Source organism: Oncorhynchus gorbuscha, linkage group LG19, assembly GCF_021184085.1.
Source record: "Oncorhynchus gorbuscha isolate QuinsamMale2020 ecotype Even-year linkage group LG19, OgorEven_v1.0, whole genome shotgun sequence".
Classification (NCBI taxonomy): Eukaryota; Metazoa; Chordata; class Actinopteri; order Salmoniformes; family Salmonidae; genus Oncorhynchus; species Oncorhynchus gorbuscha.
The window spans coordinates 59,247,605-59,391,783 of record NC_060191.1 but is presented as its reverse complement, the minus strand read 5'-3'; the positions used below and the strand labels follow the sequence as shown (position 1 = coordinate 59,391,783).

At 43.8% G+C, this 144,179-nt stretch overlaps 2 protein-coding genes across 3 annotated transcripts in view; both read right to left on the bottom strand.

Annotated features, from left to right (window-relative positions):
- LOC124005029 (glutamine amidotransferase-like class 1 domain-containing protein 3, mitochondrial) overlaps positions 1–1,766 on the bottom strand; it is a 4,470-nt gene extending 2,704 nt beyond the window's left edge. The window contains exon 1 of one of the 2 annotated variants that reach the window (XM_046313876.1): positions 1,645–1,766. The gene's annotated coding sequence lies outside the window, so the exon portion shown is untranslated. The remainder of the gene's footprint in view (positions 1–1,644) is intronic. The other variant, XM_046313877.1, reaches the window with a different exon arrangement.
- A 57,842-nt stretch (positions 1,767–59,608) lies between these two features.
- Positions 59,609–138,274, bottom strand: LOC124005662 (chloride channel protein 2-like). Its single transcript, XM_046315106.1, has 23 exons — positions 138,086–138,274; positions 130,829–130,982; positions 113,860–113,991; positions 109,645–109,773; positions 109,318–109,451; positions 106,802–106,879; positions 101,507–101,585; positions 100,707–100,832; positions 95,160–95,244; positions 91,774–91,875; positions 91,399–91,483; positions 90,354–90,503; positions 78,204–78,273; positions 77,959–78,069; positions 75,953–76,166; positions 73,964–74,097; positions 73,040–73,236; positions 69,810–69,927; positions 69,447–69,517; positions 67,825–67,863; positions 64,395–64,499; positions 63,586–63,672; positions 59,609–61,198 (listed from the first exon to the last, which is right to left on the bottom strand). The coding sequence occupies exons 1-23, from the start codon at positions 138,128–138,130 to the stop codon at positions 60,992–60,994; spliced, it is 2,652 nt and encodes an 883-aa protein (XP_046171062.1). The 5' UTR covers positions 138,131–138,274; the 3' UTR covers positions 59,609–60,991.
- Positions 138,275–144,179: the final 5,905 nt, after the last annotated feature.

Sequence of the window (144,179 nt, the reverse complement as noted above, 5' to 3'; positions counted from 1 at the left end):
ACATGCAGAGGACACTATTTCAGTACTTTAGGTCCCGTAATGAAATTCTTAATATGTAAATGGCTGTGGCTTCCCGTAGTTTTCAGATTTGAAGGAAATATGCAGCGGACGTATAAAGAGCGAATACAAATGTAGTGCTTTAACGAGTTACAAATTTATGAAAATGTTGAGCAATGTAATAAAGTAAGAATTTTAAAATTAAGTTACCTTGGCTGATAAGGACAGCATAGCTAACAAATTACTAAACACATAGCATAACTTTACAATAGTACCGGTAATTTTGTGTTAGCTAGCCACCTAACGTTAGTTGGCTACTTATATATCAAACGTGCCATTATATTAACTAACTACATATCGTCTTGACTCATTCTTAGTTTAGCTAAATAGTGTAGTCGTTGTGCGTTCTCAATCGACATTCAGGGGCTTTCGTATATTCGCTCTGGCCATCTAATGTTACTCCCATTTCAGAGCACACTCCTATAAACGCAGAATAATTACATTTACGAGCGCTCAACACCAGTTGAATATGGGCGGTGTCAGCAAACAAAACGTAATTAAATTGTTGCCAGCAACAGTTGCAGTCACCAACGGACATGAGAACTGCCTAAACGGCTCTGCTAGGGCGAGTAAAATAGTCTGTGGTCTCATGCGTGTCTGGAAGTAGCTAGTCAACGTTAGATTGGGTGCTTGACTCCGGTTATACACAACACTCAAATCAACCCTACTCCTCGGTCTGGAGGGTCCAGGGTGCGACCCCGAGAGTTAAACGCTCTGAATTTACAAAACAGACAGACTGGCAAAGAGCTCATTTAGTAAACTCAACTGAAAGGACTGTTCGTTTACAGTATCCTAAAATGAACTAATAGTATATACTCATGAAGTATGTCGTATACAGTATGTTAGTATGGGTATTCTAACAGCTCTGGTCTGAGTTTAAACCCGAGTGGCTGAATGCACCATCTGGGATTAGCATAGTGGTGGAAAATGGTGTTTCATAAGGAAAGTAGGCATACCCACCCCCTCTGCATTAAATAAAGTTCATGAGGAAATCGAAGCCTTTCGGTACGAGCCGGTCCACAAGGGATACTAATGTATTGACGGCTCCTTGGATGGTAAAAATTACACGACTCAATATCGCCTTCTGCCGGACTTTGGGTTAAACGTTACGAAAACAAAGTTGCCACTGTTGTAGTCAGGTGTCGTAGCAAACGAGAATCATGAAAATCATGCACCAGAAACAGACCACAAAGCAGCAAGCTAGCCTAACTGCTAGCCAAGATAAGAATGTTCTTAACTGACTTGCCAAGCTATATTAAAAGGTTACACACCACGTTTTTTTATGTAAAAAAACTGCAGCAAAAATAATAACTGGAACACAGAAAGCGCACTGTTATTTTGGTAAAACGTAGCCTATCCGTCTCGTCGCAAGTCTTTAGCTAATTAACATGTGGAATTTTACTAACGTTACCTCAAACAGCAGAGCTGAGTCTTACAACTGCCGAAAACAGTATCGGCTGTTAGATGTGAACCAGTCATCACATATCCACAGCTATTGTGTTACATTAAACTCCAAATACAACATTAATGCTAAACTGTTTACTTAGGCTACATAAATGCAGTATTGATAGACAACGTTAATCTCACCTTGTTCCAATAGTAGGTCTTCCTATTCACTCCGAACGCTACCGTGTTAATATCCTCCTTCTGTGGCCCCTCCCATGGAGGCGGGGTCGGGAGACCAGTGAGCTCTTGAAGGCAGCATTGAGTGATGCTGGGAGGGGAAAGGGGAAACTTACTTGCCTTTACTGCCCTCTCTGTTTGCTCTTTTTCTCTCAGAATCAGACACTGGATGGATGGTGTCAGTGTGTCAATATTGATGAAGACACTGTATTCTGAACAAAAATACAAACGTAATATGTAAAGTGTTGGTCCCATTTTTCATGAGCTGAAATCAAATATCCCAGAAATATTCCATATACAACAAAAAGTTTATTTCTCTCAAATTGTGTGCAAAGATGTGTTTACATCCCTGTTAGTGAGCATTCATCCTTTGCCAAGGTAATCCATCCACCTGATGTTGATTAAACTGCATGATCATTACACAGGTGCATGTCTCACTCTGCAAATGTTATGCATACAATGTAGCAGGCCATTAAATTAGATTTTTCTGTTTCCTTGCTGTTGTTTGATTAACAGACATGTTAACAGACATGTTATGATGCCATTTTTGCGTTCAAACAACTAGTTTCACATTTTGGGGCAAGTGACCCTAACATTTGGACAACCAACAAATACTGCTGACTTGCCCGGCGGGCCAGTGCTTTTCAGGCCTTTTATCAAACTGTGTGTGTGTGTGTGTGTGTGTGTGTGTGTGTGTGTGTGTGTGTGTGTGTGTGTGTGTGTGTGTGTGTGTGTGTGTGTGTGTGTGTGTGTGTGTGTGTGTGTGTGTGTGTGTGTGTGTGTGTGTGTGTGTGTGTGTGTGTGTGTGTGTTTCTCACCGGTGAATTTCAAATTGTAACAACATCAACCACACAGAGTCAATGCCAGGCTTCCTTCTGTGCAACCTATGATATGTTATGTGGTGCATCTGTCTCACGTTAGACTACCTTTCCATGACCATGAAGTGGAACTGTGATACATAAATGACCAAGACAAAGTGCATTATGAGTTTCATCTCTCTGTTCAAATGGACAATCTCCAGTTAAAACAATAACAAAGTGTTCACCCTGCCTGGTTTTGGTAAACAGCTGCGGAATGGGGCTGAAATAAATGTAACCATCAAATTTATAGACAGTACTATTGATGCAAAGACTGATCATCCATTATGTAAAACGTATCGTTTTGACCATGTTTTGAGGCTATAGCCTACAGTGTTTGTTTTCAATTGAAGAGTTTATTTCCAAAAAGCTATATCCACCAACTTTTCACATTTGTGTTTTTCTTGTCAGAAATGATTGCTTATGGGTACCTTCATGTGTGTCTAAAATATTACCGTTTTCACATTTGTGTTTTTCTTGTCAGAAATGATTGCTTATGGGTACCTTCATGTGTGTCTAAAATATTACCGTTTTCACATTTGCCATCACATAGATTTTTACATGTGTATGACATTTATTTTTGTATTTTTTGCAAAACGCTATATATCCATTGTTGTTCATGTCCTGTGATATGTGCTTTTCTCACCTAGCAATCTTGAGATGAATGCACTTACTGTAAGTCGCTCTGGATAAGAGCATCTGCTCAATCACTAAAATGTCAAATATAATATGATTATTATTTTTAAAATTTTAAAATATTTTTTTTATATATTTTTAATGTAGTTATTTGTTACATTTGAGAGTGTAAAACCTAGCAGTACTACCTATTTTTCTGAGAGTGAGGTGGAAATATAGCATTTTGCAAAAACACATGATTATTTGTCTCTCTCAAAAAAAATGATGTAGCAATCACAGATTGCCCCTTTAAAAGACAATAACAAAAAAGGTGTCCATTTCAGATTTTCAGCATTTTCACATAGATAAGAAGGACGTGACTAGCTTTGACATTTCGGCTTATTCAACATCAGGCTACAACTTTGTGGGCATCCTTGGGGTCTCCGGCGGAAGATCTATGTGAAAAGTCTGATTTCTGACTGAGTTACAACACTTTTTATATAGCCTAAAACCGTCTAAAGAAGTAGGCCTGTATTGCATGAGTGTATGAGCTTTGAGAAATGTATCGTAAAAACAATACTTGGCATGGAAAACTGTCTATTGACGACTTCATAATAGTATATTGATCAACAATCAAAGCATATTCTATACAAAAAGAAAGGAGTGGGAACGTTTATTTGTTGTTATTTTTCCTTATATTTGGATTATCCTAGTATGTCTCATATAAAATATTATGATCAAACATATTTTTATGAAGGTTTATATCGTCACTGTCTAATGAACTCCATTTTTGCCAATTTATATTTTTGTACATTTATTTAAAGAAGTAACTCCCCTCAATGCTCTCTGAACTTTTCATGACTCTAGTACCAATAACATTTATCAAAATAGCTTCTTGAAGTTCCAAAATTGTATGTTGGTTAATGCAAAAAAATATGGTAATTTGGTAAGTTGAGCTTGCTTCTAAAGCCTCTAAAGTTGTTTGTTGAAAACAACAAAACTGTTAAGAATTCCAGTAAACCTCAAACTGAGTTTTCTGGTTAATCCGCATTGTTTAAGAGATGGACAATTTCTGGCATTTCTGGCAGCCGGGCAAGTTGAGCCTGCTCTACTCCAGGGTTGCCGCATTAAGCAGGTGATTTTTTAAAACAATAACCAAACAGCAAATAATTACAGTAGATTAGTTTAGGACTAGGAGCTATACTGGGGACTCGCAAAAGCAGTCAAATGTCTTACTTGCTACACTGGAAGTGTAACTTTTGGTCAGGGTGAACAGAGTGCAAACCAAGCCCAGGTTTCCCCACAGATTTTCTATTGCATTTAAAACTAATTTCCTGCATGTTGAAGGCCCAATGCAGCTGTTTTTATTTGATTTATTCTGTTTTATCTCACTATTAAATGATTTCTAGTTAACAACTGGTACCTTACTGTAATACTTTTCTGTTAAAGGGGTCAAAAAGAAACAAAAATAGTTGTTTTTTAGCAAAAATCTATTTCTCATGGCAAAATGTTAATGGACTGTCTGGGTGTGGTCTGAGTGGGGACGGGAAGGGCAACAAAGTGGTGCATTAACCACAGTGTGGATCAAGTCATCAGAGAAGAAGAGCCTAATGGGAGGGAAATGTAGTCAAACCTGAAACTAGCTGTTATTAGCAGAGGGGTTTGGAACTGGTCTATTAACTTATACCGCAACTCCACCTATGCTAAACCTGCTTATAATTAAGGCACCTGCCTCAGGAAGCCTTTCAAAGGGAGAGATACAGAATCATTGGTAAACTTAGTCAGTCTTAAAACATCTTACTTCAGACACATCAGATGATACAGTGTCCTGTTAAGCAGAATAGGCGGCTTCTAAAGTAAACAATCCCAGAGCCCCTTTCTTGGAATCTTATCATTTTGACCTATTGCAATGACATATTACATTTACATTTAAGTCATTTAGCAGACGCTCTTATCCAGAGCGACTTACAAATTGGTATGTCCTGTACTGACTGTCCCTGTAACATCAGCTAGTCAAAATATGAAACCTGTTGGTTAACAAATCTGCTAGGTCCTTCAAAAAGTTGCTGCTGGTACTAAAAACATTTACTTGGATCTACTTCAATTTTGGACATAGTTCCACTTAATGGAAACATGTTATTGTTTTAGATGACATTACCTTCTAACTTAAATCACTGGTGTTTCCCAAACTATAGAATTGACTAATAATAATTGGAAATTGACCCCAATAAATTATTATCTCTTTCTTAATTAAATTATTCAAAAACCATCTACCCTTTCCTTGGATCATCCTAAGGTATAGGCCTTACACAACTCTAGATAGGGTGGAACTATTGAACTATGGGCCAAGAGAACTATACTGTAGGCCCGCTGTATTCACTCCAAAGTTCCCCAGACATACCAGCCTGAACATTCTAGTTATGACAATGGGGTTAAAGTATTGGCCTTCTGTGAAGAGGACATGATGCAGACACTTGTATTTATTCATTCAAACAGGCCAAGTATATTCACGACATAGGTGGGTCATCACGTTTTATAACTTCACATTTACAGTTCTTCTGTAAACTACCATGTCACTTTGAAAGTTTAAATTAATCAACATCAGAATGTGATTTCCTGTTTCTGCAGGATTAGTTTCCTGCTGTGGGAAGCAGGGTTAAATTAAGATCCTTCATCTGTACCAATAAGGAATGACAGTGTTGATAGCGTCTCTCAACAGAGCGTCAGAAAGCTGCCATTATAACAGGGTCGTCATGTTCAACACAGTTCAGGTCAGAGCCATATACGCCGAACAAAAATATAAACGCAACATGTAAAGCATTGGTCCCATGTTTCCTGAGCTGAAATGTTTTTTTTCCCTAGAAATGCTCCATACACACAAAAAGCTTATTTCTGCACAAATTTGTTTATATCACTGTTAGTGAGCATTTCTCCTTAGCCAAGACAATATATCCTCCTGACAGGTGTGGCATATCAAGAAGCTGATTAAATAGCATGATCATTACACCAGTGCACCTTGTTCTGGGGACAATAAAGGGCCACTCTAAAATGTGCAGTTTTGTCACAGAATATAATGCCACAGATTTCTCAATTTTTTATGGAGCGTGCAATTGGCATGCTGACTGCAGGAATACCCACCAGAGCTGTTGCCAGAGAATTTAATGTTAATTTCTCTACCATAAGCCACCTCCGGTGTAACTTTAGATAATTAGGCAGTACACCCAACAGGCTTCACAACCGCAGACCACATGTATGGCGTTGTGTGGGGGAGTAGTTTGTTGATGTCAACAATGCGAACAGAATGCCACATGGTGGCGGTGGGGTTAGGGTATGGGCAGGCATAAAGTACGGACAATGAACACAATTGTATTTTATCGATGGCAATTTGAATGAACAGAGAAACCGTTACGAGATTCTGAGGACATTGTCGTGCCATTCATCCGCTGCCATCACATCATGTTTCAGCATGATAATGCATGGTCCCATGTTTCAAGGATCTGTACAAAATCACCCATTGAGCATGTTTGGGATGCTCTGGATCAACGTGTACGACAGCATGTTCCAGTTCACGACAATATCCAGCAACTTTGCACAGCCATTGAAGAGGTGTTGGACAACATTCCACAGGCCACAATCAACAGCAACTTAATGTGAAGGAGATGAGCATGAGGCAAATGATGGTCACGCCAGACACTGATTGGTTTTCTGAGCTGGTTTCCTTTTTTTTAAGGTATCAGTGACCAACAGATGCATATCAATATTGCCAGTCATGCGAAATCCATAGATCAGTACCTAATGAATATGTTTCAATTGACTGACTTCCTTTATGAACTGTAAATCTGTAAAATCGTTGAAATTGTTGCATGTTGTGTTTAGAATGTTGCTACAACTTTTTGCATTTTTTATATTGTTCTACTTCTAATTCATTTACATACAGTAGAATTGTTTAAATATTGCAGTCAAATTTGTATTTATTCTTAATTGGGAGCTAACATGGCTGCCATAGAATGTTTTAGTGTTATGTAATGTACAGTGCCTTGCAAAAGTATCAATCCCCCTTGGTGTTTTTCCTATTTTGTTACATTACAACCTGTAATTTACAGTGCCTTGCGAAAGTATTTGGCCCCCTTGAACTTTGCGACCTTTTGCCACATTTCAGGCTTCAAACATAAAGATATAAAACTGTATTTTTTTGTGAAGAATCAACAATAAGTGGGACACAATCATGAAGTGGAACGACATTTATTGGATATTTCAAACTTTTTTAACCAACAAAAACTGAAATATTGGGCGTGCAAAATTATTCAGCCCCTTTACTTTCAGTGCAGCAAACTCTCTCCAGAAGTTCAGTGAGGATCTCTGAATGATCCAATGTTGACCTAAATGACTAATGATGATAAATACACTCCACCTGTGTGTAATCAAGTCTCCGTATAAATGCACCTGCACTGTGATAGTCTCAGAGGTCCGTTAAAAGCGCAGAGTGCATCATGAAGGACAAGGAACACACCAGGCAGGTCCGAGATACTGTTGTGAAGAAGTTTAAAGCCGGATTTGGATACAAAAAGATTTCCCAAGCTTTAAACATCCCAAGGAGCACTGTGCAAGCGATAATATTGAAATGGAAGGAGTATCAGACCACTGCAAATCTACAAAGACCTGGCCGTCCCTCTAAACTTTCAGCTCATACAAGGAGAATACTGATCAGAGATGCAGCCAAGAGGCCCATGATCACTCTGGATGAACTGCAGAGATCTACAGCTGAGGTGGGAGACTCTGTCCATAGGACAACAATCAGTCGTATATTGCACAAATCTGGCCTTTATGGAAGAGTGGCAAGAAGAAAGCCATTTCTTAAAGATATCCATAAAAAGTGTCGTTTAAAGTTTGCCACAAGCCACCTGGGAGACACACCAAACATGTGGAAGAAGGTGCTCTGGTCAGATGAAACCAAAATTGAACTTTTTGGCAACAATGCAAAATGTTATGTTTGGCGTAAAAGCAACACAGCCCATCACCCTGAATACACCATCCCCACTGTCAAACATGGTGGTGGCAGCATCATGGTTTGGGCCTGATTTTCTTCAGCAGGGACAGGGAAGATGGTTCAAATTGATGGGAAGATGGATGGAGCCAAATACAGGACCATTCTGGAAGAAAACCTGATGGAGTCTGCAAAAGACCTGAGACTGGGACGGAGATTTGTCTTCCAACAAGACAATGATCCAAAACATAAAGCAAAATCTACAATGGAATGGTTCAAAAATAAACATATCCAGGTGTTAGAATGGCCAAGTCAAAGTCCAGACCTGAATCCAATCGAGAATCTGTGGAAAGAACTGACAACTGCTGTTCACAAATGCTCTCCATCCAACCTCACTGAGCTCGAGCTGTTTTGCAAGGAGGAATGGGAAAAAATGTCAGTCTCTCGATGTGCAAAACTGATAGAGACATACCCCAAGCGACTTACAGCTGTAATCGCAGCAAAAGGTGGCGCTACAAAGTATTAACTTAAGGGGGCTGAATAATTTTGCACGCCCAATTTTTCAGTTTTTGTTGGTTAAAAAAGTTTGAAATATCCAATAAATGTCATTCCACTTCATGATTGTGTCCCACTTGTTGTTGATTCTTCACAAAAAAAATACAGTTTTATGTCTTTATGTTTGAAGCCTGAAATGTGGCAAAAGGTCGCAAAGTTCAAGTGGGCCAAATATCTTCGCAAGGCACTGTAAATAGATTTTTATTTGGATTTCATGTAATGGACATACACAAAATAGTCCAAATTGGTAAAGTGAAATGAAAAAAATAAAAAATTCAAAAAATTCAAAAACGGAAAAATGGTGCGTGCCATTTGCTATGAAGCACCTAAATAAGATTTGGTTCAACCAATTACCTTCAGAAGTCACATAATTAGTTAAATAAAGTCCACCTGTGTGCAATCTAAGTGTCACATGATCTGTCACATGATCTCAGTATATATACACTGTCATGAATGTCCTGATCAGGTCAGGTTACAGGAGACCACAACCCTACAGATTGTCTCTCAACCCCAACAGAGGAGGAGAGATCTAGGGGTCTGAAGATGTGGGGGTTTTATGACCCCTCACGCCCCTGGTAAATCTCAGACCACAGACAAATTCCTTTGTGCTGTTACTATGGAGAACCAGCCTCAGAACATTAAACATGAAATAAAGGGACTTTGGAACAATGGTTTCCGTCAGCCACAATGGTGGTCATGACGATAGATGGAATATGAAAATGTATGTCATTTTTGTTTTGTTATTAAAGGTTAATAGATTACGTTATTACGAAAACATTGTAACGTCAACAGTTTACCTAGTATATGTTTGATGTTTATACATTGTACGTTGTATGGAAAATGTCCAAATCAAAGAGAATGTTTCGGTAAAGATGAAATGTGAAGTTCGTTGTCTAAAATTGGATTTGAGTCAAATCTAGACCTTGCCCATAACTTGGTACGCCCCAACAATTGCGGTTACGCACACTTCTGACACGAGGGTATAAAACCTGTGAGTAAAGAATTTACAGATGAGACTACGTGACCCAAGCTGCAGCCAAGGTCTAAAAAGGCAACAAACTCAAAACGCAACACAAGATGAAGACAAAGAAATATTTTTCTACCCAAGCTATGGATGAGTAGCTGTGTCTAAGCGGGTGAATTCAAGTCGAACCACCTAGCATTCATCTCCCATCGAATCGTGGTATCTACACTGTTTCATTCCTACCCTAGCTGTCTGTCCTCAGAAGAGCCCTTCCAGAACAAGGGCGAGGGAACAGACTCCGAAGCCAAAAGGACACTGACATCGTGAGGACGACCAGAGAGTTTGCGCCGGAGAAATGAGTCATTGAGCAGCCTGGACGATCCACGTGGAGAATCCACAGAGACCTTCCCCACGTAATTACATCATTATATTCTACCCCATAAGAGCGGCAGTTTGGGGCAAGGCTAGGGTTAGAATAAGCATAGCTGACAAATTCACCCAAATGTATATTTATCTCGTGTTTATCTCTTTTAAATCCCAATTTTGGGTAACACGCGCCATAGTGTGTTGGCCCGTTATACTAAGTTTGTCAGGACCCGGTTACGAACCCGGGTCTCCAGAGTGAGAAACAGTCACTAAACCAACTGAGCCACGAATAGTCAGCAGAACCCAGAAGATGAGGCAGACACAGCAGTACTTGAGACGGTGTATTTAATGAAGTAAAAAGTGAAGTTCTTCAGGAAAACATGTAACTCCACAACCTCAAAAGGAATTCCACTAAACAAAGGTAATCCTCCAAGACAAAAAGGTAAATCCTCAAGGTGGAAGGTATAGCACAAAAAGCCTCAAAAGATACTCAAACGCAAACAAACAAGAACAAAAAAAACAGAATTCCACAAGAGAGTCCACCGGGATCAACAAGAGTTCTCAGAGTACTAGGGCTGGGTGCTAACATACAAACACAGAGCAAAGAACTGAGTAAAACAAAGGGTTTAAATACAATCAGGGGAAACGAGGCACAGGTGCAAATAATAATGGGGATCAAGGGTAAACAAAAGGTCAAAAGGCACAATGGGGGCATCTAGTGACCAAAAACCGGAAAAACCCTGGCCAAATCCTGACAAAGTTCTTATCAATAGCCTATAATGTGTTTTTGTGTATGTGTATCTTTTATCAACATTTTATCTTTCTAGTAAATAAATACTCAACTAAGATTGGTGTGGTTTAGAACGAGATTGTAGAGGTAACTGATTAATTAGCGGCTGTTGTAAAGTTGATATTTGGATATTGGTGATCCAATGGTGGAAGCACCATGTCATACTAAATAAACAAGTAGATTTACCAAATGTACACAGGCAATAGCCCAAAAGAAATAGCCTCTGTATCAGGCTTAACCTGTCCTATCTGAACGGACACAGGTAGAGGGCCTTCAGGGGCCAAGTTTTTCCAAGTGCCTTAACTACCCACCTGCAAGTAGGATCATCCTAGACATGCCATTAGAGACAATGCCATGATAGAGTCATTTAGCCAAGACCTTGGACATATATAGAACATAGTCCAAATTAGATGATTAAGGTGTGGTAGACACATTTTTTATACTTTTATGTTTTTATTCCACTATTTTTCATGTCATTTCCTTTGACACTTAGGAAGCAGTAGAGCCCCAAATGCCACTCGTTTGGGGAGGAAATGTAATGATGTATTACCTCAGTGTTGTACGTTATTAACGTTTGCCAAGTTACTGTCCAGGTCCACTAGCTGGGATAACCGGACGACGAGCCGGAACACAGAGCCACTGCCAGACCTCCCAGGTCCATTCTGGTGGTGGTCCGCAGCTTGTGGAATTATTTTGTCTTATTTCTTGTTTGTTTCACAATAAAAAATATTTTGCATCTTTAAAGTGGTAGGCATGTTGTGCAAATCAAATGATACAAACCCCCATAAAATCTATTTTAATTCCAGGTTGTAATGCAAAAAAAAGGAAAAATGTCAAGGGGGATGAATACATTCGCAAGTCACTGTAAATGCATAATAATGCAGAAGCCTCAATGTTCTAACTCTCTAAATATAGAGTATATTTTATCATATATTTGTATTTGTATTTATTATGGTTCCCCATTAGCTGCTGTACTCTTCATGGGGCCCAGCTAAAGTAAGGCAGTTATTGCATTCTCTACTTGTTCTACTCTACCTGTGTGAAGACTGGTTAAGAACACACAAGAGGAGTTCTTTGTTGAACATGGCCATTTCCCCAGATTAACATTTTTCATTCTCTCCTAAATGTTTCTTTACAGTCCTTATATTGCTTCACAGCCTCCGTTAAGGAATCTCCATCTGAGGAGTGAGAGAGGCAATGAGGGGTGAGAGAGGGAGAGGTGGGACCAAGTCACTACTCGAGTCCACAACTCTGGAGAGAGGGGTGAGAGAGGTTCTGAGGGGTCAAAGAGATTCTGAGGGGTGAGAGAGGGGTGAGAGAGGCTCTGAGGGGTAAGAGAGGGGTGAGAAAGCCTCTGAGGGGTGAGAGAGGGGTGAGAGAGGTTCTGAGAGGTGAGAGATGCTCTGACGGGTGAAAGAGGTTCTGAGGCGTGAGAGAGGTCTGAGGGGTTAGAGAGGTTATGAGGGGTGAGAGAGATTTGGATGGGTGAGAGGGTTGATAGTTGTTTTGAGAGGTGAGGGCGAGGTGAGAGAGGCTCTGAGGGGTGAAAGAGGCTCTGAGGGGTGAGGGAGGTTCTGAGGGGTTCTGAGGGGTGAGAGAGGCTCTGATGGGTGAAAGAGGGGTTAGAGGGGTTCTGAGGGGTGAGAGAGGCTCTGAGGGGTGAAATAGGGTGATCAAGGTTCTGAGGGGTGAGTTCTGAGGGGTAAGTGAGGCTCTGAGGGGTGATTGAGGCTCTGAGGGGTGAGAGATGGATGAGAGAGGCTCTGAGGGGTGAAAGGGGTGTGAGATGGGTTCTGCGGGGTGAGAGAGGCTCTGAGGGGTGAGAGCGGTTCTGAGGGGTGAGAGGTTCTGAGGGGTGAGAGGTTCTGAGGGGTGATTGAGGCTCTGAGGGGTGAGAGAGGTTCTGAGGGGTGAGAGGCTCTGAGGGGTGAGAGGTTCTGAGGGGTGATTGAGGCTCTGAGGGGTGAGAGTGGGGTCAGAGAGTTTCTGAGGGGTGAGCAAAGGCTCTGAGGGATAAGAGAGGTTCTGAGGGGCGAGAGAGGTTATGAGGGGTGAGAGAGGGATGAGAGAGACTCTGAGGGTTGAGCGAGGCTTTGAGGGGTGAGCCAAGGCTCTGAGGGATGAGAGAGGTTCTGAGGGGTGAGAGAGGTTATCAGGGGTGAGAGAGACTCTGATGGGTGAGAGAGATTCTGAGGGGTGAGAGAGGTTATGAAAGGTGAGAGAGGGATGAGAGAGACTCTGAGGGTTGAGCAAGGCTTTGAGGGGTTAGCCAAGGCTCTGAGGGATGAGAGAGGTTCTGAGGGGTGAGAGAGGTTATGAGGGGTGAGAGAGACTCTAATGGGTGAGAGAGGTTCTGAGGGGTGAGAGAGGTTATGAAAGGTGAGAGAGGCTCTGAGGGGTGAGAGAGGTTCTGAGGGGTGAGAGAGGTTATGAAAGTTGAGAGAGGCTCTGAGGGGTGAAAGAGGCTCTGAGGGGTGAGGGAGGTTCTGAGGGGTTCTGAGGGGTGAGAGAGGCTCTGATGGGTGAAAGAGGGGTTAGAGGGGTTCTGAGGGGTGAGTTCTGAGGGGTAAGTGAGGCTCTGAGGGGTGATTGAGGCTCTGAGGGGTGAGAGAGGTTCTGAGGGGTGATTGAGGCTCTGAGGGGTGAGAGATGGATGAGAGAGGCTCTGAGGGGTGAGAGGTTCTGAGGGGTGATTGAGGCTCTGAGGGGTGAGAGTGGGGTCAGAGAGTTTCTGAGGGGTGAGCAAAGGCTCTGAGGGATAAGAGAGGTTCTGAGGGGTGAGAGAGGTTATGAGGGGTGAGAGAGGGATGAGAGAGACTCTGAGGGTTGAGCGAGGCTTTGAGGGGTGAGCCAAGGCTCCGAGGTATGAGAGAGGTTCTGAGGGGTGAGAGAGGTTATGAGGGGTGAGAGAGACTCTGATGGATGAGAGAGGTTCTGAGGGGTGAGAGAGGTTATGAAAGGTGAGAGAGGCTCTGAGGGGTGAGAGAGGTTCTGAGGGGTGAGAGAGGTTATGAAAGGTGAGAGAGGCTCTGAGGGATGAGAGAGGTTCTGAGGGGTGAGAGAGACTCTGATGGGTGAGAGAGGTTCTGGGGAATGATAGAGGTTATGAAAGGTGAGAGAGGTTCTGAGGGGTGAGAGAGGTTCTGAGGGGTGAGAGAGGTTCTGAGGGGTGAGAGAGACTCTGATGGGTGAGAGAAGTTCTGAGGGGTGAGAGAAGTTATGAAAGGTGAGAGAGGCTCTGAGGGGTGAGAGAGGTTCTGAGGGGTGAGAGAGGTCTGAGGAATGATAGAGGTTATGAGGGGTAAGAGAGTCTCTGAAGGGTGATAGAGGCTCTGAGGGGTGAGAGAGGATCTGAGGGGTGAGGGAGATTCTGAGGAGTGAGAGGGTCTCATGGGATGGTATCGTCAAGTAAAACCTACATAAATCATTTGGATGAGCATTCTGGATGCTGAGGATGGATGAAGAAGAATGATACCAGTGAAGACTGATGAAGAGTGATGCCAGTAACTATCAGTCATTCATCTTACAAGGAAGTACATCCATCCTTTGTTAGCCCTGCTGGATATTTCCCCAGATCAACCTTCTCATCCTCTCCTGTGTACCTTCACAACACTTTCCTTACTGCTTTTCTCTTATTTTGTGTTTCTCACTTACTTAAAACATGTTGATAAGGAGGCTAACCTTGAGTTCTTTGTTGGTCCTGGCCATGGGCATTTTCCCCCAATCAACTCATCATTCTCACCGCCTCTGTTTAAGTGGAATATGTCTCCATCTGAGGGGTGATCAGAGAAGGCTGGTGAGAGGCGCTATAGGAGGCTCATTGTAATGGCTGGAATGCTTGAATGGAATGAAGTCAAACGTGGTTTCAATATGCTTGATGTGTTTGATAACGCTCCATATTCTATTCCAGCCATTACAATGATCCCATCCTCTTATAGCTCCTCCCACCATCCTGTGGTGGTGAGAGAGGGGTGAGAGAGGTTCTGAGAGCTGAGAAAGGGGTGAGATAGTTTCTGAGGGGTGAAAGAGGCTCTTGGGAATGGTATCGCCATGTAGAACCTGTGCAATAGGCATGTAGACTTTTACTAGACACTGTACAAAGCACATGTAACAGGCTCAACTTGCCCGACTGCAATAAATGCCATAAATTGTCTATCTTTCACTTAAACAATGGGGAAGAACCAGATATATCAGTTTTAGGCTATCGGAATTATTTGCAAAAAATCACCTTCCCAATGGGGAAACCTCTGCGTGACTGCAACTGTCGTGACTGCTCAGTTCACTTGCCCCAGCCAATAGGGCAAGCCCTAATGTCAGTCCTATTTTCATTTGTTTAAACACATTTTTGGTTTCTTCAAGTTTCCATATGTGTTATTTCATAGTTTTGAGGTCTTCACGATTAATATACAATGTAGAAAAGTGTCATATGGTATGTGTGTCTGATGGCAGTGTATTCCAGACATGGGAAGCTCTCACAGAGAAAGTGTATTTACTAAAGGTGCTTATCCTTAAGGGAACTATACAGTCACCTCTCATGGCAGACCTTGTGGATCTGCTGCCAAATGTTTGGGTTTTCTGTTCAACAAAAATACTGACTGGAGGGGGAGCCAGGCCATTTAGGATCTTGAATACAAGACATGCGTCGGTGTATTACACAAGATTTTCCCAACTCAGGAGCTCATGCTTTCTGAGGATGTAACAGTGATGATGGCTATTGGGCTTCCTATCAAGCACTTTGAGAGCCTGTTTGTAGACAGACTGAATAGGTTTTAATGTTGTACAGCAAGCTTGGGCCCAACTAGTCAAGCAGTATGTCAAGAATGGGAGTATCATAGATTTAAAGTACAGTTTTGCTTACTCTGTAGTCAAACAATTTCATATAAATCGAAAATTAGCTAGGTGGAATTTGGTTATCTGAATGACCTTTTTCACATGCTTTTGAAAGAGAGGTTGGAATCAAGTATAATGCCAAGGTACTTAAAATCAGATACCACCTGGAGTTTCTCCCCTGACACATAGACATCTGGCTCAGTAGCATCTGTTGCCCTCTTTGTGAAGAACATGCAAACAGTTTTTTTCACATTGAGATGCAAACACGAGTCACTGAGCCACTTTGTAACCTGGACCATTACAGTAGTGAGTTCTTGTGCAGCTTGTTGCTTGCTATTTGCATGCACATATATCACTGTATCATCTGCATACATTTGAACTTAAGAACCAGTACAGACAAAAGGCAGATCATTAATGTACAGGCTGAACAGGAGGGGCCCCAGTCTTGACCCTTGTGTCCTCCTCCCTTGTGTCCTCCTCCCAGAGCGCTAAGAACCTTGGTGTGATCCTGGACAACACCCTGTCGTTCTCAACCAACATCAAGGCGGTGGCCCGTTCCTGTAGGTTCATGCTCTACAACATCCGCAGAGTACGACCCTGCCTCACACAGGAAGCGGCGCAGGTCCTAATCCAGGCACTTGTCATCTCCCGTCTGGATTACTGCAACTCGCTGTTGGCTGGGCTCCCTGCCTGTGCCATTAAACCCCTTCAACTCATCCAGAACGCCGCAGCCCGTCTGGTGTTCAACCTTCCCAAGTTCTCTCACGTCACCCCGCTCCTCCGTTCTCTCCACTGGCTTCCAGTTGAAGCTCGCATCCGCTACAAGACCATGGTGCTTGCCTACGGAGCTGTGAGGGGAACGGCACCTCAGTACCTCCAGGCTCTGATCAGGCCCTACACCCAAACAAGGGCACTGCGTTCATCCACCTCTGGCCTGCTCGCCTCCCTACCCACTGAGGAAGTACAGCTCCCGCTCAGCCCAGTCAAAACTGTTCGCTGCTCTGGCCCCCCAATGGTGGAACAAACTCCCTCACGATGCCAGGACAGCGGAGTCAATCACCACCTTCCGGAGACACCTGAAACCCCACCTCTTTAAGGAATACCTAGGATAGGATAAGTATTCCCTCTCCCCCCCCCCTTTAAGATTTAGATGCACTATTGTAAAGTGACTGTTCCACTGGATGTCATAAGGTGAATGCACCAATTTGTAAGTCGCTCTGGATAAGAGCGTCTGCTAAATGACTTAAATGTAAATGTAAATGTAATGCCCACATCATAGCTAAGAGTGGACGACAGCTCAATGCTCACTCTGACACACTGAGTTCTGCCTTCAAGGTAGGATTTCATCCATCTCAAGGCATCGGGGGAAAAGTTGAACTTGGACAACTTTGTGATGAGAATCTCATGGTTAACAGTATCAAAAGCCTTCCTTAGGTCCAGAAACACAGCCCCAACAACTCCCGCTTTGTCCATCTTGGACTTCATATTTTCCAGAAGAAAGCAGTTGGCCGTTTCTGTGGAGTGTTTCGCTCTGAAGCCAAAATGCATGGAGTGTAATGTGAATGGGGCTGTTGTTGAAGTGGGTGATCAGTTGTTCTGCTACACACTTTTCAACAACCTTTGTCACCACAGGTAGTATACTAATGGCCTGTAGTTACTCATGTCAGCAGGGTCGCCCGATTTAAAGATGGCCATTATTATGGCCGACTTCCATACCCTTGGAAACACCCCCAGACCAATAGATGTGTTGGTGACCTTAGTAATGGGGCCAATGAGTGACTCTTTGTAGTTTTTAATAAGAAAGGTAGAGTCCAGCCCAAACACATCTTTGGCTTTAGAGTTCTTTATTGAGCTAATCACCTTGTTAACCTTTGACTCAGAATCCTCCCTTATGATGACGACAGGTTGAGCGTCATTCACTAGCACTGAGCCCAAGAAACCAGTGGAGGGGTTCTGTGTCATTACCCTGACAGAGTCAATAAAGTAGGAATTGAAGGCTATTGCTATTTCGACTGCATCCTGTGGTTATGTGTGTTTGTGAAGCAGAGCTCCTGTGTAGACTACTAGAACCCCACCGCAGAGATGCACTGGAATGTCCCAGCTCTTTTGGAGGCCATTTTGAATGGTGATGGATATGACTTTCTATAGCCTACATGTACCTCGAAATCAATGCATGCACCTCAGATCTCTACTGGAATGTCCCAGCTCTGTTGGAGGCCATTTTGAATGGTGATGGATATGACTTTCTATAGCCTACATGTACCTCGAAATCAATGCATGCACCTCAGATCTCTACTGGAATGTCCCATTTCTATTGGAGACTATTTTGAATGAAAATGTTATTATCTTAGCTGTATTTCCTCTTGCCCAGGATTCATTGCAAATGAGAATTGGTTTCTAGTTGACAAAATATGCAGGAAGTGGATTTCCCCAGTGTCTGCTGTAACGTTAAAAGCAGGATATAAAGTATCCTCTAAAACTAGACGCAAAAGAGCCCTACTCCATAGTTCTGCAGACCTGTTTCATACATGGAGTTCCTATAATAATGTTCTATTTATTAATGTGGTTTTTATCTGTTCAGATGCTGGGTCTTGTGGTGGACTCATCTTGTTTTAGACTGATCATTGACACTTGTTTATTCATTGTTGAGAAATATTGATTACGGTATTAAAAACAGAAAATAAACTAGAGATGTTAGTTTATTTGAGTTTTAATGTGAAATAGATTTAAACAATAACATACATATACACATATAACCATTGCAACACATTGTCAGGACAAATGATAGAAATGTAAATGTTGCATGTATGCTGTTTGGCGTGTGTAAATCTCCCATATGGAACAATACATTAAATCCCATATAAATCTTACCACACCATTACAATAAATCATCCTTCATTTCTCCCCAGAAGCATCACACATTCATCCACAGTACATAGTCCTGAGTAAATGCTAATTTTAGACTTAATTCAACATCATGGTATTATGGTGTTTCTAACCTCAAGTTTTCTGGTAGCACGTTATTACAGAACATAAATCTAACATCAATCTAGAGTTCACAACATCTGTATCATACCTCTAAAACTACAACAAATATACTGAATACATAGGTAATTTCCCCCATTAAAACATTTATTATAACAATAAAGTCAGCAAAGATTGCATTTGGCTTTCACTACAGTCTTCTCATCACACCGAATTGACTAGCATTCAGTTAACCCAACATTACAACAATTATGCCACCTTTTTACACTCTTCACATTTAATCTTCAGTTATCTTCAAGAGAGCACTCTTCATTTGCTGGTGGCCTGAGATGTGTGGGTCCAGTATCTGATCTGAGCATCATCATTGGTCAACATAGGATGGAGGGAATGGGGGAAGGAGAGGTGGATGGAAGCGAGAATGTAGGAGAGGATGGAGTGGGAAGGTCCTCTTCATAGCATACTGCTCTTCACCCTCTCAAAGATCTGTCGAACCTTGATAGCCGGGACACAGCCCTCCCTCACGATGCTAATTGTACCTGGGGGAGAAGGAAACAATTATGACTAAGTGATCATTGACACACAAGGTGCCATTGGGTGGGACTAGGGTTGCAAAGTCTCAGTAACTTCAACTAAATTCCTGGTTGGAGGATTTCGGAAATTCCTACTTAAATCCTTCTGAAATCCATGAATCTTCCAACTAGGGTATCTGGAAAACCTGGGAATTTGGGGAAAGTTATTGGAATGTTGCAACCCTAGGTGGGACAACACACATCGTAAAAGGTTAGTTATGACTTATTGTAGTGGGCTTCTGTACTGCACTGTGACATCATACCTTCATCTATCTTGAGGCAGTTGACCACTGTGGAGGCTACGACCTCGTTGGAATCCCCGTCACACAAAACACCCTGGATCTTATGGCCCAGACGACTGAAACACACACAGATAGAGGAGACAGTATCACTATCAGTATTAGGAAGACAGTTTGAGAGTAAGTTCAGGTACAGGTTCAGGTTCAGAACAGCATCCAGAGTAAAGAACATCATCTACATTATTGCCCAATAACTAGTAGAGGACTAACACAGATACATTATTACCCAATAACTAGTATCAAATCAAATTTATTTATATAGCCCTTCGTACATCAGCTGATATCTCAAAGTGCTGTACAGAAACCCAGCCTAAAACCCCAAACAGCAAACAATGCAGGTGTAAAAGCACGGTGGCTAGGAAAAACTCCCTAGAAAACTAGTAGAGGACTAACACAGATACATAATTACCCAATAACTAGTAGAGGACTAACACAGATACATTATTACCCAATAACTAGTAGAGGACTAACACAGATACATTATTACCCAATAACTAGTAGAGGACTAACACAGATACATTAGCATAACTGTACATTTACACAGCAGGCTGACTGATACCAAACCAGTCTGACAGGGAAGATCAAACCGGTCTATAACAAGACTCCTGGATGCAGAAATACTTCAATAATGACATCACTCTCAGCATCACATCAAATAGTTCTCTCCAGGTTAAATAGTCATAATTTGATGAAACCCTGAATAAGGCAGCATAGCTGTGGAAATGTCTAATTATTAGATTGGAGCTGCAGTGTGCACCATTTATGACATGTTATAAATGGTGATCATTTACCACTATAATGTTTTATCAATAAGCACCAACACGCTTGAGTACAGGTGAGTATTATACTAAACTGTTACCTGATGACCATGTCGTGGTGCGTGCTGTCGGGTTCTCCGCTGGGATTGGCTGAGGTGATGGCGAGTGGGCCGGTGATGTCACACAGGTGTCCGGTGACGGTGTGGTCAGGGACTCGGATCATAATGCTGTCCTTGGTCCCCACGCGGTCGTAGGCTGGACCCACACCTGGACAACACATGTAGACCATTACCTTGAACTTGACCGACACAGGTGCGAACACAATGATTAAAAACACTATTTTAGTTTAGGTAAACCCCCAAAAGTCAACATATGATTCAAATAATTTCTGTTAACCTATCCCAGTGCAACATAAATAAAATAATATCTAAATACCCCCAAAACTGTTATTTTCAGTTGAGGCTGCTGAGGTGAGAACGGCTCATAATAACGGCTGGAATGGAGTCAATGGAATGGTATCAACCATATGTTTGACACCATTCCATTCACTACATTACATCTATTACACTCCATTCAAAATATTATTATGAGCCATCTTCCCCTCAGCAGCCTTCACTGGTAATTTGCCACCATGGTACTGACCCAGTCTGAGTAGCCAATCTCCCTTGCAGACGATGCAGCTGATTCCTCCAGGGTAGACGTTCCTCATGAACTCCCAGAGTAGAGGACTGAAGGGGGGCTTGGCAGCCACCAGCTGCTCCACACTGGAAATACAGATACAGATCGGCTTCTCTGCTGGGCGGTCCTGGTTAGGGGTCAGAGAGACAGGTTAGGGGTCAGGGGTCAAGGGGCTTGTCTCAGCTGCTCTACATTGGAGATACAAATTGGCTTCTCTGCTGGGCAGTCCTGAAAGGGGTAAAAGAGAGGTTAGAGGTCAAAGGTCAGGTGTTATCCAGTTTCATCCAAAGTTTCATCCAAAAACAAACTTTTGTGAGCCAGTGCATGACAATTCACAGTATAACATTAGGATTGTTCCAGGACAATTGTCCATATCAGGCTCGAAGGATCAGTAGCCTACTTGCTGGAGTAACATTGGCTTGTTTAAGAGTATGAGGACAGTATGTTACTGATAATGTGAGTGTTACCTTGATGTTGTAGATGCTCTCGATGGCGTGAGGGTTTTTGCAGGAGGCAGCCAGGGCGTAGACAGTGTCGGTGGGGATTCCACAGACTCCACCGTTGTCTAGCAGTCTGTTGATTTTCAGGAGTCCACTAGTCAGCCTGGAGTCTGCTACGGGACAGGGCGAGTCAGGTGACAACGCTTTCCGCTGCTTCACATCCTGAGACACAACACAGAGAGAGAAGATATTGAGCAGAACAGAATGGAGTAGGATGGAATGGTATGGAATGAAATGGAACAGAACAGAAACAAATGGAATGGAACGGGAACCGAATGGAATAGAATAGAATGGAGTGGAATGGAGTAGAATGGAACGGAATGGAATGGAATAGAATGGAGTGGAATGGAATAGAATGGAACAGAATGAAATACAGAATGGAGTGTATTGTTCTCACCTTGAACAATGGCGGGCCGAGGGGCAGCAGTCTCTGAGAGAAGGTACAGTTGACCAGCGATGCCAGGGCTCCATACACACAGATGATAGAGAACACAGCTAGCATAGCAACTGTAGGAAGAACGCAAGAGCAATGTTAGAACAGTGACATTCAACTGACATCTAGGTTTCAAAACAATGTGTACATGATGCAATGTTTTGAACAGAAAGCGTACATGTTCACTATGGTAGAGATACTGTGCAGTAGGTCTGAGACCGTAAGGGTAGTGAGGTGAGAAGCAGGTTCCTTACTCTCCAACTGGTAGGGGAGCTGTTGGAGGGTGGACAGGAGGAAACAGACCAGGACTACCTCCATGACTGTGGTCAGAGACAAGAGGACCAGGTTCCCATATGCAGCTGGGGGGTGGACACATGGAAATATGGAGAGATGTAGAAATGGAGAGGTGGAGGGGAGAAGACATGGAGAAAGTTAGCAATACAGGATGAATAGACTGCATGTGTCCCTAATGGTCACCTATGTCCTATATTAGGCTTCCCCAACGGCGGCCCATGGACACATTTATTTGGCCGATACATTTTTCTGAGCAAAAACAATTGTTGGATATAAAATACTGTAAAAACACCAGCAAATCAGCTCCAATTGATTTTAATTTTGGAGATCTGTTCCAAATTATTCCCACACATAATAGAGAGATATATGTGATTGTGTAGAAATGTAAGCAATGTTTGAAATTACTATGTTTTAGTCAAATGTTTTATCTATTCAGGCTTCTTGCGGTTCATTTGCAGTCTACAAATTATTTGTAATTGGCCCTCGGCTGAATATAGTTGATGATCCCAGCGCTATGGTGAAGCACTACTTGTGACCAGGGCCCATAGGACACATAAGGAATAGGGTGCCAAAAACAACCTCCGTTTTTCACTTTCTTTATCTGTTGAAGCAGGTGAACAGGTAGATTTTGGTCATTTCATGAAGAGACTGACCGATGAGCATGAGGAAAGCGTTGATGACCAGGAAAGCGATGGTTCCAGCTGTGAACCCTAAGGACCCTGCTGGAGAGATCTGTAGCATGAGGCCTAATCATAGAACAGAGAGTACTGGTTACTAAACAGGTCACAGAGCATGGAGACAACAACAACAGTAACACTGACAAACTGTCCTGCAAGTCTCCTCTTGACATTATTGTATAATTTAGGCTAAAATTAAAGGCACATTCTTCCTGTTAGGATCTGTCAATGTATGAAATGTGTCAAATTCTATATGTATGTCAGCACCAAAGCCACATTTCCATTTTGCGTAAACCTAATGGATAATAAAGTCTTCTAATCTAATCCTTCAGTCCCAAATGATACCCTATTCCCTATATAGTGCACTACTTTTGACGAGAGCCCTGTATAAGGAACAAGGTGTCACTTAGGAGGCAGCACAAGTCAACCATGTACCTGCGAAGCGGTACCATGTCCATGTAGCCCAGACAACCATGTAGAAGGATGGGATGACAGACCCAAATCTCTGTCCTCCCCTGACCTGCAGTCTGCTGACCAACCCCTGTACCAACGCTCCTGACACCAGCACCCACGGAACGCTCAGCCGCAGGAACACCCCACTTTGACTGGACGAGGCAGAGTGTAGTGCCGAGAGAGCTGCCACCCCGTTGGTCAGGTAGAATAGAGTGTCAGTGATCTGAATTGTCGGTGGTGATGATGACAGCGCCCCCTGGAGTTTCCCCGGGGAAGAGCAGCAGCACAGGACGGAGTGGAGGCGGTCAGAGGAGACGAGCTGAGGACCCACTGGGATCAGAACCTTCTCAGCAATGGAGTTGATGAGGCGGCAGAACGTCCCGTAAAGCGAGGCGGCGGCAAACAGGGAGCAGGACACCCCGAAGAACATGTAGTACCCCTGGAGGGGGATCTGGGGGACCGTGGACACGGACAGCAGCAGGAACAATGCATTGTGGGCCACCTCCAGGGCGTCATTACTGAGACTAACCACTAAAAGGAGCAGCGCTGCCGTCACAAAGAACCAATCACCAACCATTGCCTGTCTCCCAGCAGCCACCTCTACCTTCGGCTCCGACATGATCAGGGGTGACAACACAAACTCCTCCCACGCCTTGGTCAGCCAGTAGGTGGCATGCAGCCCGGCCTTGATGGCCAGGTAGCCATCATGCCGCAGGTGAGCGTAGTAGCTGGAGAGGAGCTGAGCAGCAGAGATGATGGACACCCACACGGCCCCCAGGGAGAAGGACGTGACGTAGCCGAAGCTGTAGAACAACAGGATGAATGGAGACACGGTGTCGCAGAAAAAGCAGAGTGCTTGGGGTTCAGCGTACTTTGTGTTCTTCTTCTTCTCCTGTCCCAGGCTCTGAGCGCTGGCCTTGGGAGTTTGATTGGTCCCCAGTAGGAGCACATTAAACAGGGGGTTGCCGAATCCCTTCAAGACGTAGCGCTGTGCCAGGCCTTTCACCAGCAGGGCTGCGCTGCCGTACATGGCGAAAAGAAGGATGAGGAGTTCTAGAATACCGGAGACGATTAGCGGCCAGACGGAGGACACTCCCACTACCACGGCCTCGAACAGCAGCGTCAGCGTGATGGCGCCGAACACAAAGGGCATGATGACGTTTACCGTGGCCGAGCAGAAGGCCAATAGGAAGGAGAGGAGGATGTAAGGGACCAATCCTGCGATGGCAGTCTGGGGAATGTGCAGGAAGAACAGCCAATCAGGGCTCCGTGAGGTGCCGTTGATGAGTTCCGCTGACAGAGATAGGTTGGTTATGAGGGAAGTGTGCATTGTCATGTTGCTCATCGGGTCATGTGACAGGGTCAAGTTGGTTGTGATTGGTTGTGAGGCACCCTGGAAGATGCGTGTGGCGCCATAGCTCCCCCAGAGTGCTGCGTAGCCGATGAAGGCAGTGCTGCTTAGGTGGTCGTATTTGCGGAACGACAGGAGGCCGGCGATCAGCTGACACACACCACCTATCAGAATCAGGTGAACACCTGCAAGCACACAACACAGTTAATGATGTTGAACAACCACCTACAAACACACAACACTATTACTCATGCTGAACAACCAACTGAAACACAACAGCAAGAACAGAGTAGAGTTAAATAGTGATCATGATGAATGGATGGATTGATTATCGTACCTGCCAGAATGTTTTCCACCCCCTGCGCCGGAACTCCGGTTCTAGCTGTGTTAAAGTTCTGCAGTAGAACCAGGAACGCACTGATCCCATTGGATAACATGCCCAACACCCCCGGCTCACCATAGAAACTGGCAGGAAAACCATCCACGGTTGCCATGGTGTCTGTCGTTTCAGTAAAACAATAGCAAAAGTAATAATATTATATGAACATGAGAGAGAGGACAGCGAAGAAAAAAATTATTATGAGAAAATAAATGATGAAAATACAAGCTATTCAGTAGCATATTATTCCAGCATCAGTTTGGGGTGAAGTGTTTAACTATAAGGCTCTAGACTGGGGTCCCAAATGGCACCCTATTTAGTGCACTATATAGGGAATAGAGAGCCATTTGGGACGCACCCTAGACTGGTGTGGTTGGCTGGTCTGTCTCTCAACACTCTCCTCCAACCCAGAGCTAAGACTTCCTCTTGCTCTATATTTAAACCCAATATTGGCTTATTCCCGTCCTGCCTGTTTCTTTATTCTGTGGAATGGAAATAAAGTATGAATGTGTTTCTAGTATAAATGTGTTTGGACAATGAACAACCAGAGGATGTATTTGCAGAGTTGATGATGTCACTGTCTCAGTCATGGAGGATAAATGTTAGGTTGACTGGGACAAGTTGAAACAGGTCATCACCAAATAAACAGGTGGCATTGGAGCCTACTGGTTAAGATTTACCTCAGTACTTCATGTTATTTATTACTGAACATAAAGATCCCATCGCCTTCTATATGTAAAACAGTAACCTACCCGGCAGTGCCTCGCTACTCTCTGTCCTGCTTAGTGCCAGATAAACGCTAATTCTCGTATCTGGTGCCTAGAGATATAGGAGGCAGGTGCCTAGAGAGATAGGCTGCTGCCTAGCCAGTTTTATTTTCTTCCTCGCTCTCTCCTTCTTCTCTCTCTCCCTCTTTCTCCATCACTATCTTACCATCACAGCACTACTAGCCTCTAACTGTTCAGACAACTTCTCCACAGTATCATAAGCTGCTCTTTACATTCTCTATGTTTTCATGACAAATATTTACATGAGATATCAGTTATTTCTAATCATGCCATGAATGTTTGAATATAATATTCTGCTGTCCTGAAACTAGCTTACACAGTGCATTAACACAGAGAGGAGAGGAGATGGATACAGCACACAGTTAAAAGAGAAGGAGAATTTACCTTCTGATGATGAGGACAATGATGATGATGCTCAGACAAAGAAAGAGAAGGCGAGATGATCGGACAGAGAGAGAAGACGTTGCTTGACATATGTTTTGTAGGAATGTCCTGAGAGTGGGAGGAGTTCCAGATGTTCCGACCTCACCCCCCTCACCCCTCCAGAGGTGACATCAGACCTTACCTGGGTTGTTCCATGAAATTAGTACCTTTTGCTTCCATTTGATATTTTAAAGGTCCAATGCAGCTGTTTTTATCTGAATATCAAATCATTTCTGGGTAACAATTACTTACCTTACTGTGTATTTTTGTTTTCAATTAACATTTTTGATTATTTTTTGGGGCTTCCTAGCAAAGAACCATTTCTGAAGCAAACACGTTGCTGGGACTATATGGGAGTGGTCTGAGTTGGAAGGGGAAAAATGGCAATGTGTTATTGGCAGAGAGGTTTGGAACTCTCTTTCTTATTTGTCTATTAACTAATTTATCGATTGGTGATCAAATCAGATTTATTTATATAGCCCTTCATACATCAGCTGATATCTCATAGTGCTGTACAGAAACCCAGCCTAAAACCCCAAACAGCAATCAATGCAGGTGTAGAAGCACGGTGGCTAGGAAAAACTCCCTAGAAAGGCCAAAACCTAGGAAGAAACCTAGAGAGGAACCAGGCTATGTGGGGTGGCCAGTCCTCTTCTGGCTGTGCCGGGTGGAGATTATAACAGAACATGGCCAAGATGTTCAAATGTTCATAAATGACCAGCATGGTCGAATAATAATAAGGCAGAACAGTTGAAACTGGAGCAGCAGCACAGTCAGGTGGACTGGGGACAGCAAGGAGTCATCATGTCAGGTAGTCCTGGGGCACGGTCCTAAGGCTCAGGTCCTCCGAGAGAGAGAAAGAAAGAGATAATTAGAGAGAGCATATGTGGGGTGGCCAGTCCTCTTCTGGCTGTGCTGGGTGGAGATTATAACAGAACATGGCCAAGATGTTCAAATGTTCATAAATGACCAGCATGGTCGAATAATAATAAGGCAGAACAGTTGAAACTGGAGCAGCAGTATGGCCAGGTGGACTGGGGACAGCAAGGAGTCATCATGTCAGGTAGTCCTGGGGCATGGTCCTAGGGCTCAGGTCCTTTGACAGAGAGAAAGAAAGAGAGAAGGAGAGAATTAGAGAACGCACACTTAGATTCACACAGGACACTGAATAGGACAGGAGAAGTACTCCAGATATAACAAACTGATAAATACTGGAGGCTGAGACAGAAGGGGTCAGGAGACACTGTGGCCCCATCCGAGGACACCCCCGGACAGGAAGGATATAACCCCACCCACTTTGCCAAAGCACAGCCCCCACACCACTAGAGGGATATCTTCAACCACCAACTTACCATCCTGAGACAAGGCTGAGTATAGCCCACAAAGACCTCCGCCACGGCACAACCCAAGGGGGGGGGGGCGCCAACCCAGACAGGATGACCACAACAGTGAATCAACCCACTCAGGTGACGCACCCCCTCCAGGGACGGCATGAGAGTAAGCCAGTGACTCAGCCCCTGTAATAGGGTGATGTCAACAGGCAGGCCAAAACTATATCCCGTTAAAACTCCATCTCACCAAAACAGGTTTCAAAAAGCTCTTACACTAAAAGGGCATTATCATTATTTTCACAATTTCACAGTATTATTCCAACCTCAGTGTGGAACACCTTCTTAATATTGAGTTGCACCCCCTTTTGCAGTCTCAATTTGTCATGGCATGGGCTCTACAAGGAGTCGTAAGCGTTCCACAGTGATGCTGGCCAATGTTGACTAAAATGCTTTTCACTTGAGTCAAGTTGGCTGGATGTCCTTTGGGTGGTGGACCATTCTTGATACACACAGGGAAACTGCTGAGTGTAAAAAACCCAGCAGCATTACAGTACAGGTGACATCAATAAGGGATCATAGCTTTTTGTTGTTTTGACAACGTCATTTCTGAAGATTAGTGATATACATTTTAAAATATTATAAAAAATATACCCTGTTACCTGAACTGAACTCTTGTTTTAATATGGTGAAACTATTCCTTTTAAATATTTACTTCAAAAGAAACATTGAACATCTATTAGTCAAATCATAGTGTAAAAGCAGGTGGGCTGGTTCTACTCTTTTTGGCCATTTTGTGGTGGAATACTGGGTGGGTCGAGTATAACATGTCAACCCTGTTACCCATAGATAGACAGGCTAGACATGTTTTAACAATTTCAATTATTTTTGGTGAAACTTGCATTCATTTGCCCCTCCCTGTTGCACACAACAAGCTTCCAGGGAAATTATGGCCGATTTAAGGTGAAATCGTCAACCCTGTTACAGTCAAACTGTTCCTTTAATTGGCACTTAATAGGCAGTTACTATAGACATTTTTTATTTAACCTCTTGAGAGGTTATTTTAGGTTGAACATGTGCTTTTTATGACAGAATGTTCAAATTAGGTGAAATCAAAAGGCACCAAATTGGTGGAAAGTCCGCAACTAAGAAGCCAATGACATCCTGTCCATCTCTGTCCTGTATCAGGGATCTTTGTCTCTCTGGAGTATAACATCACACCTTACCTAAGAAGAAAATACATTCCTCCTGATGATGATGGGGATGATGAGGGAAAATCCCAGCATGTGATGGGAGTAGAGGTTCATGTTTTGGAATTTCCTCCCCCTCCCTGCCTCTCACTGCTTCATGATTCATGATATATTGATATATGTGGGTCTCTCTCTATTCAACTGACAGTCAGTGTGTGATGTTAGAAGCCCAGAGAGTATAAAGCTGTCTGTCTGTCTGTCTGTCTGTCTGTCTGTCTGTCTGTCTGTCTGTCTGTCTGTCTGTCTGTCTGTCTGTCTGTCTGTCTGTCTGTCTGTCTGTCTGTCTGTCTGTCTGTCTGTCTGTCTGTCTGTCTGTCTGTCTGTCTGTCTGACTGACTGACTGACTGACTGACTGACTGACTGACTGACTAATTGATGTGTTAAATAAGCTTATTGACCTCTCAGGACTTGAATATTACTGCAAGTCACAAAATAATTGAACAAGTAGATCTACATAAAATGTCTACGTAGTGATAACACGATCACTCGTAATTCATACGTCACAATGATTAACTGGTACGTATGCCAGAGGTGGCACCACAGGTCCCTGAGTGGTTGGCCAATTTCTTTCACCTGATGGTAACCAGGTATACCTTTGGAACCTAGTTGTAGCAGGGACTGTAAGGGTTGCCCTACTGTCTGGGCAAGTGAACTGAGCAGTCTGGCAAGTTGAGCCTGCTCTAAAGTTGCCCCCGTGGATTTTTCTTTACTGAGAACAACAAACTATAAGGAGTTCTGCTAGGCCTAAAACTGAAGAAAAAGTAGAGTATGATAAAGGACATTTCATGGTTTTGCTGTTTTATGTTTTCATTCTTTCTCTCTATCTGTCCCTCAGGACTGTTTTACTGACATACCCTACTGCTGTCCGTCTGTTTGCGTGTTTGTCAGAGATCCTTCAGACCCATGTCTGCTACGCTGAGAGGACTCCACCAGTCTGCCTTGGACAGTAAGCTCAGCTCAGGTCAGCACTCTACTCTGTACTGTGTACTCTCTGCTGTCTCCTTCCTGTGTTAGGATTTTCCTTTACCACAATATCAAAACACACACACACACACATATACTGTACATATACTGTACACACATAAATATTGGTCTGATCTGTTCTATTCATACAGGCTGTCTTGTTGAAGTCTACAGTATGCTGTACATAGACCTACATTGACACAGGCTGTCTGTGTTGGCTGTCTACCTCTCCTCTGGTTCTTCGTCTCAGTTCAGACATGAGTAAACTGAGCTAAGAACACACTGAGGAGGTTTAAACATTCCTGTCTCCTTCTGTCCTCGTCTCCCTTCTTCTCCCCTCTCCTCGTCCTCTTCAACACTCCTCAGAGTCCCTCTCTGCGCAGGAAGCGTTTAACCCACTTGACACCAACATTTCTCAAAATGTTCACTATCATTGTAAAAACTTTTTGTTGCTTTGACAAAGTAATTTCTGAAGATTAGTGAAATACATTATTTTTTTATTTTTATAAACCTGGCCCTCTTTTTAAGATCAACCCTGTCACCTGAACTGAACTCTTGTTTTAATATGGTGAAATATTTACTTCAAAAGAAACATTGAACATCTATTAGTCAAATTATAATGTAAAAGCAGGTGGGCTGGTTCTACTCTTTTTGGCCATTTTGTGGTGGAATACTGGGTGGGTCGAGTATAACATGTCAACCCTGTTACCCATAGATAGACAGGCTAGACATGTTTTAACAATTTCAATTATTTTTGGTGAAACTTGCATTCATTTGCCCCTCCCTGTTGCACACAACAAGCTTCCAGGGGAATTATGGCTGATTTAAGGTGAAATCGTCAACCCTGTTACAGTCAAACTGTTCCTTTAATTGGCACTTACAATTTCTTACATTTCTTAGATCAAAAGTGCAATTCTTGATACTACTTGTACAAATTCCAAATCATCTAATCACTTGTGCACATCATTAAAGCAATTTCTTATTCCTTTGAACAAATTGCAATTGATAATGTACAAGTGTCAGCTTTTTTCCACATTATCAATTGCTCATGTCATGTTGATCAAAATATAGTAGATGGTTCTCTGTTGAATAGTCTTACCCCTCAAAACATCCCCTCAAAAACTTACCCCTCAAAGGCATTAGTTCCTTGCACAAGCCATTACATGCAAAATTGTTGAACTATTTGTCATAAACTGTCAAGCATAGTTTTACACATTTCTATTAGACCTTTTGTACAAAAGCGTGAGTTGATGAATCGTGCAGGTGAAATTGACCCTCACTCATGAAGGAATGTAAAGTGTTAGTTCAACCAACAATCAACCAGTTGTCTAAATTGCTCAAAGGTGCATCTCATGAAGAATCAATTGGCAAGCGTATATAGACAGACCACAACACAAAGTTGCAATTTTCCAATAATGGATGGACCAGGAAACGAACAGGGTCAACAGCCAAGAGGAGGAAGAGGAGGAAGAAGAGGAGCAAGGATGCGTGGTGGAAGGCAAAACAGAGGAAGAGGCAGAAGAGGACATAGGCGCATATCTGATGACATAAGAGCCACTATTGTAGACCATGTTGTCAATCATGGTCTTACAATGGCTGAGGCGGGTCGAAGGGTGCAGCCGATTGTTGGGAGATCAACCGTGTCCTCAATAGTTCAAACGTTTCGAAGAGAGAACAGGTAGGTATGTCCACCAATGTACAGTGTTACTGTATATACGCAGTATACTGTATACTTCCTACAATGCTTCATATTACAGTAGTCCACTTGTATTTCACAGCATACAGAAATATACTCTATACAGATACATACTGCACCTTACATGCACCCACCTGTATGTTTTACAGTAAAATGTGTGTTCGCATAGTTTTTGTCTATGTGAAAGTGTGCGATGCATCATTGCATTTTTCCCCACATAGGACTGCAAGATTACCTCAAACTGGTGGCAGAGGACGCCTTTTCACACCTCAACAGGAGCAGGCTATTTGCACCATGGTCTGAGCAAACAATGCCATGAGACTCAGGGAAATATAAAGGACCATTATGGAAGATGTCTTTGAAAACATCCATACGGTTAGCATCTCAACCATCGACAGGGTGCTGCATAGAAACCAGATGAGTATGAAACAGCTGTACCGTGTACTATTCCAAAGGAATGTGGACAGAGTTAAGGAGCTACGGTACCAGTATGTACAGGTAAAACATATATCTATGTAACTACTTTACAGCAACATTTTATAGTGATACATAGTACAGTAAGCATAAACTGCACACATTTCCATTGCTGTGGAAGGAACATGCAATATATGTACATTTTATGTCACTCTTCCTTACCAAAACAAATTCAACTGTGTTCTGGAATATAGCGTATAATGGAGTTGGAATCAAGTGAACCCTCTCACAACTTTGAATACGTGGATGAGGCTGGCTTCAACCTGACCAAATGCAGAAGGCGGGGTCGGAATATCATCGGTCACAGAGCTACTGTGGATTTGCCAGGTCAACGGGGAGGAAATATCACCATGTGTGCTGCTATTTCAGAGCATGGTGTCCTAACCCATATCCCCCTTATAGGGCCATACAACACCCAGCATCTACTTAACTTTTTAGAGACTCTACAGGGCTCTCATCCCTGATGATGAGTGGGGACTGTTTAGAGAGAATTTGCCAAAGTATGTGGTCATTTGTGATAATGTGAGTTTCCATCGATCAATCATCATAAGGCAATGGTTTGTGACTCACCCGAGGATGCTCGTAGAATTCCTCCCACCTTATTCACCATTCCTTAACCCAATTGAGGAGTTATTTTCAGCATGGAGGTGGAAGGTGTACGATCGTCAGCCCCACACACAGATGACCCTGCTGGCTGCAATGGATGCAGCATGTGAGGACATCACAGTAGATGCCTGCAGAGGATGGATAAGGCATTCCAAAAGATTCTTTCCACGTTGCATTGGAAGGGAAAATATCCGGTGTGATGTGGATGAGAATATGTGGGTCGACAGACAGGAACGTCTGGATGTGTAGAGACAGCACAACAGTGCTGCGGGCAAAGTTGTGCCTTAGGGGTGGTTTCCTGTGTTTCTTTCTAATTTCGTTTTTTTTCCTTTGTGCCCCTTGGGTTGTCCAGTCTCTTTCAATCAATAACCCACATACAGTAATATGTAAATAGTACTGTTGAAATTGATATATGCCATAGAAGTGCAGCCTTGTGCATTTTCAATACAGTAACTGTCATCCAAACTGTAGCCTAAGTTTACATCAGGTAATACTGTCAAAGTACACAGTTACATTGACAACATGCCTAAACATTTTGACGACCTTGTTCGTGAACAATGACTCAATGACTTATCATTCTCATGACACTGACATGATCATTGGCATTAATATTTACTTTTGAGAGATGTACTAAGAATTTTTAGTGACTGACTAGCTTTAGAAATATATCTATTGTATATTGCAGTTTGTACAAATTTTTCTGAGAAATGCACTTATTATTTTGCACATGTTAGGGATGATGTGAAAAATGCACCAAAGCGACTGAGAAACTGTAACAGTTATGTTGTCTCTGTTCTGTCTCTAATGCCCCCTACTGTCGATCCTCTGTCCTGCAGCATATGTACGCTCCGGATGACATCAGTTCTGTGTACGGACGCAGACGAACCAGACTCTCCCCAACGCTCGCTGCCTTTATTCAACATAGTGGCTGTGAGCAGATGCATCTACAGTAGATATGCATACACATAAGTGTAGATATTCAGTACCAGTCAAGAGTTTGGACACACCTCCTCATTCAAGGGTTTTCTTTATTTTTACTATTTTCTACATTGTAAAAAAAGAATGAAGACATCAAAACTATGAAATAACACATATGGAATCATGTAGTAACCAAAAAAGTGTTAAACAAATCAAAATATATTTTATATTTGAGATTCTTCAAAGTAGCCACCCTTTGCCTTGATGACAGCTTGGAACACTGTTGGCATTCCCTCAACCAGCTTAACTTGGAATGCTTTTCCAAAAGTTCCCACATATGCTGAGCACTGTTGCTCTTTTCTTTTCTTGAATGAGTAGGTGTGTCCAAACCTTTGACTGGTACTGTATGTGGACACTATGGGGCTCCTATTACCACAGACAGAAAGACAGACAGACAAAGATGCATATAGAGAGAGACAGAGAGAGACAGAGAGAGACAGACAGGTCATAAAGCCAGAAAAAAACATCAGCAAAAACATCAGCTACAGACATATAATTGTCAGTATTTATCACTATTTACTGTCTTGTGGTAAACCAACTTTGTACACTTACTGTCTTCATTTGTTTTGTAAAAAGCACAACATTTGAATCTTTAAAGCAATGAGTCTGCCAATAACTGTTGTCTTTCTGATGTCTGTCTCCATTGTATGTCTGTTGTCCAAGATAACTACTGTGTGCCTGTTGTGTGCCGGTTGTCCTGTCCAGCCATTCACCTGTGTCAGCGACATACTGCCCAATAATAGAAAGCCTAGTGGGCAAGACTTTCTGTTGGCCTTCAACAATGGAATAGAGTTCCACGGACGACTGATGAGGTTCTCCAACGAGCCTCACAACAGAGAGGTGAGGACTGGACCATTACTCTGGTGCTCTCTATGGGGCTGTGAAATAAGTATTATAAATGCTTACAGGTCTGTTTGTGGTATTCTACCAGCCTGTCTTTGGGATAGGAGAGGCTCAGTGGCAAGTCTAATTGGTTTACTTTAAACAGTGAATTCCCTCAGAAGTTGGAAGTTTACGTACACTTAGGTTGGAGTCATCAACTTGTTTTTCAACAACTCTACAAATTAATTGTTAACAAACTATAGTTTGGGTAAGTCGGTTAGGACATCTACTTTGTGCATGACACAAGTCATTTTTCCAACAATTGTTTATTGACAGATTATTTCACATATAATTCACTGTATCACAATTCCAGTGGGTCAGAAGTCTACATACACTAAGTTAACCGTGCATTTAAACAGCATGGGAAATTCCAGAAAATTATGTCATGGCTTTAGAAGATTCTGATAGGCTAATTGACATCATTTGAGTAAATTGGAGGTGTACCTGTGGATGTATTTCAAGGCCTACCTTCAAACTCAGTGCCTCTTTGCTTGACATCATTGGGAAATCAAAAGAAATCAGCCAAAACCTCAGAAAAAAAATTGTAGACCTCCACAAGTCTGGTTCATCCTTGGGAGGAATTTCCAAACACCTGAAGGTACCACGTTCATCTGTACAAACAATAGTACGTAAGTATAAACACCGTGGGACCACGCAGCCGTCATACAGCTCAGGAAGGAGACTCGTTCTGTCTCCTAGAGATGAACGTACCGTGGTGCGAAAACGACCAGGGCGTGACAGAACCCCCCCCCCCTAAGGTGCGGACTCCCGAACGCACCTCAAATCAATAGGGAGGGTCCGGGTGGGCGTCTGTCCATGGTGGCGGCTCCGGCGCGAGACGTGGACCCCACTCAGTAAATGTCTTAGTCCCCTCTCCTTGCGTCCCTAGATAGTCCACCCTCGCCGCCAACCATGGCCTAGTATTCCTCACCCAGAACCCCACTAGACTGAGGAGCAGATCGGGACTGAGATCGGGACTGAGGTGAAGCTCGGGACTGAGGTGAAGCTCGGGACTGAGGTGAAGCTCGGGACTGAGGTGAAGCTCGGGACTGAGGTGAAGCTTCGGGACTGAGGTGAAGCTCGGGACGGGACTGAGGTGAAGCTCGGGACTGAGGTGAAGCTCGGGACTGAGGTGAAGCTCGGGACTGAGGTGAAGCTCGGGACTGAGGTGAAGCTCGGGACTGAGGTGAAGCTCGGGAGTGAAAGGAAGCTCAGGCAGGTTGATGAATCCACCAGATCCTGGCTGACTGGCAGATCCTGGCCGACTGGCAGATCCCGGCTGACTGGCAGATCTGGAAGAGTCTGGCTGACTGGCAGATCTGGAAGAATCTGGCTGACTGGCAGATCTGGAAGAATCTGGCTGACTGGCAGATCTGGACGAATCTGGCTGCTCCTTGCAGACTGGCAGCTCCTTGCAGACTGACAGCTCTGGCTGCTTCATGCAGACTGACATCTCTGGCTGCTCCATGCAGACTGACAGCTCTGACTGCTCCATGCAGGCTGGCAGCTCTGACTGCTCCATGCAGGCTGGCAGCTCCTTGCAGACTGGCAGCTCCTTGCAGACTGACAGCTCTGGCTGCTTCATGCAGACTGACAGCTCTGGCTGCTTCATGCAGACTGACAGCTCTGGCTGCTTCATGCAGACTGACAGCTCTGGCTGCTTCATGCAGACTGACAGCTCTGGCTGCTTCATGCAGACTGACAGCTCTGACTGCTCCATGCAGACTGACAGCTCTGACTGCTCCATGCAGACTGACAGCTCTGACTGCTCCATGCAGACTGACAGCTCTGACTTCTCCATGCAGGCTGGCAGCTCTGACTGCGCTGAACAGACAGGAGACTCCGGTAGTGCAGGAGAGGAGAAAGACTCCGACAGCGCAGGAGAGGCGAGGCGCACTGTAGGCCTGATGCGTGGTGCTGGCACTGATGGTACTTGGCCAGGACACACACAGGAAGCCTGGTGCGGGGAGCTGCTACCGGAGGGCTGGGGTGTGGAGGTGGTACTGGATAGACCGGACCGTGCAGGCGCACTGGAGCTCTTGAGCACCGAGCCTGCCCAACCTTACCCGGTTGGTTGAATACTCTCGGTCGCCCTGCCAGTGCGGCGAGGTGGAATAGCCCACACTGGGCTATGTACTGGGCTATGTAGGCGAACCGGAGACACCTGAAAGGCCACTCAGCAAGGAAGAAGTCACCACTCCAAAACCGCCATAAAAAAAACAGACTGCGGTTTGCAACTGTACATGGGGGACAAAGATCATACTTTTTGGAGAAATGTCCTCCGGTCTGATGTAACAAAAATGGAACTGTTTGGCCATAATGACCATCGTTATGTTTGGAGGAAAAAGGGGAGGCTTGCAAGCCGAAGAACACCATCCCAACCGTGAAGCACGGGGTGGCATCAACATATTGTGGGAAGCTTGTTGTGGGAAGCTTCAACATATTAAAGGCAATGTTACCAAATACTAATTGAGTGCATGTAAACTTCTGACCCTCTGGGAATGTGATGGAAGAAATAAAAGCTAAAATAAATCATTCTCTCTATTATTCTGACATTTCACATTCTTAAAATAAAGTGGTGATCCTAACTGACCTAAGACAGGGAATTTCTACTAGGATTAAATGTCAGGAATTGTGAAACTGAGTTTAAATGTAGTTGGCTAAGGTGTACGTAAACTTCCGACTTCAACTGTAGAGTAGAGAGCTTTAGTTGTTGTTCAACCAAACATTAGAACGGGCAAGATGCGTAATCTAAGCAACTTTGACCGTGGTATGATTGTTGGTGCCACACATGGTGGTTCCAGCATCTCAGAAACAGCTGCCCTCCTGCGATTTTTACGCACTACAGTCTCTAGAGTTTACAGAGAATGGTGCGAAAAGCAAAACACATTCAGTGAGTGGCAGTTCTGTGGGCAAAAACACTTTGTTAATGAGAGAGGTCAGAGGAGAATGTCCAGACTCATTCAAGCGAACAGAAACGCCACAAATGCTCAAATAACAGTCATTTAAAACAGTGGTGTGCAGAAGGGCCTCTCTTAACGTACAACACCCTGAATTATTCAGGGTTTTGTGGAGGCAAAAGGGGGTCCTACCCAGTACTAAATAGATGTACCTAATAAAGTGGCCGAAGAGTGTACAGTAATGTCAAATCTGAAAACATGGTCTGGAAAAGTGGTACATGTGACCATAGAAACAGCGTCTGATAAATAATTATGAAATATTACATCCATAGATAATGTAGTCCACTTGATTCATGTTTCATGGTAATTGGTGTCAATGGATCTCTTTATCCTGAAAGTTTAATGATCTAAATATGGAATATTGTTTGTTAGTTTCCATAAAACTATGCATTAAGAGTAATGCAACAGTTATCATTTTGAGCAGTTGTATCAATTGATACTTAGATCATTGTAATGAAATGACTAGACAGTCATGTAATGTCTGAATTGTATTTTGAAATGGTAATACTTTTAGGTTAAGTTGTGTCACTTTGAAAAGGTGATTTTAGTTCATTGAACAAATTATCTTAGCTTTATGTGTATTGTATCCAAACAATTGGAAAAAGTGTTAGAGTTTTGAAAAATGTGCATTCTTGTCACGCCCTGACCTTTTTTATGTCTCTATTTGGTTTGGTCAGGGTGTGATTTGGGTGGGCATTCTATTTTCTTTATTTCTATGTTTTGTGTTTCTATGTTTTGGCCGGGTATGGTTCTCAATCAGGGACAGCTGTCTATCGTTGTCTCTGATTGGGAATCATACTTAGGCAGCCTGTTTTGCCACCTTAGGTTGTGGGATGTTTATTTTGTATTTTTTATTAACTCTATGTAGCCTTCAGAACGTGACGTTCTTTTTTTGTTTGGTGTTCGGATTAAGTAAAGAATCATGAACACGTACCACGCTGCACCTTGGTCCACTTTGTCACGGTTTTCATATGGTGAAGAAGAGTCGGACCAAACTGCAGACAGCCATAGACTTTCCTAGAACACCCCACTAAACTACAATCCCACTAAGATACAATCCCACTAAGCTACAATCCCACTAAGCTACACACCACATACAAAAACCCATGTCACACCCTGGCCTGACCAAATACATGAAGAAAAACACAAAATACTACGACCAGGGCGTGACAGAACCCCCCCTAAGGTGCGGACTCCCGAACGCACCTCAAATCAATAGGGAGGGTCCGGGTGGGCGTCTGTCCATGGTGGCGGCTCCGGCGCGAGACGTGGACCCCACTCAGTAAATGTCTTAGTCCCCTCTCCTTGCGTCCCTAGATAGTCCACCCTCGCCGCCAACCATGGCCTAGTATTCCTCACCCAGAACCCCACTAGACTGAGGTGAAGCTCGGGACTGAGGTGAAGCTCGGGACTGAGGTGAAGCTCGGGACTGAGGTGAAGCTCGGGACTGAGGTGAAGCTCGGGACTGAGGTGAAGCTCGGGACTGAGGTGAAGCTCGGGACTGAGGTGAAGCTCGGGACTGAGGTGAAGCTCGGGAGTGAAAGGAAGCTCAGGCAGGTTGATGAATCCACCAGATCCTGGCTGACTGGCAGATCCTGGCCGACTGGCAGATCCCGGCTGACTGGCAGATCTGGAAGAGTCTGGCTGACTGGCAGATCTGGAAGAATCTGCCTGACTGGAAGAATCTGGCTGACTGGCAGATCTGGACGAATCTGGCTGCTCCTTGCAGACTGGCAGCTCCTTGCAGACTGACAGCTCTGGCTGCTTCATGCAGACTGACATCTCTGGCTGCTTCATGCAGACTGACGGCTCTGACTGCTCCATGCAGGCTGGCAGCTCTGACTGCTCCATGCAGGCTGGCAGCTCCTTGCAGACTGGCAGCTCCTTGCAGACTGACAGCTCTGGCTGCTTCATGCAGACTGACAGCTCTGGCTGCTTCATGCAGACTGACAGCTCTGGCTGCTTCATGCAGACTGACAGCTCTGGCTGCTTCATGCAGACTGACAGCTCTGACTGCTCCATGCAGACTGACAGCTCTGACTGCTCCATGCAGGCTGGCAGCTCTGACTGCACTGAACAGACAGGAGACTCCGGTAGTGCAGGAGAGGAGAAAGACTCCGACAGCGCAGGAGAGGCGAGGCGCACTGTAGGCCTGATGCGTGGTGCTGGCACTGATGGTACTTGGCCAGGACACGCACAGGAAGCCTGGTGCGGGGAGCTGCTACCGGAGGGCTGGGGTGTGGAGGTGGTACTGGATAGACCGGACCGTGCAGGCGCACTGGAGCTCTTGAGCACCGAGCCTGCCCAACCTTACCCGGTTGGTTGAATACTCTCGGTCGCCCTGCCAGTGCGGCGAGGTGGAATAGCCCACACTGGGCTATGTAGGCGAACCGGAGACACCTGAAAGGCCACTCAGCAAGGAAGAAGTCACCACTCCAAAACCGCCATAAAAAAAACAGACTGCGGTTTGCAACTGTACATGGGGGACAAAGATCATACTTTTTGGAGAAATGTCCTCCAGTCTGATGTAACAAAAATGGAACTGTTTGGCCATAATGACCATCGTTATGTTTGGAGGAAAAAGGGGGAGGCTTGCAAGCCGAAGAACACCATCCCAACCGTGAAGCACGGGGTGGCATCAACATATTGTGGGAAGCTTGTTGTGGGAAGCTTCAACATATTAAAGGCAATGTTACCAAATACTAATTGAGTGCATGTAAACTTCTGACCCTCTGGGAATGTGATGGAAGAAATAAAAGCTAAAATAAATCATTCTCTCTATTATTCTGACATTTCACATTCTTAAAATAAAGTGGTGATCCTAACTGACCTAAGACAGGGAATTTCTACTAGGATTAAATGTCAGGAATTGTGAAACTGAGTTTAAATGTAGTTGGCTAAGGTGTACGTAAACTTCCGACTTCAACTGTAGAGTAGAGAGCTTTAGTTGTTGTTCGACCAAACATTAGAACGGGCAAGATGCGTAATCTAAGCAACTTTGACCGTGGTATGATTGTTGGTGCCACACATGGTGGTTCCAGCATCTCAGAAACAGCTGCCCTCCTGCGATTTTTACGCACTACAGTCTAGAGTTTACAGAGAATGGTGCGAAAAGCAAAACACATTCAGTGAGTGGCAGTTCTGTGGGGAGCTGCTACCGGAGGGCTGGGGTGTGGAGGTGGTACTGGATAGACCGGACCGTGCAGGCGCACTGGAGCTCTTGAGCACCGAGCCTGCCCAACCTTACCCGGTTGGTTGAATACTCTCGGTCGCCCTGCCAGTGCGGCGAGGTGGAATAGCCCACACTGGGCTATGTAGGCGAACCGGAGACACCGAGCGTGGAATAGCCCACACTGGGCTATGTAGGCGCACCGGGCTATGCACCCGCACTGGGGACACCGTGCGCACCACTGCATAACATGGTGCCTGCCCGGTCTCTCTAGCCCCCCGGTAAGCACAGGGAGTTTGCGCAGGTCTCCTACCTGGCGTAGCCATACTCCCTGTAAGCCTGCCCCCAATAAATTGTTGGGGCTGATTCCCGGGCTTCCATCCACATGGCAGTGCTGCCTCCTCATACCAGCGCCTCTCCGCTTTAGCTGCCTCTAGTTCCTCCTTGGGGCGGCGATATTCCCCTGGTTTAGCCCAGGGTCCTCTCCCGTCGAGGATTTCCTCCCATGTCCAGAAATCCTTATTGCGCTTCTCCTCTTTGGGCTGCTTCTGCCTGTTGACACGCTGCTTGGTCCTGTGGTGGGTGATTCTGTCACGGTTTTCATATGGTGAAGGAGAGTCGGACCAAACTGCAGCGTGTCGATTGCGATCCATGTTTATTTAAACAAACGTAAACACGACTAAACATGAACACTACAAAACAATAAATGAAACGAAAACCGAAAACAGCCTATACTTGTGTCAACTAACATCGAACAAGGACATCAAGACACTCAGGACAATCACCCACAATACAACCAAAGAATATGGCTGCCTAAATATGGTTCCCAATCAGAGACAAAGATAAACACCTGCCTCTGATTGAGAACCACTTCAGACAGCCATAGACTTTCCTAGAACAACCCACTAAACTACAATCCCACTAAGCTACAATCCCACTAAGCTACACACCACATACAAAAACCCATGTCACACCCTGGCCTGACCAAATACATGAAAAAAAAACACAAAATACTACGACCAGGGCGTGACACACTTCTTCCGACGGGCGTTACAATTCTGATCATCGGTTGAGAGTTTTGTGTCTGGAGTTTTGAAAAATTAGTGCCAAAGTGATCGTAAAAAAATGTAATTTACCACAGGTGGACTCTAAACAAGTTGTAGAAACATCTCAAGGATGTTCAATGGAAACAGGATGCACCTGAGCTCAATTTCGAGTCTCACCGCAAACGATCTGAATAATAAAAAAAAAAATTCTATCATTTTTATTTGAAAAAAAAGTCTCCCCTTTTTTTTCTCCCCAATTTCATGATTTCCAATTGCGATCCAATTACGATCTTGTCTCATCGCTGCAACTGCCCAACGCTCTCAGGAGAGGTGAAGGTCGAGTCATGCGTCCTCCGAAACATGTCCCGCAAAAACCGCTTCTTAACATCCGCCTGATTACCCCGGAAGCCAGCCGCACCAATATGTTGGAGAAAATACTGTTCAACTGACAACCGAAGTCAGCCTGCAGGCGCCCGGCCAGCCACAAGGATTCGCTAGAGCACAATGAGCCAAGTAAATCCTTCCCGAATGCACTGTATTTGTCTGTCTGTTTGTTGTAACAGATATTGCATTTGCACAAGCAGCACGCAGTTCCTACACTTCGGATAAAGAACTATTGAGCGTTTTATGTGATGCTGTAGACTATTTTTTTATAGTTGCTGCCATATTGTAGTTCTTGAAAAAAGAACACTACTTGACTGCCCCCTGCGCGGCTTAGCCAATGTTTGCAATAATGACGAAAAAATATATTTAAATTGCTAATTAGACTGCCTGTCTGTAAGCAGGTTTTCATCCAACCTAGTTATGGGAGTATAGTCGGATAAAAAAAATGCCATGACAGGCCTGATGGAAACAGTTTTCGGTAACGTTTCCAAATGTTGACGAAACAAAATACGTTTTGGGATCTTTTTGTCAGTAATATTAATGTGAAAAATGTCGGTAGAAATTAATGCACAAATATTGATATAACCATCAAAGTACATTTTCAATCATGCAATAACGTATATGTGGTGTAAACAAACTTGTCTTTATGTGAATAAAATAACTGCTATCTACTAGAGGTCGACCGATTTATGATTTTTCAATACCGATTATTGGAGGACCGAAAAAAGCCCATAGCGATTAATCGGACGATTTAAATATATATATATATATATATATATATTTGTAATGAAGACAATTACAACAATACTGAATGAACACTTATTTTTAACTTAATATAACACAATCATAAAATCAATTTAGTCTCAAATAAATAATGAAACCTGTTCAATTTGGTTTAAATGATGCAGAAAAAGTGTTGGAGAAGAAAGTAAAAGTGCAATATGTGCCATGTAATAAAGATAACGTTTAAGTTCCTTGCTCAGAACATGAGAACATATGAAAGCTGGTGGTTCCTTTTAACATGAGTCTTAAATATTCCCAGTTAAGAAGTTTTAGGTTATAGTTATAATAGGACTATTTCTCTCTATACCATTTGGATTTCATATACCTTTGACTATTGGATGTTCTTATAGGCACTTCAGTATTGCCAGCCTAATCTCAGAAGTTGATAAGCTTGAAGTCCTAAACAGCGCAATGCTTGAAGCACAGTGAAGAGCTGCTGGCAAAACGCACTAAAGCGCTGTTTGAATGAATGCTTACGAGCCTGCTGCTGCCGACCACCGCTCAGTCAGACTGCTCTATCAAATCATAGACTTAATTAGAATATACTACACACACAGAAATACGATCCTTAGGTCACTAATATGGTCAAATCTGGAAACTATCATTTTGAAAACAAAACGTTTATTCTTTCAGTGAAATACGGAACCGTTCCGTATTTTATCGAACGGGCGGCAAACCTAAGTCTAAATATTGCTGTTACATTGCACAAACCTTAGTTTAATACTAGCTAGAAAGTTACCTTGGCTCCTTGCTGCACTCGCGTAACAGGTGGTCAGCCTGCCACTGTCACGCCCTGGTCAAAGTATTTTGTGTTTATCTTTATGTATTGGGTCAGGCCAGGGTGTGGCATGGGGTTTTTATATTGTGGTGTGTTTTGTCTTGGGGTTTTGGTATATAGTGGGATTGTAGCTAGTGGGGTGATCTAGCAGAGTCTATGGCTGTCTGGAGTGGTTCTCAATCAGAGTCAGGTGTTTATCGTTGTCTCTGATTGGGAACCATATTTAGGCAGCCATATTCTTTGGTTGTGTTGTGGGTGATTGTCCTTAGTGTCCTGATGTCCTTGTTCTGTGTTAGTTGACACAAGTATAGGCTGTTTTCGGTTTTCGTTACGTTTATTATTTTGTAGTGTTTTGTATTGATTCGTGTTTACGTGTGTTTTTCCCATTAAACATGGATCGCAATCTACACGCTGCATTTTGGTCCGACTCTCCTTCACCACACCTAGAAAACTGTTACAGAATCACCCACCACAACCGGACCAAGCAGCGTGTCAACAGGCAGGAGCCGCAGGAGAGGCAACAGAGGCAGCAGCAGCAGGAGCAGCAGCAACTACAGTGGGAGAGGCTGCACTACTTGGAGAAATGGACTTGGGAGGAGATTCTAGACAGGAAAGGACCCTGGGAACAGCCTGGAGATTATTGTCGCCCCAAAGCCGAGCTGGAGGCAGCAAAAGCAGAGAGGCGGCATTATGAGGAGCTAGCACGGCAGAGCGGATGGAAGCCCGAGAGTCAGCCCCCAAAATTTATTGGGGGGGGGCTCAGGGAGAGTGTGGCAGAGTCAGGAGTCAGACCTGAGCCAACTCTCCCTGTTTATCGTGAGGAGCCGGTGTTGGAGGTGAGCGAAGGAGGAGGAGACCAGAGCCGGTGTTGGAGGAGACCAGAGCCGGTGTTGGAGGTGAGCGAAGCAGAGACTGTGAAGGAGTTAATGGGGAAATTGGAGGAGAGAGAAATGAGGGAGTTGCTGTGTTGGTGCTTTTTGCATGGAATTCGCCCGACGGAACGTGTCGGGGATTTGATGGCACCTGGGTCAGCGGTCCATACTCATTCTGAGGTGCGTGTTAGTCGGCTGGTGAAGTTGGTGCCAGCCTCACGCATCAGGCCTCCTGTGCACATCCCTAGCCTTGCACGTCCTGTGCCAGCACTGCTCTCAAGATCTCCAGTACGCCTTCACGGTCGAGCCCATCCTGTGCCACCTCCACACCCCAGTCCTCCGGTAGCAGCTCGCCGCACCAGGCTTCCTGTGCGTGTCCTCGGTTCAGTTCCACCAGTGCCAGCACCACGCATCAGGCCTACAGTGCGCCTCGCCTCTCCAGCGCTGTCGGAGTCTCCCGCCTGTCTAGCGCTATCAGAGCCATCCTCCTCTCCAGCGCTGCCGGAGTCTCCCGCCTGTTTAGCGCAGCTAGTGCCTTCTTCCTCTACAGCGCTGCTGGAGTCTCCTGTCTGTTCAGCGCAGCGAGAGCTGTCAGCCTGCATGGAGCAGCCAGAGCTGTCAGTCTGCATGAAGCAGCCAGAGCTGTCAGTCTGCATGAAGTAGCCAGAGCTGTCAGTCTGCAAGGAGCTGTCAGTCTGCAATGAGCTGCCAGTCTGTAAGAAGCCGCCAGAGCTGCCAGCCCACATGGAGCAGCCAGAGATGTCAATCTGCATGGATCAGCCAGAGATGTCAGTCTGCATGGAGCAGCCAGAGCTGTCAGTCTGCATGGAGCAGCCAGAGCTGTCCGTCTGCATGAAGCAGCCAGAGCTGTCAGTCTGCATGAAGCAGCCAGAGCTGTCAGTCTGCAAGGAGCTGTCAGTCTGCAAGGAGCTGCCAGTCTGCAAGGAGCTGCCAGTCTGCAAGGAGCTGTCAGTCTGCAAGGAGCTGTCAGTCTGCAAGGAGCTGTCAGTCTGCATGAAGCAGCCAGAGCTGTCAGTCTGCATGAAGCAGCCAGAGAGGTCAGTCTGCAAGGAGCTGTCAGTCTGCAAGGAGCTGCCAGTCTGTAAGAAGCCGCCAGAGCTGTCAGCCCACATGGAGCAGCCAGAGCAGCCAGTCAGCGTGGAGCAGCCAGAGCCGCCAGTCAGCGTGGAGCAGCCAGAGCCGACAGTCAGCATGGAGCAGCCAGTGCCGCCAGTCTGCCCAGCGCCGCCAGTCTGCCCAGCGCCGCCAGTATGCCCAGCGCCGCCAGTCTGCCCAGCGCCGCCAGTGCCCCCCGGCTGCCCAGCGCCGCCAGTGCCCCCAGTCTGCCCAGCGCCGCCAGTCTGCCCAGCGCCGCCAGTGCCCCCAGTCTGCCCAGCGCCGCCAGTGCTGCCAGTCTGCCCAGCGCCGCCAGAATTGCCAGTCGGCCAGGATCCGCCAGTCAGCCAGGATCCGCCAGTCTGCCAGGATCTACCAGTCAGCCAGGATCCGCCAGTCAGCCAGAATCTTCCAGATCTGCCAGTCAACCAGAATCTTCCAGATCTGCCAGTCAACCAGACTCTTCCAGATCTGCCAGGATCTGCCAGTCGGCCAGGATCTGCCAGTCAGCCAGGATCCGCCAGGATCCGCCAGTCGGCCAGGATCCGCCAGTCGGCCAGGGTCGGCCAGGATCCGCCCGTCGGCCAGGATCCGCCAGAACTGCCAGTCAGCCAGGATCCGCCAGTCAGCCAGGATCCGCCAGTCAGCCAGGATCCGCCAGTCAGCCAGAATCTTACAGATCTGCCAGTCAACCAGAATCTACCAGATCTGCCAGTCAACCAGACTCTTCCAGATCTGCCAGAACTGCCAGTCGGCCAGGATCCGCCAGAACTGCCAGTCAGCCAGGACCCGCCAGTCAGCCAGGATCCGCAAGTCAGCCAGAATCCGCCAGATCCGCCAGTCAGCCAGGATCTGCTGAGACCACCAGCCAGCCAGGATCTGGTAGATCTATTTACCTGCCTGAGCTTCCTCTCACTCCCGAGCTCCCGAGCTTCCTCTTCCCGAGCTTCTCTCTCCCGAGCTTTTCTCTCTCCCGAGCTTTCTCTCCCGAGCTTTCTCGCTCTTCACTCTCTCTCTCCCGAGCTCTCCCGAGCTTTCTCTCTCTCCCGAGCTTTCTCTCTCTCCCGAGCTTTCTCTCTCTCCGAGCTTTCTCTCTCTCCCGAGCTTTCTCTCTCTCCCGAGCTTTCTCTCACTCCCGAGCTTCCCCTCAGTCCCGATCTGCTCCTCAGTCCAGTGGGGTTCTGGGTGAGGACTACTAGGCCATGGTCGGCGGCGAGGGTGGACTATTCAGGGACGCGAGGAGAGGGGACTGGGACATTGACTGAGTGGGGTCCGCGTCCCGCGCCGGAGCCGCCACCATGGACAGACGCCCACCCGGACCCTCCCTGTTGTTTTGAGGTGCGTTCGGGAGTCCGCACCTTATGGGGGGGTTCTGTCACGCCCTGGTCGAAGTATTTTGTGTTTATCTTTATGTATTGGGTCAGGCCAGGCCAGGGTGTGGCATGGGTTTTTTGTATTGTGGTGTGTTTTGTCTTGGGGTTTTGGTATATAGTGGGATTGTAGCTAGTGGGGTGATCTAGCAGAGTCTATGGCTGTCTGGAGTGGTTCTCAATCAGAGTCAGGTGTTTATCGTTGTCTCTGATTGGGAACCATATTTAGGCAGCCATATTCTTTGGTTGTGTTGTGGGTGATTGTCCTTAGTGTCCTGATGTCCTTGTTCTGTGTTAGTTGACACAAGTATAGGCTGTTTTCGGTTTTCGTTACGTTTATTGTTTTTGTAGTGTTTTGTATTGATTCGTTTTTACGTGTGTTTTTTCCATTAAACATGGATCGCAATCTACACGCTGCATTTTGGTCCGACTCTCCTTCACCACACCTAGAAAACCGTTACAGCCACGCAGTGTACTCGTGGAGTGTAATGTAATCTGCAACAATCGGCGTCCAAAAATGCTGATTATCGATTGTTATGAAAACTTGAAATCGGCCATTCCAATTTAATCGGTCGACTTCTACTACTAACGGTATATCTTTATGTAGGCACATTTATTGCTAATTTTGACGTTGATTCACATTACAAACCACATGAGAGAGAGAGCTGCTTTCCTCATAAACCCAGCATTCTCACAGGTCAGCACTAGCATATGGCCAATCAGGTTACAATCTACAAATAACACCACAGTGTGGTCCTCCCACTACAACTCATCAGGAAAGCATGCAGTCCCGACCCCTCCTGTCTCAGCCTCCAGTATTTATGCTGCAATAGTTGTTGTTGGTGGCTAGGGTCAGTCTAAATCTGGAGTATTTCTCCTGTCTTATCTGGTGTCCTGTGTGAATTTAAGTATGGTCTTTCTTTCTATTCTTTAAAAAATAAGTTTATTTTTTTATCTCCTTTTTAAAAAAGATATTTTTTTGTACTTTCATTATTTTTATTTCTTTTTTCCCGTTTTTCCTTCCATTTTTATTTTTTTATTTCAATTTTTAATTTGAACTTGTATTTATTTTCTTTCTTTAAAAAAATCCCTTTTTTTTTTTTTTCTTTCTTTTTTTTTCTTTTTCTTTCTTTCTTTCTTTCTTTCTTTCTTTCTTTCTTTCTTTCTTTCTTTCTTTCTTTCTAACACCATGCCTCAGGACTACCTGGCCTGATGACTCCTTGCTGTCCCCAGTCCACCTGTTTGTTCTGCCGCTCCAGTTTCAACTGTTCTCCCTGCGGATATGGAACCCTGACCTGTTCACCGGACGTGCTACCTGTCCCAGACCTGCTGTTTTCAAATCTCTAGAGACGGCAGGAGTGGTAGAGATACTCTGAATGATCGGCTATTTATTTATTTTATTTTTATTTCACCTTTACTTAACTAGGTAGGCAAGGTGAGAACAACATACAACAACAGAGTTACACATGGAGTAAAACAAACATACAGTCAATAATACAGTAGAAAAATAAGTCTATATACGATGTGAGCAAATTAGGTGATATAAGGGAGGTAAAGGCAAAAAAAGGCCATGGTGGCGAAGTAAATACAATATAGCAAGTAAAACACTGGAATGGTAGATTTGCAGTGGAAGAATGTGAAAAGTAGAAATAAAAATAATGGGGTGCAAAGGAGCTAAATAAATAAATACAGTAGGGGAAGAGGTAGTTGTTTGGGCTAAATTATAGATGGGCTATGTACAGGTGCAGTAATCTGTGAGCTGCTCTGACAGCTGGTGCTTAAAGCTAGTGAGGGAGATAAGTGTTTCCAGTTTCAGAGAGTGGGTGCTACAGGTGGGTGCTGCTATGGTGACCAGCGAGCTGAGGTAAGGGGGGACTTTACCTAGCAGGGTCTTGTAGATGACCTGGAGCCAGTGGGTTTGGCAACGAGTATGAAGCGAGGGCCAGCCAACGAGTGTACAGGTCGCAGTGGTGGGTAGTATATGGGGCTTTGGTGACAAAACGGATGGCACTGTGATAGACTGCATCCAATTTATTGAGTAGGGTATTGGAGGCTATTTTGTAAATGACATCGTCGAGGAACGGTAGGATGGTCAGTTTTACGAGGGTATGTTTGGCAGCATGAGTGAAGGATGCTTTGTTGCAAAATAGGAAGCCAATTCTAGATTTAACTTCTTTGGATTGGAGATGTTTGATGTGAGTCTGGAAGGAGAATTTACAGTCTAACCAGACACCTAGATATTTGTAGTTGTCCACATATTCTAAGTCAGAACCGTCCAGAGTAGTCATGCTGGATGGGCGGACAGGTGCAGGCAGCGATCAGTTGAAGAGCATGCATTTAGTTTTACTTGTATTTAAGAGCAGTTGGAGGCCACGGAAGGAGAGTTGTATGGCTTGTATGGAGGGTTGTTAACACTGTGTCCAAAGAAGGGCCAGAAGTATACAGAATGGTGTCGTCTGTGTAGAGGTGGATCAGAGACTCACCAGCAGCAAGAGCGACATCATTGATGTATACAGAGAAGAGAGTCGGTCCAAGAATTGAACCCTGTGGCACCCCCATAGAGACGGCCAGAGGCCCGGACAACAGGCCCTCCGATTTGACACACTGAACTCTATCAGAGAAGTAGTTGGTGAACCAGGCGAGGCAATCATTTGAGAAACCAAGGCTATCGAGTCTGCCAAATAGAATGTGGTGATTGACAGAGTCGAAAGCCTTGGCCAGGTCAATGAATACGGCTGCACAGTATTGTTTCTTATCAATGGCGGTCAAGATATCGTTTAGGACCTTGAGCGTGGCTGAGGTGCACCCATGACCAGCTCTGAAACCAGATTGCATAGTGATGAAGGTACGGTGGGATTATAAATTATCGGTAATCTGTTTGTTGACTTGGCTTTCGAAGACCTTGGAAAGGCAGGGTAGGATAGATATAGGTCTGTAGCAGTTTGGGTCAAGAGTGCCCCCCCCTTTGAAGAGGGGGATGACCGCAGCTGCTTTCCAATCTTTGGGAATCTCAGATAACAAGAAAGAGAGGTTGAACAGGCTAGTAATAGGAGTTGCAACAATTTCGGCAGATCATTTTAGAAAGAAAGGGTCCAGATTGACTAGCCCGGGCAGATTTGTATGGGTCCATATTTTGCAGCTCTTTCAGGACATCAGCTAACTGGATTTGGGAGAAGGGGAAATGGGGAAGGCTTGGGCGAGTTGCTGTGGGGGGTACAGTGCAGTTGATCAGGGTAGTGGTAGCCAGGTGGAAAGCATGGCCAGCTGTAGAAAAATGCTTATTGAAATTCTCAATAATAGTTGATCTATCAGTGGTGACAGTGTTTCCTATCTTCAGTGCAGTGGGCAGCTGGGAAGAGGTGTTCTTATTCTCCATGGACTTTACAGTGTCCCAGAACTTTTTTGAGTTTGTGTTGCAGGAAGCAAATTTCTGCTTGAAAAAGCTAGCCTTGACTTTTCTATCTGCCTGTGTATTTTGGTTTCTAACTTCCCTGAAAAGTTGCATATCACGGGGCTGTTCGACGCTAATGTGGAACGACATAGGATGTAGGCTATAGGCTATGATAAGCCAACTGACATTTACTCCTGAGGTGCTGACCTGTTGCACCCTCTACAACCACTGTGATTATTATTTGAGCCTGCTGGTCATCTATGAACATTTGAACATCTTGGCCATGTTCTGTTATAATCTCTACCCGGTACAGCCAGAAGAGGACTGGCCACCCCTCATACCTAGAGAGGAACCAGGCTTTCTTCATAGGTTCTGGCCTTTCTAGGGAGTTTTTCCTAGCCACCATGCTTCTACATATGCATTGCTTGTTGTTTGGGGTTTCTGTACAACACTTAGTGACATCAGCTGATGTAAGAAGGGCTTTATAAATACATTTGATTTATTGATTGATATTAGGTTACAGATTAAATCAATTATGATGATATTCACAGGGTGGTGAAAGTGCAAGATGATGAGCTTGAAACTCCTTTCCAATAAATATTGAGTTTTATTCTGGTGACATGATAATCGATGCTTGGTTGACCTTTGACAGATGAAAATAATCTCGCTCTTTGTCCATAATAACAATCTGAGCATGTACACTACTTGTGGGCTTTAGCCAACAGTGCACAGATAGCACGCGCTGTTGGATTGAGCACATGTGACGGAACCAAATTTATCCTGAATTTAACTCAAAATGTATTTTAGGTGCACTACGTTATCACGCACCTTCTTCTCTCTGCAACAAGTCCATTTTATGGAAACATCTCTGGTGGTATTGTTTTTATGCAGATTTTAGAATATTCATATGAATTCATGTCGCCAATTGGTTGGAAACCTGCTACCGTCTTGCTGCTTTCCACATGACGAATGTTCTACACAGCCAAGTGTGTATCAAGACTAGTGAAAAGAGTCTGTCAGGGCTCAGTCTGAGTATGTGCAGATTCGTTTTGCATCGCCGGTGCCATAGTTATGCCATATATGCTGATATTGTGGCGAGAGTAAATAGCTGCATGTAGCTCAGGAACTAAAAAGAACATGAAATCGCTAGACTGCCTTTTTGTGTTGTGCCTACAGTATAGTAAACTTAAAGAAAACAGAAGGAAAAATAAGGATTAAAAAGAATGTTGACAGTAATAGCACGTTAGTTAATGTTAATAAAGGAAACGAGTGTTAATGAAAGTAGTTAAAGGTAGTTAGTGGGAAAGTAGTTCAAATAGGAAAGGAGTTTCGAGGGGGGTAGGTTACATGTTAATTGTGGTTATGTTGTGTTTATAAGTGAGGTGTGTTGCTATGGTGTGGGATGTGAGGTTAAGTTTGTATCAGTCTGGCTTTGACATCTGGAGCATGACTGACAGGTGTTTCTGTGGCCCATTATGCTTCTTCTACGGTCTTCTTGTGATGTGTTGTGGATTGCGCTGTTCGGGTATTTCTATTATTGTCTGTCTTTCTGTGATGGTCTTGACTCCAGATACAGTATGTGGTGATTGTGTTGATGAAGCCGGGTAATCTGTATGCCAGTTGTATTGATTTGTTCTGTATTTTTAGTAGTCTGTTCATTTGATGTGAGGAGGTTGTAAGCCAGTGCATATTCAAGAATTGATCTGATTATAAAATAGTTTTGGGTGCTGCTCCATGTTTATTTCCACAAAGTGCTTTCAAATGATTCTTCTGTCCTTCTCTCTCAATGTTTCCAATATGGGTGGTCCACAGCATGTTTCTTTGAAATGTTATATGAACATATTTTTCCATTTTTATTGTTTTGTTGTACATTTTTACATGCTGACTAAAGCGCTGTCACGAGTGGTGCTCGGCGGTCGTCGTCACCGGCCTATTAGCTGCCACTGATTGTCTTTCCTCCCCCTCCTTGTATGTTGATTGGTAGCACCTGTTTATATATGATTAGTTTTGTCTTTATTAGACAGCCGGCCCGCCTGGTTGTTGTGCGTGATTATTTCAGTGTAACCTTCGGCTCTGTTGTAGAGGTACGTGTTAGTGCCTGGTCGTGACTTTTCCGTTGTACATTTTCATTCCCTGTGTTTGGGGCCGTTACTATTGTGAGCACCCTGTGGTGCGTTGGTGCTATTAAAGACGCACAGCATTGCACTCTGTCTCCTGCGTTTGACTCCACACCCACGACACCCGCAGCATTACAGCGCAGGCGTGTGTCACGTTTTATTTCTATCTCCTCCTCTGACGAAGAGGTGTAGCAAGGATCGGACAAATGCAGCGTGGTAATTTTCATACATGTTTAATAACGAATAAACACGAACAATACAAAAACAAACGTAACACAAAAACCGAAACAGCCTACACTGGTGCAAACTAACACAGAGACAGGAACAATCACCCACGAAACACTCAAAGAATATGGCTGCCTAAATATGGTTCCCAATCAGAGACAACGATAAACACCTGCCTGACTGAGAACCACTTAAGGCAACCATAGACTTTTCTAGATAACCCTACTAATTCACAATCCCAATACCTACAAAAAACCCAAGACAAAACACACCACATAAATAAACCCATGTCACACCCTGGCCTGACCAAAATAATAAAGAAAATACTAAGCCAAGGGCGTGACAGCGTACGCGTAAGTTGATTTTGTTTACCCACACCAGAAGCAATCAGGACATGCAGGTTGAAATATAAAAACAAACTCTGAAACAATTATATTCATTTGGGGACCAGTCAAAAAGCATTAAACATTTATGGCAATTTAGCTAGCTAGCTTGCTGTTGCTATCTAATTTGTCCTGGTATATAAACATTGGGTTGTTATTTTACCTGAAATGCATAAGGTCCTCTACTCTGACAATTAATCCACAGATGAAACCGAATGTGTTTTTCCTCGTCCCTCCTCCTTCCTTCAGGCTTCTTTTTCTTCTTTGGACTTTATTTGGCGGTTGGCAACCAACTTTACAAAATTACTACAACTGACCAGAGTGTGGACCTAAGTTACTCTTTCAATCACTCACAACCAATGAGTAGAAGGCATGTGGGTATATGCTCCTAAAACCAATGAGATGGGAGAGGCCGGACTTGCAGTGCGTTGAACATCACAAATAGAAACAATTTCTATTTTAGCGCCTGGCCACGCAGACGCTCGCTAGCACTGTGGATGCAATGATTGAATAACATGTATGTGTACATTTATTTTGTCAAGCTCGCGCAAGCGACGCAAGTGGTGTGGTCAGCATGTAATAGGGTTACGAGTTTCTTTAGTTATAGGTTTGTGTTTTTGGTAAATAGGATGCACTCTGCCTTGGGGTTTATTTTAACTTGACAGTTGTTTGACCACTGTTTTATTTTTTTATATGCACTTTGTGAGTATCTTTGAGGCTAGCTGTGGCCACTTGGAGCTGGTCCAATGGCATAGGTCATCAACAAATTGTGCTACCTGTCCAATGGAAGGTGGGGGATAGTAAATGTCTGAGATGTAGATGATGAACAGGAGTGGGCTGAGGACTGTACCTTTGGGGGCTCCAGCTTCTGGGGTAAATGTGGAGAGATGGCTGTCGGTTATGGAGGAAGCTTGAGATTATGTTTCTGATTGGATGTGGAAGTTGGAGGATATTGTCTGTAACGTAGTCCTTTATGCCACGTTTTGTCGAATGCTTTCTCTATGTAACACTGGCATCATCTATTAGGGAGCGGTAATGAGGTGGCTACAAATTGTTGCAAATGAGATCAGCCTAGTTCGGGTGAATTTAGAATGTATTGATGGTTTAAGGAGACATCAGCTGACAATCTAGTGCTAGCAATAGTTATTTGCAGGGGTGAAACTTTCACGGGGACATCTGAAAATTGCATTTTTGCCCCCCCCCCCCAATTTTATAATTACAAAATTAGGCCAGGTGTGCTTTAGGACCATGCAGACTCCTCTGAGCGGTCGGGTAGGCTGTTTGGAGTGTTTATCCAGTACATGTTGTTTTATAATTATGTCCCACTCACTTATAAAACCAAAGTTGTGCCCCTGGTTATTTGATTATATTCCAATTCATTCTGTAAGCTACCTGTTTACCCTATCCATTGTTGCATAATGGATGAATATCTATTGATATTTGTCCAATGATTTGATCTTTATTAAAGATATTTTATTAAGGAGTGGGGAAGTCCCATTCCTTTCAGAATTTTTTAGCTTCAATTGAAGAACATTGTTGGGAAGATAGGGGTCAATGGGCAGTGGGCCTATTGCTTGCCTTGAAATACACTGAGTATAATAAACATTAGGAACACCTGTTCCCTCCATGACAAACTGACCAAGTGAAACCTATGATCCCTTATTGATGTAACTTGTGAAATCCACTTCAATCAATGTAGGTGATGAGGAGGAGACCGGATAAAGAAGGACTTTTGTGTTGTTGAGACATGGATTATGTATGTGTGCCATTCAGAGAGTGAATGGACAAGACAAAAAATACTGGGGTTTTCATGCTCAACAGTTTCCCATGTTGATCAAGAATGGTCCACCACCCAAAGGACAACCAGCCAACTTGACAACTATCGGAAGCATTAAATTCAACATGGGCCAGCATGTGGAACGCTTTCGACACCTTGGAGAGTTTATGCCCTGAGGAAGGTACTCCTAATGTTTGGTATACTCAGTGTATAATAAAACAATTGATATATAAAAAATATACATATTTCCCCAAATTAAACATTTACATTTACATTTAAAAACACATTTACCCCACTACGAATGTCAATGTATTATAATCCACATAAGATCTCATAAAATCTCATTATAATCCAAATAAGACGGGCTGTAGCCTACATAGGCTACTTGAACTGACGCCCAGTGGACTTTCAGTCTAAGGTACAATATAGGTACGGAATTGTATAGCCTACAAACACCGCTTCCAGCTGCCCCCTGGCGGGAAATACTAAATATTCATTCAAATCCTCCTGCTGCAGAATTATTTTCTTCCTGCGACAAAATGGTTCAAATTAAGACCCAACATCTGTAGAGCCCCCCTCACCCCCCACATACTGCTCCAAGGCAGGCCTCTGACCTGTTTTACACATACTGCTCCAAGGCAGTTCTCTGACCTGTTTTACACATACTGCTCCGAGGCAGGCCTCTGACCTGTTTCACACATACTGCTCCGAGGCAGGCCTCTGACCTGTTTTACACATACTGCTCCAAGGCAGGCCTCTGACCTGTTTTACACATATTGCTCCAAGGCAGGCCTCTGACCTGTTTTTACACATACTGCTCCAAGGCAGGCCTCTGACCTGTTTTTACACATACTGCTCCAAGGCAGGCCTCTGACCTGTTTTTACACATAGTGCTCCAAGGCAGGCCTCTGACCTGTTTTTACACATACTGCTCCAAGGCAGGCCTCTGACCTGTTTTTACACATACTGCTCCAAGGCAGGCCTCTGACCTGTTTTACACATACTGCTCCAAGGCAGGCCTCTGACCTGTTTTTACACATACTGCTCCAAGGCAGGCCTCTGACCTGTTTTTACACATACTGCTCCAAGGCAGGCCTCTGACCTGTTTTACACATACTGCTCCAAGGCAGGCCTCTGAGTTTTTACACATACTGCAGGCAGGCCTCTGACCTGTTTTTACACATACTGCTCCAAGGCAGGCCTCTGACCTGTTTTTACACATACTGCTCCAAGGCAGGCAGGCCTCTGACCTGTTTTTACACATACTGCTCCAAGGCAGGCCTCTGACCTGTTTTTTTTACACATACTGTTTTTCCAAGGCAGGCCTCTGACCTGTTTTTACACATACTGCTCCAAGGCAGGCCTCTGACCTGTTTTTACACATACTGCTCCAAGGCAGGCCTCTGACCTGTTTTTTTTTACACATACTGCTCTGAGGCTCCAAGGCAGGCCTCTGACCTGTTTTTACACATACTGCTCCAAGGCAGGCCTCTGACCTGTTTTTACACATACTGCTCCAAGGCAGGCCTCTGACCTGTTTTTACACATACTGCTCCAAGGCAGGCCTCTGACCTGTTTTTACACATACTGCTCCAAGGCAGGCCTCTGACCTGTTTTTACACATACTGCTCCAAGGCAGGCCTCTGACCTGTTTTTACACATACTGCTCCAAGGCAGGCCTCTGACCTGTTTTTACACATACTGCTCCAAGGCAGGCCTCTGACCTGTTTTTACACATACTGCTCCAAGGCAGGCCTCTGACCTGTTTTTACACATACTGCTCCAAGGCAGGCCTCTGACCTGTTTTTACACATACACATACCTGTTTTTACACTCTGCTCCAAGGCAGGCCTCTGACCTGTTTTTACACATACTGCTCAAGGCAGGCCTCTGACCTGTTTTTACACATACTGCTCCAAGGCAGGCCTCTGACCTGTTTTTACACATACTGCTCTGAGGCAGGCCTCTGACCTGTTTTTACACATACTGCTCTGAGGCAGGCCTCTGACCTGTTTCACACATACTGCTCCAAGGCAGGCCTCTGACCTGTTTTTACACATACTGTAGAAGAGATGTGATGTCCTGAAATGCGATAGATAAAACATTTATGATTCGATTTCAGTAGATTTTTTATTGGTGGTTTTAGGTGTTGATGAATTAATACATTTTGTTACATACATTTTCAGTCCTTTAGCAGACGCTCTTATCCAGAGCAACTATGGATAAGTGCCTTGGTCAAGGGCACATTTATAGATGTCAGCGACCTTTGGCTACTGTGGGCTACTCTTAACCGCAAGGCTACCTGCCGCCTAATAATATATAAATGGATGACCTTTATAAAGAAAATACATTCTTTTTTTTATGCATCTTTAACATTGCACCATATTAAAGTAACATGGGGTTTGGTTTATTACATACACACACAGTGCATCCTGGTCAAAGAAAAGTTCAGACCAGGTTGCAGATAGACCCCCCCCCCTGAACACACTGGGTAGACCTGAGAGAGAGACAAATGGTTATTTTCATGAACAACAAATACTTGTCCAGAGTGATAGAGCCAGCAATATCCTGCTAACCTATGTAACTACATTGTTCTTACATTAAACTTGATTTGGTATAGCATTTGAGCCAGGTCATAACATAGAAATAAACTAATTGAAAATGACCGGGTGTGCCTTGACAGGGTGTGACAGGGTGTGCCTTGTTACAATTGTTGTTACCAGGTCCTAGCCTATTTATCAACCCTGGTATTACATGTGGATTCGATGGTAGTGGCACCTTGTAGTTACATGTATCAAGGTCAGATGTTGGTTAGAGTTATTAACATGGGAATTCACAGGTGACTTTCAAATGTGTAACTACAAAACATTACTTACATAGTTAAACAAGAAAATGTGTAATAACATCAGTAGTTACACCATGTGGAATAACTTTCAGCAAGAGGATGTGTAATTACACATTCATTGTTCCAATTGTGTATTAAAGGGACATTTCAACTTCATACTCATCATCTCCAGAGGAGAGGAAGGTGAGTGTTTCCAATGACATCATCAACCAATTAGTAGACAATTCATAGTGTGGAAGAGAAATGTAATTTGTTATCTTATTTGGCCTGAAGAAGGGACAGGTCATCCTGTTTCTCTTAGATTGCTAAATCCTAAAGAAAGTTGTCCCTTTACCTTTTTGTAGTCTGTTTTAGAACCGTGTTTCACAGAGTTAGAAAACCTTTCATAGGTCCTGCTATCCCAGGATGTGTGGGGGAGTGGTCATGTCCTTGGTATGATTAGTCGTTATTTTTCCTTTACTATCTGAGGTGATGAGCAGAAGGACTGGACTCATTCGAAGGGCATGTGTAACACCCCACCCATCCTCGGTCTGTGAGAACAATGAGCGAGTTGAATTGGTTTTCCCATGCATGTTCAAATAAAGCTTTGGAATATTGAGATTGGACTGCCATATGACTGGACTGCCATATGACTGGACTGCCATATGACTGGACTGCCATATGACTGGACTGCCATATGACTGGACTGCCATATGATTGGACTGCCATATGATTGGACTGCCATATGACTGGACTGCCATATGACTGGACTGCCATATGACTGGACTGCCATATGACTGGACTGCCATATGACTGGACTGCCATATGACTGTGACTGCCATATGACTGTGACTGCCATATGACTGTGACTGGACTGCCATATGACTGTGACTGGACTGCCATATGACTGGACTGTCATATGACTGTGACTGGACTGCCATATGACTGTGACTGGACTGCCATATGACTGTGACTGGACTGCCATATGACTGTGACTGGACTGCCATATGACTGTGACTGGACTGGCATATGACTGGACTGGCATATGACTGGACTGCCATATGACTGGACTGCCATATGACTGGACTGCCATATGACTGGACTGCCATATGACTGGACTGCCATATGACTGGACTGGCATATGACTGGACTGCCATATGACTGGACTGCCATATGACTGGACTGCCATATGACTGGTTTTTCCACAGGGAAGAGCAATACATACAAAAAAAACTAAAAAAGGAGTTGCAGGATAGCAATGTAGAACAGTTAGATTTTAAATTAACAATCATGTATTACAGCAATGATGTTAAATCTGTAAACATATAGCAAAGTCTTAAATCCACACATTCCCCCAAAAGCCCCATCCCCTTTCCAGTGGTAGAAAAAGTACCCAGTTGTCATACTTGAGTAAAAGTAAAGATAGCTTAATAGAAAATGATTCAAGTAAAAGTGAAAGTCATCCAGTAAAATACTACTAGAGTAAAAGTCTAAAAGTATTTGGTTTTAAATATACTTAAGTATCAAAAGTATAAATCATTTAAAATTCCTTATATTAACCAAACCAGATGGCACCATTTTCTTGTTTTTTGTATTTATTTAAGGAGTCCAACACTCAGAAATAATTTACAAACGAAGCATGTGTGTTTAGTGAGTCCAGATCAGAGATAAGTGTGTGAATTAGACAATTGTCCTGTCCTGCTAAGCATTCAAAATGTAATGAGCACTTTTGGGTGTCAGGGAAAATGTATAGAGTAAAAAGTATATAATTTTCTTTAGGAATGTAGTGAAGTAAAAGTAAAATATAAATAGTAAAGTACAGATACCCAAAACAACTACTTAAGTAAAAATACTTCAAAGTACTACTTAAGTACTTCACACCACTGCCCCTTTCCCAAAATAAGCCATGATTAAAGCTCATTGGATGATTGAATGATGCCAATCAAACCTAGATCAAAATGAATTCAATGAGAAAAGATACAAAATAAACAGGAATAAAAACATTTAAAAAAAATAGCCATCATAATGATATTGTCCATTAAAATGATATACACAACAGCATACTTCTCCTCACATGTGTGCATCTCTCTGCATGTCAGTCTGTGAAGATGTTAATGTGTGTGTGTATTTTCTTTTCAGTGGCGGTGAACAAGGCAAGAACTCACCAATGAAATGAAAACATATTTATGCAATAACACATCCAGGTTGCAGAAATATCAGTTGGTGTTTGTGTGTGTGTGGACGTGTTTAACTATACTTGTGGGGACAAGAAGTCCTCACAAGAATTATCCAAATTTTGGGGGGACCAACTGGGGACATTTTGTTGGTTCCCACAAGGTCAAATGCCATTTCTAGGGGGTTTAGGGTTAAGGTCAGAATTAGTGTTAGGGTTAGAATTTGGGTTAGGGTTAGGAGCTAGAGTTAGCTTTAAGGTTAAGGTTAGGGTTTGGAGCTAGGGTTAAGGTTAGGGAAAATAGGATTTAGAATGGGACTGAATCAAACTGGTTCTATGTGGTCTGGGTCTGACCTTACTTTGATCAACGTAGTGTAGTGTTACTGGACAGTGGACATATACAGTGGGGATGTGAAGTTGGCCAACCAGAAAGCTACCCTGGGTTCTATTGGGGAGGGGGGGGACGACGCCCTAAAGCAGCAGCAGATTAGATAACAGAACGCTTTCATATTGTCATATTTGAGCCTTTTTCACATTCTCCCTCTTCCCCCTCTCCTTCTTCCTCTCTTCAAGATTATAAAGAGCTATTTTTGGGGAGAACTCCATTGTCTTGGAGTGTGCAGACTGGCTCTTATTAAAACTTGTGCGTGTGTGTTTGAGACTGTATTTTCTGAGAAGGTGCTACACATAGGATTTTCTTTTTTAAATTTCCTCTCAAAGTCAGACCAATAGCCAAGTCTGCAAAATTTGTATAAAAATGCAATTCCTTTTATAGTCAAAACACGCATATTCTATACATTTTGCTCTGATCACCTTTGTTAAGCAGTGACACTTTAACCCATCCCTCCTCTCCTCTCCCCTCCCTAACACCCAGATCTCTTCTGTTCTGGTTGGGCCAAGCGCAGGGTGAGTCCATCCCTCCTCCATAAGAGCTGAGTAAGTGTAGGGCCCAAAGGGCAACCAGGAGGAGGGGTAAAGGAGAGAGGGATGGAGATGAAGGTTAGGAGAGGAGTAAGAGGAGAGAACTCTATAGTCCAGAATTAAATATTGATCCAAGCCATGAGTTTGCAGCATCGGTTGTGGTTTTGAGTTGGGGGGGTCAATGCTCCTCCTACTCCTCGCCAACATATCTGTCCCCATCCCTGTGTCACCTGTCCCCATCCCCGTCCACCTGTCCGCATCATCGTCCCCATCCCCGTCAACCTATCCCAGTCCACCTCACTTGGACTTCTCGTCAGCGTCGGAGGCTCGGTGCTCCTGGGGGAGGGACATCAACTTTCGTCGGTTCCACAGCTTGTGGAGATCTCTGGCCTTGTTCTCGTTGTTCATAATGGTGCCACTGGTGCCGCTGTCCCGGAAACTGGCCAGAGGGGGGCGCACATTCACCCCCTTCACTGCCACAGAGCCCTCGATGGCCTTCTGCAGCTACAGAGATAATGACAAAGAAATAGTGGGTCAACAAAAGGTGAAGAGACTTGCCCAATACAAACCCAACCCCTAGCCTGTACACTTTGACACGTAGGGACTACGGGTCACAGTTATTGAGTACCAGTCAATTTGGGATTGAGTATAAATTAGGCTCGGTATCAGAGAGGATAGCTAAATCTGTACAGTGACCAATAATGTATGTAAACCCTGGATTGCTGATGCTATGTATTGGCCAATGAAAGACTGACACCACCGGCCAGCCAGATTGGCACTCCCCAGAAGGAGCAATCCTCCATTAGAATTCATTTTACAGTATTTCAATTAAATGATTCAAGGACAAAATTACATCTATTTAAGTATTCTTTGTTGTAGTGGGGACTAGGGTTGCAAAACTACCGGTCATTTACCAAAGTTACTGGAATCTGGTAATTAACAGAAAATCTATGGGAATCCATTGTAACTTTGGTCATTTATACTTGAAAAGTATTCAATTAAATTACGAGCCTAGTTGGTTTAGCCACAGATAGCCACAGAAGCAAGCAACCTTCCCACTAGCCATGATTGGCTGAGATAATGAGTTGGCTGGACATGCCGAGAGATGCATTAGGATTGGTCTACCTATTTGAGCTGGTCAGTATCTGAAGGTAATCCTGTCTAACGCTGTTTAAAAATATATACGTATTGCTTAGTAGAGCTGCATAAGTGTTGCTATCCACTTTCTGGAGGACCGAGTTTTGAAATCAGTGGAATTAGTGTATGATAGCTAAGGAGATGGAGAAAACATCTGTCTCCGGATTACATCTTCAAACTGAGGGCAACCATGGCATCCATGACAGGGAGAAGCGTCCATCCATGATGTACACTACCAGTCAAAAGTTTTAGAACACCTACTCATTCAAGGGTTTTTCTTTATTTTTACTATTTTCTACATTGTAGAATAATAGTGAAGACAACAAAACTAGGAAATAACACATATGGAATCATCTAGTAACCCCCAAAAGTTTTAAACAAATCAAATAATATTTTATATTTGAAATTCTTCAAATATCCACCCTTTGCCTTGATGACAGCTTTGCGCACTCTTGGCATTCTCTCAACCTGCTTAACCTTGAATGCTTTTCCAACAGTCTTGAAGGAGTTACCACATATGCTGAGTTCTGGTAGTTTACTGGTAGTTTCCAGTAATATACCCTCCCTTTGCAACCCTAGTGGGAACAGTACTTCAAAAAATAAATGTTTTTATATATTTTTTCAAATTTGTATGTTTAGCTTACATAATATAATTTAAAAGTATTCATTAAGGTGTCTGTAATAGAATGAACATGGCAAGACATTTTTTATTTATTAATAAAGGCATTTCTATAGCTTCCAAAATATATTTTTTACAACCGTGGGGGAGTGCCAATATGGAGGCGCGGTGGCTTCAAAACAGAGCCCCTTGTCAGTCATCTAGTGCATATATAAACCATTGACAGTCTTAGGCAAGTGTAGACCAAAGTGGAATGGTGATGTTTAACCATGGCAATATTACAGGGCGGTTGCTATGGTGTTTCTAGGTGATAATATAGGTGAGTTTGGCTATGCTACCATGGTAATAAATTCAAGATGATGAACAATGTTTTTTTTTAACTCAACATATATTGGCCCCAACAATAGCCCTAATAAGTTGTCGTCATATACTGTACTCCACCCCTCTCCTTCCCCAACAATGACAGACGTCTGGGAAACAACGGTTTCTAGGCAGACATGTTTCTCACTTACACACACACATACACAGAAAGCATAAGGAGAGCTGAATGCAGCAGTGCTGTGTGACAGAGACGAGGATAGGTGAGGCGAGTAGAAGCAGAGAACAGAGGAGAGGTGAGGCGAGTAGAAGCAGAGAATAGAGGAGAGGTGAGGCAAGTAGAAGCAAAGAAGAGAGGAGACTAGAGGGCGAGAAGAGGAGAGGCTGTTTAACACCAAACAAAAGGCCTGAATGTCAGCCAGTGGAACAACACTGTGCTTAGCAACAATCTCCCGTTTTACAGCCAACTGATAAAGACAGAGTGCCTCCACCTGCTTTGTTTGTGAAGAGAGCGAGAGAAAGAGAGAGAAATATAGAAAGAACAAGAGACAGAAAGAGGAGAGACTGCAAGGAACATTAACCAGACATTTGTCTCGCTGTCTGTCACATAACAAGGCACGGAAGGAGCGAAGGTCATTGATACTGATGGTATGTGTGTGATGGTGGTGACAGTTATGCTGATGATTGTGACAGTGAGAAAGATGATGATGATGGAGAGGTCTATGACAATGGTGGCTGTTGTGATGTTGTAATCGATGATGATGATGGGACAGTGCCATGTTGATGTGCTCAACCCCAGGTGATCTGTGTCACTCACTTCTTTGAGGGACACCACTCCGATGAGTCGTCCAATGCTGGTGACGTAGGCATGGTCCAACCCCAGCAGAGAAAAGATGGTGTGGGTCTGGGGACAAGAGAACAATACACTTAGAACCCACATTTAGAACACTTAGAACCAACATCTAGAACACTTAGAATCATAGATTCCCTTTTGACATTCATATGGAGGCCCTTCTGAATCACAAAACAGTAAACATCTGAAAGCAGCTATTAAACTACAGCAGTTAGTGCATTAGAACAGTCAGCTCAGTGGTCACAGGAGACCTGAATGGTGTACACGCTCCTTCCTCATTCAACTAATGAAGTAAATCAGCAAGTCATCAAAAGTAATCACCTTGATTAGCCTAATCGGGTGTTTGAGCACCACTGAGCTAGATTGTTGTGAAAGGTACAACATCCCTACTGATACTGTAAGCTGCTAGAAGCTCAAGTGAACCACACAGACAGCAGCTTGAGCCTAAACCCAAATCACAGGAAATAGAATAACCTTATTGTTATTTCAATATTTAATGCAATAGGAGTTAACCATTACAATGTTCTAGGAAACAAACACATAAAACAGCATGGAATACACATTACCCAGACGGATAGACGCAAGAGAACAAACACCAGTTTCCAGAAATCACACACAAATGTGAGTTTGTGCGCTTGTACTGCAGTGGCTATAATAGCAATAACACTGGACTATCCATCTACAAAGTGCATTTTACAAAATAATCCTGGATTTATTTAGTGAAAAGGGGGTACTGAGCAGTATAACGGAGACAGACAGACAGATATAAAGACCTTATGTAGTGAGGTGCTCTCCACCAGTTGGATGGGGGCGGGGTCGATCATGCAGTTGTCGAAGTTCACCTGCTCGTCAAGCTGGTTCTCCTCCCACTCTGCAATCTGCAAACCCGGGAGGATAAAGAGGAAAGTGGAGAGAAACATTATGGAAGTACTCAAACACAGACATTGGGCTGACACAATTACCGTATAACCATGTAAACTACAGTTATGGATGAAGACCGTCATGGACAGAAAGTAAATGTCATAACTGTAATAAATAAATTGATCAAATATTTTTTTTCCCCCTAACAAACAGCTGACAGAATGACTACAATTCAGCGGTAGCACATATAGAAATAGGTGAATAGAACAGGCTTGGAACCTGTAACCCTGGCAAGTTGACAGGTAGTCATGGGTGCACTCACAATGGCTATCTGGTTGTGATGCAATAATTAGCTTTGTAATATATGCAGAATGTTAATTCAAATGATGTTAACTGATGTGGCTCATGCACAGGAAAGTTTTTTTTTGTAATGTTAGTGGAGTTGAATTACATTTACATTTGAGTCATTTAGCGACTTACGATAGTGAGTGCATACATTTTCAGACTTTTTTCATACTGAATCAACAAAGCACAGCACATATTTTCCTTCCTGCTTTGCTCTGTTGGAATCGGCTAAACATTGATCATTGAGCTAGTAAATTAATGATAGGAAATGAAAGAGACTATGTTAGAAGTTAATGGTTCTCTGAAGAAAGACAGAAGGCTTTGGAACGTGTTTGATGGAGGAGAAGAGAGCGATGTGTTGATATAGGGAAGACAGATGGATATCTGTGTGTCAGGAGGTGAGGGGTGAGGTCAGTTCCCCTTAAGGGAGTAATCAGGGTTGCTATCTGTGTCACACCCTGGTCGAAGTATGTATGTTTTTCTTCATTTATTTGGTCAGGCCAGGGGGTGACATGGGTTATTGTGGTGCGTTTTTGTCATGGGGTTTTTGTGGGGTGTCTAGCATAGTCTATGGCTGCCTGAGGCGGTTCTCAATCAGAGTCAGGTGATTATCGTTGTCTCTGATTGGGAACCATATTTAGGCAGCCATATTCTTTGAGTATGTCATGGGTGATTGTTCCTGTCTCTGTGTTAGTTGTCACCAGATAGGCTGTATAGGTTTTCATATTCCGTTTGTTGTTTTTGTATTGTTCGTGGTTTTTTCTTTATTAAAGATGTATCGAATTAACCACGCTGCATTTTGGTCCGACTCTCCTTCAACGGAAGAAAGCTGTTACAATCTGGTTACCTTCTTTCCTGTGGAGCCATAAACTGTAAGGAAGAGGAGTGTCTTAAGTAGAATGTATATAAACTCTGTCTGAAATGTTTGGCCGTCTGATTCCAGCTGTACAGAACCTTTGGGAATGATTACACTTGGTTAAAGCTTCTCTAGTGTCCGTAAGTTATTTACTCTGAAAAATAAGGACCAAACAGCTCCGATGGGTACGCTAGCAATGACTGCCAGTCCACCCATTATGCTGTCATTGACTTGAATGGGTGGGACACCTGTTCTCTTCATTCTATTCATTTTTTAAAATGCTATTCGAACGGTTATTACTGTGACAGCGGTCATTTGGCTGGCCAGTTGTCGTCATCCAAAATCGAATGATCGTCACAGCCCTACTAGACTTATAGAATATTTAAATGGTCTTTACATCCATGGTGAGAAAGAACAGCTATGGCTTTTATCTTCAATTCCTTAAAAGGACTCACAAGGAAGTTGCCACCACTATTTAAACGTAATTTCCTGTCCCAGAGAGGAAATCCATGTTTAGGTTCCTCCTCCAAAGACTGACCAAGCCTACTTGTACATATTCACAAATTGGATGTGGGAATTTCCACATGGAGTTGATAAACGTCAACAAACAGGGCATTGACACCTGTCTGTGTAGCTGGCTAACATACTAGTTAACCTTATCTAGCTAATTAATGTTATATGTTGCTTTTTTTATAACTACACAATATTCAAAAGATTAGCCAGCTGGCTCTATAGCTAGTTCTGGAACTGGATTTGTCATAAGCATTGATTTAGGGAAAACTTCACCACAGATGGAAACACAGTCATCTTTGACTTCGCCATCTATTGTTATCGCCAAACGTTTGGCATCGTCCATAAATTGCGGCCGCGAATCCGCCATAAAGATAGTTAGAAAGAATAAGCTCCAGTAATATGGATAACCATTGAAAGATAGCTGATATGTGTTTTCTACATTGTAATGGACATGATGCAACCCTTGGTAAGTAGACTGCTGGCAGGCTGCGGTACAGCAAAGCCTAATCAACCCAAGCTCATGGCTCACAGGGGAAGTGAAATGATCATGTACTCCGCAGATGACAGATGACATACATTTTATTTTGTGGTGCCTTTTCATTACCTGGATAAACACTTGTGGTTTCTAGCTAACTTTACACCAATCAAAGCAGTGGAGCGTCTAGTGGAGCAAAATTTTAGTGGTCAAAACCATTCATCTGAGGGCGACGGGGGAAGCGGGTTTGTAAAATGCTATCTCATACCATTAATAAAACGGCTCAGGCGGCCAAGTGGACACAAGGCTGTTTCTCATCTCAGTCACAAAGACGAATAACTGCAGATGTTTCTGATTAATAAACTTTGTCATGCTGGTGGGTGGCAACATTCAAATTAAACGTAGGCTGAAAATAATTTCTTCATCATATCATAGGAAAAGATACTACATTCACAACGATTTGCACGAAATGGGCTTTCCGGATTTTTCTCTTCAAGCCCAAATATATCATACTTTGACTAAAACTATGATTTATTGACTTCAATCGTTGTGCAACATGGGTAAACATCGTATTTCAGTTGAAAGTTTTTTTGTGGGGCATTCATTAATATTTAAGAAGACAGAATCATTCCTTTTGGAATAGACATTAAACTCCAGTGATTGTTACCTATATGGGCTTCTGCATATCTAAACGCTAATAGTTGAGCAAATATGAGAGTGATGTGCATAATAAGCATGGTAGCAGTTGAAACGGAAACGTGAGATAAAATAAATTATAGATTATGGAATGCAGTGAAAAAATCTCAGAATATTTCAATTGAGGTACCATTCCTAATACCAACCAAATCACTTTGCAAACCCCATCGCTAATTTAAATTCCTACCCAATCATCAACCCTAACCTCAATCCAAACACCACTTCCTTTAAGCCTAGGTGGTTTCCTCTTTTATGTGGCTACACAGTGTCTGGCTGTGGTCCCTGGTGCAGAGATAATAGATGCCCATAGAGATTCCAGCTTTGATAAGGCTATTCATACACAGTGACTAATTATTCCCCTGATAACCAGTAAATACACTGTAGCGTAGACAGACAGCACTGACACATCCTGAGAGAAAAGGGAGAAAGAGGGAGAGAAAGTGTTGTAGGGTCTCACCTCTCTGATGGTCATGTCATCATCCACATCGAAGTCATCCTGAGAGGAGAGGGACAGGAAACAGATCAACACACTTACACTGCAAACACACACCAAGCGATAAATGGTTCAAGGATTTATTTCTATAATCTAGCTATATGATGAATGGATGCTTTTATGATATGGATGTGTCATACATGTAGTCAATGGATATGAAATAAAATCAATGTTTAATGACATAAAACCTTGAACTATTTCATTTCCAGATTGCTGTTCTCTTGACTATTTATGAATAACACAATTACCATTTTATATTTTGTCGGGGGGGTACATACAAAGTGTTATGTTGTATATGTTGTAATCATCATTCTTAATTCAGAATTGGGCAGTTGTTTCATTGATGGACATGAATGGCTGCTTGAGCGTAGCAGCGTTGGTAATTAGACAGTGTATCATGGTTTATGGTGTCATTTTCCAGATACTTCAAATAATTCCTCCTCTCATGCATTATGGGTTCCTTGGTGGTTGTAAGTGTAATTGCTTTGCCATTGGACAGGAGGATAAGAACTGCCCGTCTTACCAACAGGATGTTCTTCTGATTTCTGTTGTCCTCCATAGATAGGCATGCATGGAACCCCCCCACCCTTCCCTCCATCTTCAGTATGACATATGATTTTATGCCAAGTTAATGAATGACTATAGAAGATGAAAAGGGGAGAAGTTTGGTTCTGTGGAGGGGCGGGCCCCGGGGCGGGCCCACCCACAAACCAGGACAAGGTCACTGATTCGACGCCTCTAATGACATGGCTGATGATAGACAGCGTAGCAGCATGCTTTGGTTGAACTGCGACGTCCCTTAAGTTACCCGCAGCTTAAACACACCACCCTGACCATGGAAAGACCACGTTTGGACCACATAGACACAGTTTGTAGTCTTTTGGGGTTTAGGGTGTCATTGCTAGAGAGGCGGTTGAGTTCTCCATGACCACTACTGACTTCTTGACCAATCAGTTTGCATTCTGACGATGAGGTCAGAGTTAAAACTACCTAACAGCCAATCAGAAGAGGAGGACTATGTGTCAGAGGTCAGTAAGAGTTCACAGACAGGGAGGAGGGCATTCAACACATTTGTCTCGATGGCACAGATCCGCAAGGCTCAGCTCGGCACAGATCAAAGTCCACAGGCATGGATTAGCCCTGCAGCGGATGGCGAATGGTTGATTGGATGGCTGACCAGTTGCTGGGCAGTTTCCTTGGGCATTCCCAGCGTTCTTACCACAACGGATATCCTGATGCGCTTGGGTGGCCTCCTTAACTCAGCAGACGCAGAGCTCGATGCAGTTCCCTTTATGTTGATGTTGACATTGTTGTTCTTCCAGCGGCCAAAGACAAGAACAACATTAATACAATATCTCTGCCATGCTGGGCAAATGCACCCCCAACTCTGAAGCTCCCCCAACTCTGTATAAAATAGAGTCATGCCTAACCTAAGTGGAGATGTGGAGGCTTGAGTTGGAGGCGTAACTCAGAGAGATTGAACAGGAAGTGATTATGTATCGGAGAGTGATTGACCGTGAACTTCTAGAAGAGGGAGAGTTTGTAAAGGAGGTAGGAGTGTGTGTGTTTTCTGACAGGTGTCTCACCTCCAGGCCTTCTATATCAGGTCTGACACGGAATAGGTTCCTTAAGGTGCTGCCTGAGTGGTCCTGTGGACCTGAGAAAGGGAGAGAGAGAGAGAGACTATTGAAGAAGCTCTACGTAATTCAAAAAGTACTTAGTTGTTTAATAATTCGCAAAAGTCTAAGCAGTTGAGGGGGGTTCTAAACTGACTTATGGAATTGTTTTAAGATGGTCATACTATTGATCAATTAGCTATTTGATTTAGAATTTTAGGACCCTTTCAGGATAAAAAATAAATTAAATACAATTATTTGAGAGACATGGAAGGAGAGATAGAGACCATTGATGTTGGTAATACAAGTTCCTCTGTATGTGTTTGCTCTTACTTGTGGGCATGGGTATCTCAGTAGGGCAGTCCACCACAGAGGGTCTCTTCAGGGCCGGCTTCAGTGGCTTCGTGGAGGGGGTAGGGGTGGAACTGAGGGAAGTCTCCTCTGTGGAGATCTACACACACACACACACACACACACACACACACACACACACACACACACACACACACACACACACACACACACACACACACACACACACACACACACACACACACACACACACACACACACACACACACACACACACACACACACACACACACACACACACACACACACACGTTAGTATTCATGAGTTGCATGTTTCATCACAATATTGTTTTGAACATTTGTTTGGGACTGAGCATTCTACTCAATGCATTGTCAATGAGCGCTAACGAAGATTTCCTCAGAAGTGCATTCCAGTGGCTTGGAAATACTATGACATTCAAAAGGAGGAAAATAATTAGTAGGAAAACATTTTGTCATCATTTTGATGTCGCCAGATTAACTGAGAAGCCACCGGATTGTAGCTAGCTAACGTTAGCATTGCTATCTATTTTTTGATTAACTTAGCAAGCTAATGACAACATTGCCATCTGTCTAAAGTAAATTTGACGGCATGATAATGCTGATAAAGTTGTTTCCTACTAAATATTTGATTACTTTAGCAATGTCAGCATATTTTTAGGCACCATAGTGTAATTTTGAAATAGTAGTTAGCCTCTGTCCAGAATGACTGGGCGGCAGAGGACGGCTGAAGAACGTTCATAACAATGGCATGACGCGACCAATTCACGATGGTGCAACCTATGAATACACGCTGAATACATATAATCAATAGTACAGTTCATGCTGTACCTGTTGCCTAAATAAAGGAAACACTTGAGTAAATGGGGGATGCAAAGTATATTGAAAGAAGGTGCTTCCACACAGGTGTGGTTTCTGGGTTAATTAAGCAGTTAACATCCCATCGTGCTTATGGTCATACATAAAAATTCCCAATTGCCCATTATTTTGACTACAATGACTAGAAGAGATCTCAGTGACTTTGATAGAGGTCTCAAAGTAGCATAGGGGGTTTAAAGGGTGTGTGTGTGTGTGTGTGTGTGTGTGTGTGTGTGTGTGTGTGTGTGTGTGTGTGTGTGTGTGTGTGTGTGTGTGTGTGTGTGTGTGTGTGTGTGTGTGTGTGTGTGTGTGTGTGTGTGTGTGTGTGTGTGTGTGTCTGTGCATCTCAGGCACCAGATCTCAACACAATTGAACAGTTATGTGAGATTCTGGAGCGGCGCTCTGTCTGTTTCTCTCTCTCTCTCTCCTGTTTGTTTCTTTCTCTCTCTCTCTCTGTCTGTTTCTCGTTCTTTGCCTGTCTCTCTCTCTTGTTTGTTTCTTTCTCTCTCTATCTCTGTCTGTTTCTCTTGTTTGTTTCTTTCTCTCTGTCTGTCTCTCTCTCTTTCTTGTTTGTTTCTCTCTATCTCTGTCTGTTTCTCGTTCTCTGTCTGTCTCTCTCTCTCTCTTGTTTGTTTCTTTCTCTCTCTGTCTGTTTCTCGTTCTCTGTCTGTCTCTCTCTCTTGTTTGTTTGTTTCTCTCTCTCTCTGTCTGTTTCTCGTTCTCTGTCTGTCTGTCTCTTCTCTTGTTTGTTTCTTTCTCTCTGTCTGTTTCTCGTTCTCTGTCTGTCTCTCTCTCTCTTGTTTGTTTCTCTCTATCTGTCTGTTTCTCGTCCACTGACTGTCCCTCTCTCCTGTTTGTTTCTTTCTCTCTCTCTCTCTGTCTGTTTCTCGTTCTCTGTCTGTCTCTCTCTCTCTTGTTTGTTTCTCTCTATCTGTCTGTTTCTCGTCCACTGACTGTCCTCTCTCTCTGTTTGTTTCTTTTCTTCTCTCTCTCTGTCTGTTTCTCGTTCTCTGTCTGTCTCTCTCTCTCTTGTTTGTTTCTCTCTATCTGTCTGTTTCTCGTCCACTGACTGTCCCTCTCTCTCTTGTTTGTTTGTTTCTCTCTCTCTCTGTCTGTTTCTCGTTCTCTGTCTGTCTCTCTCTCTCTTGTTTGTTTGTTTCTCTCTCTCTCTGTCTGTTTCTCGTTCTCTGTCTCTCTCTCTCTCTTGTTTGTTTCTCTCTATCTGTCTGTTTCTCGTCCACTGACTGTCCCTCTCTCTCTTGTTTGTTTCTTTCTCTCTCTATCTCTGTCTGTTTCTCGTTCTCTGTCTGTCTGTCCCTCTCTCTCTTGTTTGTTTGTTTCTCTCTCTATCTCTGTCTGTTTCTCGTTCTCTGTCTGTCTGTCTCTCTCTCTCTTGTTTGTTTCTTTCTCTCTATCTCTGTCTGTTTCTAGTTCTCTGTCTGTTTCTTTCTATCTTTCTCTGTCTGTCTATCTTTCTCTCTCTCTCTCTCTCTCTCTCTCTCTCTCTGTCTCTGTCTAAATTCATTTCAATTGAAGGGGCTTTATTGGCATGGGAAACATATGTTAACACTGCCAAAGGAAGTGAAGTAGATAGTAAACATTACACTCATAGAAGTTCCAAAAGAATAAAGACATTACAAATGTGATATTATGTACATATACAGTGTTGTAACAATGTGCAAATGGTTAAAGTACAAAAGGGAAAATAAATCAACATAAATATGGTTTGTATTTACAATGGTGTTTGTTCTTCACTGGTTGCCAGTGGAAGTGCAGCTCAGTTTCCACCTCATTTAGTGGGCAGTGTGCACATAGCCTGTTTTCTCTTCAGAGCCAGGTCTGCCTACGGCGGCCTTTCTCAATTGCAAGGCTATCCTCACTGAGTCTGTACATAGTCAAAGCTTTCCATAAGTTTGGGTCAGTCACAGTGGTCAGGTATTCTGCCACTGTGTACTCTCTGTTTAGGGCCAAATAGCATTCTAGTTTGCTCTTTGTTAATTCTTTCCAATGTGTCAAGTAATTCTCTTTTTGTTTTCTCATGATTTGGTTGGGTCTAATTGTGTTGCTCTCCTGTGGGGTCTTTCTGTGTTTGTGAACAGAGCCCCAGGACTCTCTCTTTCCCTCTGTCTGTCTCTCTCTCCTGGCCTCTTACTGATGGGACAGTAACGGCTTGTTAAAACTCTTTATCTCACAGATACAACCTTTATCAACCATGAGATTAGAAAAATTTCATATCGTTTTATTTCCCCTTTCACTATGAAAAGTGCCTAGGTTCTCTTACCCTCCTTCACTGATCCAGGCTTCAAGACTGAGGGTAAGCACCACATCTTATACAGATGTATTTGTACTTTTACCTTATTGACCTGGAAGTGGACCTCCTGGTTGACCATGGTGGAGCCGTCCTCGTTGCCCGGGTGGGAGACCACCGACAGGCGCTTCTCAGCTGTGGCCCGGTCTCTCAGGTACTTCAGTCTCCGTGGCCGGCCTAGCTGTAGGGACAGGAGGGCCTGGATCTGGGCACGCTTAATAGAACCCAGCAGGATCATCGACTCTGGGGGAGGGGACGAGGGGGTAGAGGTGGAGAGGGAGAAAAAGTAAGGAGGGGGTGAAGAGAGGACAGAGATGATGGGCAGAGGAGAAGAAAAATGGTGGAAGAGAGGAGAAATGGAGAGAGAGGGGCCAGGATATTAGAGCGAGAGAGGGGGGGGGGCAGAGTGGGAAGATGGGATAGAAGAGAGGAGAAGAGGTATTTTAGAACAGTAGTTAATGTGCAGACTGCAGTGGACTCCTAACGAATCACAACAACATGGTGAGTGATGTAACTGAGAACAGCCAGGAGTCTGTGTGTGTGTGTGTGTGTGTGTGTGTGTGTGTGTGTGTGTGTGTGTGTGTGTGTGTGTGTGTGTGTGTGTGTGTGTGTGTGTGTGTGTGTGTGTGTGTGTGTGTGTGTGTGTGTGTGTGTGTGTGTGTGTGTGTGTGTGTACAACAGGGGGTACTACAGTACAGTGTATGAGGGGGTATGTTTGTTTGTTTGAAATAATTGCCTTTGTATGTGGAATTTTGTTATTATATCTTGGTTAAATGCCCCAGCTAATTGCTTTGGCATCGCTTCACAATTACAACAGACTTGGCATAAGAATACATAACTTGAATGTGTGTGTGGGGGAGCATTTATTTGACTGAAAATGTTCTGTAGTGTCTATAATGTGTATGTATGCGCATCTGCATCTGTAAAGTATTAGTGTGTATTTGTGTGTGTTTGTGGGCGTGTGTCTCACCACTGGACTCGAGCAGGGCTAGGGTATTGAGGTGTCCAGTCAGCAGTACATCATGCAGGTCTCTGTAGCAGCAGTTGAGGGTGATGTACATCACATCCCTGATCATGATGTCCTCCACATAAATATTATACTTCCTGAAGGACGATAGGAGAGAGGGATGACGAGAGGAGGAGTGGAAGAGAGGGGAGGGTATTAGCATCCATACAGTCAGTACAGTTTTCCATTGACTCAATGTCACAAAAGAAGAAATGTTCTAAAGATGGACAACACTTGTAACTGTTGAACAGGGGGGGGGTTATTTTGCCAAACTTTCTTTATTGTGAGAAATGATGGAATTTGTGTTTTTCTAATAAATTATGATTTCCAAATCATTTTGAAGGTACGCGGGGCGGGGCATGTTTTGTCATCAAGTAACTATAAAACTCCACATTTCATTCTAAAGGCATACTGCTAGCAAAATCTATTGTTCAACTATAAAAAATATTGTTTCTTTGCAGGACATGGATTGTTCTGACTCAAGAATGACTGAATTGCTTCACCTTGCTTTTCTGGTTGGCTGGCAAGTTTCACCATCCTATTATTTCAGATCTAGGCCTACAGGAGTGCAAGTTTCACCATCCTATTATTTCAGATCTAGGCCTACAGGAGTGCAAGTTTCACCATCCTATTATTTCAGATCTAGGCCTACAGGAGTGCAAGTTTCACCATCCTATTATTTCAGATCTAGGCCTACAGGAGTGCAAGTTTCACCATCCTATTATTTCAGATCTAGGCCTACAGGAGTGCATGTTTCACCATCCTATTATTTCAGATCTAGGCCTACAGGAGTGCAAGTTTCACCATCCTATTATTTCAGATCTAGGCCTACAGGAGTGCAAGTTTCACCATCCTATTATTTCAGATCTAGGCCTACAGGAGTGCAAGTTTCACCATCCTATTATTTCAGATCTAGGCCTACAGGAGTGCAAGTTTCACCATCCTATTATTTCAGATCTAGGCCTACAGGAGTGCAAGTTTCACCATCCTATTATTTCAGATCTAGGCCTACAGGAGTGCAAGTTTCACCATCCTATTATTTCAGATCTAGGCCTACAGGAGTGCAAGTTTCACCATCCTATTATTTCAGATCTAGGCCTACAGGAGTGCAAGTTTCGCCATCCTATTATTTCAGATCTAGGCCTACAGGAGTGCAAGTTTCGCCATCCTATTATTTCAGATCTAGGCCTACAGGAGTACAAGTTTCACCATCCTATTATTTCAGATCTAGGCCTACAGGAGTGCAAGTTTCACCATCCTATTATTTCAGATCTAGGCCTACAGGAGTGCAAGTTTCACCATCCTATTATTTCAGATCTAGGCCTACAGGAGTGCAAGTTTCGCCGTGGCAATATGTTGGACATGAGAATTATTAGAATATGGCAAATATTAGTAAATGAATGCATTCTATCCATGCTGGTGTTGGCGGACTACCTGAGACGTGGAACAGATAGGTGGGAGGGCATACAGGCAGTCACCAATTTATTTAACGCGCAGTTTGTCTAAATGGGTAACAGAAACACTTCAACCACTTCATTATTCAACACGAGGGTTTTGAGAAAAGCGTTAAGAAAATTGTACGTGTGACGTCCTCACGTCCAGCTGTTTTTTGAACAAAAGAGAGTTCAATGGAAATGCACTGTAGCAGGCAATTGTCACATCGATTTTCTATGCAAACTTTCTAAATGTCGACCAAAAATAATTGGACAAGTTAATGGAAACATAGCTTGTGAGTGATGACTGTTAGAAAATGGGAACAAAAGGTTAACCCTCAGGTAGCGTAGTGGTTCGAGTGATGGGCCAGTAACTTAAAGCTTGCTGTTTCAAATACCAGGGCTGACAATGTGAAAAAATCTGTTGATTTATCCTTGAGCAAGGCACTTAACCCTAATTTGCTCCAGGGGTGCTATTGATAGACTGATGGACAGATACAGTAGGTGTAGTCCTACATACTCGTGGTGTCCCCAGCCCAGTTCAGGGAGGTAGGGTAGTTTCTTGATCATGATGAGGGAGTCATATAGCGAGGGCTGGAGGGACTGGGCCACGGCGTTGGCCAGTATCACCGCTATCATCACCGGCAGGATGTGGCTGATCTGACCCGTCAGCTCAAACACAACAACTGCCGTCGACACTGTGTGAGTGACTGCTCCAGACAGGGCCGCCGCACCTGGGAGGAGAGGGGAGAGGAGGAGAAGAGAAGAACAGAGGAGAGTGGAGAGGAGGAGAAGAGAAGAACAGAGGAGAGGGGAGAGGAGGAGAAGAGAAGAACAGAGGAGAGGGGAGAGGAGGAGAAGAGAAGAACAGAGGAGAGGGGAGAGGAGGAGAAGAGAAGAACAGAGGAGAGTGGAGAGGAGGAGAAGAGAAGAACAGAGGAGAGGAGAGAGGAGGAGAAGAGAAGAACAGAGGAGAGGAGAGAAGAACAGAGGAGAGGAGAGAGGAGGAGAAGAGAAGAACAGAGGAGAGGAGAGAGGAGGAGAAGAGAAGAACAGAGGAGAGGAGAGAGGAGGAGAAGAGAAGAACAGAGGAGAGGAGAGAGGAGGAGAAGAGAAGAACAGAGGAGAGGAGAGAGGAGGAGAAGAGAAGAACAGAGGACAGGAGGGAATAGGTAAAAGTTACTGTACCCGTTAGTGTACATACAGGTTACTGTCCATTGACATGACTAAAGTAGTAAAAGCAATATTAGTGTAATCATACTTCTCTTCAACTCAACTCTATACTGAGCCTTCATCAATAATACTGGAGCAACAAAGTGAGGGAGGGAGGGATGAGAGGGGAGGGAAGGAGATGGTAGGTAGAGACAGGGGTTTGATTGAGATTACATTGTACCTCACATTTTTTAAATTTAAGAACCGTTATTGAAGCGAAAAAGAGATGAGTGGATAAAATGAGAAAAAAATAAGGAGTTGAGAGAGTGGGTGGGGGGGGGTGCAGAGGTAGAGGGGAGGGAGGTAAGGTTGATTATTCCTAACTTTATTAGGAGGGAGGAGAGAGGGCGTGAGAGAGCAAGAGAGCGAGAGTGAGAAAAAGGGAGAGAGAGCGACTGAGAGAAAGAAGAGAGAGAGAGAGGGCAAATCTAGCCATGCTGAGATGAATGAAGGCTCATCAGAGAGAGACAGAAAGCTGAGGTGAGTGAACATCTGCACCCATTAGACACAAACACAGATGACATCAACCCCAACACTGAACAACAGCATAATCAGCACACCAGTCAACAACAACGCTAACAGAATCACTCATAGCAACAACGTTAAAGGAAAATTCCACCCAAAAACGATCTTTTGGTATTTGTTGCATAAGTCAATTGTTGATATAGTCCCAAATAGTCCCAATAGTCAAAATACAGAAATCATCCACATATGATGCAATTTGATTTCTGTACTTTGAAAGTTACGTATCTTGAAAACTTGATTGCTGACAAGCAAAACATTTAGAACTATGTCAACAATTGACTAATGAAACAAATACAAAAATATTGTTTTTGGTGGAGTTTTCCTTTAAGATGCATCTTACCAAAGGGGACATCATATTGTTTTTGGTGGAGTTTTCCTTTAAGATGCATCTTACCAAAGGGGACATCATATTGTTTTTGGTGGAGTTTTCCTTTAAGATGCATCTTACCAGAGGGGACATCATATTGTTTTTGGTGGAGTTTTCCTTTAAGATGCATCTTACCAGAGGGGACATCATATTGTTTTTGGTGGAGTTTTCCTTTAAGATGCATCTTACCAGAGGGGACATCATATTGTTTTTGGTGGAGTTTTCCTTTAAGATGCATCTTACCAGAGGGGACATCATATTGTTTTTGTCTGTGACATAAAGGGCTTTCCTGCTTTATCTGTCTTTGCACCTAATTGTTACAATAATGGTGCCTAGTTGTGTCTAGTCTTAAATAGGTATTGATAATCTTGTCTATCTGTCCCAAACTTAGTCTTTGTGTGTATATTTCTACAGTAACTCACCTACGGCTGCGTACACTCCTGGCTCTATGGGGTAGATGGTGCCATCAGAGTGGACGCCATCAGGGAACCAGGTGGCCATGCTCTCCCCGACCAGACGGCCAAATGCTGCCCCTAGAACACACAAACACACACACATTGTTAATGAGAAAGTAACATATTTTTACACAGACACTCACAAGACTGAATAGCATATCCACAGGGTTAACATTATTGTTGAAACACACACATTCGCACACACCTCTTACCAATGACGAAGACAGGCATGAAGGCTCCACAGGGCACAGGCATGGTCATGGCCAGAGCAGACATCCAGAACTGAGACAGACAGACACAGGGAGTCACACAGGGAACAGTGTGGCATTTCAATTAGGGAACAGGACAATATTTAATTTAAAGATGCTACCAGAAGTTTTGGATACTTTTTTGATAGTTTTTCTGAAAGTAGCGCACATCCCGCAAAAGTGGTCCCCGAAAATCACGTACGGTGTCACATACAGTTGAAGTTTACATACACTTATGTTGGAGTCATTAAAACTTGTTTTTCAACCACTCCAAACCACTCCAAATTTCTAGTTAACAAACTATAGTTTTGTCAAGTCGGTTAGGACATGTACTTTCTTCTGATAGGCTAATTGACACAATTTGAGTCAATTGGAGGTGTACCTGTGGATGTATTTCAAGGTCTACCTTCAAACTCAGTGCCTCTTTGCTTGACATCATGGGAAAAATCAAAAGAAATCAACCAAGACCTCAGATTTTTTTTTGTAGACCTCCACAAGTCTGGTTCATCCTTGGAAGCAATTTCCAAACGTTCATCTGTACAAATAATAGTACGCAAGTATAAACACTATGGGACTACGCAGCCATCATACCACTCAGGAAGGAGACTCGTTCTCTCAGCTAGAGATGAACGTACTTTGTTGTGAAAAGTGCAAATCAATCCCAGAACAACAGCAAAGGACCCTGTGTAGATGCTGGAGGAAACCGGTACAGAAGTACCTATATCCACAGTAAAACGAGTCCTATATCGACATAACCTGAAAAGCCGCTCAGCAAAGAAGAAGCCACTGCTCCAAAACCACCATAAAAAAGCCAGGTTTGCAACTGCACATGGGGACAAAGATCATACTTTTTGGAGAAAGTCCTCTGGTCCTCTGGTCATCAGTCCTCTGGTCTGATGAAACAAAAATAGAACTGTTTGGCCATAATGACAATCATTATGTTTGGAGGAAAAAGGGGGATGCTTGCAAGCCGAAGAACACCATCCCAACCGTCAAGCACGGGGGTGGCAGCATCATATCGTGGGGGTGCTTTGCTGCAGGAGGGACTGGTGCACTTCACAAAATAGATGGCATCATGAGTTAGGAAAATTATGTGGATATATTGAATCAACATCTCAAGACATCAGTCAGGAAGTTAAAGCTTGGTTGCAAATGGGTCATCCAAATTGACAATGACCCAAGCATACCTCCAAAGTTGTGGCAAAATGGCTAACAACAACAAAGTCAAGGTATTAGAGTGGCCATCACAAAGCCCTGACCTCAATCCTATAGACAAATTGTGGGCAGAACTGAAAAAGCATGTGCGAGCAAGGAGGCCTACAAACCTGACTCAGTTAGACCAGCTCTGTCATGAGGAATGGACCAAAATTCACCCAACTTATTGTGGGAAGCTTGTGGAAGGCTACCCGAAACATTTGGCCCAAGTTAAACAATTTAAAGGCAATGCTACCAAATACTAATTGAGTGAATGTAAACTTCTGACATAAAAGCAATAAAAGCTGAAATAAATCATTCTCTCTACTATTATTCTGATATCTCACATTCTTAAAATAAAGTGGTGATCCTAACTGACCTAAGAGAGGGAATTTGTACTAGGATAAATGTCAGGAGTTGTGAAAAACTGAGTTTAAATGTATTCCAAGATGGCGTAGCAGTCGAACGTCTTGTCGTGTCGTGTCCCTTGCATATATCGTTTTTTATATTTTTGAATCATACTTTTCTTCGCATATCTTTTAAAACATTTTGTTAAACCTCAACTTCTAAATACTCTCCTGCAACCCGCCTCACCCAATGTAGCTATTTTCTTCTAAAGTACTTATATCTACTTTGGATCCGGAACCCCTCAACTGAAGCTAGCCAGCTAACTACCAGCTAGCTACCAGCTATCAGTCAGCAAACCATTGCTAGCGGTCTTCAGCTAACCGGTCATCAGCTAACCTTTAGCTCGGAAAGCTCTCGCCAGTTCGAACAACGCGACTCTAACCAGAGCATAACGGACCTATTATTTTTTATCCCCGGACTCCCACCGGATTCCCACCGCAAACGGAACATTTTCAGCTGGATTCTTCACAACTAGCTATCTAGCTAACCGCAACCCCGGATGATTACTCCTGGCTAGCGTTTCCACTCACTTAGCTTGAAGCTAGCCCGGCCAGAGCTCCTGTGCTACCACTAAAGCATACTCCTGGGCTACAATATCCAGACCCTCGACCGGTCTATCGATGTCACTGCATGAATAGGAAATAAACAGATTCACCCCATCGCGACGTCCTTGCTTGCTAATTCGGCCTGCTAACTGCTAGCTTGTTTAGCCCCGGTCCGCTAACTGCTACCTTGTTTAGCCCTGGCCTACTAACTGTTAGCTTGTTAGCACAGGCCTGCTAACCGTCTGAATCGCCGCGTCCCAAACACTCACTGGACCCAAATTTACTTTCTCTTTTCGATTTTTAATTTGTTTATACCTTCCGGTAACCTGCCTCATCCAATGTGATACGGAATTGCCATTATGTTTAATTTTTAGAACACACTCAAGAACCTCCAGAAGCTAACCAGCTAACTAGCTACAAGCTATTTAGTCATTGTTAGCCACTGCTAACTGTTTTTTAACCTGGATAACATTCGCCAGTCCAGCTTCTCTGCCCCATCCACCGCTGCCCCCCTGGACACTGATCACTTGGCTACATAGCTGATGCATGCTAGACTGTCCATTAATCACGGTACTCCATTCTGCTTGTTTATGTTTTATCTGTCGGCCCCAGCCGCACTCAGGCTCTGTGTGTAGTTAATCCGACCCTCCCTGCCTAGCCTACGCCATTTTACCTGCTGTTGTTGTGCTAGCTGATTAGCTGTTGTTGTCTCACCTACTGTTTTAGCTACTGTTTTAGCTAGCTCTCCCAATTCAACACCTGTGATTACTGTATGTCTCACTCAAATGTCAATATGCCTTGTATACTGTTGTTCAGGTTAGTTATCATTGTTTTAGTTTACAATGGAGCCCCTAGTTCCACTCTTCATACCCCTGATACCTCCTTTGTCCCACCTCCCACACATGCGGTGACCTCACCCATTACAACCAGCATGTCCAGAGATATAACCTCTCTCATCATCACCCAGTGCCTGGGTTTACCTCCACTGTACCCGCACCCCACCATACCCCTGTCTGCGCATTATGCCCTGAATATATTCTACCATACCCAGAAATATGCTCCTTTCATTCTCTGTCCCCAACGCTCTAGGCGACCAGTTTTGATAGCCTTTAGCCGCACCCTCATACTATTCCTCCTCTGTTCCGCGGGTGATGTGGAGGTAAACCCAGGCCCTGCATGTCTCCAGGCACCCTCATTTGTTGACTTCTGTGATCGAAAAAGCCTTGGTTTCATGCATGTCAACATCAGAAGCCTCCTCCCTAAGTTTGTTTTACTCACTGCTTTAGCACACTCTGCTAACCCTGATGTCCTTGCCGTGTCTGAATCCTGGCTCAGGAAGGCCACCAAAAATTCTAAGATTTCCATACCCAACTATAACATCTTCCGTCAAGATAGAACTGCCAAAGGGGGAGGAGTTGCAGTCTACTGCACAGATAGCCTGCAAAGTAATGTCATACTTTCCAGGTCCATGCCCAAACAGTTTGAACTACTAATCTTGAAAATTACTCTCTCCAGAAATAAGTCTCTCACTGTTGCCGCCTGCTACCGACCCCCTTCAGCACCCAGCTGTGCCCTGGACACCATTTGTGAATTGATTGCCCCCCATCTAGTTTCAGAGTTTGTTCTGTTAGGTGACCTAAACTGGGATATGCTTAACACCCCGGCAGTCCTACAATCTAAGCTAGATGCCCTCAATCTCACACAAATCATCAAGGAACCCACCAGGTACAACCCTAAATCTATAAACAAGGGCACCTTCATAGACGTCATCCTGACCAACTGGCCCTCCAAATACACCTCCGCTGTCTTCAACCAGGATCTCAGCGATCACTGCCTCATTGCCTGTATCCGCTACGGAGCCGCAGTCAAACGACCACCCCTCATCACTGTCAAACGCTCCCTAAAACACTTCTGTGAGCAGGCCTTTCTAATCGACCTGGCCCGGGTATCCTGGAAGGACATTGACCACATCCCGTCAGTTGAGGATGCCTGGTCATTCTTTAAAAGTAACTTCCTCACCATTTTAGATAAGCATGCTCCGTTCAAAAAATGCAGAACTAAGAACAGAACAGAACAGCACAAATACATCCTGTGGCGGACTGCAATAGCATCGAACAGTCCCCGCGATATGCAACTGTTCAGGGAAGTCAGGAACCAATACATGCAGTCAGTCAGGAAAGCTAAGGCCAGCTTCTTCAGGCAGAAGTTTGCATCCTGTAGCTACAACTCCAAAAAGTTCTGGGACAGTGTGAAGTCCATGGAGAACAAGAGCACCTCCTCCCAGCTGCCCATTGCACTGAGGCTAGGTAACACGGTCACCACCGATAATTCCATGATTATCGAAAACTTCAACAAGCATTTCTCAACGGCTGGCCATGCCTTCCGCCTGGCTACTCCAACCTCGGACAACAGCTCCGCCCCCCCGCAGCTACTCGCCCAAGCCTCTCCAGGTTCTCCTTTACCCAAATCCAGATAGCAGATGTTCTGAAAGAGCTGCAAAACCTGGACCCGTACAAATCAGCTGGGCTTGACAATCTGGACCCTTTATTTCTGAAACTATCCGCCACCATTGTCGCAACCCCTATTACCAGCCTGTTCAACCTCTCTTTCATATCGTCTGAGATCCCCAAGGACTGGAAAGCTGCCGCAGTCATCCCCCTCTTCAAAGGGGAGACACCCTGGACCCAAACTGTTACAGACCTATATCCATCCTGCCCTGCCTATCTAAGGTCTTCGAAAGCCAAGTCAGCAAACAGGTCACTGACCATCTCGAATCCCACCGTACCTTCTCCGCTGTGCAATCTGGTTTCCGAGCCGGTCACGGGTGCACCTCAGCCACGCTCAAGGTCCTAAACGATATCATAACCGCCATCGATAAAAGACAGTACTGTGCAGCCGTCTTCATCGACCTTGCCAAGGCTTTCAACTCGGTCAATCACCATACTCTTATCGACAGACTCAGTAGCCTCGGTTTTTCGGATGACTGCCTTGCCTGGTTCATCAATTACTTTGCAGACAGGGTTCAGTGTGTCAAATCGGAGGGCATGCTGTCCGGTCCTCTGGCAGTCTCTATGGGGGTGCCACAGGGTTCAATCCTCGGGCCGACTCTTTTTTCCGTATATATCAATGATGCTCTTGCTGCGGGCGATTCCCTCATCCACCTCTACGCAGACGACACCATTCTATATACTTCCGGCCTGTCCTTGGACACTGTGCTATCTAACCTCCAAACGAGCTTCAATGCCATACAACACTCCTTCCGTGGCCTCCAACTGCTCTTAAACGCTAGTAAAACCAAATGCATGCTTTTCAAACGTTCGCTGCCTGCACCCGCACGCCTGACCAGCATCACCACCCTGGATGGTTCCAACCTTGAATATGTGGACATCTATAAGTACCTAGGTGTCTGGCTAGACTGTAAACTCTCCTTCCAGACTCATATCAAACATCTCCAATCGAAAATCAAATCATGAGTCGGCTTTCTATTCCGCAACAAAGCCTCCTTCACTCACGCCGCCAAACTTACCCTAGTAAAACTGACTATCCTACCGATCCTCGACTTCGGCGATGTCATCTACAAAATTGCTTCCAACACTCTACTCAGCAAACTGGATGCAGTTTATCACAGTGCCATCCGTTTTGTCACTGATGCACCTTATACCACCCACCACTGCGACTTGTACGCTCTAGTCGGCTGGCCCTTGCTACATATTCGTCGCCAGACCCACTGGCTCCAGGTCATCTACAAGTCCATGCTCGGTAAAGCTCCGCCTTATCTCAGTTCACTGGTCACGATGGCAACACCCAGCAGGTGTATCTCACTGATCATCCCTAAAGCCAACACCTCATTCGGCCGCCTTTCGTTCCAGTACTCTGCTGCCTGTGACTGGAACGAATTGCAAAAATCGCTGAAGTTGGAGACTTTTATCTCCCTCACCAACTTCAAACATCTGCTATCTGAGCAGCTAACCGATCGTGGCAGCTGTACATAGTCTATCGGCAAATAGCCCACCCATTTTTACCTACCTCATCCCCATACTGTTTTTATTTATTTACTTTTCTGCTCTTTTGCACACCAATATCTCTACCTGTACATGACCAACTGATCATTTATCACTCCAGTGTTAATCTGCAATATTGTAATTATTTGCCTACCTCATGCCTTTTGCACACAATGTATATAGACTCCCCTTTTTTTTCTTCCTATTGTGTTATTGACCATAGCAGCTCACACTGCTATGGTTTATCTTGGCCAGGTCGCAGTTGCAAATGAGAACTTGTTCTCAACTAGCCTACCTGGTTAAATAAAGGTGAAATTTTAAATAAATAAAAAATAAAAAAATTGGCTAAGGTGTATTTAAACTTGCGACTTCAACTGTATTTGCAGATATGTGCACCACGTCATTAGTCTTTTTCTCTGTCTGATATGTGTTCATGTGTATGGAATTTGCACTGAGCCATTGGGCCCACCCTTCAACCTAATTGCGTAACGCTTGGTAGGCCTGGGCCAGCCTTCTTCTTTCACTGTGCAACTTCATTAGACCTGATCATATGATTGTGCTTTCTCCGGAAAAAAATGTCATGCACGTAGCTCTCTTTCTCTCACTCAAGCCGGCCATAGATTGGAACTAAAAAAGAAAGAGGTTAAAAGAGGTAGCTTTATCCAGCCATAACTCTGCTAATTATGTAGCTAGAATGCTATTAATAATGTAGCTAGAATGCTATTATTAAGTAATACTATTAATGATGTCAGGCCCGAAAGAGAACTATATCTAGATATTGAATTATAGGGTTGTTCATGAAAGACAAAGGCAGAAAAATGATTGATATCGGATGTTTTTCCGAGATGGCCTCAAGGATGAAAAACCTTGTTGCCTCATCCAGTCCATAAAAGTAATCTTCGGTCGAAAGGTAAGCGACTAAGCCTTAGCATTAGCTAGGCTAGTCAACAGTTTGTGTCATAGCATGCTTTCAAAGCTAACGTAGATAGCTAGCATTCATGGTAAATGCATCACACTGTCCATCTAGCCAACTGAAAACCGTTACAAAATGGGAAATCGCTCTACTAATATATGTATGTTGTGTATTTTTGTAGCTGCATAGAATCTCTTATTGACTGGCTAAAATTGTGGACATACTGTAGATGTTTGTAACTACCAGTGTCTAGCTAGCTGGCTAGGCTATGTTTACAACTGGTGGTCTTTAACTATAGGAAACAGTAGTAAAGAGTGTCAAGGACCTGAATTTAACAGTGTGGAAGATGCTACATTTCATTCTGTCAAACATGCTTGCCATTGCCACAACCTGGACTGGTGCAGGGGATAAGGCCTGTTTCAAAGGCTTGTTTCTAAAGACTATGCTTCACAGTAAGTTTTGTTATTATTAAATGTGTTACTTTTCAGTACATTTTTTAAACTCGTTGCGTAAGACCTGGTACAATTGAAATGTAACTAAATGTTCATTCTTTGTGTATAGGAGCCATTAGAAAGAACCCTGCAACCCGGGATGCCACGGACGAGAGGTCCAGATTCAGGTCACCCTTTACCTGAAAGGGGCCTCCAATGGAAGGCGGGAGAAGGCGGTGCAGAGGGGAGAGGGATCCGCTGCAGTGAGGATTCAACATTAAGTCTCGGACCACCTATCTCAAAACCAGCCCACTTTAGTCTTACGGACCAATGCAATAGGTATGTCACCTAACTTCACTATGTAGATATACTTTAATTATAATTCTATGCTGCTACTACACTGTAGTTATTCCACTCTATACACAAACAATGTCCATACTATATGCCTAAAGGTATTTTTTTCTTCTTCTTCTTAATGTGTACTTTTACAATGTCACTTATTTTATTCCTTTACTATGCCACTTTGAATACTATGTCACTTTTGTTGCGATTGCACTGTGATATTTCACTGGATTTATTTGTTGTCACCTGTTGATCCAGGGAACATGGACTGGCACTCTTCATCTGATCATTTATGCACAAATAATCATTTACAGTAGTTGTACCTACTTATTGGAAATCACAAAACGTTTTTTAAATGGACATGGCATCCATTGTCGTAAATAATACAAATCTATAAATATTTTTTTTAAATACTGGAAAAATGTATGCATGCCGCTGGAGATACAGCATGTCACTGAATTGCCATATAAATCCTTAGTCATATCTTGTGCATATATTTGCATAGGACGTGTCACTGTTATGTTATATTTGTAATGGTGAAGGGATACAACAAAAGAGAAACGAGTAGTGATGCATTTTCCAGCACAGATTCTGTGTTATTACATAGCAACTACCATCTCTGTTTCCAGGTAACACTGTGGGCTAGTTGGGATGTTTAAAGCGGATCCTTTGTTCGCACCAGCCAGGGCATTTGAACTGATTCAAGAGGCCGACCCAAAACAATGCCCCCAGAGGAGAGGAATTCAGAGCGGTCTTCTAGTGAGACTTAGGAGGTGCGCACACCGCCCACTTCTTCCAAGTATATTACTCGCTAATGTTCAGTCCCTAGATAACAAAGTTGACGAGAACAGGGCAAGGGTTGCTTTCCAGAGAGACATCAGGGATTGTAACATACACTGTTTCACGGAAACATGACTCTCAGTGCATCGTGCTGAAAGGAATTAACATCTCTCTGGGAAGAAGAAGCACGGGGGTGTATATTTCATGATTAACGACTCATGTTGTAATTGTAATAACATACAGGAACTCAATTCCTTTTGTTCACCTGACCTAGAATACCACAATCAAATGCTGACCTTATTATCTCCCTAGAGAATTCTCTTCGGTTATTGTCACAGCCATGTATATCCTCCCTCAAGCCGATACTACCTAAATTATATTGGCATATCGACTGTAGCACTCGCGCTGAAAAAACACTGGACCATTGTTTCTCTAACTTACATCATTCATACAATGCCCTCCCCCACCTCCTTTCAGCAAATCAGACCACGATCCCATTTCTCTGCTCCAGCAGGTATATCTCACTGGTCACCCCCAAAGCCAATTCTTCCTTTGGCCGCCTTTCCTTCCAGTTCTCTGCCGCCAATGACTGGAACGAACTGCAAAAATCACTGAAGCTGGAGACTCATATCTCCCTCACTAGCTTTAAGCACCAGATGTCAGAGCAGCTCGCAGATCACTGCACCTGTACATTGCCAATCTGTAAATAGCCCATCCAATTGATTTATTTATCTTGCTCCTTTGCACCCTAGTATCTCTACTTACACATCCATCTTCTGCACATTTTCCATTCCAGTGTTTAATTGGTATATTGTAATTACTTTGCCACCATGGCCTATTTATTGCTCTACCTCCCTTATCCTACCTCATTTGCCCATGCTGTATATAGACTTTTTCTACTGTATTATTGACTGTATGTTTGTTTATTTATGTGTTGTTGGATGTGTCGAACTGCTTTGCTTAATCTTGGCCAGGTTGCAGTTGCAAATGAGTACTTGTTCTCAATTAGCCTACCTGGTTAAATAAATGTGAAAATATATATATATATATCCTCCCTTCCTATAAGCAGAAACTTTGTGATAAGGACTATTCAACGCTGGTCTGACCAAGTGGAATCCACGCTTCAAGACAGGCAAAATGTCAGTATTGAGACAAAGTGGAGTCGCAATTCAATGGCTCAGACAAGAGAAGTTTGTGGCAGGGTCTACAGACAATCACGGACTACAAAAGGAAAACCAGCCACGTCACAGACACCGACGTCTTGCTTCCAGACAAGCTAAACACGTTCTTTGTCTGCTTTGAGGACAACACAGTGCCACCGACGAGGCCAGCTATCAAGGACTGTTTGCGCTCCTTCTCTGTGGCCGACGTGAGTAAGACATTTAAATGTGTTAACTCTCGCAGGGCTCTCGCTAGACGGCATCCCTAACCACGTCCTCAGAGCATGCACCGACCAGCTTGCTGGTGTGTTTACGGAAATATTCAATTTCTCCCTATGCCAATCTGCCGTACCCACATGCTTCAAAATGGCCAGCATTGTTCCTGTACCCAAGAATGCAAAGATAATTGAACTATTATCCCGTAGGCACTCACTTCGGTCATCATGAAGTGCTTTGAGAGACTAGTCAAGTATCATATCACCTTCACCTTACCTGTCACCCTAGACCCACTTCAATTTGCTTACCGCCCCAATAGGTCCACAGACAATGCAATCACCATCACACTGCACAATGCCCTGTCTCATCTGGGCAAAAAGGAATACCTATGTAAGAATACTGTTCATTGACTATAGCTCAGCATTCAACACCATAGTACTCTCCAAGCTCATCATTAAGCTCGAGGCCCTGGGTCTGAACCCAGCCCTGTGCAATTGGATCCTGGACTTCCTAGGGAGCAAACAACATCTCCACTTCGCTGATCCTTCAGAGCAAGCCTTATTCTTCACAAAACAGCGGGGGAGCACCCCCCTATCCACATCGACGGGACAGCAGTGGAGAAGGTGGAAAGTTTTAGGTTCCTCAGCGTACATATCACTGACAAACTGAAATGGACCACCCACAGAGAGAGTGTGGTTAAGAAGGCGCAACAGCGCCTCTTCAACCTCAGGAGGCTGAAGAAATTAAGCCTGTCACCTAAAAGTTTTACAGAAGCACAATTGTGAGCATCCTGCATGCTGTATCACCACCTGGTACGGCAACTGCACCGCCCACCACTGCAGGGCTCTCCAGAGGGTGGTGCGGACTGCACAACGCATCACAGGGGGCAAACTACCTGCCCGCCAGGACACCAGATGTCACAGGAAGGCCAAAAAGATCCTCAAGGACAACAACCACTCGAACCACTGCCTGTTCACTCCGCTATCATCCAGAAGGCGAGGTCAGTACAGGTGCATCAAAGCTGGGACTGAGAGACTGAAAAACAGCTTCTATCTCAAGGCCATCAAACTGTTAAATAGCCATCATTAGCATGACTTGAAATCATTGGCCACTTTAATAAATGGAACACTAGTCACTTTAATAATGCCACTATAATAAAATGTATATATTTTTCATAACTCAACTCATATGTATATACTATCTACTTTATCTTAGCCTACGCTGCTCTGAAATTGCTCATCCATATATTTATATATTCTTATTCCATTCCTTTACTCAGATTTGTGTGTATTAGGTATTTGTTGTGAAATTGTTCGATATTACTTGCTAAATATTGCTGTACTATCGGACCTAGAAACACAAGCGTTTCGATACACTCGCAATAACACTGGATAAACACGTATATGTGACCAATAAAATTTGATTTGATTGCATAGAAATTACTGTCTAGTTAGCAGTAATTAAGGCCAGCTGCCAATGTGATCTAATGGATCTATGTCAGTAACTCTACACCCTACGCTGCTTTCACACACACACACACACACACACACACACACACACACACACACACACACACACACACACACACACACACACACACACACACACACACACACACACACACACACACACACACACACACACACACACACACACACACACACACACACAGGGGATTACTAAAATAGTACCAATGGGCACAAACACAAAGTCAGTGACAACGTCAAAATATATGCCAGAAATACTGGTACATATACAGTAGGGGGCTGGACACACACACACACACACACACACACACACACACACACACACACACACACACACACACACACACACACACACACACACACACACACACACACACACACACACACACACACACACACACACACACACACACACACACACACACACTGGCTGTGTCAACCTTGGAAGTGACATTGGAAGAACAGAGGGGTTGGGATGGGACAGCACCATCAGAGGAGTGAAGGTAAAGGTGTCTGATTTTAGGACAGAGGAGAGAGGGATGGGACAAGAGGACAGGACAGGACTTTTAAGCAGTTTCTTTAACTCCTTTCCTTTAAGACCACTAACAGGAGAAAGGTTAGGCTCCTGTGTGCCTACCTTCATGACGACAAAGAGGGTGAGGGTGACGAAGACGTTGACCTGGGGGTGTTTCCAGGCCTGGGAGTTGCTGTCAAACTCCTCGGGTATGCCCTGCTTAGACCACGTCTGGTTGTCTAGCAACGTCTCCAGGGACTCCATCTGGGTCAGCTGCATGGGGGAAACAGGAAGTGACATCATATCAGACAGATGGAGGCCTAAAGTCAGCAGGCATTTATGTAATTTTTTATATATCCCATATTGGTCCCAAGCTCCTACCCAAAGCATTGAAGCAAATATGAAAGGATTGGATAGGTATAAGCAACACAGCAATAATTATTCCTTTCGGAGGGCAAGGAGAAGCTATTACATTAGCGCTATCCCAATCTACATGGAGTGCCATGGAGTAGGTGCTAGGCAGGGGATAGGGTTGCAAAGGGTCATAAACTTTCTGGTAAATTTTTACATGGGAATTTGGGGAATTTTGCTTAAATTCATCAAACACATTAGCTTGTGACAGTGAATTTATTGTGGGATACACAAGGCAATTCTATGTCTTGTGTCGTATTTTGGTTAATTAAACTTTCCCCAATTGCAACCCTCTGCATGCACAGTGCATTCTTCCATCACATGTACAGCTGATTCTCAAGATCTTGCGCACTAATGGGATGATATTGAGCCCACACTACTATACTGTCTGAGCCAAGAACTACATGCTTTCTGGTTTTGATTACAATACTGGGTGGGGTGAGTATATTTTATAAGACATACATGATTTTTTGTTAACTTTTAAATAGTAGCCTCCAGCAAAGTGTTTAAATAATTTCTAACTTTTAACAATTTCTGCTAGTTAGTTTTTGCTACCATGTGGGTTTTAGCTTGCTTGAGCCTGCTAACTGAGGAGTGTTAATTCACCTGTTTCCATACATGTTTCATTTTAAAACATTTATCACACACACACAACAGTACTTATCTGTGTTTCTAACTATCAACTCTCCTCTGATTTCACCTGTGTTATCCACAAAAACCCACTGGCCATGGTTTGGAAGGGTGGAACTAAACTAACCTTGGCTGCCATGAACTGTCCGAAGCCAGGGGGAAACGTTAGCGTAGACACAAGCAGAGTGACCAGGGCTGGGTACAGCAGACGCCTGAGAGGAGAGAAGAGGAGAGAGGGAGGGAGGGAGAAGAGAAAAAAGGGAGGGTGAGAGGGAGAGGAGAGAGAGAGAAGAGGATGAGAGAAGAGAGGGAGGGTGAGAGGAGAGAGAAGGAGGCATGGTGAGAAGGAGGAGAGAGAGAGAGAGAGAGAAGAGCAAATAGGGAGGGTGAGAGGTGGAGTAGAGAGAGGGAGGTTGAGAGAGAGAGGAGAGAGACACACACCGGGATACAGGTACTCTCGCTAGGACCCAGTAGGGGCCACTGTCTGATGTTGATGACTTACTTCTTCATGAGAAACTTTTTGATGGTCTTCTGGTTCCTGATTAACTGGACTATCTGCCTGTTCAGGCAGACAAACAACGCCCCGCCAAGACCACTGGCAATACTGTGGCGAGAGAAGAGGGGGAAAGGAGGAGTGGGGAGGGAGGAGGGCGAGATTAAAAGGAGAAAAAGACAGGTGTAGAAAGAGAGAGAGAGAGACCTGTTTATATAAGCTTGTGTTTTAAGTAAGTACCCAAGTATGTGTCCACTTTGTGGAAGTTACAATAGGACAGAGAGGCAGAGTTTCTCCAGCCACCAGAAACAAGTGGTTGCAGAGCCTAGAGCTGGGATGATGAACTGAAAATGACTGATACCTGTTCAGTGACTTTGCTACACAACGTTCCAGTAGATTGTTCTAAAATCATTATTTGGTGAATAGTAATAGCCTATACATTGTGTTGATTCCTGCATTGTGTAGATCTGCCTGTCCCGTTTCGCTGTACAAGTATACAGTGCATTCGGAAAGTATTAAGACCCCTTGACTTTTTCCACATTTTAAAATTGTTAAAATAAGAAATTATCCTCATCAATCTACACACAATAGCCCATAATGATAAGGCAAAAACAGGTTTTTATACATTTTTGCAAATGTATAAAAATAAAAACATACTGTATTTTCAGAAGTATTCAGACCCTTTGCTAGGAGACTTGAAATTGAGCTCAGGTGCATCCTGTTTCCATTGATCATCCTTGAGATGTTTCTACAACTTGATTGGACTCCATTTGTGGTAAATTCAATTGACTGGACATGATTTGGAAAGGGGTCTGAATACTTTCCGAATGCACCGTATGACCATTGATCAGTGTAGGCCGTAGTATGGTTCTGATGCACTCGCAGAGCAGAACACGCCATTTTCAGTGAATAGAAATGGCCTACATCAAACTGAAAAGTTGTTTTAGAACATTAACCTATATTTACTGATAGATTAATCAATTAACCTACATGGTTATATAGCCAAAAATAAATCAGGTTACACATCAAAATATCAATCATGCATTCCCTGGATATGTTAGATGAAATAGCTGACTTTTTTAACCATAGGCTACCATCTCAGTTGTCCAACTTGACACTGGAAAAAACATGTCTACAGCCCTGCCCCAAAAACGTTAACTTTGTTGTTTGTCGTTGTATTTACTGTTAAAGCAAATAGTTACATTTATCACAATATGGATTTTGTTCATATCACCCAGCTCAAAGTTCCCCATCAGTTACAGCCAATTACTGTATATGAATGCTCATAAATTCATGTTCCTGCATAATTAAATATTTAAAATACTCCTGAATAATTGGTGAATAGATGATATTTCACTCTCTCTCTGTCAGAGACTGAATCACGGACCTACTTTGAGTTTATTTTACTTTTTACAGGGACAGTGCACATTAATCGACGTTTCAGTAAAAGTGCCGGTTTTAGCCAGCCGGCTAATTTTCAACCGCAGTCCCTGGGCAGGTTATTAAAAACAATTACAATATAGACAATTATTGAGCAGTGAGCACACGTAGAGCAACATAGGACAAGTGTCACGTTCGTCATAGTGAGGAGACCAAGGCACAGCGTGATATGAATACATGTTCTTTAATTAATGAAGACCACTAAACAAACAAAAATGACCGTGACGCTACTGAGTGCTGACATGCAACTACACATAGACAATAACCCACAAAATACCCAATGAATATGGCTACCTAAATATGGTCCCCAATCAGAGACAACGATAAACAGCTGCCTCTGATTGAGAACCAATCCAGGCAACCATAGACATAAAAACACCTAGACTGGGAAACCCATAAACATACAAAAAACCTAGACAGGACAAAACAACACATATCACCCTTGTCAAACCCTGACCTAACCAAAATAATAAAGAAAACAAAGATAACTAAGGTCAGGGCGTGACAACAAGCAAGACATAGCATGCAGACAGAGCAACATAGGACAAGCAAGATGTAGCATACAGACAGAGAAACATAGAACAAAAAGCAGCAAGACAAAATTCATAAAAGTAACAAAGTGTTTCCACACCTCACAAGCTGCAGAAAACAGACAACATGGAAAGCGGCAATACACAGCTAGGGATTATGATCACAAATCTGAATGACCTTTTTCACATGCTTTTTAAAGGAGAGGTTGGAATCAAGTATGATGCCAAGGTACTTAAAATCAGATACCACCTGGAGCTTCTCCAATGACACATAGACATCTGGCTCAGTAGCATCTGTTGCCCTCTTTGTGAAGAACATACAAACATTGAGATGCAAACACGAGTCACTGAGCCACTTTGTAACCTGGACCATTACAGTAGTGAGTTCTTGTGCAGCTTGTTGTTTGCTTTTTGCATGCACATATATCACTGTATCATCTGCATACATTTGAACTTCAGACCCAGTACAGACAGAAGTGTGATAAGACTGCTGTTTTGTTTGATTGTGAGTCAAAGCTCCACTCCTCAGATGCTGAGTGGGAGGACATCCTCCAGACAAGAAGGAAAAAGGAGAAAAAAAGAGGGGGATTTTCTTCTCTTTGGGAGCCCACACAGTTAAGCACAGGGCTCTTCTTTCATCTGAGATGGAAATAGAGAGAGAAAGAGAGAGGGCTCTGGTCCTATTCAGTTCTGTGGTAAGCCTGTAGGCTACTCTACTACGGTAACAGCAAGCTAAAATAAGTCGTCCTAAATGCACCACCTCAATGGCTGAATTATCCATGTGAGGTGATTAACATTAGGAGGCTATCCTCCTATACACTCACACCAGCTTTCACTGGCTAACAGAGGCAACAAAGAGCTCAATGGCTAACAGAGGCAACAAAGAGCTCACTGGCTAACAGAGGCCTCACTGGCTAACAGAGGCAGCAGAGGCCTCACTGGCTAACAGAGGCAACAAAGAGCTCACTGGCTAACAGAGGCAACAAAGAGCTCACTGGCTAACAGAGGCCTCACTGGCTAACAGCGGCAACAAAGAGCTCACTGGCTAACAGAGGCAACAAAGAGCTCACTGGCTAACAGAGGCAACAGGGGGCTCACTGGCTAACAGAGGCCTCACTGGCTAACAGAGGCAACAAAGAGCTCACTGGCTAACAGAGGCAACAAAGAGCTCACTGGCTAACAGAGGCAACAAAGAGCTCACTGGCTAACAGAGGCAACAAAGAGCTCACTGGCTAACAGAGGCAACAAAGAGCTCACTGGCTAACAGAGGCAACAAAGAGCTCACTGGCTAACAGAGGCAACAAAGAGCACACTGGCTAACAGAGGCAACAAAGAGCCCACTGGCTAACAGAGGCAACAAAGAGCACACTGGCTAACAGAGGCAACAAAGAGCTCACTGGCTAATTGAGGACAACTTAGACTCACCCAAGGACAGCGAAGGCTGGGAGCTCCTGGAGGTCAAAGGGGAAGTCCTGACGGAAATTGGTTGGCAACAGAGCTGTGATGGTCACTGTGTAGGAGAGAGGGATAGAGAGAGAGAAATAGAGTGATTAATCGTTATCAAAATGTTTTTAAAGGGCTATATCAGTGTTTCCCAAACTCAGTCCTGGGGCCCCCCTGGGTGCACGTTTTGTTTTTTTCCCCAGCACTACACAGTTGATTCAAATAATCAACTAATCATCAAGCTTTGATTATTTGAATCAGCAGTGTAGTGCTAGGTCAAAAAACTAAATGTGCACCCCTTGGGGACCCGAGGTCTGAGCTTGGGAACCACTGGGCTATATACAGTACAGACCTTACCTCAATGTTTTATTAAGGCAATATACAGTATACACAGCTAACCAAAATTGGTTCTATGAAAGTTACCAGAACAGTTGTTATGTTGTGGCAAATGTTCTCATAACACAGACTGTCCAGTTGTGCTGATGATTATACAATGTTTGTATAAAACATTAGCCTGACAATGCAAGGATGTTACCAGAACACATATAGTCTGTTCTTTAAAGGTTTCCAGAATGTTTCATTAGGTTGTGCTAACAGTCTGGTGGGAACATTTTGGGGACATCACAAAAGATATGTGACCCGTTTCAGGAAACTAGGCGTATGTTGCGGGTCACTACTTCACACGAGAGCCATTTTAACAAAAACAATTTTTATATCAAAATGTGTTTTAGCCACAGAGCCTTGTTGGTTTAGCCACAGAAAAAGCAAGCAACTTTTCCGCTAGCCATGATTGCTGAGATAATGAGTGGGCTGGACATGCCGAGAGATGAGTTCGGATTGGTCTGCCATAGAGCACACATTTTGTCTATTTGAGCTGGTCAGTATGTGTAGGTAATCTTGTCTAACACAGCTTTTAAAAATATATATATTGCTTAGTAGAGCTGCATAAGTGTTGCTCTATACTTTCTGGAGGACTGAGTTTTGAAATCAGTGGAATTAGCGTATGATAGCTAAGGAGATGGAGAAAACCCCTGTCTCCGGATTACATCTTCAAACTATAGGCAACAATGGCACCCGTGACAGGGGGAAGCATCCAACCATGATGCATACAGTTAAGATATTCTAGCTAGCTACATTTTCAGATATTGCATGTTCTAATTTTGACAAAGTAATTTTCATTTCAAGTTAAAGTGTACTGTTAGCTAGCTAGCTAATGTTAAGCGTATGATCTTATTATTCGTATCTCAGAGGCATTAGCTTGGCTAGTTATAGCCTAATGTTAGCTAGCTAACATTGATCCTGGTTGGTTAGCTACCTGCAGATTCATGCAGGGTAGTAACATCATGAGTTGGGATTATGGTTCATTGTTTGGCTAGCTAGCTAGCAAACGTAAACTCGCACACCGCCTTGGTCTGTACAATTGCCCTTATTTTAGCACCCCAAAAATGTAATACTTCCAAATCAACTGTAATGTCAATACCATTGTAAAGCACAATTTCTCCCCTTTCCATCAAAGTCAATTACATGGATAAAAGCGTCTGCTAAATGGCATATATTATTATTATTATTATTATATATTACTTAAACGCTTCCCATTTCTGCATAATTCAAGCAGGCAATGAGCCCCGTCGGGTATTTTTAAAAATGGCGAGTGAGGAAGCAAAACTAATGCGTGATAGTGAGAAGGAGAGATGTCGTGTGAGAAAATTGCTTTTTTTTCACTCGATCTGTCCAACTTATCACCTTATCGCCTCTAAAATGTAAATAAAACACTATAAAGAGTTTATATAATGTTTCATTACATACCTATTTGAAGGTGTGTGTCAAATTTTAATCGGGTTTTTAGGGCGGTGCTAAAGTGATCTTAGAAGTAAACAGCGGCTTTGAGAATGATGATCGCATGCAATGATGACGAAAAAAATGACTAGGTATCCCCCCTTACCCCCGTCACTGTCCATTTCTTGTTTTTAAAGGATGATAGAATTGCTACACCTGGTGGAGAGAGATTGTAAGACAGAAATAGTTGCTTTATGCGTGCTGTACGTTACGACATGACACGTCAAGATGTAACGGAGGGTCAGTTTTTTCAACTTTTCTCCAATACTATAGAGCCATTACCATGTCGCTCAACGCTTGAATAGAAACCTAGTTCACACCCCCGATTTTGACGTCAACACAGTCGCTACAATATCATTAGTTTTCTTTGTAGCCTCGTTTGAATGTTGCGGTTGCGCACATTTGTACGGAATGGCGTGTGTTAACGTTACATGTCTTAACAAAAGACTCCACTATGCAAGTATCCATTTCAATAGAATGTCACTGCGACAACTGTTGATAGACGTAGCCAGTCAATTTGCTCTGGCTATCAACTTCGATTTCAGACGGGGGAAGAAAGTCTAGCTAGCTAAATTTTCTGATATTACACGCTTTTAATTTTGACAAAGTATTTTCATTTCAAGTGAAAGTGTACTGTTAGCTAGCTAGCTAACGTTACTGTATGACCTTATTAGTCATATCTCAGAGCAATTTGCTTTGCTTGTTATAGCCTAATGTTAGCTAACTAACCTGGTTGGTTAGCTACCTGCAGATTCATGCATGGTAGTAACATCATGAGTTGTGACTATGGTTCAATGTTTAGCCAGCTAGCTACATCTCTTAACAAAAGACTCCACTATGCAAGTGCCCATTTTAATAGAATTTCACTACAACAACTGTTACCCAGTTAACTTGGATGCTTGACTGCTGTTGTTAGGACAGAAAGCTTGGATCAACCCTTAAAGAGATTGGTGGAGCTAAAGATTAAGAGGGTGTGAACGATGCTGAATTGGTGTAGACAAAGAAGAGCTCTCCAGTACTTACCAAAACATTCAAATGCCATTATCTCAAATGTCTATCAACTTCCATATACATCAGTCAAGGATATTCGTATTATAATTCAATTTGGTACACATGTTGCAAATATTGTCAAGACTCAACTTATGCAAGATCATCCATGATGGTGCTATAACAGGCACATCTCTTGATCTATTTGACTCAGAATGATGACATTTGGCACGCATGCTCAGGGATATGAGTCTAGCTAAACCCCCCTATATCTCAGACACCACTGACCCGATACTGACGAAACTTTGGTGAATGATGCATCTTGCCATAGAGATCCTGCATTCACAATATTACACTATTTAGCCCGGGGGGGGGGGGGGTGCGCGCTATAGTAATCCACTGTAAATTAGTCACACGAGATATCTCAGAAACTACTGGCCCGATTTTGGACAAAACTGTTGGTGAATAATGCGTCTTGCCATAGAGCTCCATAATTGACACTTATTGGCCCAAGGGGGGCACGGCATCATTCATGGGGAAGTCATGTTTATTGTTGCCTTGTTTATTATCTATCCTGATTGCCTAGTCTTTACCCCTTCCTACATGTACATATTACGTCAACTACCTCGTATCCTTGCACATTCACTCGGTACCGGTTTCTCCTTGTTTATAGCCAAGTTTTTGTTATTTATTGTGTTAATATTTAACATTCTTATCTGCAAATGTTCTTACTTTTTAACTCTGCATTGTTGGGAAAGGGATCTTAAGTAAGCATTTCACGGTAAAGACTACACATGTTTTATTCGGCGCATGTGACAAATAAAATGTGAATTGATTAACATTCTTTGGATAATATCCTAATTAAATAGAATGATTTACGAAGATTGAAATGCCATATCTTTAAAAGTTTTGCAACTTCATATAATAATTTAACATTATACATCAATATAATGTGCCTTGGTTAGGGAGGTGACCAAGAACCCGATGGTCACTATGACAGATCTCCAGAGTTCCTCTGTGGAGATGGGAGAACCTTCCAGAAGGACAACCATCTCTGCAGCACTCAACCAATCAGGCCTATATGGTAGAGTGGCCAGACGGAAGCCACTCATTAGTAAAAGGCACATGACAGCCCGCTTTGAGTTTTCCAAAAGTCACCTAGACTCAGACCATGAGAAACGAGATTCTCTGGTCTGATGAAACCAAGATTGAACTCTTTGGCCTGAATGCCAAGCGTCACGTCTGGAGGAAACCTGGCACCATCCCGACAGTGAAGAATGGTGGGGGCAGCATCATGCTGTGGGGATGTTTTTCAGCGGCAGGAACTGGGAGACTAGTCAGGATCGAGGGAAAGATGAACAGAGCAAAGTACAGAGAGATCATTGATGAAAACCTGCTCCAGTGCACTCAGGACCTCAGACTGGGGTGAAGGTTCACCTTCCAACAGGACAAAAACCCTAAGCACACAGCCAGGACAATGCAGGACTGGCTTTGGGACAAGTCTCTGAATGTCCTTGAGTGGCCAAGCCAGAGCCCAGACTTGAAACGGATCGAAAATAGCTGTGCAGTGACTCCCCAAATACAGGTGTGACAAGCTTGTAGCGTCATACCCAAGAAGACGTAAGGCTTAATCACTGCCAAACTACTGAGTAAAGGGTCTGAATACTTATGTAAATGTAATATTTCCATTTTTTATTTGTAATACATTTGCAAAAATTTCTAAAAACGGTGTTTTGTTTTTGTCATTATGGGGGTATTTGTGTGTACAGTAGATTGATGATGATTTCTTAAAAGACTGTAACGTAACAAAATGTGTAAAAAGTCAAGGGGTCTGAATACTTTACGAATGCACTGCAGAACATTGTAGCAATGCTTTGAGAAATACTTCCATTATCGTTGAAGTTTGTTTTTAGAACAATTCTGGATCATCATGTCATAACCTTACAGAATCATTTTATAAGAGTCTTGCAAGAAGTTTGCTATTATAGATGTTAGTAGTAATGTCTCCCTCAACATTAACTGAATATTTTGGAAAGAATATTGTTGGTTGAAAAATTATTCTAAAGTTTCTTCTTTAAAACGTTAGACTTGATTTTCCCTAATGAAAAATGTATCAGCCCATACAAAAATGTCCATTAATCATAATCCACTTATTAATTCACATTTCCTGTTGCTGCAAGATTATTTTCCTGCTGTGAGAAACTGGTCCCATTAAGATCCCATTAAGATCCTCGGATATCCATTAATGTTAGTGAAATATTCCAGTGATGTTTTCTCAGAACTAATTGAATTGAATGCAGATGATTGCTGAAGAATGTTTAGGGAACATTATTGGAATAATCATGTCATAATGTCACACTGTAACTTCATGAAAGCATAGTGGGAATATTCCCTGCTTGTTGTTTTGCATGTTTTTGATAACATCTTCATCAACATTAGCAGAACGTTCACGGAATATATTCTCAGAGCCATTTATATTGCTCTCACATTTTGTTGTGTCAGTATGTTTTAAAAGTACTTGTACATTGTGTTATTACATTACCTGGTAACCTAAAGAGAATGTTTGGGGAATGTTCTGCGGTGGTTGTTACGTATGTTGTACACAACATTTTAGTGAACGTTATGAACGTGTTCGATAAAACCCGAACTATAACATAAGTTAATGGTCTGGGAATGCTCCCAGTTTGCTGGGTACACATGTCTTACCCTCGTCTCTGTTCCACACGGCCAGAACTCTGTACATGAAGGCAGTGACGGTAGCAGCGAAGAACCCTCTCCAGTAGTTCCTCACAGTGAAGAAAGTAGACATTGCCTCAATACTGAACAGCAAACCTATCACACACACGCATAGGCACACACAAACACACACACACACACACACACACACACATTACTCAGAAACACACAGGAATATTATTAGTAACTATGCCCCAATCAGGGGAGTGACGGGTGTAAGACTATTTCCAAGATAAATACACAACGAAGAGGACTGAAGGCCAAGAGGACTAAAGGTTAAGAGGACTAAAGGTCAAGAGGACTAAAGGTTAAGAGGACTAAAGGTCAAGAGGACTAAAAGTCAAGAGAGGACCATGGAAATAGTGTTTTTTCTGTAATAGGGAATTATTGATCGATGGGTCAGAGAAGTGGGAGGAATTTTTCTAGGCATTGAGCCTGAAATAGTATACTTGTTATTTGGCCATTGGCCCAGTTTTATTGCAAGGATTTCTAATTGGTCAACCACAGGCTAGGGCTGGGTTCTAAAACTACATCCTGTCCCTTTGTTCTGTGGAGAGAATCAATGAGGTCAGGGGAGAATGAACATCTACCTCTCAGCATAACATCTATAACATCTGTCCTCTTTGAATACACCTATTTTTCTCCCCCTGATTTGCTTTGGGGTCTGTGTTATTGAAGAGTAACATCAACTGCTAACAGGGGGGAAGAAGTAAACCTTCTCCGACCCAGCCAGTGTATCAGTCAGTGAGTGTTATGTTGGTGTCACTCACCTCCTATAGGGGCAGCGAAAACACAGCTCACCCCCACAGCACAGGCAACTGATAACAGCTCCACGTTCCTCGACTCATTCTGTAAGCACATAGGGAGAGGTGTGTTTACATTTACAGACACACACACACACACAGCCTGCGAGGTAGGCTGTTGTCAGGATGGATGTAGGCCTAGTAGTGTGGAAGGAGGCAGACATTGATGCTACATTTTTCTGCACAAGGTCAGGGCTTTTATGAGCAAAAATGGGGAATAAATAAGCACGAAAAGTAGGCTACTACATTATTTACAAAATAGTCAACAGGACAAAGAGCAATATCAACTGGATTTAAATAAATAAGTCAGCCCACTGACCTCCCCTAGGGCAGGCCTCAGTAATGCCTGTTAGCAATTAGCATGCACAACAGCAAGTATAGCCCAACATATCCCTGTCACAGCTGTTGTGACAGGGGAAAATTGGGATAATGCATTTCACCATGGAATATACAATTTCACACCAACAGGTTGGCATGAACAGTTAAAACATTGTGTTCTCCAACGCACCTCAGTTTGCCTGTCACAACAAGGAAATATGAAGAATTCTTCTCCAACTACCAGGACAAATAAAGTAAGCAAGCATTTATATTTCTTTAGCTTTGCAAGAGCGCTAAAGTGTTCATTCCTAAACATGATTACTTTGTAGGTAATATTTGAATGAACAAATGCATGGATGGAAGAGTAATTCATGTGGAATCGCAAACAAAAGCCATAAAATGAGGCATATTCATATACAGTACAGATACAACACATAGAGGAGGGGGGAAGAGAGAGAGGATGAGGGAAGGAGAGAGGCTAGAGGGAGCCGAGGGAGAGAAGGAAAATATTAACTTCTTATGGATGGGGGCAGTATTGAGTAGCTTGGATGAATAAGAGGTGCCCAGAGTAAACTGCCTACTACTCAGTCCCAGTTGCTAATATATGCATATTATTAGTATATTTAGATAGAAAACACTCAGTTTCTAAAACTGTTTGAATGATGTCTGTGAGTATAACAGAACTCATATGACAGGCAAAAACCTGAGAAAAAATCCAACCAGGAAGTGGGAAATATGAGGTTGGTCATTTTTCAACTCATTCCCTATTGACGATACAGTGGGATATTGGTCATTTTGCACTTCCTAAGGCTTCCACTAGATGTCAACAGTCTTTAGAATCTTGCCTGATGCTTCTACTGTGAAGTGGGGGCGAATGAGAGGGGAATGAGTCAGAGGTCTGCCAGAATGCCTTGAGCTCGTGACGCTCGTTGACGTGAGAGCAAGCTCTGTTCCATTGCATTTCTACAGACAAAGGAATTCTCCGGTTGGAACATTATTGAAGATTTATGTTAAAAACATACTAAAGATTGATTCTATACTTCGTTTAACATGTTTCTACGGACTGTAATGGAACTTTTTGACTTTGGCTCATAGTGAACGCACTTCGTGAGTTTGGATTTGTTTATCAAACGCGCTAACAAAAGGAGCTATTTGGACATAAATAATGGACATTATCGAACAAAACAAACATTTATTGTGGAACTGGGATTCCTGGGAGTGCATTCTGATGAAGATCATCAAAAGTAAGTGACTATTTATAATGTTATTTCTGACTTCTGTTGACTGCACAATATGGCTGATATCTTTTTGGCTTGTTTGGCCTCTGAGCGCAGTACTCAGAAAATTGCATGGTCTGCTTTTTCCGTAAAGCTTTTTTGAAATCTGACACAGCGGTTGCATTTAATTTTTTTTATTTATTTCACCTTTATTTAACCAGGTAGGCTAGTTGAGAACAAGGTCTCATTTGCAACTGCGACCTGGCCAAGATAAAGCATAGCAGTGTGAACAGACAACACAGAGTTACACATGGAGTAAACAATTAACAAGTCAATAACACAGTAGAAAAAAAGGGGAGTCTATATACAATGTGTGCAAAAGGCATGAGGAGGTAGGCGAATAATTACAATTTTGCAGATTAACACTGGAGTGATAAATGATCAGATGGTCATGTACAGGTAGAGATATTGGTGTGCAAAAGAGCAAAAAAGTAAATAAATAAAAACAGTGTGGGGATGAGGTAGGTGACAATGGGTGGGCTATTTACCAATAGACTATGTACAGCTGCAGCGATCGGTTAGCTGCTCAGACAGCTGATGTTTGAAGTTCGTGAGGGAGATGAAAGTCTCCAACTTCAGCGATTTTTGCAATTCGTTCCAGTCACAGGCAGCAGAGTACTGGAACGAAAGGCGGCCAAATGAGGTGTTGGCTTTAGGGATGATCAGTGAGATACACCTGCTGGAGCGCGTGCATAGGATGGGTGTTGCCATCGTGACCAGTGAACTGAGATAAGGCAGAACTTTACCTAGCATGGACTTGTAGATGACCTGGAGCCAGTGGGTCTGGCGATGAATATGTAGCGAGGGCCAGCCGACTAGAGCATACAAGTCGCAGTGGTGGGTGGTATAAGGTGCTTTAGTGACAAAACGGATGGCACTGTGATAAACTGCATCCAGTTTGCTGAGTAGAGTGTTGGAAGCAATTTTGTAGATGACATCGCCGAAGTCGAGGATCGGTAGGATAGTCAGTTTTACTAGGGTAAGCTTGGAGGGCGTGAGTGAAGGAGGCTTTGTTGTGGAATAGAAAGCCGACTCTTGATTTGATTTTCGATTGGAGATGTTTGATATGAGCCTGGAAGGAGAGTTTGCAGTCTAGCCAGACACCTAGGTACTTATAGATGTCCACATATGCAAGGTTGGAACCATCCAGGGTGGTGAAGCTAGTCACCAGAAGTGTATCTAAAGTTCCATGTATAACACTTGTATTTTCATCAACATTGAGTATTTCTGCAAATTGATGTGGCTCTCTGCAAAATCACCAGATGTTTTTGGAACTACTGAATATAACGCTGAGATTTTTTGAACAAAACATACATGTATTGTGTAACATGAAGTCCTATGAGTGTCATCTGATGAAAATCCTCAAAGGTTAGTGATTCATTCTATCTCTATTTCTGATTTTTGTGACTCCTCTCTTTGGCTGGAAAAATGGCTGTGTTTTTCTGTGACTTGGCTCTGACCTAAAATAATTGTTTGTGGTGCTGTCGCCGTAAAGCCTATTTGAAATCGGACACTGTGGTGGGATTAACAAGAAGTGTATCTTTAAAATGGTTTGAAATACTTGTATGTTTGAGTAATTTTAATGATGGGATTTCTGTTGTTTTGAATTTGACACCCCCTGCACTTACACTGGCTGCCTTCTTGGGATGGTACAGAGCAGCATACATATGCTGCTCTGTACCATCACTCATTCATATATCCTTATGTACATATTCTTTATCCCCTTACACTGTGTATAAGACAGTAGTTTTGGAATTGTTAGTTAGATTACTTGTTGGTTATCACTGCATTGTCGGAACTAGAAGCACAAGCATTTCGCTACACTCGCATTAACATCTGCTAACCATGTGTATGTGACAAATACAATTTGATTTGATTTGATTTGGGAATAATAATAATAATAACAGGAACAATGGTGGCCCTTTTGAAGCATGTGGGAACAGCAGACTGGGATAAGGATTGATTGAGTGTGTCCGTAAACACCCCAGCCAGCTGGTCTGCGCATGCTCTGAGGACGGGGCTGGGGATGCCATTTGGGCCTGCAGCCTTGCGAGGGTTAACACGTTTAAATGTTTTACTCACGTCAGCTGCAGTGAAGGAGAATTCGCAGGTTTTGGTAGCGGGCCATGTCAGTGGCACTGAATTGTCCTCAAAGCGAGCAATGAAGTTGTTTAGTCTGCCTGGTCCGCAACGGGCTGGTTTTCTTTTTGTAATCCGTGATTGACTGTAGACCCTGCCACATACCTCTTGTGTCTGAGCCGTTGAATTGCGACTCTACTTTGTCTCGATACTGACGCTTAGCTTGTTTGATTGCCTTGCGGAGGGAATAGCTACACTGTTTGTATTCTGTCATGTTTCCGGTCACCTTGTCATGATTAAAAGCAGTGGTTCGCGCTTTCAGTTTCGCGCAAATACTGCCATCAATCCACAGTTTCTGGTTTGGGAATGTTTTAATAGTTGCTGTGGGTACGACATCGCCGATGCGCTTGCTAGTGAACTCGCTCACCTAATCAGCATATTCGTCAATGTTGTTGTTTGACGCAATGCGGAACATATCCCAGTCCACGTGGTCGAAGCAATCTTGAAGCGTGGAATCAGATTGGTCGAACCAGCATTGAACAGACCTGAGCATGGGAGCTTCCTGTTTTAGTTTCTGTCTATAGGCTGGAAGCTACAAAATGGAGTCAAGGTAAGCTTTTCCGAAAGGAGGGTGGGGGAGGGCCTTATATGCATCGCGGAAGTTAGAATAACAATGACCCAGGATTTTACCAGCCCTGGTTGCACAATCGATATGCTGATAGAATTTAAGGAGTCTTGTTTTCAGATTAGCCTTAAAATCCCAAACTATAATGAATGCAGCCTCAGGATATGTGGTTTCCAGTTTACATAGTCAAATAACGTTCGTTCAGGGCCATCTGTGTCTGCTTGGGGAGGAATATATGCGGCTGTGATTATAATCGAAGAGAATTCTCCTCGTAGATAATGCGGTCGGCATTTGATTGTGAGGAATTCCAAGTCAGGTGAACAGAAGGACTTGAGTTCCTGTATGTTGTTATGATCACATCACGCCTCGTTAATCATAAGGAACCCCCCCCCGCCCCTCTTCTTACCAGAAAGATTGTTTCTGTCGGCGCGATGCGTGAAGAAAACAGCTGGCTGTACCGACTCCGCTAGCGTGTCTCGAGTGAGCCATGTTTCCATGAAGCAAAGAACGTTAGTCTCTTATGTCTCTCTGGAATGCTACCTTTGCTCGGATTTCATCTACCTTGTTGTCAAGAGACGACATTGGCGAGTAGTATGCTTGGGAGCGGTGCGCGATGTGCCCGTCTCCGGAGCCTGCCCAGAAGACCGCTTCGTCTGCACCTTTTACGGCGTCGTTGTTTTGGTTCGCCGGCTGGGATCCGATCCATTGTCCTGGGTGGTGGGCAAAACAGAGGATCCGCTTCGGGAAAGTGGTATTCCTGATCGTAATGATGGTGAGTTGATGTTGCTCTTAAATCCAAATAGATGATAAATAGATATAGCTATAGTGATAAGATGTACTGTGGTTTAGTTGTGAGGTCAGGGTATGGAAGTGAAATACTGACAGAGGCATATATAGTGTTGAAAGCTTATTAAGAACATATTGGTAACAATGTGGTGACTTGTGTGTACAGGTGTAGTTTACCTCATAGATTCCTCCAAACAGAGACATGAACTTGCAGAGAAGTGCAGCACCAAGACTGGCAATGTGAACAAACGGACTCTAGAGAGGAAGAAAGAATGACGTGAATTATTTCTTAAAACACTTGGTATATATATTTTTGTTACGTACTTAAAGAAAACCACATCACACTTAAACTTCAGTTTCACTCACCCCAGAATAAAAACAAGTCACATTTTGCCAAAAGGGTCAATGTAGTCCAGAGGTTTAAAACAGAAACATATCGGAAAGTGTGACACCCTCCAGGAGACTAACCTACTCCTGGTGTTGAGAAGAAACACTTCTCCCCAATACAACTAGTATCTTTCTCTCTCTCCCTCCCCTTCTCCACTTTGTTTACCTCTCAGAGAGGAGGAAAGGTGTCCAGTCTTTCTCTCTCCCTCTCCTTCTCCACTTTGTTTACCTCTCAGAGAGGAGGAAAGGTGTCCAGTCTTTCTCGCTCTCCCTCTCCTTCTCCACTTTGTTTACCTCTCAGAGAGGAGGAAAGGTGTCCAGTCTTTCTCTCTCCCTCTCCTTCTCCACTTTGTTTACCTCTCAGAGAGGAAGAAAGGTATCCAGTCTGTCTCTCTCTCCCTCTCCTTCTCCACTTTGTTTACCTCTCAGAGAGGAGGAAAGGTGTCCAGTCTTTCTCTCTCCCTCTCCTTCTCCACTTTGCTTACCTCTCAGAGAGGAAGAAAGGTGTCCAGTCTTTCTCTCTCTCCCTCTCCTTCTCCACTTTGTTTACCTCTCAGAGAGGAAGAAAGGTGTCCAGTCTTTCTCTCACTCCCTCTCCTTCTCCACTTTGTTTACCTCTCAGAGAGGAGGAAAGGTGTCCAGTCTTTCTCTCTCCCTCTCCTTCTCCACTTTGTTTACCTCTCAGAGAGGAGGAAAGGTGTCCAGTCTTTCACTCTCTCCCTCTCCTTCTCCACTTTGTTTACCTCTCAGAGAGGAGGAAAGGTGTCCAGTCTTTCTCTCTCTCCCTCTCCTTCTCCACTTTGTTTACCTCTCAGAGAGGAGGAAAGGTGTCCAGTCTTTCTCTCTCCCTCTCCTTCTCCACTTTGTTTACCTCTCAGAGAGGAGGAAAGGTGTCCAGTCTTTCTCTCTCTCCCTCTCCTTCTCCAATTTGTTTACCTTTCAGAGAGGAGGAAAGGTGTCCAGTCTTTCTCTCTCTCCCTCTACTTCTCCACTTTGTTTACCTCTCAGAGAGGAGGAAAGGTGTCCAGTCTTTCTCTCTCTCCCTCTACTTCTCCACTTTGTTTACCTCTCAGAGAGGAGGAAAGGTGTCCAGTCTTTCTCTCTCTCCCTCTACTTCTCCACTTTGTTTACCTCTCAGAGAGGAAATGTGTCCAGTCTTTCTCTCTCCCTCTCCTTCTCCACTTTGTTTACCTCTCAGAGAGGAGGAAAGGTGTCCAGTCTTTCTCTCTCTCCCTCTCCTTCTCCACTTTGTTAACCTCTCAGAGAGGAGGAAAGGTGTCCAGTCTTTCTCTCTCCCTCTCCTTCTCCACTTTGTTTACCTCTCAGAGAGGAGGAAAGGTGTCCAGTCTTTCTCTCTCTCCCTCTCCTTCTCCACTTTGTTTACCTCTCAGAGAGGAGGAAAGGTGTCCAGTCTTTCTCTCTCTCCCTCTCCTTCTCCACTTGGTTTACCTCTCAGAGAGGAGGAAAGGTGTCCAGTCTTTCTCTCTCCCTCTCCTTCTCCACTTTGTTTACCTCTCAGAGAGGAGGAAAGGTGTCCAGTCTTTCTCTCTCTCCCTCTACTTCTCCACTTTGTTTACCTCTCAGAGAGGAGGAAAGGTGTCCAGTCTTTCTCTCTCTCCCTCTCCTTCTCTACTTTGTTAACCTCTCAGAGGAGGAAAGGTGTCCAGTCTTTCGTTCTTTACCTCTGTTTCACTCCGTTTTAACACTCTCCGTTTTAACACTCACTCACATGTCTCCTCTCCTCCAGTGTATCATTGACTAATCTCAGCTCTTTCAAGATTACAATGATCAAATTTGATTTCCCTCTTCCACCCACCATCTCCTCTCCACCATCCTTTATCCCCCTCTCCTCTCCAATCCACCCTCCTTCATCCCCCCTCTCCTCTCCTCTCCTCTCCTCTCCTCTCCTCTCCTCTCCTCTCCTCTCCTCTCCTCTCCTCTCCTCTCCTCTCCTCTCCTCTCCTCTCCTCTCCTCTCCTCTCCTCTCCTCTCCTCTCCTCTCCTCTCCACCCTCCTTCACCCCCCTCTCCTCTCCTCTCCACCCTCATTTACCACCCTCTCGTCTCCAATCCACCCTCCTTCATCCCCCTCTCCTCTCCTCCCCACCCTCATTCACCCCACTCTCCTCCCCTCTCCTTTCCTCCCTCCTTATCCCCCTCCCTCCCTCTCCACTGTGACCAATGGGGTGGCCTGAGTGCAACGTGTGGCTGTATGACAGGGACACAGGACACGTGTAACCACAACCACATGCCTGTGTGTGTGTGTGCTTCACCGTGAGAACCACTTGTAGAGAGTGCGTGTGTTACCTCCTTGCCCAGAGGCATGCCACTGCCCAGGGCACAGGTGAGGCCGATGACTTTGGCCACAAAGGTTTTAAAGGTGAGGTATTCTTTCAGCACTACACCCCTCAGAATGGTCTTAATCTCTGGGATACCTGAACCTAGAGGGTGGAGGGGGAGAGGGGGTTAGTGTGTGTATGCTATGGTCAGTATGTGTCTGTGTCTGTGTGTGTCTGTGTGTGTCTGTGTCTGTGTGTGTCTGTGTGTGTGTGTCTGTGTCTGTGTCTGTGTCTGTGTGTGTGTGTGTGTGTGTGTGTGTGTGTGTGTGTGTGTGTGTGTGTGTGTGTGTCTTACCTACGGCCTGTGGGGCCAGTATCTGTGTGAAGCCAGCTGAGAAGGTGATGAGCACCACAGGGTAGGTGACCCAGGCTAGGTACTGGAGGAACACATTACTCTCCAGGTTCACATACATCCACTTCTGTGCTGTGGACACACACACACACACACACACACACACACACACACACACACACACACACACACACACACACACACACACACACACACACACACACACACACACACACACACACACACACACACACACACACACACACACACACACACACACACACACACACACCAAAATCAATTTGATGTCAATCATAAAGTAAAAGTACATCCAAAGTCATGCTTCAACTGAGACAGACAGAAGGATTAGTACCTCAACAACAGTATAACACGCATGACTCCCGTCCCTAAAAGGACTGCTTTACAGGGAGAGATCAAAAGTATGTGTGCCTGTGTGTGTGTGTGTGTGTGTGTGCGTGTTTGTGTGTATGTGGAGAAAGGGGATAAGAGGATGTGTCTATATGAGCGTCTTGCTTCTAGATTACTCTCTCTTCACTTTCTCCACATGCATCAGTCTCCCCCTTGGCACACACACAAAAATGCAGCAATGTGTGTAAATGTCTGTTTGACTGAAGACATGATTTAAAAAAATCAGAGGAGGTCATTTCTAATGGCAGAAGAAGACACACACACACACACCTGCATGTAGCTCAGGGAGACAGCAATTTGCACTGCAGCTCATCATGAACACACACCCTGGTTTGACGAGTGTATGTGCGTAAACCACAGTGTCTGAGATTATCTTGAGTGTGGCTTAATGTCTCCGTTAGCTGCATGCAGGAGATGTGTCAAATAAAATGATTCAGCCAAAGGAACAGTGTTTCAAGTTTTATTAGTTGTATGTACAGTTGAAGTCAGAAGTTTACATATACTTCGGTTGGAGTCATTAAAACTCATTTTTCAATCACCAAACTATAGTTTTGGAAAGTCGGTTAGGACATCTACTATGTGCATGACACAAGTATTTTTCCAACAATTGTTTACGGACCGATTATTTCACTTATAATTCACTGTATCACAATTCCAGTGGGTCAGAAGTTTACATACACTAAGTTGACTGTGCATTTAAACAGCTTGGAAAATTCCAGAAAATGACATCATAGCTTTAGAAGCTTCTTATAGGCTAATTGACCAAATTTGAGTCAATTGGAGGTGTACCTGTGTATTTCATGGTACCACATTCATCTGTACAAACAATAGTACGCAAGTATAAACACCATGGGAACACGCAGCCATCATACCACTCAGGAAGCGTTCTCTCTCCTAGAGATGAACATACTTTGCTGAGAAAAGTGCAAATCAATCCCAGAACAACAGCAATTGACCTTGTGAAGATGCTGGAGGAAACAGGTACTAAAGTATCTATATCCACAGTAAAACTAGTCCTATATCGATATAACCTGAAAGGCCGCTCAGCAAGGAGGAAGCCACTGCTCCAAAACCGCCATAAAAAAGCCCGACCACGGTTTGCAGCTGTACTGTTTGGCCATAATGACCATCGTTATGTTTGGTGGAAAAAGGGGGATGCTTGCAAGCCGAAGAACACCATTCCAACCGTGAAGCTCGGGGGTGGCAGCATCATGCTGTGGGGGTGCTTTGCTACAGGAGGGACTGGTGCACCTCACAAAATAGATGGCATCATGAGGTAGGAAAATTACGTGGATATATTGAGGCAACATCTCATGACATCAGTCAGGAAGTTAAAGCTTGGTATCAAATGGGTCTTCCAAATGGACAATGACCCCAAACATACTTCCAAAGTTGTGGCAAAATGACTTAAGGACAACAAAGTCAAGGTATTGGAGTGGCCATCACAAAGCCCTGACCTCAATCCTATAGAAAATGTTTGGGCGGAACTGAAAAAGTGTGTGTGAGCAAGGAGGCCTACAAACCGGACACAGTTCTGTCAGGAGGAATGGGCCAAAATTCACCCAATTTGAGGAATGCTACCCGAAACGTTTGACCCAAGATAAACCATTTCAAGTCAATGCTACCAAATACTAATTGAGTGTATGTAAACTTCTGACCCACTGGGAATGTGATGAAAGAAATAAAAGCTAAAAAAAAAATATTCACTCAACTATTATTCTGACATTTCACATTCTTCAAATAAAGTGGTGATCCTAACTGACCTAAGACAGGGAATTGTTACTAGAATTAAATGTCAGGAATTGTGAAAAACTGAGTTTAAATGTATTTGGCTAAGGTGTATGTAAACTTCCGACTTCAACCGTACATGGTATAAACCGTCCAACGAAATGCAAACTTGCTGTTCCCTTTGCAAAAATGCAACAACAATAAGAAATAATAAAAGACAATAATATGAACATAAAGTAAATGGTTCAGTAGAATAAAATAAACATTTTAGCATAAGTATAATACAGGACGGCACAATTTATGGTCCAATATGTACATGTGTTCTGGGGACGGGGGGGGGGCAAGTGTTTAAATTGTGCAGTATTTAGCAATCATAATAAGAGTCTGGTAAAAGCAGTGGTGTGTGTGTGTGTTGTGTTGTGTGTTGTGTGTTGTGTGTTGTTGTGTGTTGTGTGTTGTGTGCGTGCGTGCGTGCGTGCGTGTGTGTGTGTGTGCATGAGTGAGTGAGTGAGTGCATGTGTGCGAAGGTGCAGAGAATCAGAGCAGCTGGCCAGTCCAATTAAAGTGTTCTGCAGTATGATGGCTTGTAGATAGAAACGGTCTCTGAGCTTGTTGGTATCAGACCTCATGCTCCGATACCGTCTGCCACTGCGGGTGTGCGGGATCTTTGATGGTGTGGCGGGCCTTCCTCAGGCACCGTTTTGAGTAGACTGTGGATGGGTGTACTGGGCCATCTTCACCAACCGCTGGAGGGCTTTGTGGTTGTGGACAGAGCAATTCTCGTACCAGGCCGTGATGCAACAGGTCAGGACGCTCCAGATAGTGCAGGGGCAACATTTGGAGCGTACCCAGAATGGCATGCCGAATTTCTTCAGCTGCCTTGGGAATTTAAAGAGACTGTTGACAAGAGTGGTGGTGTTGATGGTCCATGACAAGTCCTCAGTGATGTGGATGGTGAAGAACTTTAAACTACTGACACTCTCTCTCCAGTCACATTGATGTGAATCAGGGCATGTTCCTCCTCTGCTTGCTGAAGTAAACAATGAACTCCTTGGTTTTGCTGACGTTGAGAGAGAGGTTGTTATCCTGTCACCACAATGCCACTTCACTTACCTACCTATTTAAAAGGCGACGACTGTGGTGTCGTCACCAACCATTATGATGGAGTTGGTATTGTGCAAAGCCACACGGTTGTGGGTGAACAGGGAGTACAGCTGAGGACACACCCATTGGGGGCCCCTGTGCTAAGAGTCAGTGTGGAGGCGGTGCTGTTACCAATCGCCACATGGTCTGCCCATCAGGAAGTCCAGGATCCAGTTGCAAAGGGTGGTGTCCAGACCCAGGGCCTGATCTTGGTGTCAGGCTTGGAGTGAACAATAGTGTTGAATGCTGAAATGTAGTGAATGAACAGCATTCTTGCATAGGTGCTCCTCTTGTCCAGATGTGTTACAGCCGTGTGAATAGAGGTAGGCAAATTGGAGTGGGTCCAGTGTGCCTGGCATGCTAGCCTTGATGTGGGCCATGACCAGCCTCTCAAAGTATGTGTCCTAATGTGTGTGTGTGTGTGTGTGTGTGTGTGTGTGTGTGTGTGTGTGTGTGTGTGTGTGTGTGTGTGTGTGTGTGTGTGTGTGTGTGTGTGTGTGTGTGTGTGTGTGTGTGTGTGTGTGTGTGTGTGTGTGTGTGTGTGTGTGTGTGTGTGTGTGTGTGTGTATTCTAGTGCGTGGGTGTAAGCGGAGGTGGTGGATAGACCCTGTTGGACAGGTGGTTAGTCATCATGTATCCAGTTAAAAAAGCTGTACAGCTCGTTTGTGTCAAGATAGAAGACTTCCACCTTGACAAGATATACACACAAAAGATACATTCAAACCTAATGGGAGAACACTGAGAATGTGCTTACACACAACATGAGGTCTAAGTAGTCCCCTCTCTCTCTTCTCCTCCCTCCTTCTCTCCTCTCTTATCCCTCCCTCCCTCACCTTGTAGACAGGTTGCGATAGAGAAGTCAAGGAATCTACCTCTCTTTCCCTTCCTAACTCCCTCCTTCCCAACTCCCTCTCTTACATTGTAGACAGATTCCGATACCAAAGTCGACCAGCCAGCTGAGAAGAGCCATGAATAGACCCAGGAGGATGAGGAAGATCCAGTCTTCACCAACACAAGAGATGAGGAACTTCTGACAGCGCACCGTACAGACTGGAGGGAAGAGAGATACAGGTGCACACTGTTAGACGACAACAACAACACTTACTACTACAGTGAGTCAAGTCAGTCAGAACTACAATATAAACAAACTAACACATCTTACAGACTGAGGAGAGAAGTGTAGCATTGTTAAAACTACATTGCCCATCTTGGAGTCAGGACCACCCATACAATGTAACACCCTCACCATTTTTTACTAAGTTAACTTTTGCACAGACTAGTATCATTTAACACAGTGATCCTCTCCTCTAACTCCCCCTCCCCTACACACACACACACACACACACACACACACACACACACACACACACACACACACACACACACACACACACACACACACACACACACACACACACACACACACACACACACACACACACACACACACACACACACACACACACACACACACACACACACTCTACCAGTTCTTCCCCTATTCCCCGAAAACTGTCGTAACATTATTCCTGCTCCCCAGTCATCTTATTCAGTCTTCTCTCATCTCACCAATGTACTAAACCACACTAATGCTACTTTACCACAGTACAAGATTCTTTCTTTTCCTCATCTAAAGCATTACTACTCTCCCCATTTCTGACTCCACACTTTCCTCCTCCTCTATAGTACGGCCTGTGTGTGCTATTGTATAGGGCAACAGGTTGTAATGTTGATGACATGGAGAGGGGTGTACAGTCGTGGCCAAAAGTTTTGAGAATGACACAAGTATTATTTTTCACAAAGTCTGCTGCCTCAATTTGTATGATGGCAATTTTCATATACTGCAGAATGTTATGAAGAGTGATCAGATGAATTGAAATTAATTGCAAAGTCCCTCTTTGCCATGCAAATGAACTGAATCCCCCAAAAACATTTCCACTGCATCTCAGCCCTGCCACAAAAGGACAAGCTGACATCATATCAGTGATTCTCTCATTAACCTCTCTCATCATCACCCAGTGCCTGGGCTTACCTCCGCTGTACCCGCACCCCACCATACCCCTGTCTGTGCATTATGCCCTGAATATATTCTACCATGCCCAGAAACCTGCTCCTCTTATTCTCTGTCCCCAACGCTCTAGGCGACCAGTTTTGATAGCCTTTAGCCGCACTCTCATACTACTCCTTCTCTGTTCCGCGGGTGATGTAGAGGTAAACCCAGGCCCTGCATGTCCCCAGGCACCCTCATTTGTTGACTTCTGTGATCGAAAAAGCCTTGGTTTCATACATGTCAACATCAGAAGCCTCCTCCCTAAGTTTGGTTTACTCACTGCTTTAGCACACTCTGCTAACCCTGATGTCCTTGCCGTGTCTGAATCCTGGCTCAGGAAGGCCACCAAAAATTCAGAGATTTCCATACCCAACTATAACATCCTCCGTCAAGATAGAACTGCCAAAGGGGGAGGAGTTGCAGTCTACTGCAGAGATAGCCTGCAAAGTAATGTCATACTTTCCAGGTCCATACCAAACAGTTTGAACTACTAATTTTGAAAATTACTCTCTCCAGAAATAAGTCTCTCACTGTTGCCGCCTGCTACCGACCCCCCTCAGCTCCCAGCTGTTCCCTGGACACCATTTGTGAATTGATCGCCCCCATCTAGCTTCAGAGTTTGTTCTGTTAGGAGACCTAAACTGGGATATGCTTAACACCCCGGCAGTCCTACAATCTAAGCTAGATGCCCTCAATCTCACACAAATCATCAAGGAACCCACCAGGTACAACCCTAAATCTGTAAACAAGGGCACCCTCATAGACGTCATCCTGACCAACTGGCCCACCAAATACACCTCCGCTGTCTTCAACCAGGATCTCAGCGATCACTGCCTCCTTGCCTGTATCCGCTACGGAGCCGCAGTCAAACGACCACCCCTCATCACTGTCAAACGCTCCCTAAAACACTTCTGTGAGCAGGCCTTTCTAATCAACCTGGCCCGGGTATCCTGGAAGGACATTGACCTCATCCCGTCAGTTGAGGATGCCTGGTCATTCTTTAAAAGTAACTTCCTCACCATTTTAGATAAGCATGCTCCGTTCAAAAAATGCAGAACTAAGAACAGATATAGCCCTTGGTTCACTCCAGACCTGACTGCCCTCGACCAGCACCAAAACATCCTGTGGCGGACTGCAATAGCATCGAATAGTCCCCATGATATGCAAATGTTCAGGGAAGTCAGGAACCAATACACACAGTCAGTCAGGAAAGCTAAGGCCAGCTTCTTCAGGCAGAAGTTTGCATCCTGTAGCTCCAACTCCAAACGTTCTGGGACACTGTGAAGTCCATGGAGAACAAGAGCATCTCCTCCCAGCTGCCCACTGCACTGAGCCTAGGTAACACGGTCTCCACCGATAAATCCATGATTATCGAAAACTTCAATAAGCATTTCTCAACGGCTGGCCATGCCTTCCGCCTGGCTACTCCAACCTCGGCCAACAGCTCCCCCCCCCCGCAGCTCCTCGCCCAAGCATCTCCAGGTTCTCCTTTACCCAAATCCAGATAGCAGATGTTCTGAAAGAGCTGCAAAACCTGGACCCGTACAAATCAGCTGGGCTTGACAATCTGGACCCTCTATTTCTGAAACTATCCGCCGCCATTGTCGCAACCCCTATTACCAGCCTGTTCAACCTCTCTTTCATATCGTCTGAGATCCCCAAGGATTGGAAAGCTGCCGCAGTCATCCCCCTCTTCAAAGGGAGAGACACCCTGGACCCAAACTGTTATAGACCTATATCCATCCTGCCCTGCCTATCTAAGGTCTTCGAAAGCCAAGTCAACAAACAGGTCACTGACCATCTCGAATCCCACCGTACCTTCTCCGCTGTGCAATCTGGTTTCCGAGCCGGTCACGGGTGCACCTCAGCCACACTCAAGGTACTAAACGATATCATAACCGCCATCGATAAAAGACAGTACGCCGTCTTCATCGACCTTGCCAAGGCTTTCGACTCTGTCAATCACCGTATTCTTATCGGCAGACTCAGTAGCCTCGGTTTTTCGGATGACTGCCTTGCCTGGTTCACCAATTACTTTGCAGACAGAGTTCAGTGTGTTCAATTCTTGGGCCGACTCTTTTCTCTGTATATATCAATGATGTTGCTCTTGCTGGCGATTCCCTGATCCACCTCTACCCAGACGACACAATTCTATATACTTTCGGCCCGTCATTGGACACTGTGCTATCTAACCTCCAAACGAGCTTCAATGCCATACAACACTCCTTCCGTGGCCTCCAACTGCTCTTAAACGCTAGTAAAACCAAATGCATGCTTTTCAACCGATCGCTGCCTGCACCCGCATGCCCAACTAGCATCACCACCCTGGATGGTTCCGACCTTGAAAATGTGGACATCTATAAGTACTTAGGTGTCTAGCTAGACTGCAAACTCTCCTTCCAGACTCATATCAAACATCTCCAATCGAAAATCAAATCAAGAGTCGGCTTTCTATTCCGCAACAAAGCCTCCTTCACTCACGCCGCCAAGCTTACCCTAGTAAAACTGACTATCCTACCGATCCTCGACTTCGGCGATGTCATCTACAAAATGGCTTCCAACACTCTACTCAGCAAACTGGATGCAGTTTATCACAGTGCCATCCGTTTTGTCACTGAAGCACCTTATACCACCCACCACTGCGAATTGTATGCTCTAGTCGGCTGGCCCTCGCTACATATTCGTCGCCAGACCCACTGGCTCCAGGTCATCTACAAGTCCATGCTAGGTAAAGTTCTGCCTTATCTCAGTTCACTGGTCACGATGGCAACACCCATCCGTAGCACGCGCTCCAGCAGGTGTATCTCACTGATCATCCCTAAAGCAAACACCTCATTTGGCCGCCTTTCGTTCCAGTACTCTGCTGCCTGTGACTGGAACGAACTGCAAAAATCGCTGAAGTTGGAGACTTTTATCTCCCTCACCAACTTCAAACATCAGCTATCTGAGCAGCTAACCGATCGCTGCAGCTGTACATAGTCTATTGGTAAATAGCCCACCCATTTTCACCTACCTCATTCCCATACTGTTTTATACTGTTTTTATTTATTTACTTTTCTGCTCTTTTGCACACCAATATCTCTACCTGTACATGACCATCTGATCATTTATCACTCCAGTGTTAATCTGCAAAATTGTAATTATTCGCCTACCTCCTCATGCCTTTTGCACACATTGTATATAGACTCCCCCTTTTTTTCTACTGTGTTATTGACTTGTTAATTGTTTACTCCATGTGTAACTCTGTGTTGTCTGTTCACACTGCTATGCTTTATCTTGGCCAGGTCGCAGTTGCAAATGAGAACTTGTTCTCAACTAGCCTACCTGGTTAAATAAAGGTGAAATAAAATAAATTAAGAAATTACAAAAATTAACACAGGTGTGAGTGTTGACGAGGACAATGCTGGAGATCACTCTGTCATGCTGATTGAGTTCTAATAACAGACTGGAAGCTTCAAAAGGAGGGTGGTGCTTGGAATCATTGTTCTTCCTCTGTCAACCATGGTTACCAGCAAGGAAACACATGCCGTCATCATTGCTTTGCACAAAAAGGGCTTCACAGGCAAGGATATTGCTGCGAGTTAGATTGCACCTAAATCAACCATTTATCAGATCATCAAGAACTTCAAGGAGAGTGGTTCAATTGTTGTGATGAAGGCTTCTGGGCGCCCAAGAAAGTCCAGCAAGTGCAAGGACCGTCTCCTAAAGTTGATTCAGCTGCGGGATCGGGCCAACACCAGTACAGAGCTTGCTCAGGAATGGCAGGAGGCAGGTGTGAGTGCATCTGAACGCACAGTGAAGCAAAGACTTTTGGAAAATGGCCTGGTGTCAAGAAGGGCAGCAAAGAAGCCACTTCTCTCCAGGACAAACATCAGGGACAGATTGATATTCTGCAAAAGGTACAGGGATTGGACTGCTGAGGACTGAGGTACAGTCATTTTCTCAGATAAATCCCCTTTCCGATTGTTTGGGGCATCCAGAAAAATCTTGTCCGGAGAAGACAAGGTGAGCGCTACCATCAGTCCTGTGTCATTCCAACAGTAAAGCATCCTGAGAACATTCATGTGTGGGGTTGCTTCTCAGCCAAGGGAGTGGTATAAGTACACAATTTTGCCTAAGAACACAGCCATGAATAAAGAATGGTACCAACACATCCTCAGAGAGCAACTTGAACAGTTGAACGGTTTTCCTCCGAACACATTGGTGCACATTGATCCGGGATAAGCTGGTGTTAAGAAGCTCGGTTTGGCGGGTCATGTTTCAGAGAATGCATGACTCGTCCTTCGAGTCCCGAGCTCGTTGGGGAGTTGCAGCGATGAGACAAGATCAAAATTGGGTGTAAATAAGATTGACTTTGAGTGTCCCTGTGTAGAACCCCCACAACATATCCCTTCGAGCATGGTGAAGTTATTAATTACACTTTGGGTGGTGTATCAATACTAGAGGTCGACCAATCGGTCGAATGGAAGATTAATTAGGGCCGATTTCAAGTTTTCATAACAATCGGAAAACTGTATTTTTGGCCGCCAATTTAAAGGCTTAAATTTTTTGGGACCTTTATTTAACTAGGCAAGTCAGTTAAGAACACATTCTTACTTTCAATGACGGCCTAGGAACAGTGGGTTAACTGGCCCGTTCAGGAGCAGAATGACAGATTTTCACATTGTCAGCTCGGGGAATCCAATCTTGCAACCTTACAGTTAACTAGTCCAACGCAATAACTACCTGGCTCTCTCTCGTTGCACTCCACAAGGAGACTGCCTGTTACGTGAATGCAGTAAGCCAAGGTAAGTTGCTAGCTAGCATTAAACTTATCTTATAAAAAACAATCAATCATAATCACTAGTTAACTTCACATGGTTGATGATATTACTAGATATTATCTAGCGTGTCCTCCGTTGCATATAATCTGACTGAGCATACAAGCATACAAGTATCTAAGTATCTGACTGAGCGGTGGTAGGCAGAAGCAGGCGTGTAAACATTCATTCAAACAGCACTTTCGTGCGTTTTGCCAGCAGCTCTTCGTTGTGCGTCAAGCATTGCGCTGTTTATGACTTCAAGCCTATCAACTCCCGAGGAATCTTCCATTCCTCTCAAAAATTTTAGAGAAGGCTGTTGCGTAGCAACTCACTGCCTTCCTGAAGACAAACAATGTATACAAAATGCTTCAGTCTGGTTTTAGACCCCATCATAGCACTGAGACGGCACTTGTGAAGGTGGTAAATGACATTTTAATGGCATCGGACCGAGGCTCTGCATCTGTCCTCGTGCTCCTAGACCTTAGTGCTGCTTTTGATACCATCGATCACCACATTCTTTTGGAGAGATTGGAAACCCAAATTGGTCTACACTGACATGTTCTGGCCTGGTTTAGATCTTATCTGTCGGAAAGATATCAGTTTGTCTCTGTGAATGGTTTGTTCTCTGACAAATCAACTGTCAATTTCCGTGTTCCTCAAGGTTCCGTTTTAGGACCACTATTGTTTTCACTATATATTTTACCTCTTGGGGATGTTATTCGAAAACATAATGTTAACTTTCACTGCTATGCGGATGACACACAGCTGTACATTTCAATGAAACATGGTGAAGCCCCAAAATTGCCCTCGCTAGAAGCATGTGTTTCAGACATAAGGAAGTGGATGGCTGCAAACTTTCTACTAATAAACCCGGACAAAACAGAGATGCTTGTTCTAGGTCCCAAGAAACAAAGAGATCTTCTGTTGAATCTGACAATTAATCTTAATGGTTGTAGACACCCTCTCAAATAAAACTGTGAAGGACCTCGGCGTTACTCTGGACCCTGATCTCTCTTTTGAAGAACATATCAAGACCATTTCGAGGACAGATTATTTCCATCTACGTAATATTGCAAAAATCTGAAACTTTCCGTCTAAAAATGATGCAGAAAAATTAATCCATGCTTTTGTCACTTCTAGGTTAGACTACTGCAATGCTCTACTTTCCAGCTCCCCATATAAAGCACTAAATAAGCTTCAGTTAGTGCTAAATACGGCTGCTAGAATCCTGACTAGAACCAAAAAAATTTGATCATATTACTCCAGTGCTAGCCTCTCTACACTGGCTACCTGTCAAAGCAAGGGCTGATTTCAAGGTTTTACTGCTAACCTACAAAGCATTACATGGGCTTGCTCCTACCTATCTCTCTGATTTGGTCCTGCCGTACATACCTACACGTACGCTACGGTCACAAGACGCAGGCCTCCTAATTGTCCCTAGAATTTCTAAGCAAACAGCTGGAGGCAGGGCTTTCTCCTATCGAGCTCCATTTTTATGGAACGGTCTGCCTACCCATGTCAGAGACGCAAACTCGGTCTCAACCTTTAAGTCTTTACTGAAGACTCATCTCTTCAGTGGGTTATATGATTGAGTGCAGTCTGGCCCAGGAGTGGGAAGGTGAACGGAAAGGCTCTGGAGCAACAAACCGCCTTTGCTGTCTCTGCCTGGCCGGTTCCCCTCTTTCCACTGGGATTCTCTGGCTCTAACCATATCACAGGGGCTGAGTCACTGGCTTACTGGGGCTATCTCATGCCGTCCCTGGAGGGGGTGCGTCACCTGAATGGGTTGATTCACTGTTGTGGTCATCCTGTCTGGGTTGGTGCCCCCCCTTGGGTTGTGCCGTGGCGGAGATCTTTGTGGGCTATACTCAGCCTTGTCTCAGGATGGTAAGTTGGTGGTTGAAGATATCCCTCTAGTTGTGTGGGGGCTGTGCTTTGGCAAAGTGGGTGGGGTTATATCCTTCCTGTTTGGCCCTGTCCGGGGGTGTCCTCGGATGGGGCCACAGTGTCTCCTGACCCCTCCTGTCTCAGCCTCCAGTATTTATGCTGCAGTAGTTTGTGTCAGGGGGTTAGGGTCAGTTTGTTATATCTGGAGTACTTCTCCTGTCCTATTCGGTGTCCTGTGTGAATCTAAGTGTGCGTTCTCTAATTCTCTCCTTCTTTCTTTCTCTCTCTCGGAGGACCTGAGCCCTAGGACCATGCCCCAGGACTACCTGACATGATGACTCATTGCTGTCCCCAGTCCACCTGGCCATGCTGCTGCTCCAGTTTCAACTGTTCTGCCTTATTATTATTCGACCAAGCTGGTAATTTATAAACATTTTAACATCTTGGCCATGTTCTGTTATAATTTCCACCTGGCACAGCCAGAAGAGGACTGGCCACCCCACATATGCTCTCTCTAATTCTCTCTTTCTTTCTCTCTCTCGGAGGACCTGAGCCCTAGGACCGTGCCCCGGGACTACCTGAAATGATGACTCCTTGCTGTCCCCAGTCCACCTGACTGTGCTGCTGCTCCAGTTTCAACTGTTCTGCCTTATTATTATTTGACCATGCTGATCATTTATGAACATTTGAACATCTTGGTCATGTTCTGTTATAATCTCCACCCGGCACAGCCAGAAGAGGACTGGCCACCCCACATAGCCTGGTTCCTCTCTAGGTTTCTTCCTAGGTTTTGGCCTTTCTAGGGAGTTTTTCCTAGCCACCGTGCTTCTACACCTGCATTGCTTGCTGTTTGGGGTTTTAGGCTGGGTTTCTGTACAGCGCTTTGAGATATCAGCTGATGTACGAAGGGCTATATAAATACATTTGATTTGATTTGATTTGAAACGTCACTCGCTCTGAGCCTTCTAGTAGATGTTCCTCTTGCTCTGCATGGGTAACGCTGCTTCGATGGTGGCTGTTGTCGTTGTGTTGCTGGTTCGAGCCCAGGGAGGAGCAAGGAGAGGAACGGAAGCTATACTGTTACACTGACAATACAAAAGTGCCTTTAAGAACATCTAATAGTCAAAGGTTAATGAAATACAAATGGTATAGAGGGAAATAGTCCTAGAATTCCTATAATAACTACAACCTAAAACTTCTTACCTGGGAATATTGAAGACTCATGTTAAAAGGAACCACCAGCTTTCATATGTTCTCATATTCTGAGCAAGGAACTGAAAGTTAGCTTTCTTACATAGCACATATTGCACTTTTACTTTCTTCTCCAACACTTTGTTTTTGCTTTATTTAAACCAAATTGAACATGTTTCATTATTTACTTGAGGCTAAATTGATTTTATTGATGTATTATATTAAGTTAAAATATGTGTTCATTCAGTATTGTTGTAATTGTCATTATTACAATTAAATAAATAAATAAATTGTCTGATTAATCGGTATTGGCTTTTTTGGTCCTCCAATAATCGGTATCGGCGATGAAAAATCACAATTGGTCGACCTCTAATCAATACACACAGTCCCCTCCTAACTCAGTTGCCAGAAAGGAAGTAGATGGTGTAGGGATTTCATCATGAGGCCAATGGTGACTTTAAAACAGTTACAGGGTTTAATGGCTGTGATAGGAGAAAACTGAGGCTGGATCAACAATACTGTAGTTACTCAATTAATACTAAACTAATTGACAGAGTGAAAATAAAGAAGCCTGCACAGAAAACAAATATTCTAAGTCACTGCAACAAGACACGAAAGTAATACTGCAAAAAATGTGACAAAGCAATTCACTTTTTGTCCTGAATACAAAGTGTTATGTTTGGGGCAAATCCAATACAACACATTGCTGAGCAACACTCTCTATATTTTCAAGCATGGTGGTGGCTGCATCATGTTAAGGGTATGCTTGTAATCGTTAAGGACTGAGGAGTTTTTCGGGATAAAAAAGAAGTGGAATAGAACTAAGCACACGCAAAATCCTAGAGGAAAACCTGGTTCAGTCTGCTTTCCACCAGACATTGGGAGATGAATTCACTCTTCAGCAGGACAATAACCTAAAACATAAGGACAAATATACAATGGAGTTGATTACCAAGAAGAAGGTGAATGTTCCTTGGTGGCTGAGTTACAGTTATGAATTAAATCTGCTTGAAAATCTATGGCAGGACCTGAAAATAGTTGTCTAGCAATGGTCAACAACCAATTTCACAGAACTTGAATCATTTTGAAATGAATAATGGGCAAACGTTTCTACTAAGCTAACATATGTATTTTTTAAAGATGGTTATGCCAACGATCATTTAGCTATTTGATTTTGAGGACCCCTTTAGGTATAAGAAAAAATAATAATTTGATGAAACATTGAATTTGACCTGCTATTAGCACATACAAATAACTGATTCGTACATGGAAAATCAGATAGTCCAAAAATAAATCAAATGGTTGGTTCCAAGATGGCATAGCAGTTTAGAAGTCTTTTGTCCTCGTCTTGTCGTGTCCCGTCCCGTATATATATATTTACAACTTTTTCCGCATACCTTTTTATACATATTTTTTTATTTTCCATAAACTCATCTTCAAAATACTCTCTTGCAACCCGCCTCACCAATTTATATTTATAAAATAAATGAAGTATTATTTACCTCAAATCTGTAATCCTCCATAGAAGCTAACCAGAAGCTAGCCAGAAGCTAATCCAGAAGCTAGCCAGAAGCTAATCAGAAGCTAATCAGAAGCTAGTTAGCTTCTTTACTGGCTAATCGTTAGTATTCAGCTAACCACGGTTTGTGGTCATCAGCTATCCTTTAGCTCGAAAATCTATCGCCAGTTTTGTACGGCGCGGCTCGGAACATACCGGACCTATTTTTCTCTCCATGTCCCTGGATTTCAACCGCTAACTCTGGACATTCATACCTGGATCTTGCAGCTAGCTAGCTGCTAGCCGTGTGACTATTGGCTTTCGTTGATTCCGGAGCAAACATCAATTATTCCGGAGCTAGCCAGCTGAAGAGTTCCATCAATCACTCCTGGGCTACAATCACCTATCCGGACCCGTTTTTACTGCCAACGCGGAGCCCAACCAGGCCTTTACAACTGGACTAACGACATTATCTACCCGAAGGAGTTATCCGGCTGGCTCCTCCATCGCGACGTTACCTGAACGCCCATCTGTGGCCCGCTAACCGCTAGCTGTCTTATCGGCTGCTATCTGAATAGACCTATCGGGCAATTTATTTTAATTTTATTTTTTCTTGGGCCTCTATTGTTTTGTTTTTTTGTGTGATTTGGATTTATCCCCTTTACCACACGGAACCCCACTAATCCTACCGACTGAAACGCACGAGGTGGCTAATAACAGACCTCCATCCTATGCTAGCTTGCTACCGATGGCCCGGCTAGCTGTCTAAATCGCTGTGACCCCAACCAACCTCTCTACTCACTGGACCCTTTTGATCACTCGACTAAGTATGCCTTTCCTTAATGTCAATATGCCTTGTCCATTGCTGTTCTGGTTAGTGTTTATTGGCTTTTCACTGTAGAGCCTCTAGTCCTGCTCACTATACCTAATCCACCCTATTAGTTCCACCACCCACACATGCGATGACATCTCCTGGTTTCAATGATGTTTCTAGAGACAATATCTCTCTCTTCATCACTCAATACCTAGGTTTACCTCCACTGTACTCACATCTTACCATACCTTTGTCTGTACATTATGCCTTGAAGCTATTTTATCGCCCCCACAAACCTCCTTTTACTCTCTGTTCCAGACGTTCTAGACGACCAATTCTTACTGCTTTTAGCCGTACCCTTATCCTACTCCTCCTCTGTTCCTCTGGCGATGTAGAGGTGAATCCAGGCCCTGCAGTGCCTAGCTCCACTCCTATTCCCCAGGCGCTCTCTTTTGATGACTTCTGTAACCGTAATAGCCTTGGTTTCATGCATGTTAACATTAGAAGCCTCCTCCCTAAGTTTGTTCTATTCACTGCTTGAGCACACTCTGCCAACCCAGATGTTCTAGCTGTGTCTGAATCCTGGCTTAGGAAGTCCACCAAAAATTCTGAAATTTTCATCCAAAACTACAACATTTTCAGACAAGATAGAACTGCCAAAGGGGGCGGTGTTGCAATCTACTGCAAAGATAGCCTGCAGAGTTCTGTCCTACTATCCAGGTCTGTACCCAAACAATTTGAACTTCTACTTTTAAAAATCCTCTAAAAACAAGTCTCTCACCATTGCCACCTGCTATAGACCACCCTCTGCCCCCAGCTGTGCTCTGGACATCATATGTGAACTGATTGCCCCCCATCTATCTTCAGAGCTCGTGCTGCTAGGCTACCTAAACTGGAACATGCTTAACACCCCAGCCATCCTACAATCTAAGCTTGATGCCCTCAATCTCACACAAATTATCAATGAACCTACCAGGTACCTCCCCAAAGCGAGCAGGCTTTTCTAATCGACCTGGCCGGGGTATCCTGGAAGGATATTGATCTCATCCCGTCAGTAGAGGATGCCTGGGTATGTTTTTAAAATGCCTTCCTAACCATCTTAAATATGCATGCCCCATTCAAGAAATTGAGAACCAGGAACAGATATAGCCCTTGGTTCTCCCCAGACCTGACTGCCCTTAACCAACACAAAAACATCCTATAGCGTTCTGCATTAGCATCGAACAGCCCCCGTGATATGCAGCTGTTCAGGGAAGCTAGAAATCATTATACACAGGCAGTTAGAAAAGCCAAGGCTAGCTTTTTCAAACAGAAATTTGCTTCCTGCAACACTAACTCAAAAAAGTTCTGGGACACTGTAAAGTCCATGGAGAATAAGAAGACCTCCTCCCAGCTGCCCACTGCACTGAAGATAGGAAACACTGTCACCACTGATAAATCCACCATAATTGAGAATTTCAATAAGCATTTTTCTACCGCTGGCCATGCTTTCCACCTGGCTACTCCTACCCCGGTCAACAGCACTGCACCCCCCACCGCAACTCGCCCAAGCCTTCCCCATTTCTCCTTATCCCAAATCCAGTCAGCTGATGTACTGGAAGAGGTGCAACATCTGGATCCCTACAAATCAGCTGGGCTAGACAATCTGGACCCTTTCTTTCTAAAAATTATCTGCCAAAATTGTTGCCACCCCTATTACTAGCCTGTTCAACCTCTCTTTCGTGTCGTCTGAGATTCCCAAAGATTGGAAAGCAGCTGCGGTCATCCCCCTCTTCAAAGGGGGGGACACTCCTGACCCAAACTGCTACAGACCTATATCTATCCTACCCTGCCTTTCTAAGGTTTACAATTGGCTCATTCATCCCGCTCTTTTCCCCTGTAATTATTCCCCAGGTCGTTGCTGCAAATGAGAACGTGTTCTCAGTCAACTTACCTGGTAAAATAACGGATAATTAAAACAAACAAAAATAAAAAAGGTCTTCGAAAGCCAAGTCAACAAACAGATTACTGACCATTTCGAATCTCACCATACCTTCTCTGCTATGCAATCTGGTTTCAGAGCTGGTCATCGGTGCACCTCAGCCACGCTCAAGGTCCTAAACGATATCTTAACCGCCATCGATAAGAAACATTACTGTGCAGCCGTATTCATTGATCTGGCCAAGGCTTTCGACGCTGTCAATCACCACATCCTCATCGGCAGACTCGACAGCCTTGGTTTCTCAAATGATTGCCTCGCCTGGTTCACCAACTATTTCTCTGATAGAGTTCAGTGTGTCAAATCGGAGGGTCTGCTGTCCGGACCTCTGGCAGTCTCTATGGGGGTGCCACAGGGTTCAATTCTTGGACCGACTCTCTTCTCTGTATACATCAATAATGTCGCTCTTGCTGCTGGTGAGTCTCTGATCCACCTCTACGCAGACGACACCATTCTGTATACTTCTGGTCCTTCTTTGGACACTGTGTTAACAACCCTCCAGGCAAGCTTCATTGCCATACAACTCTCCTTCCGTGGCCTCCAATTGCTCTTAAATACAAGTAAAACTAAATGCATGCTCTCAACTGATCGCTGCCTGCACCTGCCCGCCTGTCCAACATCACTACTCTGGACGGCTCTGACTTAGAATACGTGGACAAATACAAATACCTAGGTGTCTGGTTAGACTGTAAACTCTCCTTCCAGACCCACATCAAACATCTCCAATCCAAAGTTAAATCGAGAATTGGCTTCCTATTTCGCAACAAAGCATCCTTCACTCATGCTGCCAAACATACTCAACAAACTGACCATGTAAATGAGAACTTGTTCTCAACTTGCCTACCTGGTTAAATAAAGGTGAAATAAAAATAAAATAAATAAATACCTGAAAGACATAAGAAAGATCAGGATTTTTTTTTTACCCATATTTAACAACCAAAAAATTTGCCCTAAACTACTTCTATATACATTTTCGTTAATTTTTTTAACTGGTACAGGGCAACCTTCAGACGAGTCTCGTGAGGCTTGTGTGCATCCTAGAGCAAAACATCTACTGACATGTACGTGGTTGTGAGGGTCTCACCTTTCCACAGAGGGGTCATATTAGTGTGTAGCCCAAACTGTTTGGTCGCTACAGACAGAAGTTGGCAGATCGGCGTTACTGACTTCGGCGGTACTGACTTCGGCGGTACTGACTTCAGCGGTACTGACTTGTGACGCTTGTGGGAGCAAAACGGAGAACACCATTGTGTTTATGAGAGTCTCATCTTTCCATAGAGTGGTGTACAGTGCCTTCAGAAACTATTCAGACCCCTTGACTTTTTCCACATTTTGTTAGGTTACAGTCTTATTCTAAAATGGATTAAATAAAGAAAAAAAATCTCATTTACACAATAACACATAATGACAAAGCAAAAACCGTGGTTCAGAATTTTTGGAGATGTTTTATCTTTTTTTAATGAAATATTGCATGTACATAATTATTCATTACTTTGTTGAAGCACCTTTGACAGCGATTACAGCCTCGAGTCGTCTTGGGTATGACACTACAAGCTTGGTGTAACGAGTGCGCTGATGGTCGGGAAGCAAGTACAGGGAGTGAGTGTTTTAATAAATAAACTAAACAATAAACACGAAACACAAACAACGCACCAACATGAAACAGAGTCGATAACACTGGAGGAAAGAACCAAAGGGGAGTGACAGATAATCAAGGAGGTGATGGAGTCCAGGTGAGTGTCATGAGGTGCTGGTGCGCTTGACGATGGTGACAGGTGTGCGGGTTAAATCAGCAGCCTGATGACCTAGAGGCCAGAGAGGTAGTATACGGGACACTTGGCACACCTATATTTGGGGAGTTTTTCCCATTCTTCTCAGCAGATCCTCTCAAGCTCTGTCAGGTTGGATGGGGAGCTGCACAGTTCTTTTCAGGTCTCTCCTGAGATGTTCGATCAGGTTCAAGTGTGGGCTCTAGCTGGGCCACTCAAGGACATTCAGAGACTTGTCCCGAAGACTTGTTTCCTCCAGACGTGATGCTTGGCATTCAGGCCAAAGAGTTCAATCTTGGTTTCATCAGACCAGAGAATCTTGTTTCTCATGGTCTGAGAGTCTTAAGGTTTCTTTTGCCAAACTCTAAGCAGGCTCTCTTGTGCTTTTTACTGAGGAGTGGCTTCCGTCTGGTCACTCTACCATAAAGGCCTGATTGGTGGAGTACTGCAGAGATGGTTGTCCTTCTGGAAGTTTCTCCCATCTCCACAGAGGAACTCTGGAGCTCTTTCAGAGTGACCATCGGGTTCTTGGTCACATCCCTGACCAAGACCCTTCTCCCCCGATTGCTCAGTTTGGTCGGGCAGCCAGCTCTAGGAAGAGCCTTGGTGGTTACAAACTTCTTCCATTTATGAATGATGGAGGCCACTGGGTTCTTGGGGACCTTCAATGCTGCAGACATTTTTTGGTACCCTTCCCCAGATCTGTGCCTCGACACAATACTGTCTTGGAGCTCTACGGACAATTCCTTCGACCTCATGGCTTGGTTTTTGCTCTGACATGCACTGTCAACTATGGACCTTATATAGACAGGTGTGTGCCTTTCCAAATCATGTCCATTCAATTGAATTTACCACAGGTGGTTAAGTTGTATAAACCTGTCACAGATGATCAATGGAAACAGGATGCACCTGCGCTCAATTTCAAGTCTCATAGCAAAGGGTCTGAATACTTATGTAAATAATGTATTTTGTTTTCTATTTTTAATACATTTGCAAAAATTTCTAAAAATCTGTTTTCCCTTTGTCATTATGGGTCTGAATAGTGAGTGGTTAAGGTTAGGGCTATGGTTGTTTCCATCAACTACTGTCTCATCAAGTATTCTCAGGCTTGCTAGAGAAATGTGAACTGCAGTGGAGCTCTGGTCTGAGCAGTGTGCTCTGACTCCGCCCATTACAACTTCGCTCCCACTGCTGGGCAATTCTTCTAGGGGGGTGGACCATTCTTGGCACACACAGCAAACTGTTGAGTGTGAAAACCCCAGCAGCTTTGCAGTTCTTAACACACATTGGTACGCCTGACACCTACTACCATTCAAAGGCACTTAAATATTTTGTCTTGCCAAATCACCATTTTATTGGCACATATACACAGTCCATGTCTCAATTGCATCAAGGCTTAAAAATCATTCTTTAGCCTGATTGAAGTGGATTGAACAGGTGATATCAATAAGAGATCATAGCTTCCACCTGGATACAGCTGGTCAGTCTATGTCATGGAAAGAGTAGGTGTTCATAATGTTTTGTACACGTGCAGTCTATTTCTAGTTAACAGGCTGTTCAGTCTACCAAAAACAAACATATTCATAATTATTATCACCATCAACAGTAAACAGAATGAGGTGGCTCACACACCACAAACACTGTACTAGCAAATAAACATCAACACACACACACACTGACTGCACAAACACTCAAAAACACTCCCTCCCAAATCCCTCCTTAAATACACTCCAGTTTATTTATGTTAGTAACAATGTAACTACATGGTATCTGGCAAAGTTTATGTGAAGTGAGACTTGTTTCACAGTAACAAAGAGAGACAGAGAGAGACCTGGTCAGAGAACATGGTCTGGTTACAGTATGTCCAGCTTGAGTGGTCGGTATTGGTCAGTACTCACTGCGACACTTGGCGCAGCAGCCCTTGTCATTCTCCAGAAGTTCCAGGGAGCGTGAGCGTTCTGTGACCGAGCGCCTCCGCACCCCCTCCTCCCTCAGGCGAGCTGCCTCTTCTTTAGCATACGCCCCCAACTCCTGTGTGTAGCGACCATACATCTGGAAGAACACACAGAAAGGGTTAAGGGAGAGCAGTACCAACTCCTGTGTGTAGCGACCATACATCTGGAAGAACACACAGACAGGGTTAAGGGAGAGCAGTACCAACTCCTGTGTGTAGCGACCATACATCTGGAAGAACACACAGAAAGGGTTAAGGGAGAGCAGTACCAACTCCTGTGTGTAGCGACCATACATCTGGAAGAACACACAGAAAGGGTTAAGGGAGAGCAGTACCAACTCCTGTGTGTAGCGACCATACATCTGGAAGAACACACAGAAAGGGTTAAGGGAGAGCAGTAGGTAACACACACACACAAACATATACAAAACATGCCATGTACTTAGAGCAAGGACTGGGTCTCACACTAGACAACCCTTCCTACTATAACACTAGTTTACTTACACATACTGTAGAGGACATTTCTAGACATCTTGTTGAATGAATGGGTCCCAATGGCACATTGGACCCATAGACATATGGTCTATGTAGAGTACTGTATCAGCCAGAACAACTGACCCCATCTGACCCCATCTACAGTGTATAGGACTGTATCAGCCAGAACAACTGACCATATCTACAGTGTATAGGACTGTATCAGCCAGAACAACTGACCCTATCTACAGTGTATAGGACTGTATCAGCCAGAACAACTGACCCCATCTACAGTGTATAGGACTGTATCAGCCAGAACAACTGACCCTATCTACAGTGTATAGGACTGTATCAGCCAGAACAACTGACCCTATCTACAGTGTATAGGACTGTATCGGCCAGAACAACTGACCATATCTACAGTGTATAGGACTATATCAGCCAGAACAACTGGCCCCATCTACAGTGTATAGGACTGTATCAGCCAGAACAACTGACCATATCTACAGTGTATAGGACTGTATCAGCCAGAACAAATGACCATATCTACAGTGTATAGGACTGTATCAGCCAGAACAAATGACCATATCTACAGTGTATAGGACTGTATCATCCAGAACAACAGGTAGGATATATGAGAGAGGGGGAGGAAGAGTAGTGATGGGGGGGAATCGATATAGTTACATACCAAAATATGTTTTACGAAATATAATATCGCAATATTATTTTTGCACTAGGTTGTTGTACCTGCACCAAAACTCCAGTATTTTTCCTTCATAGCTTGTTCTCCATCTTCTTTTTAAATAGGTAGCCAATTTGTTTTCAGCACTTTTATTTCCATGACTGATCAAAACTCGTTTTCTCATGGCTCTCTCTTGTCCCTCTGCAGCAGATAGATGATGAGCAGTATGTTTGTGCCTTGTCCTAAGGAGTGGCTTCTGTCTATCCACTCTATCATAAAGGCCTGATTGGTGGAGTGCTGCAGAGATGGTTGTCCTTTTGGAACAGGTATTCCCAAACTGGGGTCGCAATGCCGTCGGAGGTAAGCCAAATAAAAATGTGATTCACATTTCACTTTTTATTTTTTATTATCTTCACATTTTCAAACAGTACATTTACATTTTCCAACAGGGATGTACATTTGGGTGAGTTTTTTTCTCTCAAATGAGTAGCCTCGTTTCACTGCCAAAATTAAAATGAAACCATCTAATGTTCAGCGAAATAACAACACAATGTCAAATACAGGTAGCCTAGTCAAATAATTAACATCCAGTCACATTAACCGTTACTCTCTCACAGGAAACCTTCACTCTTGCACAGACATTTAGAAACAAAACATGACAATTTGAAAAATAAGCCACAGAGTGTTTGGAGCGAGAATAAAGACGACTTTCGAGTAGTAAGACATGTATAAAAGTAACAGATACCATTAATAAGAAGGGTCTAGAAGCATCTTATATGGTGAGCTACCGAGTGGCTAAGATGTGTGCTCCCTCTCCGGCCTCTAGGTCACCACTCCCAGCACACACGTTACAGACAGGCAAGCCCCATACTATTATGGAGGACTTAATTGTTCCTGCTGCTGTGGATATGACTGGGATAATGCTGGGGGAAAAGGACAAAAAAAACTATAGAGACAATGCCTTCATCAAACAACACTGTTTCACGACGCATCAGTGACATGGCAGGAGATGTTTTGAAACAATTACTGCTTCGCATACAAGCCAGTGAAGAATATGCATTACAGCTGGATGAGTCAACAGACATAGCGGCCTGGCACATCTCCTGGAATATGTCCGTTACGTTTATGGGGTATCAATTAAGGAAGACATCCTCTTCTGCAAACCACTGGAAACCAGGACAACATGAGAGGATATTTTTAAAGTAATGGACTTTGGTGGTCAAGGTGTGCTGGTATCTCTACTGACAGAGCAAAAACCACAATAGGGAGACATAGTGGAGTGATAACGCGCATGCAAGCAGTTGCTCCCGACGCCACTTGGGTACACTACAGCATCCACCGAGAGGCTCTTGTTGCCAAGGGAATGCCTGACAGCTTGAAAGACATTTTTGACAATACAGTGAAAATGGTTAAATTTGTTAGAGCAAGGCCCTTGAACTCTCGTCTATTTTCTATATTATGCAATGATATGGGCAGCGACCATGTAACACTTTTACAACATACAGAAGTGCGCTGGTTATCAAGGGGCAAAGTATTGACATATTTCTTTTAATTGAGAGATGAGCTTAAAGTTTTCTTTACTGACCATAATTTTCACTTGTCTGACCGATTGCATGATGATGAGTTTCACACGACTGGCCTGTCTGACTTGCCTAGTTACATAAAGGTTAAATAAAAAATAAAAAATGTGGGTGATGTTTTTTCTCGCCTGAATGATCCGAATCTAGGATTATAGGGAATCTCCGCAACTATATTCAATGTGCGGGACAGAATTGAGGCTATGGTTAAGAAGTTGGAGCTCTTTTCTGTCTGCATTAACAAGGACCACACACAGGTCTTTCCCTCATTGTATAATTTTTTTGTGTGCAAATGAACTCAAGCTTACAGACAATGTCAAATGTGATATAGCGAAGTGAGTGAGCTGATATAGCGAAGCACCTAGGAAGGTTTTTGCTCTGACATGCACTGTCAACTGTGAGACCTTATATAGACAGGTGTGTGCCTTTCCAAATCATGTCACGCAGGTGGACTCCAATCAAGTTGTAAAAACATTTCAAGGATGATCAGTAGAAACGAGATGCACCTGAGTTCAATTTCGAGTCTCATTCCAAAGGGTCTCAATACTTATGTAAATAAGATATATATATATTTTTTTAATACATTTGCGAAAAACATGTTTTTGCTTTGTCATTATGGGGTATTGTGTGTAGGTTGATGAGTATTTAAAAATTATTATATATTTTTTAAATAAAGCGTAACAAAATGTGGAAAATGTCAACGGGTCTGAATATTTTCAAAAGCACATTATATTGACGTATAATGTTAAATTATTATATGAAGTTGCCAAACTTTTAAAGAAATGGCATTTAAATCGTCGTACATCATTAGATTACCTTCAGAATGCACTGTATAGGCTACATCATATACTTATAATCAAGTATGATGATGATAATAGTCATCATAACAATAATAATCATAATTGTAATAATAATAAATGATCATGCTTAATGTTCTACAAAAATGCCTAAAGAATGTTTTAATACATTTCATTTGTATGAATAATTGAAGTTTATCATAAAAATATGGAAATGACTCATATACTCTCTAATGTATCCTTCTTTACAATAAAGAATTAAGTGTCCCACTTTGCCAATCAAAGTGTCCCAAAATACCAGTATGGACGGCAAAAAAAGTTTTTTGTATAGTAAAGTACAGTTCTTAAGATATTTAGAACGGTATCATGATGGGGGTTATGACAATGCAATGATTCTGTAAGGTGTTCTGGTGTTGTGCCGAAAACCTCTCCCCTGCCAGAATCCCCCCCTTCAGATTTCCTTCATTTTGTGGCTACAGTCAAATAATTTCTGTGGCACACACTACTGGTGTGAGCTACCAAAATGATTATGATGTGTGCCAGGTCTTGCAGTCTCAAGATAGAAGGGGGGGACAAGAAAATGGCCTTGCACACCCCCCCCCCTTCTAATATCCTTCATTTTGTCACTAAAGTCAAATACTTTCTGTGGCACACATCAGTCAAATACTTTCTATAGAACAAACGTAGCCCCCGCTGTTCATCGCTCAAATACTTTCTGTGGCACACATCAGTCAAATACTTTCTATAGAACAAACGTAGCCCCCGCTGATCATCGCTCAAATACTTTCTATAGAACAAACGTAGCCCCAGCTGATCATCGCTCAAATACTTTCTGTGGCACACATCAGTCAAATACTTTCTATAGAACAAACGTAGCCCCTGCTGTTCATCGCTCAAATACTTTCTGTAGAACAAACGTAGCCCCCGCTGATCATCGCTCAAATACTTTCTATAGAACAAACGTAGCCCCCGCTGATCATCGCTCAAATACTTTCTATAGAACAAAATCAGTCAAATACTTTCTATAGAACAAACGTAGCCCCCGCTGATCATCGCTCAAATACTTTCTATAGAACAAACGTAGCCCCCGCTGTTCATCGCTCAAATACTTTCTATAGAACAAAACGTCAAATACTTTCTATAGAACCGTAGCCCCCGCTGATCATCGCTCAAATACTTTCTATAGAACAAACGTAGCCCCCGCTGATCATCGCTCAAATACTTTCTGTGGCACACATCAGTCAAATACTTTCTATAGAACAAACGTAGCCCCCGCTGTTCATCGCTCAAATACTTTCTATAGAACAAACGTAGCCCCCGCTGATCATCGCTCAAATACTTTCTATAGAACAAACGTAGCCCCCGCTGATCATCGCTCAAATACTTTCTGTGGCACACATCAGTCAAATACTTTCTATAGAACAAACGTAGCCCCCGCTGATCATCGCTCAAATACTTTCTATAGAACAAACATAGCCCCCGCTGATCATCGCTCAAATACTTTCTATAGAACAAACGTAGCCCCCGCTGATCATCGCTCAAATACTTTCTATAGAACAAACGTAGCCCCCGCTGATCATCGCTCAAATACTTTCTATAGAACAAACGTAGCCCCCGCTGATCATCGCTCAAATACTTTCTGTGGCACACATCAGTCAAATACTTTCTATAGAACAAACGTAGCCCCCGCTGTTCATCGTCAAATACTTTCAAATACTTTCTATAGAACAAACGTAGCCCCCGCTGATCATCGCTCAAATACTTTCTATAGAACAAACGTAGCCCCCGCTGATCATCGCTCAAATACTTTCTGTGGCACACATCAGTCAAATACTTTCTATAGAACAAACGTAGCCCCCGCTGTTCATCGCTCAAATACTTTCTATAGAACAAACGTAGCCCCCGCTGATCATCGCTCAAATACTTTCTATAGAACAAACGTAGCCCCCGCTGATCATCGCTCAAATACTTTCTGTGGCACACATCAGTCAAATACTTTCTATAGAACAAACGTAGCCCCCGCTGATCATCGCTCAAATACTTTCTATAGAACAAACGTAGCCCCCGCTGATCATCGCTCAAATACTTTCTATAGAACAAACGTAGCCCCCGCTGATCATCGCTCAAATACTTTCTATAGAACAAACGTAGCCCCCGCTGATCATCGCTCAAATACTTTCTGTGGCACACATCAGTCAAATACTTTCTATAGAACAAACGTAGCCCCCGCTGATCATCGCTCAAATACTTTCTGTGGCACACATCAGTCAAATACTTTCTATAGAACAAACTGATCAGCCCCTTTCTATAGAACAAACTAGCCCCCGCTGATCATCGCTCAAATACTTTCTATAGAACAAACTGATCAGTCAAATACTTTCTATAGAACAAACGTAGCCCCCGCTGATCATCGCTCAAATACTTTCTGTGGCACACATCAAATACTTTCTATAGAACAAACGTCATCGCTCAAATACTTTCTTGGCACACATCCCCGCTGATCATCGCTCAAATACTTTCTATAGAACAAACGTAGCCCCCGCTGATCATCGCTCAAATACTTTCTATAGAACAAACGTAGCCCCCGCTGATCATCGCTCAAATACTTTCTGTGGCACACATCAGTCAAATACTTTCTATAGAACAAACTTCACGTCAGGATAGGCAACTGAAAGTAATACTTAATGTATGTGTGTTAAACATAGAGGGAGTAAAATGTTGGCAAGCAATAAACATTTCAGAACAACTACTAGTCGAATAAGACATGGGAGAGAAAAGGAATTTTGACAAAGAGATTTATTTACAGACTAATACACTTTAAACAAATAGCCAAACCGAAAACTGCAGACATTACTAGTGCCCCCCCCCCCCCCCGCGATCCAAAACGCCATAAAAACATTTTATATGAAGCGCAACTAAACTGACAACGGACTGAAGAGCAGAACTCTATACGAGCAAGAAAATCGCAGTAATGAAGAATTGAGTGTGTGCGCGTTCACGCGAAGGGGGGATTCTGGCAGGGGGAGATTTTCGGCACAACACCTGTTATTAGCACATTTTCAGAAAAGTTTCCCACTTTACCAATACTCACCTTATGCACATTGTGAATAATTTAACGACCTTAGACCCATTTCATGCAGTGTTTTAAAATAGGCCTACCCCTTTTAATAAATAAAAACATCTGTGAGAGAGAAATCATAAACCTCTATGTCATAAGTATCTTGTGACCTCTCATTTTACCAAACGTAAACACCAGTCCAGGTGCGAGCCCAAAACTTTGAAGCCGTTCTCGACGTAAAAACAGTGAACGACACTGGCTCAAGCAGATGTAACGGACAACAAACACCGATTTCACTGTGTTTCTTTAAATATATTTATACCTTTATTTAAATATGCAAGACAGTTAAGAACAAATTATTATTTTCAATGAGGGCCTATGAACAGTGGGTTAACTGCCTGTTCAGGGGCAGAACGACAAATGTGTACCTTGACAACTCGGGGATTTGAACTTGCAACCTGCCGGTTAGTAGTCTAACGCTCTAACCTATAGGATACCCTGGCGCCCTTGCACTCATTGAAGTGGCAAAAATTTAGCTGATGAACGCTCAACTGGTATTGTATATCGAGAGAACGGAAAAAAGCGTTTCTCAGCTAGCAACAAGTTAACTTACCAACGTTTGTTCATAATGTAGCCCCCGCTGATCGTCGCTGGCCATGGCTGCGCTGTGTGGCTCGCGCTACCGGCAGAGAGGTGCGAGAGATGAGGAATTCTTTTGAGGTAGGAGTGAGACTCAAAAACTCTCTCTTGTTTGCTAGTGACAAGAACACTACGCGGATTAACGTGTCGTGAAGCTGATGACGTTCACGAGATGAACTCAAAAGTGCTGTTTAACAAAATTCCTTCATTTTATATCCCCAAATCTCTTCAATCCAGAGGCGGGACTTGTGCAATGGTGTGTAGTGCTTTAGGTGCGGGAGCGCCCCCCCCAAAAGTTAGTTACTTAATTATTTCGCAATCAAAGTTTGTACCGATAGATGTAGCTTATTGAATATTATTATAGAATATTAATAAAATGTATCCTCCAATTGCAACGTCTGCCTATGCCCATACATGTTGTCTCAAGAAACGTATATTTTTAATACCCTCAAACATCACGTTTGGTATACCAAGTTTGGCATACTTACAGTGCCTTCAGAAAGTATTCACACCCTTTTTCTTGTTCTACATTTTGTTGTGTTACAGCCTGAATTTAAAATGGTTTAAATTGAGATTTTGTGTCAGTGATCTACACACAATACCCCATAATGGCAAATTGGAATATCGTTTGTAGAACATTTTAGAAATGTATAAAAAATGTAAAGCTGAAATATCTTGAGTCAATAAGTATTCAACCCCTTTGTTATGGCATGCCTAAATAAGTTCAAGAGTAAAAATATGCTTAACTAATCATATAATTAGTTGCATGGACTCATTCCGTGTTCAATAATAGTGGTTAACATAATTTTTTTATGGATGGTGTATCAATACACCCAGTCACTACAAAGGTACAGTCGTCCTTCCTAACTCAGTTTCCAGAGCGGATTTCACCATGATGTCAATGAAAATCATCACAAAAGAGTTACAGAGTTAAATGGTTGTGATATGAGAAAACTGAGGATGGATCAACAACATTGTAGTTACTCCACAATACTAACCTAAATGACAGAGTGAAAATAGATTCCAAAACATGCATCCTGTTTGCAACAAGGCACTCAAGTAATACTGCAGAAATGTGCCAAAGAAATGTACTTTTTGCTCTGAATACAAAGCGTTATGTTTGGGACAAATCCAACACAACACATCACCGAGTACCACTCTTCATATTTTCAAGCTCGGTGGTGGCTGCATCATCTTATAGGTATGCTTTTCATTGGTAAGGAATAGGGAATTCTTTTCAGGATAAAAATAAACTAAATACAGCTATAAGCACGGGGCAAATCCTAGAGGAAATCCTGCTTTCCAAACCTACTTTCCAAGACACTGGGAAAATTTTCACCAGGAAAATAACCCCACTAAAAAAAATTCTGTAGTCTATTTAATTCTCAGAAAAATTGCCAACAAAATTGCCAACAAGGACATTAACCACCCAAGCTATTGCCTGTTCACCCTGCTATCATCAAGAAGGCGAGGTCAGTACGGGTGCATCAAAGCTGGGACCGAGACTGAAAAACAGCTTCTATCTCAAAGCCATCAGACTGTTAAATAGCCATCACTAGCCAGCCTCCACCCAGTACCCTGCCCGGAACTTAATCACTGTCACTAGCCGGCTACCACCCGGTTACTCAACTCTGCATCTTAGAGGATGTTGCCCTATGTACATAGACATGTAATCACTGTTCACTTTAATAATGTTTACATACTGTTTCACTCATTTCATACGTACATATGTCACGGCTGTTGAAGGATGAGGACCAAGGTGCAGTGTGGTAAGCGTACATTTTCTTTATTTTAAGCAAAATGACACCAAACAAAACAATAAACACTACAAAAACAAACCGTGAAGCTCACAAGCAAAGTACTACAACAGAGACAACCTCCCACACACACAGGTGGGAAAAGGGTACCTAAGTATGGTTCCCAATCAGAGACAACGATAGACAGCTGTCTCTGATTGAGGTGCGGACTCCGGCCGCAAAACCTAAACCTATGTGGGGAGTCTGGGTAGGCATCTATCCGCGGTGGCGGCTCTGGTGCGGGACGTGGACCCCGCTACACCTCAGGCTTGGCCTCTCGAGCGGGGACCCTCGCCGCCGATCAAGGACTGGGAACCCTCACAGCGGGCCCCGGACAGGAGGGCGACTCGGCAGCTCCGTACACGAGGGTGACTCTGGCAGCTCCTGACAGGAGGGCGACTCTGGCAGCTCCGGACAGAAAGGCGACTCTGGCAGCTCCGGACAGGAGGGCGACTCTGGCAGCTCCGGACAGGAGGGCGACTCTGGCAGCTCTGGACAGGGCGCAGGCACAGGACTCACCAGGCTGGGGAGACACACAGGAGACCTGGTTCTGGGAGCAGGCACAGGACTCACCAGGCTGGGGAGACCTACTGGAGGCCTGGTCCGTGGAGGAGGCACAGGATAGACCAGGCTGTGGGGGAGGACTGATGATCTGGTGCATAGCCTTGGCACCACTCTTCCAGGCTGAATACCCACTCTCCAGCGGGGAGCTGGAACAGGCTGCACTGGGTTTCCCTGGCGAACTGGGGAAACCGTGCTTAAAGCCGGCGCAGTATATCCTTGCCCGAGGAGACACACTGGAGGTCTGGAGAGCAGGGCTGGCACAATCCGTCCTGGCTGGATCCTCACCCTAGCCCGGCAGATGCGGGGAGCTGGGATGTAGCGCACCTGGCTAAGAACGCGCACTGGAGACACTGGGCGCTCCACCGCATAACACGATGCCTGACCAGTACGACGCCCGCCACGGTAAGCACGGGGAGTTGGCTCAAGTCTCCAACCTGACTCTGCCACACTCCCCGTGTGCCCCCCCAAAAAAACATTTTTTGGGGCTGCCTCTCGGGCTTCCTTGCCAGCCGTGTTCCCTCGTAATGTTGCCACTCAGCCTTAGCTGCCTCCAGTTCCTCCTGTGGACGGCGATACTCCCCAGCCTGCCTCCAGGTTCCCTACCCGTCCAGGATCTCCTCCCATGTCCAGGAGTCCATTACACCACGCTGTCTGGTCTTTTGGGGGTGGGAGGTTCTGTCTCTGTTTAGAGCACTTTGCTTGTAAGCTTCACGGTTTCTTTTTGTAGTGTTTATTGTTTTGTTTGGCATCATTTTGCTTAAAATAAAGAAAATGTATGCTCAACACGCTGCACCTTGGTCCTCATCCTTCAACAGCCGTGATAATATACTGTATTCTACTGTACTCGAGTCAATGCCACTCCGACATTGCTCATCCTAATATTTATATATTTCTTAATTGCATTAATTTACTTTGAGATTGATATATATTGTTGTGAATTGTTAGATTTTACTGCACTGTTGGAGTTAGGAACACAAGCATTTCACTACAACCGCAATAACATCTGCTAAATATGTGTACGTGACCAATCAATTTTGATTTGATTATATTTTTGTAAATACTAATTCATTATTATGTGATCTTGCCAGACATTGATTGAGCTTCAGAAATCATTATAATCATATTTTTACCAGCTTTGTGTATTCTCAAATTGAAAAAAGTTAGAGAGCCCTCATGCTTCGGTAGCACTACACCCCTGGATTTGTGTGGCTTGGAGATGTATGACACACCCCTCTAGCTCGTTCAAATGGTACTGTCTGTCCTCTCATTTTCTGAACAGTGAAAGTTCAGGCAAAGATGGTGGATAGATAAGATTGTTTAGTCATACCATTTACCATTGAAAAAAATTGTCACGGTTCCTGTCTTTGTAAATGGGTGTTTCCTCTCTCTTGTGAGCATGTTTTTCCCGCGTGAGCTCACGGTTCCTGTCTGTGTAAGTGGGTGTTTCCTCTCTCTTGTGAGCATGTTTTTCCCGCGTGAGCTCACGGTTCCACCACAATAGAGCACCACAGTGGAGGTGTCAAAAAACAATATAACCTAGTGGTCAAACAGGGAAATGGTTCCAATTGTTTTTTTCAACCATTCATTGTTTTCCATAGGAGATTTTAGAAACACTTCAAATAGGGGTTGTGTTTAGTGTAGGCTTACCCTGTTGTGACGTTTTGATAACCATTTAAATCTCTCTCGGACAAGGCGACTTTTATCAATATATTTCGCCCAAATGTTGGTCCATTGCGTCAAACTTGGCCTTCGTTAGCCAATACAGAATGCCGGGCGATATTCCTGGTGTGGCTTAATCGGCTTAATCTACCAACCAATCACCTTCTCCCTAACCGTCCCCCATAAACTAGCACACCACAAGCACAAAGGCACACCTTGTTGTGTGATTGGCTCAAATGAAATGATGACAAATATTTTATTCAGTTGGTCCCATAGAATTCTATTGTCTCTCCCAGTAAGGCCAACGTTGAGTAGTTGATATCCCAGGCTTATATGCGCTGTGCGCAATAGCCTGGGGATGAGATTATGTTTGATTTGACCATATATTGACAATGTTGTGTGGTTAATGTGTGGTCTATAGTCAGAGGGAGGTGGAATGCAGACAGCAGATGACAGATGGTGGGTTGAGGTGGTGGAGGTGGTGGGGACAGTGGACTCAGTGGAGGACATCCCAGCCACTTGACAGTGTTGCTACTGCTACTTCCTACCTGATGGATAAGAGGACATCACTTCTGCTTGTACAATCAATCAATTAAGCACAATTATATATGGATTTTTTTGTGACTACGTCACATATCCAATCAAATTTTATTAGTCACATGCACCGAATACAACAGACCTTACAGTGAATTGCTTACTTACGAGCCCCTAACCGACAGTGCAGGTAAACAAAAATAGAAATAAGAATAAGAGATACAAGTAACAAGTACTTAAAGAGCAGCAGTAAAATAAGAATAAATACAGGGGCATGCCGGTACAGAGTCAATGTGCAGGGGCACCGGTTAGCTGGGGTAGTATGTACATGTAGGTAGAGTTCATTAAAGTGACTATGCATAGATGACAACAGAGAGTAGCAGTGTGGGAGGCAATGCGAATAGTCTGGGTATTCATTTAACTAGATGTTCAGGAGTCTTATGGCTTGGGGTAGAAGCTGTTCAGAAGCCTCTAGGACCTAGACTTGGCACTCCGGTACCGCTTGCCATGCGGTAGCAGAGAGAACAGTCTTTGACTAGGGTGGCTGGAGTCTTTGGCAATTTTTAGGGCCTCCCTCTGACACCGCCTGGTATGGAGGTCCTGGCAGGAAGCTGTATTTTACCCCCTTTTTCGATCTTGTCTCATCGCCACAAATAACCAATGTGCTCGGGAGACGAAGGTCGAGTCATGCGTCCTCCGAAAACATGACCTGCCAAACCGCACTTCTTAAAACCCGCCCGCTTAACCCGGGAGCCAGCCGCACCAATGTGTCGGAGGAAACACCCTTCAACTGATGACGAGGTTAGCCTGCAGGCGCCCGGCTCAACAACAAGGAGTCGCTAGAGCACAATGAGCCAAGTTAAGCCCCTCCGGCTAAACCCTCCCGTAACCCGGACGATGCTGGGACAATTGTGCGGCACCCTATGGGACTACCGATCATGGCTGGTTGTAATACAGCCCAGGATCGAACCCGGGTCTGTAGTGACGCTTTAGACTGCTGCGCCACTCGAGAGGCCAATGACAAAGTGTTTTAATAGTAACCTGGCCTGAACCGGAGAAACCCAGGACATACAGGGCACCACTGCTCCTGCCATCTCTTTCTCCCTGTGTGATGTCATATCCTGTTCCTGTTTAGGGCCAGCTGAATACAGGTGTGTTCTCCCGTCAACATGAGGCTCCTGCTGCTCCCGCCCCAAATATAAACAGGTACGCACATACACAGACACACACAAACACACACACTATTAGGAATGGTCCCCTATTTACATGTCCATGTTTATGTTTGTTGTGTGTCAGAGGTGAGGGATGATAAGCCCGTTTTTGAGAAGAGGCATCTGGTGAGGGAGGAGGACATGTAGATGCACTCCAAGTTCTTGGACAGAAAGGTGACATATTAGTTTTTCCCTACACCCTACCATTACCATGTACTGTCACCTTAGCCCCTAAACCAATAATCCCTACGTTTCCAACATACGTTTCCACCATGGCCTGATTTGTGTGTGTGTGTGTTGAAGG

Bases quoted from the DNA above. Each gene is read 5' to 3' on its own strand.
- LOC124005662 (XM_046315106.1), bottom strand. From the start codon at position 138,130: ATGGCCAGCGACGATCAGCGGGGGCTACATTATGAACAAACGTTG. The intron at 113,992-130,828 runs GTGAGTACTGAC...TCTTCCCTCCAG, and splicing joins CTGCTGCGCCAAGTGTCGCA to TCTGTACGGTGCGCTGTCAG. The intron at 91,484-91,773 runs GTAAGTCATCAA...CTCTCCTCTCAG, and splicing joins AAAAAGTTTCTCATGAAGAA to GCGTCTGCTGTACCCAGCCC.